General features: G+C 36.2%; 2 protein-coding genes across 2 annotated transcripts; both read left to right on the top strand.

Moving 5' to 3' along the window:
- Positions 1-15,337: 15,337 nt before the first annotated feature.
- Adamdec1 (ADAM like decysin 1) lies at positions 15,338-31,210 on the top strand. Its single transcript, XM_004848477.3, has 14 exons — positions 15,338-15,603; positions 18,105-18,223; positions 19,135-19,211; positions 19,930-20,008; positions 21,426-21,502; positions 22,554-22,740; positions 22,947-23,009; positions 23,948-24,019; positions 24,336-24,505; positions 24,808-24,889; positions 25,585-25,715; positions 26,459-26,636; positions 28,881-28,964; positions 30,240-31,210. Exons 1-13 carry the CDS (start codon positions 15,516-15,518, stop codon positions 28,932-28,934), a joined length of 1,377 nt encoding a protein of 458 aa, XP_004848534.1. The 5' UTR covers positions 15,338-15,515; the 3' UTR covers positions 28,935-28,964; positions 30,240-31,210.
- A 3,334-nt stretch (positions 31,211-34,544) lies between these two features.
- Adam7 (ADAM metallopeptidase domain 7) lies at positions 34,545-121,897 on the top strand. Its single transcript, XM_087216734.1, has 26 exons — positions 34,545-34,816; positions 35,535-35,595; positions 37,988-38,113; positions 38,232-38,314; positions 64,646-64,772; positions 68,820-68,896; positions 74,964-75,042; positions 76,334-76,410; positions 77,393-77,582; positions 78,851-78,904; positions 81,838-81,909; positions 94,956-95,125; positions 97,503-97,587; positions 98,961-99,091; positions 100,700-100,874; positions 102,423-102,512; positions 103,466-103,661; positions 104,079-104,181; positions 105,180-105,366; positions 110,453-110,533; positions 111,798-111,876; positions 112,380-112,485; positions 113,137-113,236; positions 118,580-118,642; positions 119,936-119,992; positions 120,998-121,897. Exons 1-26 carry the CDS (start codon positions 34,545-34,547, stop codon positions 121,040-121,042), a joined length of 2,886 nt encoding a protein of 961 aa, XP_087072860.1. The 3' UTR covers positions 121,043-121,897.
- Positions 121,898-124,355: the final 2,458 nt, after the last annotated feature.

Below are 124,355 nucleotides of genomic sequence, written 5' to 3'. Positions count from 1 at the left end.
TTCTTAGGATTGTGTGTCTTTCAAGTTGCACAACCATAATTGACATGCAGGATCCAATTGTATGCAAAGCTCTTTAGTTTTTTATGAAACAGCAAGCCTGGGAAGATCCATTAAAAACCTGAAGTCTCAGATGGGAAACAAGAAAAAGTTGAGGGAAAATATAGTGAAAATATGAGAAGAAAATAAGAAGACATGGAAAATATTTTTTTGTTGTGAGAGGGTACACCCCAGACAAAATGAAATTATATACAGTCCTTACCTGGCTTTGCCAATAACTATTTTTAGCCTTAGACAAATAATATAAATTCCTTGAGCATATTCCCATTTATCCATGTATAAGATGGAATTAAGAATCCATGGGCTGTCAATATCCAAAGGGGTACTGTAGTTTGGGCATTGAAAGACAGTATGAAGAAGAGAAAAGACAAACATGTACATGGTCAAGAAAGGTAGGTATTGTGTGTTGATCAGCGGCCTATCAGAAGGATAACTATTCCTGAGCTTGTCAGGGACAAGGGCCTCTAGATAGAGAATCCTGCATCACCCACCTCTGAGTGCAAAGTACATTTGGGGAAAGACTCACTTATTACTTGTACATATTTCATTGATGACCCTTTGTTTTACTGGTTTTTATTCCCCCTGTGATATGCTTTTAGAATTTTTTGTCATATATCTAGTGAGTTTCTTCCTCCTTTGATAAGTCTAAGTCTCAGATCGAACTTCTGGGTCAAATCACTTAATGCTTACAGCCATTCTGTGCAACAAATCACTGTCATCATTTTACACATAAGAAAATTGAGATAAAGATGAAAATAGCTGGTTTGTCTCTTCATCACATAGCTACTAATTATTGGAACAGAGACTCAAACTCAACTAACTAATCCAAGTTCTTAGATTCCTTCCAGACATACTGCCTGCTGCAAAACTAGCTAGTTGGCACAGAAAATAACATGTAATACTATAGCATTTATTATGGAATCTCTATTATTTTTCTCCAGTGATACTTTATTTTATATGCATTGTGTCAGTGAAATTCATCTGATGCTGTAGTCAAACCTCATGCCCTTTTGACAATCCAATGTTGAAAGTCACTTCTTAACCCCCCATTTTGTTACTCATGATTAGCACAACATCTGGAAAATGACAAATATTTAATAAATCAACTGCTGAAGAGCCTCTAATAAAAAATTCTGGGTTTAAAATATTGTGCAATTTATGTTTACCTGGTTGTTTTCTTTAGTTCTTCAATACAAATGTGTGCAAAATCTCTATTTGTGAAGTTATACCAGGGATAGAAAGATTAAACTTTTTTACTCTTATCTACCCTAACTTTAATGACTAAGTAAATATAGGAATACAATAATTGTGGAAATAAAGACAAATCACTGAAAATGTGCATATGAGGAAGCACAGAAGAACTGTGTTTTAGAAGAAGGTATAAGAGTTTTGTCAAGGAAAGTGTCATTGAAAACTTGAATTACAGGCAGTTTATTAAACCTACAAAGGAAGAAGAGGACATGGGCTTTCTAGGGAGGTAATGGGGTTAAATATTCATCATAGTTTCAGAAAAGGCATGGCAGGTTCAAGCAACTGCAAGCAGATCATCAAGATTACAGTGAACCAAATTTTATTTTTTAGTTTTGAGCACCTTTATGTTTACATATTCCACTGTTCATTTCAACATGCACACATATTTATGCATACCCAACTTTTGAAAACCTTAATCAAGTACAATACAAGAGAAAAGAGAATAGTGAAGTAAATTAGAAAATAAGGAAGTTATCGAAATCATAAAGCCATGGGTCAGATAAGACACATAAAATGTAAAACACACAATCCTACATGCTTAAGTATGTGTGTCAAGTTTTACTCCAAACTGCTTAAAAACAAAAAAGTAAACAGATAATAGAAGTAAACAGGATTAGTATAAAAATCACAAGCAGGAACAAACATACTACAACTAAACATAAACAACTACAAGTAAAATTACATAAATAAAATTAAATTAACCAGCTGTCCCCCCTCACCCCAATTAAACCAGTGGCTCAGAGGGAACATAGCTCTTCCTTCATTTGAGGCCAGAAAGTTCTGGATGACGTTCTGTTGGGTCAAGGTATAGAACCTTTTGATACCTTTTTCCAGGTCACGCAACGGGACAGCGCCTAAATACTTCATATATTCAATCACCCGCTTGCTCCAATCCACACACAGATCACACACATTCAGAAAAGAACCCCAACAGGGAGCAGGATGTAGGTTCCAATTAGGACGTTCTTCAAAATTTTTCACCAGTAATTGGAGTGCAGCTTAGGAATAAATATTTCTAATTGAGCTGCATACTATGAATTGAAAAACCAAATAATAGCTTATTTACTTAGATCATCACTGAACAAATCCAAAAGTTAATTTCTCCTCTTCTTAGAATAAATGATTTTTCTATATATATTATGATTTAAAATATACATATATACATCATAGCATGTCTAAATTTTTCATTAAAGGAGCTCATCTGAAAATCCAATAGCTTTAATGATAGGAGTTACATTTTCTATTACTGTACAACTATTGGATATACATGCTTTTGAAATCTCAATTGAATATTTGATTATCTCCAAATATTATGGAGGATAGTAGCACAAATGCTAAAATCTCAATAATAGGAATCTTAAAATGATATTTCAAAAAAGTAGACCTTAATAAATAATTGAAGGGCTTAAATCTATTTGTTTTTCTGTAGATTCATTCTCATACACCTTGCTCTTCTTTCGATCAGAGTAGAGTGTTAGAATATTTATTTTCTTAACCTTACAATTATTTTAGTTGTAATTAATTTCCCTTGGAGTAAGAGAAGTAACAGTCAAAATAATACATAATTGTCTTCATTGAATAAAATCAGTGTTGAAAGTGTCCTTTGTGTAATACTGGTTCCTTACCAAGTGTGAGCATCAAAATTCTCTATGTAGAAATGTCAACACCAGTGTTTGATGACATCAGTGTTCTGAATGTTGATCATCCCAGGAGACATGTAGCTCTGCCTCATTGCTGTTTCAACTTGCAATTCTTAATGACATACTGATTTCAGATAATTTTCATATGGTTATTTGCTAGACTTTGGCTTTTGCACCTTTTATTTTGTTACAACTGAAGATAATGCCACAGATAGAAATTATATTGGAGTTCTCTAATTTCTCTTCAGATTATGACTGTCCCAGGGGACTGACTCCAAGGATCTCAAATAAACCCTACATGACAGTCTGTGGGATGGTGCAATAGTGTCTCATCACAAAAACCACACGAGGTGTTTGCTTTAGACTTCTGCTTCCAACATAAAACAACAAATGGAAAGGAAAAAAGGAAGTAAGATAGCTTGGCTGATAAAATTAGATTTAATATTAAAAGTGGAATTGAAGGACCCACTCAATCGAATAATTTTCTAAATAAATTTAATGAAAATATATGTCTTCATTTTCTTAAACAACTCAGGGGTTTTCTGCAAATTTCTAAGGTGTCACTGCCCTCCATACACACACAAACTAAGAAAACTGGAAGAAACCACTGGTAGAATATGGGAATGCAGGTGGGCTCAGTTTTGGACTTTTGTGTGTGGCTTTGGATTGGGACTTGGGCAGCTGGACAAGTCTGAGAGAGAAAAATGGAAACAGAAGATGGTCTTCTGCTACTCTGGCTGCTTCCTGATTCAGCCTTGATCCCACAGTGTCCCGTGTATGTCTGCAACAACCAGAACTAATCACGGTGGACTCACAAATAAAACCAAAGGGACCGAGAAGCCCTGTGCAGGGAGCTGCCAGGGTACATGAACCTAGCAGATGCATGGCAGAAACTTTGTCACTAATCCTGCTAAACTTGCTTCTTCTCTGGGGACAAAAGATAGAGATCTGGCCTGAGAGCTATCTGTGGGTGATGAGGGATTGAGTTGTTTTCTAGTGCCTGAGTTTCCAGAATCTGTGAGGAGGGCTGACACCTCTCCACAACCTAAGTTTTCCACTTGATCATACCTAAAACCTGTCCATCTCAATATACATAGTTTAATAGAATAAGCAATGGTTTCATGTAAAAATGAGATAATTTGTCAGAATAGAAGTGCACTAGGAAAGTAAATACTGAGCAAAATATACTACATTGGATTACAGATTTCAACCTAAGCAGAAATGCAAGCAGATTTCATTGAAAGAAATACAGCTGAAAATAAAAGGAATATTTCTTACAAATAAATTCACCACAAAAAAATTATAATCTCAAATATTATATGCCTAGCTATGATGCTCAAAAATACATGATACCCAAACAGTAAGGGAGAAGTAAACAAAATCATTTTTAAAATTTTATGAAAAAAATACATTCCACTGCTCCAAGCCCCGAGAAAGGGGCTTCTGGGCCACCAGCCCACTGCTCCCAGCCACAAGGAAGGGGGTTCTGGGCCCCAGCCCACCACTTCCAGCACAGAGGAGGTGAGTCACCAACAGCACCCACCCCCCATCAAAATGAGAAGACAAATAAACAACTCTCAAAACAAGACTTCCATATCACCTACAGCAACCCCAGAGGGAAATGAGATGGAACACTCTGATACTCAACCACCTGGACCAACTGAACTGGCAACAAAAGAGGATCTGGAAAAAATGAAATCAGAAATAATTTCTCAGATAACAGCAGAGATTGTGCCTATAGTGCAAGACATGATTAATAAATCTAGAGAGGACACAGATAAAAAAATAGAGGAGCTGAGGAACATGGTGGAATCCCAACATAGGAAACAAATGGAAACCATGAAATGATACAAACAGATTTCCAGGAGATTAAAAACTCCATTGAAAGTCTACACAGTAGAATGAGCCAATGCGAGGACAGAATTTCAGATATAGAAGATAAGATTGCAGTTAGTGACCAGGAAAAGAAAAATTGCTTCAGAATTGTAAGGGAGCATGAGAAATTAATCCAGCAGCTGGTAGACAATGCAAAGAAGAATAACATAAGACTGACTGGAGTCAATGAAGAAACAAGAGAGCGTGCAGATGACATAAAAAACCTGTTCACAGAAGTAATGGCAGAAAACTTCCCAAGTAGGGCAAAAGAACTTGACATCCAGAGAAGTGAGGCATATAGGACTCCAAATAGCCTTGATCAAAAAAAATGTACCCATAGGCATATAATTGTTAAGATTGCAGAAACCGAATAGAAGAACAAAGTTCTACAAACAGAGAAAAGAAACAAATCACATATAAAGGAAAGCCCATCAGAATCACAGCAGACATCTTAATGAAAACCCTCAAGGCAAGAAGAGCTTGGAGTGACATATTACCAGCCCTAAAAGAAAACAGCCTCCAACCCAGATTGATGTACCCTGCAAAACTCTCTTTCAAAACTGATGGAGAAATAAGATACTTTCATGACAAAGAGCACCTTAGGAACTTCATGAATACCAAGCCAGCACTCCAACAAATTTTAGATAATATCCTAGGAACAGACAATGAGGATCACAACCCCAGGAAGTACAGCAGAATGAATCCATCATGAGCAACAAGAAATTGAATGTAGAGGGGGAGAATCCAACAAAAAGAAAAAGTTATGACCATGATGTCAATACGTATCAGTTATAACCATCAATGTTAATGGTCTCAATTCACCAATCAAAAGAAATAGACTGGCAGAATGGGTCAAGAAGCAAATTCCAACAATATGCTGCATATAAGAAACATACTTAGTTCAAAAAGAAACTCAGAGATTGAAAGTTAAAGGGTGGAAAACAATACTCCATGTGACAGGAACCCCCAAAAAGCAGGAGTAGTTATCCTCTTTGCAGATCAAATGGATTTCAAACCAACATTGGTTAAGAGAGATAAAGAAGGACATTACATCCTTGTAAAGGGAACAATCCAACAGGAAGAGATGACAATCATAAATATCTATGCACCAAACGTTAGTGCACCCAACTATAAAAAAAAAATACTACCAGACATGAAAGGTCATATATGCACTAATACAATAGTAGTGGGGACCTCAAAAAACCACTGTCAGAAATAGATAGATCAACTAGACAAAAAATAAGTAATGAAATACTAGAACTCAAATGAACTCTTGAACAAATGAACTTAACAGATATTTACAGAGTGTTCCATCCCACAAAATCGGAATACACATTCTTTTCAGCTGCACACAGGTCATTCTCCAAAATAGACTCCATACTTGCAGATAGAACATGTTTAATTAAGTGCAAAGGAATTGAAGTTATCCCCTGTACTTTATCAGACCATAGTGTGATGAAATTGGAGATTAGTAGCAAAAGAAACTGCAAAAACTTCATAATCACATGGAAATTGAACAACACATTTCTGAATAACCAATGGGTCACAGAGAAAATTAAAGAAAACATCAGTTCCTTCAATTAAATGACAATGACAATACAATATATCAGAATCTATGGGACACAATGAAAGCAGTCTTATGAGGGAAATTCATAGCAGTGAATGTATATATTGGGAAAACAGAGAGCCCAATTAAACACCCTGATGTTGAACCTCAAGCTTGTAGAAAAAGAAGAGCAGGACAAACCCAACACTCATTCAAGGCAGGAAATCATAACAATCAGAGCAGAATTAAATTCAGTGGGGACAAAGAGAATGATACAAAAAAAATCAATGAAGCTAAGAGTTGGTTCTTTGAAACAATAAAAAAATTGACAAACCCTTAGCCAATCTTATCAGAAAAAGGAGAGCAAAGGCTCAAACCCATGCAATTAGGAGTGAAAAAGGTGAAATTACAGCGGACCTAGCAGAAATCCAGAGGATCATCAATACCTACTTCCAGAACCTATATGCCAATAAGATAGAAAACATAGAAGAAATGGACAGATTCCTAGATGCATATGAATTACCAAAGTTGAACGAAGACCTAAAAATTCTAAACAACCCAATATCAGTAAAGGAAATTGAAAATGTAATTAAAAACTTACCAAGAAAAGTTCGGGTCCTGATGGTTTCACTGCTGAATTCTACAAGACATTTAGAGAGGAATTACTGCCACTACTGTTTAAACTCTTCAGTGAAATTGAAAGGGCAGAAATACTCCTGAATTCATTCCTGGAAGCAAGCATCACCTTGATCCCCAAAGCAGAGAAAGACCCAACTGAAAAAGAGAACTATAGGCCAATCTCACTAACAAACATTGACGCAAAAATCCTTAATAAGGTACTGGCGAATAGAATGCAGAAGATCATCAAGAAGATCATACACCCTAACTAAGTGGGATTCATCCCAGGGATGCAGGGATGGTTCAACATATGCAAATCAATCAATGTAACACACTATATTAATAGAGCCAAGGACAAAAACCATATGATTATCTCCATAGATCCAGAAAAAGCATTTGACAAAATCCAACATGCATTTATGATAAAAACCAGACAAAAAACTGGAATAGATGGTCTCCACCTCAATCTGACAAAAGCCATCTATGAAAAACTAACAGCCAATATCATACTAAATGGTCAACAACTGAAATCCTTCACACTAAAATCAGGAACAAGACAAGGATGTCCACTATCACCACTTTTGTTCAATATAGTTTTGGAAACATTGGCCACAGCAGTTAGACAAGAGAAAAAAATAAAAGAAATAAAGATAGGAAATGAAGAAGTCAAACTGTCATTATTTGCAGATGACATGATACTCTATATAGAAGACCCCAAGAATACCACCAAAATTCTTCTAGACTCAATAACCAAATTCAGGAGAGTAGCTCGATACAAGGTCAACACACAAAAATCAATAGCTTTCCTCTACATGAGCAACAGACTCACTGAGAGAGAAATAGGGCAAATAATTCCTTTTACAATAGCATCCAAAAAACTAAAATATCTAGGAATCAACCTAACAAAAGAAATCAAAGACCTCTTCTCTGAAAACTATAGCATTCTGAAAAGGGAGATGGAAGATGATATCAGAAAATGGACAGACATCCCCTGCTCCTGGGTAGGAAGGATCAACATAGTGAAAATGGTCATACTTCCAAAACTGCTATATAGATTCAATGCAATCCTGATTGAAATTCTAGCAGCATACTTCATGGAACTTGAGAAAACAATCCAAAAATTCATTTGGAACAAGAAGAGACCCAGAATGGCAAAAGCAATTCTGGGTAACAGAGAAATGGCAGAGGGTATCAATCATTACCCCCAATTATACTACAAAGTATATACAAACTATACTACAAAGCTACTGTGCTAAAAACAGCACTGTACTGGGAAAGAAGCACACCTGAGGACCAGTGGAACAGGTTAGAAGATGCAGAAACAACTCCAGACACACTCAACCATCTTATCTTCAACAAAGAAGCCAAACACCCTCACTGGAGGAAAGATAGCCTCTTTAATAAATGATGCTTTAAAAATTGGGTTTCAACTTGCCAAAGATTAAAACTAGACCTCTATCTCTCATCATGCACTAAAGTAAAATCAAAATGGATTAAGGATCTAAATATTAAAACAGAAACACTGAACCAGCTGGAACAGAGGTTAGGTAGAACTTTTGGTGGTGTAGGAAAAGATTTTATGAACAAAACCTCAGTTGCCCATGAACTACCACAAACAATCAACAAATGGGATCTCTTCTTATTAAAAAGATTCTGCTCAGCAAGAGAAGCCACCAGCAGTGTGAAGAGACAACCACATTGTGAGAAAAAATCTTCACCTGCTTTTCCTCAGACAAAAGTCTACTATCTAGAATATATGAAGAACTTTAAAAAATTAGACCTCCCAAATTTAAAGACCCAATCTGAAAATGGGTATCTGAAATGAATAGACATTTCTTAGACAAAGAAGTAGAAATAGCAAATAAACATATGAAAAAACGTTCAACATCACTGGTCATTCAAGAGATGCAAATGAAAATAATGCTGAGATTCCACCTCACTCCGGAAAGAATGGCTGCTATCATGAAATCAACCAATAACAAATGCTGGCAGGGCTGTGAGGAAAGAGGAACCCTGTTCTACTGCTGGTGGGAGTGTAGACTGGTGCAACCACTGTGGAAATCAGTATGGAGATATCTCAAAGAACTAGGACTGGAAGTCCCATTTGACCCCGCTATTCCCCTGGTGGGGATCTTCCCCAAAGAATTAAAAGAATCATACCACAGTGATATATGTGTACCCATGTTTATAGCAGCACATTTTGTAATAGCTAAAACTTGGAAACAGCCCAAATGCCCATCAACTGGAGACTGGAGAAAGAAAATGTGTGTGTGTTTTTTTTTAATGGAGTACTACTCATCCATAAAAAATGAGAAATTAGAGACATTTATAGCTAAATGGGTGCACATTGAAGTGATAGTCTTAAGTGAAATAAATAGGACACACATGTGTAAATACCAAATAGTTTCTCTAATGTGAGAAACTGAAAGTGTAAATAAGGAATAAAGGGTATAATAGATAATTTGAAATAGGAAGAAAAGGGGCAAAGGGGAAGGGGAAGGGGCAGGGGTAGGGGAAAGGAAAAAAGGGAATGAAATTAATAAGTGAAAATGAAAAAATGGAAACAAAGTGTTTGTAAATAGAGAGGGATGGAGGGGTTGAATGGAGGGCAGGGGAAGGGGGAAAAAAAAGAAACAAATTGTACATAAAGGTGCATATCTCCAATGATGAATGTCATTATATTGTATACTTAAAATGTACTAATAAATTAAAATTTAAAAATAAATTTTATGAAAAATAAAGATAATTTCATAACAAAATAAGAGAATAGTCATAGTTAATACATTGCGTATTGTTACCTTGAAAGTGGTTACTTGGAGGACAAGACAGAAATCAAAAAGCTTCTTATGAAAAAAAGCAGGTAATAACCCCAAATTTCTTTTGTGTCATTTATACCCAATGGAATATTACATTGCCATAAAGAAAGATAAACTTGAGGCACTTGTAGGTACATGGATGCAACTTGAGACCAGAAGTGAAAGAAGTCAGATACACAAGCTCAGATATTGCATCATTTGTATATATATATACAAATAAATAGCAAAATAAAAAATAGAAAAGAGATATATAGGAAGTAGGGAGAAGTTCAAATACATGTTTCATATCCCCAAATTATATATTCTATTGTTTGAAAAATAATTCAATATATACAATAATTTGCTTCATTTATACAAGACCATAAGGATGGTAGGCAATTTCACAGCCCTCTCTTAGGAATTAGTGGGTTCGCCAGGAAAAATATTAGCAGTAATCTCATAGGAGGTTTGAACAGCACCATCAACTAAGCAAGTAGCATAGTTTAATTGCTACATAAAAAGTACTGTAGAATGACCATAGAAAGTGCACAATTAAAAAAAATAACCTTTCACTGAGAAAGACAGCATGCTGGTCAACCTACTTTTTGGCAGGTAGATATATTACAAAGTATTTTCCCAAAATATAACAGGAATGGATTAAAATTGTGTTTAAATAAGGAAGTCCCAAATATTTGAAAATTAAATAGGATGCAAAATCTCAAGAGTCAATGAACAATAAATAGAAAATAATTTAAATAAATAATAATAAAAATAAAAGAAATAAAAATTTGTTGCATAGTTCTGAGAAGTGTATAACTTTCTAATGCTTATATTATTGGTGAAGTTTTAAATATACAAAGTATATAATCATTCTGTACTAAAAACATATACCAATAAATATTAAAAATTATTTTAGACACTATAAATAGAAAATACAATAAATAAAAGTTAAAAATTTTTAAAAGATTGAAATGAACCAACACATGTTAAAAATAACAAAGAAAATTAACAAAATCATAAGATTATTATTTGGAATGAAAAATTAAATGGATAAATCTTTCCAAACACACATCAATCCTACAGAAAGCAGAAATGACCAACATCAGAAATGAAAGGAATAACATTACAATAGATGTTAGATATTAAAAGATAATCTAGTGATAAATCAGGCAACTTAGATAAAATATCCAATTTCCCTTAAGAACAATTTAACCAAGAAGATGGAATAGATGGCCTATGTCTTTTTTCCCCTCTGTGAATTACAACCAAAATCCCCATACGGTCTGGGCAGTTAGCTCAGTGGTGCTGCATCTACCTTGCAAGCTCAAGGTCATGAGTTTGATCCCAGATACAAAAAAAAAAAAAAAAAAAAAATCCCCATACAGTACATATGAAAGAAATAAGAAGGCTCTAAAGGGTGAGAGAAAAAAGCAGGCCTTTGAGGTCCCATGGATGCAAAAGGGATACGGAAGTATCCTGAATTTCCTCTTTGCTCATATTAGGTCTAAAGAAGCTAATTAACCTGAACACAAACAAGATAAGTAACAATGAAAATTGGTTCAGCTTAGCCCAAGGACCAGCAAAGGGAGAAATAGCCTGCCAACATGTAAATTTTCAAGCAACAAAGGATATAGAAATATCTGGACCTAGGATCCTACTCCACCAGCAAAGGCTAAATGGACAGTCTAGGTCGCCATATTTGCTAGGGTTTTCCAAGTCCCGCAACCTTCTTAGTGGGGTGTTGTCAGACAAGGGCTGAGCAAGAGGCTGGGCCTTTAATTCCTATCAGGCAGCAATGAATATTATTTTTCTTTCCTTGGTTGCAGTGGCAATAATGTGCAAAGCCTGGATCCAAACCCATTGGTTACAGCTGAAGAAGCTATTGGGGGAGTATAAAATCATATCCACTGGAACCAAATTCGGCATAATTTATTAAATTTCTACCTCAAAACATATTCTTAGCAGAGAGTTGCTTACTATAAAAGCTCCCTAATAAAAGTGTGAGAGATTATTGATCTTCCAGATGCCTGAGCAGTATGGAGAAACAAGGTATCATGACACCCCAGAAGGAAGACAATAACCTTTTAGCAACAGACTTTCAAGAAAAGGATATTCACAAAATGCCTGATGAAGAATTTGAAGGAATGAGTATATGGAAACTGAATAAAATTCAACCGAACACAGTTAACTCGGTGAAATTGTTAAAAAAATTCGTGATGACAATGAGAAATTTGACAGAGGTAGATATCTTTTAAAAGTATTAATTGAAAGCTTGAAAATGAAAAACTCAATTAGTGAAATAAAAAATAGACCTTCATTCCAAGATTGGACAATAAGGGCATAAAATCCAGAATATATCAATAACAAGTAACAAGATCTAATCAGTAATAAAAAGTCTCCCAACAAAGAAAAAACCAGGATGAGAGGTTTTGAATGCTGAATTTTACCAACTCTTGAAATATGAACTAATGTTTATTTTTCTCAAACTGTTTCTGACATTTGAAATGAAGGGAATCCTTCCAAACTCATTATCCTATTACCAAAATGAGAGAATACGACCAAAAATGAAATCTGTAGACCAATGTTCTTGATAATCATGGCTGCAGAAATCCTAAAAAAAAAAGAGAAAAAGAAAAAAAAGACTAGCAAGATATATCCAAGAAGATATTGAAACTATTATTCAGCATGAACAAGTGAGATTTATCCCAGGCATATAGGGGGGTTCAACATATGCAAATCAATAAATGCAATACATCACATGAACAGAATAAATGATACAAGTCATATGAATTTTCACAGATCAAATTTTTTTAATAAAATTGAACAGCCCTTCATGACAAAATTCCTGAATGAATTAAGCACAACATAATAAAGTCTATATATGACAAACCCTACATCATACCAAATGGAGAAAAACCGAAAGCATTTCCTTTAAGACTTGGAGTAAGACAAGAATGGCTTCTCTTACCACTCTCATTTAATAGAGTGCTGAAATTTTAGCCAGAGCATGGATACTACTTCATTTCTCCCCATTTCAAGCCTTTCATTCAACACTCATTTCTAACCTCTCTCATAATCTTGGAGTAGGCTTTTTTCTTGAGCAATTGAAGCCATCATAGAGATTGCTCACAATAAATACTTGAAATTCTTTAGTTCTGTTATGAAGCACCTCTTTCTACCTTCATAATGACTCAGGAGACTACAGACCATCTAAGTAATTCAAAGTAAATCATTTGTAGTTACATCAACAAAATGACAATTGGGGGGCTATTTACATTTATTGTTATGATGATCAAATATAGATAATGTATGTGAAAGTCTTTAAATTTATAAGAGATTATTGCAATTTATTTGCATGTTACTAGTCCATTTTTGTTGCTGGTTAAGCAATATTTGAACATGTTCCCCAAATCAAAAGTAGTTTATTATAAAACATTCCAAAATAAGTTGGAAGCTTAAGTTGCAAGTTTTATGGGAACAAGATTATTTGTAATCAGGATGTTGGTAATGATTTCCTAGTTTTATGATCATAAATCAAGTCTTATGTTTAGTCAATCCTTTAATATTGTATTGAATAAGGATTTTAAGTTATGCCATTTCTCATTCCCTCCAGATGCTCTGAGTAAATAGTTTCTTCATAGTTATTACTCTAATTTTAATTTATAGACTGATATGCAACTGTCTAATAAACAGCATCCATCCCCACTGAGAGAGTTGTTTTCAAATTTCTTTCATGGTGTATATACTCAAAGATTATTTTTAAACATCAATTATCTTCTAAATGCTGTGCTCCTGAAAGAGTATTCCAGGAAACAGATCTTCTGTGGTTGAAGTGGTACCAAACTGCAACCCCCATCAAAGCACCAAATTTCATCTCTAAAATTCATATAGTTGTTCAAGCTGAACCCTAGAATTCATTCCAGATTCCTCTGTCTTCTTCAGTTGCTATCTCCAATTAATCAGAAAGTCTGACAATTTTATGAGCTATTTATTTCTCAAATACATAACTTTTGTTTTAAGCTTATTAGCATTTTCCTCAAAACTTTGCCTCTGCAAATATACTACACTTTATGTAAACTTTCATTTAGTAAAGCCTTTAAATAAAGAAAAGGATTTATTAAAATATGTTTGACAAGGAACAAAGTTAATTTCTTTAAAAAAGAAAAAATACTAAAAGGAACTTTGAGCAAAAAATTTGGTATATATCTTAGTAATTTCAAACAACAACATCTGAATACAATCCACAACACATAATGTAGTGGTCAAAGACATGGAAACATAAAACATTTGACAAAAACATATGAAGTGCTAAGGAGAATTCAAATAAGTGTTAAACCATTCCAGATTTTTTTTTTTAGTATTTAGTGATAAAGATACTGTATTAATAAATGTTATACTTTATTACAGTTATGATGGTAACTGATAAAGGTTGTAAATAGAATGCTTACCTTCTGTACTAGCAAAAGAAGTACAAAATTATAAAGAAACCTCTATTAAACAATACAGCTAGAAAGGTGACTTCAAAACTTGAAAGTAGATTCTAGGAACTTCCCAAATATACCACTAAACAGTAAGTTCAGCTGTTAGAGAGAATCAGTTTTTAGATTGGGAAAACCCTCTACATAAAAGCTTATTTTGGAAATAACTCTCTGAAAAGCATGAAGTTAATCATACCACAACCTCAAATTTATTTATGATTTTGAACTAAATAATACCACTTCTAAGAATTTATCTTGAAAATCAAAGAGCTATACACAACCATACATAGCATGTGTATATAATATAAAATTCTAAGGTAATTAAAATGTCTTAATATGCAAATCATGAAAATGTTCATTTTATAATGCTATGCAAAAAACGTCAGCTTCTCAAACTTTTTGTACAAGAAGATTAATTTTTTTCCATGTCTTTCTTTCTTTTTATTAGTGTATAAAAAAGAGATGAAAATAAATTGTCAAAATGGTACCAGAAGCCATTTCTTGATTTTGGGTCATTGGGTGATCAATATTTATTCTGCAATATACATTTTTGACATTCATGACTATGAAAATATATCATTTTTCCTAATTGGAAAAATATTATTTTTCGTAAGTAGAACTCATAGTACAACTCAAGCATACCTCCAAAGCAGTATAGTTTGGTTGATGCTAACATTTTAAGATCGTTTACATTTCCACATTTCTTTATAGTTCTGCCCATGTGTGCATATATACATGTGAAAGTATAACTTCATATGATGTTTTCACAAGCTGGAGATGTTCATATATCCAGTATTTTCTTTTTTACACATAAAAAGACCAAAAATCAGATTTACAATATTCTAGCTTGCAAGACTTAGTTTGGTGCATGTTTTGTAGATTCTGTTTTCTCTGTGTCAGTTTCTCAAAATATGTGCAGAATACTGATATAATTTTAAACGTGCAGATATAGAAGTATAAGTTTAAATAAGCATATGACACCTCAATATAAGTTTGTACACTCCCACCACTATGACAGCATCCAAGGCCTCTCTCCAGATGTGAGTCTTAATGAGCAATAACCACAGACATAAATACCTCTCAGAAATGAGGAACATTCTCATGGTGTCAGCACTGCTATTTCTTGGTGATTTCCCAATACCATTAGGAAACATTCTTCAGTCTCAAAAGACGAGTTGGTGGTCTTGTTATTTTTTTGAACTTCTAAAGAGAAGTGGGAAAAGATAAAACCAGCACCCAGGGCAATCACAACTTCATGTGGCCCAAGTCTTCTGAGATGTCTGCAGTAGCCAACATGTCTTGGGTCCTGCTTTCTGTGCTGTGCCTCATCATTCAAACTCCAGGTAAGCACGATTAAATCACACTTTACATGAAGCTCAAATTACTTAATGGATCCTTAAAGTACCTTTACGAAAATGACATATGTACCTGTGATCCAAAGATCAATATTGTAATCATGTAAAAAGTGGTGTGAACGTGCACATTCCCTTGTGGGGATGCATGTGTAGTAAATCCTATACTGGAGGAGTGCATACCTAAAGCTTTATGTAAGCTCACCACAAAGTTACCATTTGCTTAATATTACTGTACCTAAAGAAAAGAAAGTAGAATAATTTTAAATAATTATGCTACACACACATACAACTCAGTGAAGTCTTTTCAAACCCATTTATTCAATTCCTTTAAAAGCATTCATAGTCAAGATGGTGACTTAAATAATAGTTTAGTAAGAATGTCCCTAAAAATGTGCATCTCCTAAAATAATCTTACTAGTTTATTATTCTCTTGATTTTTTGTTTGTTGCTTTTTGTTGCTGGAGAATGAATCCAGAGCCTCATACAAACATGAACTGAGCTATCTCTAGCTCTTAGCATGTTATTTTCTAAAACACACAGCCCCAAATGACGCTACACTACCCTACTTAAAATTTCAACATTCACCTCCATCCCAGGATTCAAATTCTGCTTTATTCTGATATTTCAGCATGATAGTACTTATCACCTGCCAATGTGTAGTTGATTCATTTATAATACATGTAACTGTCTATCTAGATGATAATAGATAAACTAATAGACAAATAGAATGTGAATTCTATAAACATAGGGATCACAGTCTATTTTATTGATTGATTTGACTTAACAACCTCAAACCATGATGAGCTTAAAGTTAGCATTCAATAAATATTTTGGAGTGAATATCTGAGTTTTCATATTAAAAAAAAATATCAGACACAGTTTCTTACTGTCTCAAGAAGAATATAACACTTTTACATTATATTTTGCTATGATTATGTGAAAAATCAGATATAGTGATTTGAGACATTATAAAGTAAGAATGTACTATTGACTCGTCTCCATTTCTAAAACGAAATATTTTTTGAGATGTAAGAACTTAAAATTTCATTAAAGCTTTCTTGACTTCAATCTTTATAGTCCTTAAAGAGAAACTACTGCCCAATGCTTTTTACTTTAAAACATCTTGCAAAGGCCCTTGACTAAATCAAATAGTAAGCCATGCTTGGAAAATGTCCTCAAATCCAAATAAAGCAAGTAATGATGTAAACAAGTACTTTGAAGGCTTTCCCAAAATTTCAGTTAGCTTTAAAATTTGCAACAGATATTATTAAAGTTCACTCTAATTTTAAGTCTATCACTATTCTTATTATTGGACTCATATAACCATTTGAATAGTGAATACTTACACTAATGCAGTCCTAAATTTCCTGCATGAGGGACTCTTCTCAGGACAGCACTGTAGCAGAATTCTGGGAGCATTTACTGTTTCCCTTCAAATTCTCCCTATTTGTAGGTGCAGAACTGCCTGGTGTCCTGAGTCCCTTGCATTGTCACAGTAAGCAGGAACATGCCTTTAAGCCCAGATACTTTTGTGTGAAAACATAGGCACTCGAAAATAAGATTGTCTTTATATGAATGATTGGATGATTATAAAGAAAAGAAAAGCTGTGCTGCCATTTTCCTAGAATGGTGCTATGTAATTTTACCTTTTATTTAAGTTGTAAACCAATCTCTTTCTTTGATGATAAATGATATAAAGGTAAAGTGCATTCTCTAAGGCTATTTACTAAGGACATTTGACCACTTCTTTTGACTCCAAGGTAAGTTATTTTCTCAATATTTGTAAACAAAGGAAATTTTCCTATGTGATATAATTTCAAGCACATCAAGAATGATTCTTTGTCTTTTTCCTACTTGCTTTCTATTGCTTTAAAATTCCTCAAAGAGAGATCAGTGAAAACATTATTTCCTACGAGATCTCCAGTCCTGAGGGCAATGAGAATGAAAGAGCACCATGGCTTAACTGTCCTGCAAATGGTCAAATCACCGAGTCACTACAGTCTCGCTGAATATTACCTGCCTAGGAAATATTTGATACAGGGTGTACTTAGTCAAGGTTTGCATCACACTGAGAACCAAACATAGGAAAGGAAAAGCAGATGCCCCGAGAACATTTAGCAAGATTTTGCAGAGGATGGTAGAGGAAGAAGGAACTGGAATTCTTCACCCAGAAATCCTGGTTCACCAATCTCTCTTCTTAATTTCTGTTTCTGGTCATGGTGGCCCAGAATTTGCATGCAAAGAGATCATCCAAAGAACTGTTCATCATTATGATGTCTCTGTAGAATGGAGAATGAGACAGAGAGAAAGGGAGACAGAGACAGAGAGAGGAGATGAAGATAGGAGAATCAATTTGTTCTTAATGTTTACTATCTAGACAGGAATTTACTAGTCTTTGATGTTTCAACAAACTAACACAATCAAACCAAACCAAACCAAAACAGAAACTTTTAAATCTTTTATATCGGTATTATCTTTTTTTTTTCTAGCAATAGCCATAAAGCAGACTTCTGAATTTAACCTCCATGAAATAGTTCATCCTAAAATCCTACACAGTTTACATGAAAGAGGAATGGAGAACAACCAGACAAAGAAAGGTGGGAAAGAGGTAAGCACTGTGAAGGATCGTGGTAGATTTTACAATCATCTGGGGACGAAACAAAGTCCTTTTACTGATTGAAGTGATGTCCCAGTTCACATGGAATAACTTGTCTTGATATCCATATGCAGAGTTCCCCCTTTTTTTCAGGACAGATCATGTGATTCCTCAAAATGGTTTTGTAGTTAAGCAATCCTTGGACTTTTCTTCAAAACTGTGGAGGGAAGCAAAGGATCCCAGGAAGGGCAAGCATATGTTGGAAATGGTGCTATGTGCTCGACTCTCCCATCTCACTTCTTCACATTTTCCTCAACCCTTTTTCCCAGTGCCTTGTTTTTTCCTAAGTCATTTTGTCTTTAACAGAGAATTCAACTTTAGCTCAGTAGTTAACAACATTGTTATTTTTCATTGATTAGAATTATTGACTTTTTGACTCCCTGTTGTTGCCAACATTTCCCTCATCTTGTAGTTTTCATCTTATTTAATTCTTAGATTTGAACCAAGCAAGATATGTCATGGACAGGTACAAATTCCCAATGAGGAATGTGATCATAAAGTATGCCTAAAATACCTTAAAGAATAAAAGTAAATAAAATTGCATATCAAGTAAAAATATATGCCCTGTTGTTCTCTTTTTTGTGATTAATGATGTTCTCAGGATGGTGGTATATTGCACCCTGGAACAAATGGTAAGTCCCTATCTTATGTATTAGAGCTAGTTTAATCTGCATCATTACTGTGTAATTGTACTTCTAGGAAGTCCTTAATATGCAAATTATGCTTTATTTTAGATATTTTAGAGGCACAAGAGAACTGTTATTACCTTATATGTGTTTATAATTGTTCTAATTTGCACTACATATAACATTAAATTCAGAAATATAAATCATATGGTATAATTACACCATTAAAATTTTCAGGAAACTTATATATCTGAAGTTCAGTACCTGATTAAATTAAATGGAGAAGAAATCATTCTTCACCTACAAAAAGCTAAGTAAGTTGTACTTTCTCAGATCTAATCACTGAATTTTATTAAGCAAATGCTGGAGAAAAATTTTTGGGACTCTGTTCAGTATGGTTGGAGGCATACTGAACTTTAGATGTTATTAATTTGTGCTGATGTTATCTAAGAAGGTTGATGCTTTCCTGGGGAACCATTTGCAAACTGTAAAACAATTCAAAGCTACAAATACATATGACTTTCTTCCCTGAACTTTTTGCAAGTTATTGAAATCATTTCTACTTTGGTAAACTCTGATTTTTGTGGCTTTCCATTAGATTTATATGAGTGTATGTCCAAGGTAGATTCAGAGTGTGCAGAATTGAGATATATTCTAAGGGATGGGTCTCCATCAAGATCTATAACACTCAATAAACTACTTTTGGGAGGCAATGGATCTTGATATGCACTCGTGACCTAGCATCCTTCACAGATTTTGTGAAAGTTGTGTACTTTGTGCAAAGAATCCCAAAGTGACCCATTTGTCATTGAAAAACTCTGCAGCTGAAAAGTAATTGAGAGCATTTACCTCCAATTTAATTATTACTAATTTTTTGTTGTGAGTTTCAATGTTGGAAAGAAATCAAGGGCCAAAATGTCAGTTCTTTCTCATCATAGGCATTATAATTCCTTTAGTGAAGAACGGCTACCTCAGGTAAAGGAGCCTTTGTCAGCATCTTGAGTGTACTATGCTGCTTTCTGCTCTCTACAGGTATGTTCCGGGGCCAGACTACACTGAAACATACTACTCCCCCGGAGCAGAGGAAATAACCAGGAGCTCTCAGAACATGGTAGGACTTAAACACTCCCTGGAACTCTTCCACCACCTATCATTGACCTTACAAAATTCAGAGATCCAAAGTTAACTTTAAAAAATTATTTGAAATCAAAGTGCTCACATATGACCTGTGAGACAACAGGTGGAAAATCACCTGTTGTTTAAAATGTAGGAGTAACAGGTGGCTTCTAAATATTGCATTTTTAAGAGCAACCCAAAGTCCACTTGCTCCTACACCATTTGATCCAGAGGTTAGAAATACCCTTATAGCCAATTGAAAGGTCATGTCACTATCTACTGTTTCTTTAAGATAAGTTTATTTTTCTTAAGGTCAGCAATGGAATATCAGTTAGTGAATGAATATGTTTGTATCTGGTCAAGCCACCATCTTATACAGCAAAGCCAGATGTCATCAACCATAGAGAACTAGAGCAGAGCAGGAAATAATACAGAAAAGCTCATTCAAGAGATATTACCAAGCTAAGATACTTGCTCACAGGCATACTTCACGGCACCCTAAATGTGCACAGCTCTATAAACAAACAAAACCCCCACAATACTTGTTACAAAATAGTACTTCATTCCCTCCTCTTATCAAAACACTCATATTCTAGGTATGCTGATTTTTGTTAACATTTGTCCTCAGTGGAGAGTATCTGATAAATTAATTCATGCTCAAATGTTAGAGTCTGATGGTGTCTTAACACGGTACTTTTCCAAGTCTTCAATGAGAAAATGTTTTGACGGGGAGTCTTGCAAAGAAGACACACTCACATAGATGATGGATTCCCGACTCTTCAGCAAGTAAATTTACTTTGAATCAGAGATTTCTCATTACCTTTTGTAGATGATGTCACATATGTGGCCCTAATATGATGTGGACCACCAATCATGTTGAAGTCTTTGGTTATAGGCAAATATTCTGGGGTCTTAAACCTGGTAAAGGGATTTCACTAGTAGTCCTATAACACTGATATATTAAAGCAGTTAGTGTGAAAAATAGGAGCCTGATTTTATTAACATGCACCTTTGAGACTCACACAAAGAGCTAATTTCTTGAAAACTGGCCCCACAGCCTGCAACCCTGCCCACAGTCCACCAAATCTCAAAGTGATTGGCTATTTTCCAGCAGCAACATTCACTTTCACCACAAGCCCACTTATGTGCTAGGCACTGGACTTTACCTTAGTGCAAATTAAGGTCTGAAAAACAACGCAGACACCAATTGAGAAACCTCCAAGCCTCTCACTGTTTTTGTTTCTGGAAAGTGGTAAGGACATAGACACTACTTGAACTTTTGTACACATTCAAGATGGCAGCTTCCCACATTATTGTGATTCGTGTACCCTTGCAGTTTATGTGTGTGCATAAACTATACTTATATATGTGTATATGTATTTCTAAAGAATATATGTATTTCTTAATTCCAGAAACACTGTTACTATGAAGGTCACATCCTGAATGAAAAGGATTCTTTTGCCAGCCTTAGCACCTGTGATGGGTTGAGGTGAGAGACGCTATCAGAATTATGAAATATCAGGCATCATTTTCTTATGAGCTTAAGATAAGGAACAAAGTATCACCATTACAATCATTTCATAATCTGCTACTCTTGAAATCTAGACCCACCTTATTTAAGCAAGAGTGCTACATTCTGGACTTGCTGATGTCTGGGTTCATTTCCAAGTTCATCTTCACTCTGAAGGAATCACGTTTTATTTTAATAAAGCTTCTACTCTGTAGTTTTCTCAGTTGAACTTAATTTTTTAAGAATATGTGTGTGTTCATTTTATATAAATAACTCTTGCCAATTAGAGAAAATTCAGAGAGTAAGAGGAAGCACAAATAAGAAAATAATAGCTACCCCCAAATTTGACCGCTGAATGATCAGTATTACTAACACTTTATTGTGTTTTAGCCCTTTATATATATAGACAAATATATCTTTCACATGGGTAAAATAAGAAAGAAAACATGTAATTTTTTCAATATTGGTGATATATAATATAACATTGTAACTTTTGCCCATATCATAAAATATCTTTATGGCTATAATTTTAATGACGTTTATGTCAGATTTATAATATTACATTATCTGGATTTGTGTTCTCTTCCTAAATGATTTCTCTTTCTATAAAAGGAGATTTCTTATGCCACTACTAGTCCCAGTTGGCTATTCTGGGGCACCTGCTAACCCTTGTTCTCCTCTCTGGAGTTCTTGGCATCTGTACATCCCTTTACTCCATTCCCCATTATCTTCCTGGGCTCTGCCAAGAAATACTTGCTAAATGAATAAATGAGCTGAAAAAGTACTTATCAAGTTAATGGTGTAAATGCCAAATTTAGGGGGATTGCTTCATCTTAGTAATTCTTCAGATTCTCTGGATAAATAAGATAGGCATCATTTTAATATTGAAAAATACTGATTATAACTTAACCTGTAAGACGGGTGAGGGAATACCCACATGTATAAATTTGGATGGAGGAGAGGTAAAGAGCAGGTGTGTAAGAGGCTGGGCATTAGGTAGTCTGGAAGTACAAGTCTCTCTATCTCACAGAGGATACTTCACACATCATGGCCAAAGGTATCAGATCAAGCCACTGCAAAGCACGGAGCAGGGCAAACATGCTGTCCTTACGTACAGTCAGGAGGAACCAGACATGGCAAATCGCTTGTGTGGCATGAGAAGAGCTGGCAGAAAACAAGGCCATAGTAGAATGTCAAGGTTACTCAACAGTACAAAGGTGAGGATAGCTCTACAACAGTTATGATTTCAGCTGTCTCAGTGGCGGCACATGATACACCAGAGCGCTCAGCAATGCCTGCTGCATGCAAAGCTTATTCGTTACTTGTTCTTCAACTTCATCTCTCTCTGGGAAAAACCTTTTGTAAGACTTTGAATCTTTTACAATAAAGACATGTTAACACTATTCTTTTATTATTTGTAAAGCCGGAAGATTTCCTTCAGGGACAGAAGTACATTGATCTCTTTCTGGTGCTGGATAATGCCTTTGTGAGTATGAAATTTGTGTGCTTCTTAGACAGTTTATTCAATTTTTGAGTTTGTCAAGCAAAAGAAAGCAATTAGCTTTGTAGTAAGGAGGCATTTGGTCCAGCTGGTTTCTTGGCTGTGCCATCTGTCTTGTCTATATCCGTTTTCACTGCAATCCATTTTAATATCTATCTGCCTCCAAATATTTAGATATTGGTGATATGCTTAATGCCACATAGCCTTAGGCAATAACCACAAAAATGAGAAATAAAAAGAATAAATTGTTAAAATATTAAATTCTTTTATATTTTAAGATAAGATATAAATACATCTTTAATATAAATATCATTAACATAAATTTGGAACAAAGCTATACATAACTTATAAATCATATTTAAGTATACAGAGAGAAAAACACTAGAATCTGTCTTTACTTAATACATTCTGGCCGGAGATTTAGCACAGTGGTTCTGCCGCCTGCTCTGCAAGTGCAAGGGCTGGAGTTTGATCCCCAGTACCAAAAAAAAAAAATGTTACTGAGACTTAATACATTCTTCATAAACATTCTTCATAAATGCTTCATAAACAAATTTTAGTTGACCTTAAATTGCTTCCAAATTAAATTATTAATTTAACTTATTGAACTTAAAGATGAATAACAATGTAATTTCATGAGTGGCTCTCATCAAAAAACTCTTGCATTAAAATTTGTTGAAACAGGGCCGGAGATTTAGCTCAGAGGTGCTGCCACCTGCCTCATAAGTGCAAGGTCCCAAGTTAGATCCCCAGTACCAAAAAAAATTGTTGAAAAAAAATCTTGAATAGGGTAGTCATGGAATGAAGAGATGCTAATTATATTAAAATATGCAATTTTTCAATAAATGTGAAATCCTGTACCCTATTGACCTTCTCATTTTAATTTGCTATTTTAATTGTGCTCTGTGTTTTGCATTTTATAGTACAAGATGTATAATGGGAATCTCACTGTGATGAGAAGCTTTTTGTTTGATGTGCTGAACCTACTCAATGTGGTAAGATATTTGTCCTGTAAGTATGAGTGTCCACATACGAGCTTGGGGCTGCCCTGTAACTTCATAACAAGGGCTGAGAGTGTCACAGTGCCTTCAGGACAGCAGTTATGGAAAATTTAGACCAAAAAAAAAAAGATCAACATCAAAGTAAAAATCACACACACTGTAGCAAAGACATTTTATAGGATTTCTATTTTCAGAATGAAAATTATTCATCACCAATGGCCCATCCCTTTATCTATCATGTGATCAACAAAAGCTCCAAACAGTAAAAGAATCCTGCACTTTTTCATGAAGAAAAATGTTCTTCCCACAGATGTATAACACTATAGATGTTCACGTGGCCTTGGTAGGTATGGAAATCTGGTCTGATGGTGATAAAATCAAGGTGGAACCCACCCTTGGCAAAACATATAGTAAGTTCCTGCACTGGCATAGATCTACCCTGGGGAAAAAGAAGATCCACGACCACGCTCAGCTTCTCAGGTGAGCACATGCCAGCCAGTGCAGATATATATCAGTAGAGTGGATAGTTAGCTCCCAGGTTCCTTGGTTTCTGTTCATTCACATCCCAATCAGTCCTTACACTGCCTGTGAGATTTTTGGAGGTCCCTGTGAGATAAATAACATAGGTTCTTAAATGTGAGAAAACCATCTGTGATCATTATAATGGTATGGGACAGTAGAAGCTGCTCTGGGGAGCAATGGACATGAAATCTCTGACATCACCAATACAGCTACAGTTCCAAAGGCTCTGACATGATGGTGTCTCTGTACCTTTCACACAGTGGAATTGGCTTCAACAATCGGCGCGTAGGAATGGCAAACTCGAATTCCTTATGTTCCCCAGTTTCAGTTGCTGTCATTGAGGTTTGTAAACTCATACTAAGGCTCACTGTGGTTCCATATCTCTAGGAAGATGAATATGTGCTTGGTGCAGACAGTAAGCATAATGAGCATCTGCTGAATGAAAAAGGAAAGGTAGAAATGAAAGTACTGGTAGATTATTGCAGTGAAAATTCCCTGGATTATGAAACATCAGCCCTGTCAAAAGACTTCACACTTTAGTGGGTGTTAAGAGATAAAAGCAGGAATACTGATCCAGAGAGGGGATCTGTGTGCCATCTGTGGTCTGAGTTATCTCTAAATTAGTTATCTATGATGGAAGAGGTCAGAGAAGGAAGACAGGTGCATGTGGGTGTCACATAGCCAAGCCCCACTAATGTCAGAGGCATCATAATGGTTCTTATAGACTTCCTAGTTCATATTATGATGCCTATTAATACTTTCCAAGAGGAATGTGATTAATTTAGCCATTGTTTACTGAGTACTTAGTGTCTATGAGTCCAACAAATACTGAGCACACATGCAATGACTTAATTCATGGGACCCAACCATTTCAAATGTTCATTCAACGTTAACCAATAAGCAATTTCAGGGAAAGAAGCTTAATGACTCATTTCCATCACTTAAGCTATTCTTTTAAAGTACTGCACATTTACAATTCAGAACAAACATGTTTAGTTTCATAAATAAGAAGTAACAGATGTTTCCATGTTTTCCAGGGTATAAATAAGAATAACGTGGCTCTCGCAGGAGTGATGGCCCACGAGTTGGGTCATGTCCTTGGTATGCCTGACATCCCCTACACCACCAAGTGTCCCTCTGGCAGTTGTGTCATGAGTCAATATCTGAGGTAAAATCATGTCACCCTAAATTACAAAAGACACTTCCTAAATCTAAAAGGATTTAGATGCACTCTGCCCCGGTGAGATGGGTATTTTTCCCCAAAGACTGCATACACCACTTGTTCAACTTCCAGGCTCTTTTGGTACAGATTTTACCAAATATAGGGATGATTCTTTGAGAGCCCCAAATATTCCAAGGTAGAGTTTATAACCGTGAAAATTATATTATTTTAATTTAAAATTATTTTAACTTAAAGTGAAATCATAGTTGTTAAAAACATCAGAATATTTAAGAAAATCATGCCTTCATAATTACCCATACTTTATTCTTGAGGTGCTCACAAATAAGATGAGAAATATTTCTGTAGAACCTAAAAGTTTGCAATTATTTCTTCACTAGGTCATTGTTTTGGTCTCTTAGCCTCTTACCCTTCAGTTGCAGATGAGTGGATGACAATAAGTGGTAACATTTATTATTAACCTTCTTTAGGACTGTGATGAGACCACATGGGGATTTGAAAACTTCCAATTCTCCATCTGTGTGTCTAGGAAAAAGATTTCAATTAGCATAGTATGCATGCACTACCACCCGGCATGTGTAGCATAGCATGGCACTTAACATTTACTTAATTTGGAATTTCCATTGAGCTGGGTAATACAATTAGATAAGTCAGATTTTCCTGTTCAGTTATCATGCAAAAGCCACTCTATTGTGTATCATGTTCTTTCTAAGTATTTTTTCTGGTTGCAGTTCAAAATTCCCAAAGGATTTTAGTACAACCTGCCGCTTACATTTTCAAAAATACATTCTATCTCAAAAACCAAAGTGCCTTCTACAAGCACCTAGTCCTACAAATATAATGACAAAGCCAGTGTGTGGGAACCAACTTCTGGAAGTAGGAGAAGACTGTGATTGTGGATCTCCTAAGGTATGAGAATATATGCAGTTTAAATTTTTATTGGACACTTACTGGGGCAAAAATAGGCAGTTTTATAGTTTTCTGTTCTTTTTAAATGTTCTTTCAAAAGCTAAATTTGACAGAAAAGTTAAAAAGTAGATTTGCACTTGTGTTTTGCTAGTGATTTTAGTCATTTTTCAAAAGTAGGATATGCTTGTGATATGATGGTATGAAGTTGAATGTAAAGGAGTAAATCATCAGCCACTTATTACCTCTCTAAACATATTTCTTAGAAATCTCTTAATTCCATAATGTCAGCCAATCATTTGTTAAGCAGTAGCAACTACAGATCTGGAAGTAAGTTCTCACTGCAGAGAAAGTGGCATTTTTTCATCAAGTCCATACATAAACAAGGAGATAAATTAATCAAAGGATGTAAAAACAAAAGAGAAGTCACATAAACATTTGGAAAATGAATTATTAACATATAGCACCTAAGATGCTATGATTCTGTTAACATTTATAAACTAGCAGGGCATTCATGTAATCTAGTGAATGTCTCTGATAGAATATTCCACTTGCAATCTCATATTCATTTTCTAAGAATGCTGCTTTCTTAGCAATGTTTAAGTCAAAAATTATCATTTGAAGAGATTATAAGTGTTAGACAATCTTCAAATGCCCTATGTCCTATCTCCTTTGTTATAACAGGTCTACCTTATGTATATTGTTGTCATACTAATTTAGAGAAATGGGGCTCACAAAGTAACTAGTAGCTAAGCAACTAGTTCCAAGAATGAAAGCTAGTAACTGGTAGCCAAATGAAATCTGAAATTCATCCAATACTTCAGATGACTTGCTTACTGTGTAGGAGACAGCTAATTCCTCTATGCTTCAGCGTATTTATTCAGAAATTTTAAACTGTTAGATGACATCAGAATGTTGTTTGATATGACTTAAATATTTATTGAAGGACATTGCAAAGATTCTGCTAATTATAACAAAATACAAAACTTATAAATGATTTGACTGTTTAAATTAGAGTTAAGTTTATCTCGTTCTGACTAACCTACATTCCCATGTTTTCTTGGGTGGAAGGAAATCAAAGTTTGTAAATCAGAAGTGCTCTGAATTTCAGTCGATGAATAGCACATTTTCAGTGTGTGTACAGACAGGATGCAAAGGAGAAGAGAAACTACTGTCTATATAATACATACTATCTTGTTTTCTTGAAATATACTAATCAACTCTTATACTGTTTCAAAATAGAGTTTCCCGTTTATGTAATTGATTAAAACTAGTAAGTTCAGGCTTATGGACATCTGTATTTTTAAATAACTGCTTTCTTATCCCAAACGTAATTGGGGCTAAGTGATATAGTTCAGTGGTAGCGTTCTTGCCTACTAATGTTGATGCATTATCATTTTTAATATTATTATTATCTTAAATGGTGATTTGGTGACACGTAAAATATTTTTAAGAGTTGATCCTCTTTTTCTTCCAAATAAAGGATTGTATCCCATACAAACAGCGAAAACATGACTTTTACTTTTTCACTATGTCTTCATACCTTTTCCATATCTCATAGTATTTGTTAGAATTTCCAAAAAATATAGAATATAAAGAATCCGTGCCTTTTACATAAATTACAAGCAATGCTTAAATAATTTAATAATGGCTGTCCAAATTATCAACTGTTAATCTTTATCACAATAATACTAGTTATTTTCTCCTCTCAGTCTCTTATATAATTGTGTTCATTGGAGTTGAACCACTCTTGCATTTTTGGGGAAGAAAATGCACACAGATGTAGGAGAGTTACTGTGTTAATGAATCAAGGGTTCAGGTTCGCTAACATTGTATTTAAATTTTAGCATTGATAACCATCTGAGAATAGTGTGTGTGATCATTTGTTCTCACTACCAAAGTAATGCAGGCTTGGTAAAATACTGCGGGGGGTTCAATTCTTTCCCTATTTTTGGAGAGTTTGAATAGTGCAGAAGCATTGTTCCTTGAAGCTTTCAATTAATTTATATGTACCCCAGGAGACAATTTATTTGGAGAATTAGATAATTCTATCTGAATTTTGAAGAGGTAGTTTGTATTGTTTGAGACATTTTTTCCCCTATTATTAACATTCCTCGGTCATTTCCACTGGAATTGGTGTTACAGAGTTATTTAGTTTAACGGTGAAATTTCCCTGCTACCTCATACCTAAATCTTGTTCCCTTGGCCAATGGGAAGAAACCACTGAACTTTCTCTCCCTTTTGAAGAGCTGCACTGATCTTTGCTGCCAGGCCCTGACCTGCAAACTGAAAAGTGCCTGAATGCCCAGAAGATACTTCTGATCACTTCGCGTGAGTCCTTTCTTCTCTTTGCTCCTCAGTATTTTCTCAGTGTTACTTCAGATTTGAGAAAGATGCGACACAATTTATGTTATTCTTGAAAGTGACTCAACTTTGAGAAGAAAGGAAAATACAATCACACACATAAATCACTAACGTTGTGTGAACATCATGATGAAACAAGGGGCTTCTTTGACATCCGTGAGATTAGGACTGCCGAAATCTGCACAGAAATAATATAATTTCCATAGATGATGAGTTTAATACTAGCTAAGATGAAAAGAAGGAAAGAGTAGTGTTTTTTAAACCAACTTTTTAATTAATCAGCACATTTTATTCTTCATGAAGAGCTGAGAGTCGTCATTTGCAAGACAGTCAGAAAATTAATAGCATTTAAGAATATGCTTTAAGACTTAGTAACTGTATTTTTAATAAGTGTCCCAATGAGTTATAATCCAAGTATCCTTCTTATGTCTTAGGCAGTCCTGTGTTATTTGGACTTGGGAATTTAGAGTTTGTTAGTATTTGTTACGGTGGAAAATAGTCTCACTATAAGATGGACAGTAAGAATAATAAAATTCCCCAGTACCAAAAAAAAAAAAAAGAATAATAAAATTCTTCTTAAGTGTGGGAAAGATCCAGGAAACATTATATGGAAAGAGTCAATCTTACTCTTTTTCTAAGTCTTTTCTGGAATCAAAACGTACAGAAAATTGTTGACTGGAACACCACTGACTGTCAAATCCTCAGGGAAGATTAAAGGATAAGGAAGGAGCATCCCGCTTGGACTTATCAACTGTAATTTAATGCCACCCCTCTGAACCACAGGGTATGAGTTCATTCTGCAAGGGATTTAGAATTGCTCCCTGCGTAGCATATTAAAATAAAAAGGAAAAAGGAAAAAGAAAAACAAACTAAGAAAAGGAAAAATAAGGGAAATGAGAAGAAGAGAAAGGAAAAAAGAAAGTCCTTTGAACTCTCCAGGGCTTGGAAGTAGAGTGGCGTGGTGATTTCTGGGTACAGTGGGCCATTTAGTGTCAATGAGAGAAAAGTGAATTTGGACTCAGGACCTGTTAAAGTCTCATCTTAATTCTACCAAAAGCTAGCTGTGGAACCATGAGCTGAGTTACTTCATTTGTTTTCGCACCTGTAAAATGGAGCTGATGATATTTTTTTCTCAGTAGGGTTGTTAGTATTATTTAAATTCTATAAATTTCCATTATCTTTATGAGATAACATTTTATAATTTATAATAACTATGATTTTTAACATTTTTCTCTTAATTAGAAGATGAATCACAGTTCACTTCATTGAAAAGCGACTTTGCAAGACTCAAGAGCTATAACCACTACAGGCATCTTCTATTTTCACCACAAGCACTTTTCGAGATCTTGGTTTCTGTATCCATGGATTCAAACAACCACTGATTGAAAATGTTTGAGAGGAAAAAAATCACAGCCGTACTGAATACATGGACTTTTGTCTTGTTATTATTTTCTTTAAAAATCAGTATTAAAACTACTTTCATCGTATCTTCTTTGTATTAGGTATAAGTAACCTAGAAATGATTTAAAGCATAGAGCAGAATGTGTGTGGGTTATATGCAAATATTGTGCCATTTAATATAATGGAGCAAAGCATCCACAGATTTTGGTATCTATGGGGGGTCCTGGAAAGAATTCCTGGAGATAGAAACAAATGATTCTATTTGTTTTTCACTTGTCATTCTACTCTCTATATTCTTACCAGCCAATTGTTAAATAGGAGTACTTTGAAAATTGCCTGTATAGTTGGACCTAATCACCAATGTGTTTCTAAGGAGCATGAAACTGGCTTGTCTCTGTCCTTTAGAGAACAGGGAAAAAAATTGGCCTTTGACTAAAGTATCTCAAAATGCATGGTTGAAATACTCAGTGTCAATCCAAAATTGTAAATTACAAGTGACTTGTGCTATAACTTGACTTTCATTTTACTAGTGTAACCTAGGAAAAAATATTAGCACCTGATGTGGGAAGAATTTCCATCTTCCTTGCCTTGCCCTTGTAAGTGTTCTGTTTTTCTAATGTATGTAAAGATTAATTAAATACAAACATTTTTCACTTTATCAGATATGATCCTTTGCACATATCTTTCACTCTTGGATATAAAGTGTATTTTGAGAAGGCAATTTGCTTACATTTTCATTGAGCCAGACAAGTAGGCTTTGTTCATCTATTGATTTAATAAGCCATGCTATCAATAAAACTACAACCTTTCAATTTGCTGTGTGGTCTTTATTAAAAATAAATTGAAATTCTTTGTAGGGGTCAAGATCCTGGTTATTGTCCACCCTAAAGAGTATTCTGCATCAATATTAGACACTTGACACAGAAGTCAGGTATGAGTAACTGGGGAAGGGACAGAGTAGGGAAAGCCCTTTCCAATTAGCCTATTGGCATCCAGGCCTGAAATCCGGGGGATGTACAGTATTGGATGATACGGGCCACTCACCTCTAAGTGATTTTAAAGTCTAAGTCCTAAATTCTTGCTTAAAATGTCCTGTTATACAAATTTTAACTTTGAAACAATTTCTGATCTGTAATTTGACATGACAATATGCACTCTTTCACAAAACTGACTTAAAGATTTGGGCAATTTTTTATAATATCTTTTTTTTTGTGTACCAGGGATTGAACTCAGGACGTTGCGCTTGTGAGGCAGGTGCAGTGCCACTGAGCTAAATCTCCAACCCTAACATATGGGCAATTTTAAAGCATGGCAAAATTGACATATTCTAAAACAAAAACATTTTTTTATTTTATGAAAAAGTAAAACAAAATTTCATAAAAATAATAAGAGAATAATAATAATTAAAACACTGTGTACCCTTATCTGCAAAGTAGTTACTCAGATTGCAAAACATAAACCAAAAAGATTCTTACAAAAAGAGAAATGAAAGATAACACAAAACTTTCTTTTTAGTGAACTAAGATAAACTATCAGTATAAGTGATAGCATTAGCATATATACTAAAACACTTTTGAAACAATGATGGGTATGGAAAATGTATTTATACACAACAGAGCACTAGCCTGCTATAAAGATAAACGAGGCATTTGTAAGTACATGGGTACAACTTGAGAACATAATGTTAAGTGAAATAAGTCAGACACACAAGCTCAGATATCCACGGCTTCTCTTATTGAAAAAAATATCTTCTATCTTGCTTTTTATTTGTAAAGAGCAAATTTATTTTTTTTACAAATAAAGAGAAAAATAGAAGAAAGATAAATACACGAAAGTAGGGAGAAGTTCAAATACTTAAACAAAAAATGTAAATGAAATACTTTCTATTCATAAAATTACTCAGAAAGAAGTAAGTCACTGGTAAGATAAGGAATTGAATACTATTTTTGGAACCCTCTAGATGATTAGAAGTTGCTGGGCCAAGCATCTGCATGGTTTGCTTTCTATGTCTGGCAATGCATGTCTAATCTAACAGTGATGTGCAATGTATTTTTTATTATCTAGCAATTACTTTTCATGGGTATAATCCTGCTTCCCACCAAAACACAATGTAAGCACCATCATACATCTCTTCAGTGCATAAATTTTTCAAAGCACTTTCACTTATTTTATCTAGCTTAATAGTTAATGAAATGAAAAGACAGGTGTGAAATGTATTATTTTATAGGAGGAAAGGGTGTGGTCAAGTAGGTTGTTTAATGATTTATCTAAGAGTCCATAGAAAACTTATGGCAAACATAGAATTTTAAAGTGTGAACCAGGTTCTAAAGCCAGGACTTCTGCCATTTTATGTCTGGTGAGATAATCTCTGGAGATGGATGGAATCTGTATACCATTTTATTGATGTGTATACTATGTCACAAATCCCAAGGGAACCCAGAATGGTGTCTGAAAGTACACATGAGCTCACAGCACAAATGTCCATAGACAGTGTCAAGTAATTTGCTTTGTAAAGACTGCTGGCTCCTTGACCGAATTACCCGACACTAGGTATTTACTGTTAAAATGAAAAATATTTAGTCTGGTATTTTACATTGAAAATACAATCAATTAGAAGAAAATTGAGTCCACACAAGGATAAACCAATTTGTCTTTCTTTGGTGATTGGAAATTACATGCATTAAAGTTTCAACTCTATGAATTAATAGATGTATTCTATTGTTGAAGCTGATTGAGATATACTATCTTCCCAGCACATTACTAAGCAAGGAATATACAAAATATGTAAAGAACATTTTTTCTCCCAGAGGTTTTATTTGAAGGTAATAGTTATAGCACATAAAATACTTTCTGGAAAACATAAGAAACAAATCCATGGGCTATAGATAATATGGTTCAGGCTCTAACTGCTATAGATGTTTATAGGTCCCTCAGAATTAGACTACAGAAAAAAAAAATAAGAAAATGGATCATTTAGCTTCCCTGAGAATGGGGGAGAGTTTAAAAAAAAATACATACATACATAAATAAATACATAAATACATAAAACTGCAAGACCTGACTGTGCATCACATTCTCCTGTGGACTAAGTCTGCATTCATATTAGAGAAAAGGGATCATCTATAGTGAAGAAACAAGAAAACATAAAGCTGTCAGAAGAATACCCCCCTGTCCCATCTTCAAGTACAAAGAGCCATGTTGCTGTCTTAAGTGAAGTCCAGTGGGAACAGGAAAACCATGGGCAATAGGAGCAAAGGGCAGATAATGAGTCACCAACAGTTGCGGAAAGAAGCTGAGTGAGGGAAGCCAAGTATGAAAAATTGGTGCCAATCAACGTCACTGAACTTGGTAGAAGAAGCATGCACAACCCTGAATACATTCATGGGATACACGACAACCTCTCCATCACGGACGGGCGCTTAGTGGACAGTGGCCCCTCACGCGATTGTGCCTAGTGACGTCTTAGCAGTCTTTGCTGTAAGTCCACGCTGCGATGCTCTCCCAGTGATGAAATCCCCTAACGGCACACTTCTCAGGGCACATCCCCTCTTCGGGTGGGGCGCGACCGCTTCCTGAAAATCGTCCTTCCCTCTGGCTTGGAGGCCACTTCCAGCCCAGGGCGCTCCTGTCCGCTTTCCTGCTGCGGCCCCACCGCGCTGACCTCAGAGATAGCCAGTGAGTCCCCCTTGCCAACCATTTTTAAAAAGGAAAGAGAAAAGCAAAACTAAATAAAAGGCATTTCCAGAAAAAGCTCTTTGTCTACTAAATAAAAGCGAGAAATAAAGATTATTATACAACATGAACCTGGAGTCCGCCCGAGAGCTTTACATACAGTACTGGCTCCCTTCCTCCTCTGCATCTCCGAGTAGGGAGCCATACTAGTACCAATTACATCATCTTTCTCCCTCGATTTCAGATCCTGCATTCCTCAAAAGCGTATTCATGACCCCCGACCAGGTGTCCCTTGGCCACTGACATGGAGCAGGTCTCCCGGGCTCGGCCCGCCTTTGTGATCTGCTCCCAGCTCTCCTGGCTGAGCCTGGTAGATTTCCAGGCAAATATATACTCGCTTTTGCGCACCTTGCACCCTCTGAGGGTTGTCTTTGCACACTCTGAGCCCTACTTTTCTCTGGCATCAGAGGAACCATGACCAGTGCTTTGCTACTGAGCAGAGAAGAAGCCTCCGGAATCCGGGGAAATGCACACATTGGAGTTCTTAAACTTGCAGCCTTAGCGAGAGGCTCAGGTAGGGCCAGGATTTATCACCTGGAAACCGATTCAGGCTTCAGTGGACAAAGTACAGGGCTTGCGCACCACCTTGTGGCTACAGTGCTTACAGCAACGGTAGCTAGGTCATCCTCTGTGTCCTCTTCCGTAGTAATAAAATCCTCAGAAAATGGCCTTTTGCCTGGCCCAAGGTGTGACAGCCAAGCTGTTCGCAAGCAGAGGCCTTGTCAGGGAGCTTACCTGGGACCTGTCCCAAACCACATTCTACTCACTGCCTCTCCCAGCAGCCCTACCTTGTGTGTCCTTCAACTCGCCTTAACAAAAAATTGATCTTAGTCTGAAAACTGCATCCTTGGCCAATCTTTATCCATTCACCTCAGTAGAGCAGACTTCTCTTTTGTTAACTGTTGAACAAACACATAATTAGCTTCTGTCTTCCATCCAGTTATCTCACTTCCCTTTTTGATGTGACACTGAATTTAAAACTCAGGCTTTGCAAAGTTCTTCGTCATTCATTTCAGATTTGGCCAATTTCATACCTAAGAAGAGTCTGGAAATCAGAAAGGAGGAAAGAGGATGCATGCTGTGGAAATAGTGCTCTCCAGGCACCATTAAGTAACAGACACACACAGATGTGCACACACACACACGCACACACCCAGGCGCGCGCGTGGGCACCCCAAGCTGAGGGCCCCTGAATCATCCCCGATTGCTACCAGCAGCTTCCACTCATGTGACTACACAGCTGTCACACACAATCTACACAGCAGGGCAGGTGGGTTTTATAACAATTTATTTCTTGTTGTTATTAGGTGTACAATAAAAACATTTTTTGTTTTCTGGAAGAGCTCCTTATTTAGCTATAGCAAAGGAAACAAGAAAATGGTGCTTTCCTGTCTCATTATTCAGGAAATGTGTGGAAAATGGAAGAAATCCTCATCCCAGGAATTATGCGGTGGGTCAGAAGGAGGTAAGTGAGTGAGTCCCATTCAGAGGACGCACTGAAGACAATAGATGTTTTTTTGTCTCTAGTCAGCAATCCAAAATGAGAAGGAATGTAAAGTGGACTTTGGGTGGCAGAAGTCTGGGTTAAAGACGTTTGGGGAGGATCATTTGCTCTAAAGTGACATGTTAAGAATATAACCAGACCCTCACCCCAAAACAGCCAGTTTTAGAGTTTCCTTCAGCCCAGGAGTCATTTGGAAGTCTTCTCACCTCTGTCAGGTACCTTCCAATTTCATGGGCTCTCCTGAGTATAACTTGTAGGATAACAACTGGCAAGATGTCACCATTACCTGTTCTTCCTGAGAATTAAAATTAGTCCAAGGATGGTGTCTTCTGTCTTACTGCTCATTCAACTCTCTCTTTTGCCCTTACTCAATGGGAAGGCCACCTTGTACATTCCACACTTCCTCCTTACCCCCAACCTCCTGCCAAAGATCCAGGATGGCTTCTCGCTTGGCCTTTCCTTGAAAGCTCCATTGGGAACTGCAGCCTTAACTCACTTCTCACCAAAGGATGGAACGTGGACCCTAACTACTTCTCTCCTAGCCTTCATACCTACCCCCCTAATATCATGAGCAGTGGCTAATGTTTTAGACACAAGTCCCTTGTCCCCTATGTGTATTGCAAATATTTCAGATAAATCGTATATATCATCTTTCCAAGGTTTAAGATTTTAATTTGATGAAATCTGATTTATCATTTCCCCTTTTATACTGTTTATTTGCTCTGAATATTCATATTACTAACACCTCTTTGTTTCCCCTTGATTGGTCAGATTTTCTTTTGTTTTATTCCTTATGTTCCTTTAGCTCTTGCTCTTTGGTATCGGATGCATTTCAACCATATGTTCACATATGATGCTAGGTAAAGCACAATGTTCTTTTATTCTATGGATGTAGCCTGTTCTTCTAGTAGCATTTGTTGGAAAGAAGTATCTGTTTCCATTAGATTACTATGATACACTTGTCAAAACAAAAGTACCAAAGAGCATATGTGTGAGAATCCATTTGTGGCCTCTCTATTCTGTTCAATTGATTTCTGTATGTTTCCCATGACCTTTTAAAGCTAACTTGTTAGTTCTGCTAGTTTTTGAGCTCCATTGCCTTGCTACACAATTTAGACACCAATGACTATTCCAAAAGCAGTTTGTGCAGCAGTTCATCTACCACCTACCCTGATTCAGTGCGCACCTGGGTGTGAGTCCTGCCCCTGCTCTTTCCTAAACACGGGGTTTGAGACCCTCAGGATCCATACAAGGCCTCCCACCCAGTATGGGGTTAACAGGAGAACCATCCCCAGATCCACCTTCCACATCAGTGGCAAAATGTCATATTTCAATTCAGAGTGCATCAAGCAGCTTTTATGCAGGAGGTGGCTTTCTTCGTGGGGAAAATAAATCCCATATTCATTGGTAATTGACAGTTCAAAGAATCAATACACTTTTGCTTTATTCTATTATTGTTTATTTATTTATTCAGGGTACTATTCCTTCCCTTATATAGAAGTATGAAAGAATAACTAAATGTGGAGAAGATACACTTGTGTCTGGAATATGCCGCCACGTTCCCCAGCCCCGTTACCCTACCTTTTCTGTTAACAGACACAGAGCTCCTATGCTACAGAGCATGTCCACCGGAAAGGATTTGCTGCCACAGAGATATCTCCTCTGGAAACCTGAGGAATAATTTACAATTTTCAAAAGGAAAAGCCTAACAGTCTCTGATAGTGGAGGCTTTACTCAGCCAGCCGGTAGGCAAAGGTGCTCATGGCATGTTTGCCAGTGACTGTTGTCCAGAGAAGCATCTCTGTGTATCAGCAAATGGCACAGCGTCTAACACCTCCTGTGTCACTAGAGGCCCTGCTGCCTCAAAGTCCTGTGTTGTTGGTGCTGACACTCACCAGCAGGGTCCCTGGCTTGTACTGAATTAGCCCAAGAGCCAGTCACACAGATACTGGGCAACTGGGAAGCAGTGGCGGGGTGGGAAGCTCTCTGAGAACCCCGGCAACAGCGGGTGGTTAGTTAGTTCTCATTCTTCCTTGCTAGAACAATCTTTCACATTTTAACATTTAAGAATTTGGGATACTGACTCTGGTACATATAAATGTGTATTTTTTTCTACACACATAGACACACAGTTTATGAGGCAGGAAGTTCCCATTTGCTCCACATAAGAACTATTATTAAATCATTGCCACAGCTGCCCAGCATGTTGCCTTCGAGGGAGGACTTGTACTCATTACTATGGCGACCCTAACACGACAGTGATACTAACTGAATGTATTCAAAGCCATATTTAGAAATAATTAGTCCCTTTCTCTTTTGCAATAAGGAACTACTGCATGCTTCTTTTTGTTAGGCAATTGTGACACCTGCTGTCGAAAAGAAAGAACTCACTCTTCTGTCCAAAGCAGGCTTTTCCTCTAGAAAAGACAAAACTATTGCTAAGACACAAAAACTTCTAGCAGAAGATGAACACATAACCGTAAGTTTTTCCTGATCATTAAAAGTCCAGTTTTAAGCTGGTAACATTTTGTGTTGAAACATTGTAAACAGCCCCAGAGCTAAGTTTCTACCATGCTCTTCGTAATATTTTCCCGAAGATGAAGAGAAAAACAATTTATGAATTTAATGACGACCAGGTGGACAAATATTTGCAGATATCCATGCAAACTTCGGGCTCACAGTTAGCACTCACCCCTTAGTTTCTAGCTTCCTCTATATGTTTGCCTATATACATATTTTGAAATACAACTTCATCAAGCTGTAAATTACATACACTGAAATGTAGTTAATTTAAAAATACAGTTCAATGTATTTTGACAAAATGTAACCCGTTCACAATCAGCATATGGAACATTTCTTTTATCTATTCCTTTATGTCACCTTTCCTTCAACCTCAAGCTCAGCCAGTTTTCTGGGCAATCACAGATCTGCTTTCTATCATGATAGTTAAGTTTCTATATTTTAGTTTCAAGCGACAGAAATCATGTAGCACACATGCTCTGTGTCCAACATCTTTTGCTTAGCATCATGCTGAAAAAATTCATCTGTTGCTCCAATGACTCTTGCTGCATAACCAAATACTTCTAAATTCAGTGACAGCAAGTGACAGTGAGTTTAGTCAGTTTCCCATTACTGTAACAAATATCTGAGGTAACCAACATATGAAAGGATAGTCACAGTTACTGAGGTTCCAGCCCACAATCAGTTGATTGTCCTCCTTGCTTTTGGGCCCTGGGAGCACATTGTGGAGGGATTTTACAGTTGAGGAAAACTACTTGCTTCGTGTGAAAATTAAGAGACCAGTACCTTACAATCCCCTTTCTTCTGCAGGCTTGCAGTTTAATTTATTCCTCTTTTTTGGTTGTTGAAGTGTAAATTTATGTTGTTGATTTTGGATTTTTCTATTTTTTAAATGTGTTCAGCTCTATAAATTTCCCTCTTAGAGCTGCTCTTCCTGTTTCCCAGAAATCCCCTGAGTTTTGGTTTGTTATGCCTTCTTTTTCCTTTCTCTCAAGATATATGTTGATTTCCTTTGTGATTTCTTATCTGACCATTGGCTGTTTAAGGGTACTTCCAAGTAATTGTGGATTCTCTAGTTTTCCTTCTGCTCTTGCTTTCTAGTTTCATGGTACTGTGCTAAGGACACACGTGGAATGATTTTCACATTTTCAGTTAGTTAAGATTTGTTTTGTGGCTCCACATGTGGTCCATCCTGGCAATGTTCATGTGCAATAAGAAAACTGTGTATTTTATTGTATTTGGATGCCATTTTCTGCATAGTAGATACGGTTGGTCTATGATGAAGTTCAAGTTCTCGGGTTCCTAGTTGTCCTATCCATTATTAAAACTGCCACTTGGTGTTGATTTTCCTAGTTAGGTACTGGGCTTTGTTGTGTTTGTTTTAAGAGTTCTAGGCCTCTTTCTGATAGTCATTTTAATTTCCTTCTTATTTTTCTTATATATACATTCTATAGCCATTTTCTTTGTGGCTACCATGGAAATTATTCTACAGTCATTATATCTTCACTTAAAATGATGACAATTTTATATTCCTGCATTTCTCCACTGCTAAAAATTAAATGGTTATATATTGTGTACCCACTATCAGAGATGAATAATTAATTTATGCTTTTGTCTTTTAAATCCTGTAAACAAAAAAAAAGTGTAATGAATTAAAATTTTAATAATTCTCATTTACATATTTTCATGCCTTGTATTTACAGGAGGAATTATTATTATTATGTTTTGGGGGGGTACTGGGGATTGAACTTGGGACCTTGCACTTGCAAGGCAGGTGCCATAACCACTGAACTAAATCCCCAGCCCAGGAGGAATTATTTCTGTATGGCATCAAGTTACTTTCTCTAGTGTTCTTTTATTTCACTTTGAAGGACTCCCTCTAGTATTTGTTGTAAGGAAGATTTACTGTCTTGGCGATGGATTTTATTGCCCTATTTAAACATGAGGATATCTTATCTTCTCTCTCATCTTCCTGGGACACATTTCCCAGTGCAATACTGTCAGTCATTAAGTTTATTTTTTTTCTCTCAGTACTTTATATCGTCTGTTTCTCTTCTGGTCAGCAAGGTTTCTCATATGAATTAACGGATAATCTTTATGGGGATCGCTTGTATGAGATGGCTGGCTTTTCTCACACTGCTTTCAAGATTATCTCTTCGTCTTTTGAGAGCTTTACTATCCCATGTCTAAATTCATGACTGTTTTGGTTTATGTTGCTCTGAGTTTATGGTGATTTTTGCAATTGTATACCCATGTCTTTCTTCAAAATCAGGAAGTCTTTGGCTAACATTTCTTCAATTAAGCTCTCTGCAACTTCTATCTCTCTTATTCTGGAATACCCTCATGCACATGCTGGTATCCTTCATGGTGTCTCGTAAATCTCTTTAGCTCTGATCACTTATTTATTCGCTTATTGTTTTGTTATTTTCCTCCTGAGATCTAATAATTTCATATGATTTATTCTTGTCCCTTCTCTCCCTCCCACTTGTTCCCCTTCTCATCTGAAAATTTTCTTCCCATTTCCCAATGTCTATCATTTATTTTAGTCCTTATTTCCAGTTTGGGTTTCCCACACCAGATAAACAATGTGGTATTTAAACATCTGTGTCTGATTTATTTCACTTTAGAGTATCATCTCAAGGGGCCAGGGATTTAGCTCAGTGGTTCCACTGCCTGCCTTGCAAGTGCAAAGGCCTGAGTTCAATCCCCAGTACCCCCCCCAACCCACACAAAACAACAAAAGAGTATTGTCTCAAGGTGCATCCATTTAGCTATAAATATCTCAAGCTTAACCTTCTTTATGACAGAGTAGTACTCCATTGTGTTAAAAAAACACAACCATATCTTCTTTATCCATTCATCAGTTGATGGGCATTTGGGCTGTTTCCAAGATTTAGCTATTACAAATTGTGCCTCTATAAACATGGATGTGCACATATCCCTATGGTATGGTATGGTGCTTTTAATTCTTTCAGGAAGATACCAAGTAGGGTGATAGCTAGGTCAAATGGAAGTTCCAGTTTTAGTTCTTCAAAGAATCTCCACACTGATTTCCACAGTGGTTGCACCAGTCTACACTCTCACCAACAATGGAGAAGGGTTCCTTTCTCCCCACAGCCCTGCCAGCATTTGTTTTTGGTTGCTTTCTTGATTACAGCCATTCTTTCTGGAGTGAGATGAAATCTCAGTGCTGTTTTAATTTGCATCTCTTATTCATTATACCAATGATGTTGAATATTTTTTCCATATATTTATTTGCTGTTTCTACATCTCCATCTGAAATATGTCTATTCATTTGATAGGCTCATTTTTGAATTTGGTCTTTGAACTTGAGGATCTGATTTTTTTTGCATTCTTTGTATATTCTAGATATTAGTTCTTTGAGAAACAGCTGACAAAATTTTTTCCCATACTGTGGGTTGTCTCTTCACTCTTGCTGTGAAAAAACTTTTTAATAAGATGAGATCCCAGTTGTTGATTCTTTGTACTAGTTCCCGTGCTACTGAGGTTTTGTTCATAAAATCTTTTCCTAATCCAATGTCTTCAAGAGTTCTACCTAACCTATCTTCCAGCAAGTTTAGTGTTTCTGTTTTAATATTTAGATCTTTGATCCACTTTGATCTTAGTTTAGTGCATGGTGAAAGATATGGGTCTAGTTTTAATCTTTGGCAGGTTGAAATCCAGTTTTTCCAGCACCATTTACTAAAGAGGCTATCTTTCCTCCAGTGAGGATGGTTGGCTCCTTTGTCAAAGATGAGGTGGCTTAGTATGTTGGAGTTGTTTCTGCATCTTCAATCTGTCCCATTGATCCTCAGGTCTTTTTTTCCAATACTATGCAGTTTTTATCATAGTAGCTTTGTAATATAATTTCAAGTCAGGAATTGTGGTGCCCCCTGCCTTGCCTTTGTTGCACAGAATTGCCTTTGCTATTCTAGGTCTCTTCTGGTTCCAAATGAATGTAGGATTGCTTTTTCTAAATCTGTGAGATATACTATTGAAATTTTGATCAGAATTGCATTTTTGGAAGAATGGCCATTTTCACTATATTAGTTCTTCCTATCCAAGAACAAGGGATATCTTTACACTTTCTGATATCCTCCTTGATCTCCTTTTTCAGAGTTCTGTAGTTTTCCATGTAGAGGGTTTTAACTTCCTTCATTAGACTGATTCCTAGGTATATCATTTTTTTGGATGCTGTTGTAAAAGGTGTTGTTTCCCTAATTTCTCTCTCAGTGAATTTGTTATTCATTCACAGGAAGGCTATTGATTTTTGATGTTGACTTTGTATCCAGCTATGCTACTGAATTTGGTTATTAAATCTAGAAGACTTTTGGTGGAGCTTTTGGGGTCTTCTATGTAGAGTATAATGTTTTCTGAAAATAATGATAATTTAACTTCTTCCTTTCCTGTCCTTATTCCTTTTATTTCCTTCTCTTGTCTAATTTCTCTGCCTAATGTTTTCAGAACCACAAGAGTGGTTACAATAGACTTCCCTGTCTTGTTTCTGATTTTAGAGTGAAAGGTTTCAGTTTTTGTCCATTTAGTATGATGTTGGCTTTGGTTTGTCATAGATGGCTTTTATCAGACTGAGAAAAGGACCATCTATTCCAATTTTCTGTAGGGATTTTATCACGAATGGGTGTTTCTTAGCTCTGTTAGTATGTAACATTTATTGATTTGCATATGTTGAACCATCCATACATTCCTGAAATTAATCCAACTTGTTCATGGTGTATAACCTTCTTGATGATTATCTGCATCTTACTGAGGATTTTTGCATCTATGTTCATTAGGGATATTGGCCTGTAGTTCTCTGTTTTGGTTAGATCGTTTTTTGGCTTTGGTAACAGGGTAATGCTTGCTTCCAGGGATAAAATTGGGAATATTGCTTCCCTTTCAATTTCATTAAAGAGTTTGGAATATGGCATCATTAGGTCTTCTTCAAAATTTTTTTAAAATTCAGCAGTAAGTCCATCAGGGCTTGGGCTTTTCTTTGTTGTTAAATTTTTAATTACATCTTCAATTTTACTGACTGATATTAGTTTATTTAGAAGTTTTATATCTTTTTGATTTATTTTGGTAATTCATATGTATCTAGGAATCTGTCCATTTCTTCTGTCTTTTCTATCTTATTAGAATACAGGTTCTCAAAGTAGGTATTGATGATCTTCTGGATTTCTGCAGGATCTGTTGTGATTTCACCCTTTTCATTCCTAATTGCATGGATTTGAGTCTTTTCTTTCCTTTTTTTGAGAAGGTTGGCTAAGGGTTTGTCAATTTTATTTAATCTTTCAAAGAAGCAACTCTTTGATTCATTGATTCTTTGTATTGTTTTCTTAGTCTCCATGGCATTAATTTCTGCTCTCATCTTTATGATTTTCTTCTTCATGTGAGCTTAGGGCTTGACTTGTTCTTTTTGTAAAAGCTTGAGGTTCAGGTTTATGTTGTTTATTTGAGCCCAGAATGTTTTCCTGATATCCATATTCACTGCTATAAATTTTCCTCATAGGACTGCTATCTCATAAGTTCTGGTATGTTGTATTGGCATTATCATTTAATTACAGAAACTATCTAATTTCTTCTTTAATTTCATCTGTGACTTATTGGTTTTTCAGGAGAATGTTAATTTCCATGTACTGATGAAGTTCTTGTGGGTTTTTTTGCTGTTGATTTCTAATTGCATTGCACAATGGTCTAATAATATAAATGGGATAATTTCAATTCTTTTGCATTTACTTAAGCACATTCTATGAACTAGTAAGTGGTCTATTTTGGAGAATGCCCTGTATGCAGCTGAGAAGAACCTGTATTCTGATGTTGTGGGTGGAACACTCTGTAGACATCTACTAAGTTCATTTGTTCAAAAGTTTCATTCAATTCTGATATTTCACTGTTGAGTTTTTGTCTAGTTAATCTATTTGTGACTGGCATATTGAGGCCCCCCATTACATTTGGATTAGTACTTATTTTATTTTTATATTTGTTTTATATAATTGGGTGTGCTGCTATTTTATGCATATATAGTTATAATTGTTATCTTTTACTCTTGTGGTGTTCCCTTTATAAGGAAGTGGTGACCTTCTTTGTCTCTCTTAATTAGTCTTGGCTTGAAGCCCACTTTCTCTGCAAACAGAATAGCTAACTCTGCTTTTTTCTGGGTTCCTGTTGCATGAAATATTTTATTCCATCTTTTACTTCTAGTCTATGAATTTCTTTTTTAATCAAATGTGTTTCTTGTATGAAGCATATTGTTGGATTAGCTCCTTGACCCATTCTGCTGGTCTATTTCTTTTGATTAGTGAATTGAGGCCATTAATGGTGATGATTATAATTGATATATTGACTTATCCCTGTCATGCTATTTTCCTGTTGTTAACTCCTTTCTTTCCTCCTCTGTTTTATTTCTTGCCTTGCCTAGTGGATTCATTTTGTTGGGGTTCATGGAGTTGTAGTCCTTGCTATCTCTTTCTAGAACACCCTTTAGAGCACTTTGAAGTGCTGGTTTGATGTTCATGAATTTCCTCAGGTGTTTTTTGTCATGCAAGTATTTGATTTCTTCATCACTTTTGAAAGATAGTTTTGTGGGGTTGGAGTTTGCTTTCCTTTAGGGCTTGAAATACTTCACTCCAATCTCTCCTTGACTTGAGTGTTTGTATTGAGAAGTCTGCTGTGATTCTGATGGGCTTTCCTTTATAGGTAACATGCTTCTTTTCTCTAGCAGTTTTTTTTCTTTTGGTACCGGGGATTGAACTCGGGTCCTTGAGTTTGCAAGGCAGGCGGCAGAAACACTGAGCTAAATCCCCGGCTCAAAACGTATTTTTTTGTTTGTTTTGTTTTTTGATACCAGGGTTCAAACTTGGGACCTTGTGCTTGCGAGGCAGGTGGTGGAACCACTGAGCTAAATCCTCAGCCCTAGCAGCTTTAAATATTCTGTTCTTGTATTGAATTTCTGGAATCTTGACTATTATATGCTTTGAGGAAGATTTTTAAAATTATGGCTAATTGGAGTTCTATATGCCTTAGCTACCTCTATTTCAAATTATTTTTCCCTGTTTGGGAAGTTTTCTGCCATTACTTCTGTGAACAGTTTTTTTTTTTATGTGTCATTTGCACTATTATGCTTTTTCATTAACTCCTATTAATCTTATGTTATTCTTCTTTGCATCATCAAGCAGCTGCTGATTGATTTCTCTTGGCCCCTTACTGCTTTTCTTATTAAGTTTATTGGTACATTTTAGGTATACAATATGATAACATTCATCATTGCAAATTTGTACCTTTACACAATATATCTTGGTTCTTATTTTTTTCCCCTGCCCTCCCTTCAACTCCTCCACCTCTCCCTATTTAAAAGAGTTTGTTTCTATTTTTTCCTTTTCTCATGTTTATTCCCTTCCCTTGCTATTTTTTGTTTGTTTGGGTTTTCTTTGGGTGTTTTTGGGTACTGGGGATCGAACTTGGGACCTAGCACTTGCAAGACAAGCAGCAGAACCACTGAGCTAGATCCCTGGCCCACTCTTGCTATTTTTAAGAAATCTTTCTTTTCACGATCTTTGCAATCTTATCTTTCATATCTGATTTTCTGTTCTCACATTGGCTAATTCTGCTGGATGTATTTTCAATGAAATTTTTAATCTCCTGGATATCTGTTTGACTCTGTTTTATGGATTCCATTTCTTTTCTATGTTGAGTGTTCGTGTTTTCCATCATTTTCCAGAGTTCCTCTATTTTTTTTTATCTGTATCTGCTTTAGAGTCACTAAGTATGTCTTTCATTCTGGTCACCATCTCTGTAGTTATCTGCGAAATTATTTCTCATTTGAATTTTTCTAGAGCTTTGTTCTCTTGCTTTGTTACTTCCATGTTACCATTTCTGAGAGTTGAGATAAGTGGTTTTTTAATTGTTTCACCTCATTGCCCCTGGGCTTGCCTTTGATGAGGTGAAAGTCTGGGGGATTTTCATCTTATTTAAATGTCTTCTCATTTTCTTTGATTTTTTTTTTTTAGTTTAATTCCTAGGTTAATGCTTGTAGATTGATTATGGTGAGTAGCTTTATTGCTAGTATTCAGAGCCATTAGGAAATGACTACTTCTTAGAGGTATCTTCCAGGTGTAGCTGGATTTTGGGTTCTGAGTCTGTTGCAAGATCCTACCTCTTCAATATATTGGGGATGAGAAGTTTCTACCTACTTGGCTCAGCCTCTGGTTCTTTGGTAGCACTGGCCTATAGTACTTTTTACAGCCCTTAGGAAATCTCAGTCTTGATATACCAGGAAGAACAACTGATTAGCACAATTATGTCACCTTGGCTAAAGTAGTACAATCAGCAATAACAATAGCATTAAACACAGCCTAGAAAATGACAAACTGTGGTAACTATCAATTTGCCACCTTTAACCATGTGAACTAGATTTTTGGATATATAACAAAATCTAGAATGAACCAGAAAATTGTAGGCAATAAATAAATCCTCAATATGGTGATTTTATCCTAAGAGGACATTTAGAGGAGTTAGGGTGGAATAGTGAAATAAGAAGAGTTTAGAAGCGAGACTGGAGGACAATGGAAAATCATACAAACTTTGGGAAACTGAAGGAGATATGAGGGAAAGAGAGGAAGAAATGAAAAGAACAGGACAGAACAACCATACACACATTTTAAAAAACCCCAGAAATCATGTTCATACTCATATAAAACAAAGAACAAACAATCAAGAAAAAATAATACAGGACAAGAACAAAAATCAGGAAAGAAGACAAGAAAAAAAAAGAAGGGAAATAAGAATAAAAAGACCAACTCAAGGTGTATTTCTTCTATCACTGGTAGACAAAGTGGGCAGACAGAATCCAGATCCCAGTTGTTTAATCCCACCAAACCAGCCATTGATTTATGGTGGAGTAGTAGATAATCCCAGCAAGCCTGGACCTTTAGTTCCACTGAAGTTCAGGCTTGTTTCTGGCTAGGAGGCTAGGGCAGGGTTTGTTAAGTCTGTCACAGTCTGTGTGCTTCCTCATGGCTTGAACTCTGCTCCCTGACCTCCTGCCAACTTGAACTCAGAACCTTCACTGAGACACCAGGAGCCATTAGATGGAGCTGGCCTGTAGCTGTTCTGAGTTCCAAGCTCAGTTGGTCCCTCTCCAAGATGGCTACTGGCCAATTGCCCTCCCCTGGGTGATATCTGAACCCAAATAACTCACCAGCCACTTCAGTTCACTGTATCTACTGCTCTTTTCCACTGGTGCCTTTTTCCATGGAAGCCTCTGGGTTTGTCAGTAGTCACGGTGTGTCTGTAGGTTCAATCCACTGTTCCCACACTGTGAGTCCAGTCTCTGGAAGAAAGCACTACTTGCTGCTCCTCTTGGTTGAAGAAGTCTCTCTCTTGGCTCTCCTCTTGGACTTTATTCTTGCTTCAGGTACTTCTTGAATCCCAGGGACCCTCTCCCCTCCTCCTCACTCTGATATATTCCAATATCAGAACATCAAATCCCAGAGAGGTTCTTTCTCCACTGCTTACCACTATGCCATCTTCCCAGAAGTCTGTCCAATTTCAAATGATCTGTCTTTAAGTCTGTTGATTATTTGTTCTGACAATTTTGTTTCCCAGAACACTTTCCCTGTGACTTAGATCTCCAATTCCTCTCTTCCTTAAAGTCCCCTTCCCTACTCTGGCCTCTGTTTCCTCTGATCAATAGGATGACTAGGATATATGTTTGCATTTTCTCTATTTGTATTGCATCCTGGAAATTTCTTCAAGGTTTAAATCAGGGTGGTTGTAGAGCTTACTTTGTAGGAGAATGATTTATTTTAGAGATGACTGTGTTCTTATTCCTATAAAGAATAACTTCATGTTATGCGTCTTCTTTTCTAATTGTCATCAGTGTAAGTCCATATCCAGATCCTGATATTTCTTAATTCAGGGATTGAGAAGTTTTATCTTATATTTTTATTTCATTGGTCATGTCTCTCTAAATTTTTGGATAAAAGAATATTCATATTTAATTCATTTCATCTTGAAACACATCATTTCAAAACAATGAACTATATCATTTACCTACAACATACATTGTTTGGGTGAAATTATCTTTTTTATATTAGTTCATTAGTATATGTTTGTAGTACATAATGTTTGCATTCCTTGTGGGGAGTTGAGTCAACAGGAAGCCTTTGAATCTATAGGAAATCTTGGTTATAGGAGAAAAAGATGGTCCACCCACAAGCAGAAAGATAATGACTCATTTGATAGAGTCATACATGAATTTTTGAAGTTTCAATGTTCTGGACATGAATGATTATAACGTATATGTGAATATTTTGTCATAGTAAGAAGTTATTTTGTTAATGTATGCGCTCAATGCTTCTTCTTGAAAACACTTTATTTTAATTATATGGAGATTTAGACCCTTTGTAGGCATTTCATTGAAAAATTAGTGAAATCTCTAAATAATACAGTAAAATATTAAAATTAGTAAATTACTAATAGATTGAATTTAAATCAGCTTTCTTTATATCACCCTGAAGTAATAACCCTCAGTGAAGAACTAGTAAATATAAATATCAGAACTTGCTGTTGGATCTCTCTTTCAATTTCTGTCTGCCTCTTTCTTTCTGTCTTCATCTTTCACCCAATATATTATCTACATAGCCTACTTACTCCTACACTGCATAGTTAAGAAGAGAAGTTTTCATGACAATAAGGCAACTCACAACGACACATAACGTATGATCAGAAAACATAAGTTTGAAAGAGATAAGAAAGAAAAGTGCATCATGTACAGGTACAAACACCCAATGATAAATGTAAATGAATTGTATACCTAAAATGTACCAATAAAAGACTAAAAAAAAAAAAAGAAAGAAAAGTGCACTTTTAGGTTTTTAATATTTGTCATTATTAGTTTTATCCTCAGTGTGACTTAAGAGTTGTCCTGGATTAGAACGAGATTCATTATTTTTATTTCAATAATAATAGCTGCTGTCTCCTTTTCTTCATTCCTTATACTGAGAGGACACCATGAAATCTCAATGGGAAAAGCTTCCTGTTTGAGTGGCCAAATGTTCTATGGGCAAGAAATGGTGAAAAAGGGATTTCCTCTGCTTATGCATAGACGAATAACTCAGTTGTTTCTGTTACTTCTCCCAAATGAAAGGAAAAGATGAGAGGGAAGATGCCCTCAATTTCACCCTAATGTTTTGGAATGTAAATATACACTGTGAAGGGCAGCTATGCTTCAGTGTCCCCAGGTTTGATGACCTAAACATATCTCCAAAGTCCTGGGGCTTATTTTCCCTTGAAATGTAAATACACGCCTTCAGAGTTAAGTAAACTCTGGATCCCTCTCAATACCTATATGAATATAAATAAATATCCCACATCCTACTTTTAGCTCAAGATATGAAATATCTGCAAATTTTATTCACAAAATCTCAGATCTTCAGAATCACTGATTTTTTTTACATCCCACAGAAAGATGACAAGACCATAAAATTAATATTAACAAGAAAAGTAGACTAAAGTAATTCTGATAGTCTGGTAAATTTCTTTTTTATAATCAACTAGTGTCCTAGTTAATTAATTCTCTCTTCCTTCAGGGTGAAATACATCTACAAATAGGCCTGTCATGTATACACACCAGTGAGGAAAGTATCTGTTTATTTTACTCCAAAGAAAGTTAAAATTATTTTTTGTATTGTTTTGTGTTTGTTTTACTGCCATTTGGGAAATTAAAATTAGCTTCAGAGATTAGACAAACAAAAGATTTTTCTGTAAATTTAAAGAGAAAAACTCATTAGATTGACATAAAATGCTCTTTCAGCAATTTTATTCTTTTAGGTAAAGTGCTTTTTCCCAAAGCATGAGGTTGAAGTCAGATTTCTTTATTAGGAACAGAACATTTTAGAGCTAAGGAAAGCCTTCAATATCCAAAAACTTTAATGGATTTGGAGCTAATTTTAGAAGAAGACATGTCTAGAACACATTGATTCCTACTACTGAGTAGGTTTATGTTTCTTCAGAAGTGGGTATTTTCAATTAGCTTTCTCTTTTTTTATTACCCAGATAATATTTCTAATTGCTTTGAATCATAAGTCTTGGCAGGAGAAAGATACTTGGGATTTAAAAAAATAATGTTTTGTTTTGGTTTGAGGATTTTTTTATGAGTTGTTTTGTTTTTTGAGACAGAGTCTCACTATGTAGCTCAGGCTAGCCTCAAACTCATGGTGATCCCCCTGCCTTAGCCTCCTGACTGCTGGAATTACAAATGTGAGCCAACACACCTGGCTAAAAATATTTATTTAATAGTAATAGAGTCAATGTTGTATCCTGAAGAAACATTAACTTTCTGGAGATAGACTTGAGATGGAATCCTTAAGCTGCCACTCACCACCTGTATGAAATTCAAAAAGTGAACTTAGTTTACTCATCAATGAAAAAATCACCCACATATCACTATACAGATGAGAACTCAGGATGAGCAAGCATGGAAATAGAAATTACAGTTACATTTTTCAGTGTTTGAGGAGTTTGGTAGAGATTATTGCTTAGTTTTCTCCCTGTGTGATACAATAGCTACTCAACAAAATGAAAGACAATATAAGTAAGTATCAGGAAGAGGAACTGTTCTTCTCTTTGTCCAATCTCAGATGTAATATCTAGATTTTCTTTATTTTTCCATGGTGCCACTATCTCTCAGACCAAAAAGTGGGCAACTTAGGACATGGCAAACTTCTTTCAGTGTGTCTTTTGAGGAGTACATTCTTCTGCATCACAAAAATCATACAAATCATGTACATACTTTCAATAAAGAACATTATTCTGATGTATAGGTAAACAAATACCTCAAAGCTTTGTTATGAGGTTTGATTGCACCCAAAGTTGCACTATTATATATCATACAATGAGCAGTACAAATTGTTTTTTGTTCTCTTTTTGGTTTCTTTATTCTTTGCTCTGTGTGTGCACGTGTGTGTGTGTGTGAATGTGTGTGTATTTTGTGCATGAGTGCAGTATTCTGTTACTTTGGCTATTTAAGAAGGCTTGTATTCATTTCTTTTCTCCAAATTTTTCATCTCAGATTGTCTTAGGTAAAATGTAATGCAGGTACCTTCTAGAAACAATAAAACAGAACAATAATTTAAGATAATGATTTCTCCTTTACTTCATAATGCCTTCCAAGTAATAAAATGACGAGTTACAGCTGCAATGGCATAATTAAAGAAGGTCTATCTTAGAAGGAATAACCTAAAGCAAAGCATTTTACAACTATTTATTCATGCTTGATGTTTATTTATGTAGAGTTTAATCTTCCCAGCAGTAATTTTTCACATGGGTGGACAACTGTCCTGTGAAATAGCTAAGAGCAGATGTTTTCATAAATTTTCTGTAATCCACATTTAGTATAAACTATCTTGTGAAGTTTGGATCTGCTGGGAAACAAGCTCATGGTCTAGCTGCACAGTGAAAACATTTACCTGTCTCTTCATGGCAAGGTCTAGACAGCATTTTGCATCTACCTAAAAGTAGAACCCATTCTGTAGTCCCTAACCCTTAAATTTAATTTGGTAGCTCTACCTGGTCATCTCTAATTTGCATTTTTCCAGCACATGGAAGAACAACTCTATCTCAGATTATATTCCAGGCCTTGGAAATAAAGCAGTATCAAGCAGACATCATCATTTCTAGTTAATGAAGTCAGCAAAGTAAACAAGGCCAGATAAACAGGGCCTTGAGTGTCAAGGCAAAACCTTTGGATTCTGGTTTCAGTTTGATAAGAGCTACTAGAAGATTGAGGCAAATACACTGCTGAGGTTATATTTTAGGAAGATAATGGAAAATGACTTCTTCAGTAGAGTTAGCCAGACTCTATGGCTTGAGTGTGTCCCTCAAAAGTTGCTCTGTTGGATCCTTAATTCCTCGCTGTGTCAGTACTGGGAAGCGGGGCCCAGTGGGAGGGGATTGGGTCATGGGGCCAGGCCCTCAGGAGTAGGTTCATGGCTTCCACTTGTGCATGGGAAATGCTCAGATGTGGCTGTGCTCCAGTGAAGAAAAATATTATTTATAAAGCTCGAAGCCAATGAAACACACTATCTCTTTCTTAGATTTAAGAAATGTGATGAATGTCATTTTATTTCTCAATTTTATAAAAAGTCACAGAACAATCTTCAAAATCACAGATATAGAAACAGTTTAGAAGTCATTACATTTACTACCGCATACTAAGTACAATTGGGATACCCTTTCTGCAGTAAGAAAAAGCCCCAGGAATGAAGTATCTACAACTGACAGATGAACATAAAACATCAACATGAGCAAAAACTAAATGGAGATCAAATCATTCTTCCTGGTCAGAATCTCTGTCATAATCCTAACCATTTTCTCCTTTCCTCACTCCAATCCACCATCTTAATTATTGTTATTCTAATAATAGGTCTTGCATCATTATTTCTATTATGATTAAAATCCTTAGCCATTCCCTTCTGGATCATGTTTTTGCTCTTGGAAACTAGCTCCTTCACAATCCATTTCCAGCCCATTTGGGTCACCTCATCCATGGGATTCCTTTCTCTCTCACTTATCCAATGTCACCTATTCCATTGTCCAACAAATCTCAGCAGAGCACTCTTGCCCCAGGAACCTGCCAGAACTTCAGATGTGAGCTGATTTCATCTACATTGTTTTGAGCAACTTCATTTCATTTCATAAATGTTTCATACTTGTGGGAAAATCTTATCATCTCACTAATAGTCCATTTTTGCTTCCTGCTTTATAAAATACTATCATTGCTACAAGAATTTATGACTTAAATGAAGCAACAAAGACAGTCCAGCAAAATATATGGCAAAAGAGAAAGCTAGAATGCCTTAGGTAATAAAAACAAACAAAGTAGAACCAAAGAAAAGGGCCACCAACAGCTAAAGTTGCTTCCTAATTTTTACAGGGAGTCTACTGGGTAAGTGGTTTTCTGGTGAATTCTCCTTAACTATCAGGGAGAAATGAGACTGATTTTTGCAGGAAGAAGCTCTGATGAAGAAAAAAGTTCAAATTCTTGAAATTCTCTCTGGGACAACCTGTGGCCTGACCAAGGAGCAGGTCTACCCCCAGCAAAGCCTGAAGGACAGCAAAGGCTTCAAATGCATTCTCATCTCTCCTTGACCGGTGGTTGGAATTTGAAATCGGAAGGGGATGCATTCCTTAATTTCAATATTCAGCAGCTGCTGATTACCTTGAGAGCAAAAATAAGTTTTTTGAAACTGTCTCTGCTGAGGGATATCTCTGTGATACTTGGAAATGAGAGGCAGAATGGAATATAGAAACCTCACTTATTGGAGAGACTTGGACTTGCACAAGCTCAACCATTTTCTGGCTGTCTTTGGCCTCAGAGTTTTTAGTTTTAAAATGTCTAAATAATAACTCATGTATTGTTAAACTGAGTGACCAAGTGCCTGACAGAGAAAATGCTTGGAGCATCAGTTTTATTTCAGTATTAGCTGGAGGGATTGACTGAAACCTGACTCAAATGTGTGCAACCTGATGTAAAGTATTTCTGGGTGCCAAAATACCCTGCTAAACTTTCTCTTGCAAGGTGACAATTTTGACAGTGGAGAGTGTCTGGCACAGCTTGGAGGGTCATACTCAGCCTCTGCCCATGATCAGCAGACTTCTGTGGAGAAAGCAGTCACCACAACTGCGTGGGCAGAGTCTGAATGAGTCGATTCTACAGAGGCTGTCTCATCCATTTCTATTTTCAGAAGAAAGACATGGTAGTTGTCATAGTTATGACAACTATTAATATGACCTTGGATCTGAGTATCTGATGGTCACTGGATCACTCTTGATCATCTGTGACTCTGGGAATTTAAGGAGACTTGGGCTTGCTATACAGAAATCTAGAAATTTGTACTGAAAAATGAAGGTTTTAATGGAATTTCCTTTCAGTCACAGTAACTCACAGTATCTATCACCTATCCTGTAAACTAAGTGTGGCAATGAGGTTAGGCTAAACTGATCAACTATGAAACTACTATCTATTGAATCTCATCAGCGTGGTTGCTCTGGCGATATTAGACTCCAAATGACAGTTAAGTGTTAATAAGAGCATCTGCCTCCAAAGAGCCCGAACATATTTCCAAGGATAAAATGAGAATTTTATTAAAAACTCCTGGCATTGCAAATGCTTGAGAACAGGCATATGCAAATGATGTATAATTTCAGATGTATCATATTGTTAAGAGCTAAACCGACCAAGTTCGTAAATTCCTCAGACCTGACTGTAACTAGTCCACACTAACAAGTGAACAGATGAGACAAAGTTCAGTCAAAGGCAAACTCTCCTCACTAACGTACTAACTGCTCAGCAGAGTTGGGGCCAATTTGAGGCTGTGGGTTAGGGTTAGGTGAAAGGTGTATGAAGAATGTGGTACCAGATGTGTGCATTTGGGAAAGGTGGACAGAGGGATCCCACCTCCTGGAGAGTGATTTATCATATCATCACGTGGGAGGAAGAGGGTGGCATGGAGGAAGGACAAGGCTCAAGCCACCAAAGATCAACTTGTGCTCTCTAAGTTCTGTTTTATCCACCTTGAAAACGTCTGCTTCTGCTAAAACTGTAGGAAGATGAAAGGAGATACAGTTCTGTAGGAGAGCTCACACAGGTGAGGCAGGAAAAGGACCACAGAACCAAGCACTGAACAGGCCAATGCATCAAATGATCAGTTGGCTAAGAATAAATTCCCCACATGCCTTCAGGTGGTGATTAGAAAATATTTTGCAAAGAGTAGCTGGACATGATACCTTAAGTGTCTTAAGTCCTGTCCATGCTACGGATCCTCTACAGAAAAGCAGGAGAGTTTAGAGTTTCAGTAACTCATTTATAATACTATTTCTTGAAAATAAAATATAAACCATGGGGCAAATATCTTTAAACAAATGATTAATTTACACTAAAAATATTTACTGGGAGTCTATCATATAAGAAACTATTCTGCAGGTTGGAGATGTCACCCTGAACAACAGAAAAAAATTTCTGTCTCCCTACATTTAATGTAGGGAGGTAGAAGAAAAACAGTGTCATGCATTATTTAGCAACTGAGAAATGCATTGTCAGGGCATTTTGGCATTGTAAGAACATCATAAAATTGACTTACAGAGACAATTGAGGTGAGGCTGCTCCTGGCATAACATGACATACTGTAGCAAACTTCCTTTTTTATAAGTAGTAGGAGTACACGCTAAAGTAATGATACAAGTATAAGTCTTTCCAAATTCATATAACCCAGGAATATTTCCCTGGATATAAGCTAGTAACATAGCTGCTTATTATCATTATTAAACATTATTACTGTACGTAATTATAAGTGCTATACTTTTATACAAATAGCAGTGCAGTAGGCTTCTTTACACCAGCATCACCACAAACGCATGAGTCATGTTTTAGCTATGATATTAAAATAGCTATGTGTTTTGCTATGACATTACCATGGCTATGATAAGATATTGTATTTCTGTTATAATCTTATAGGACCACCATCAAATTTGCATTCCCCTGTCAACAAAAATTTACTGTGCTGTATGACTGTATATAAATAAGAGTGTTCATTATTAGCCAGATGCTAAGAGGTGCTGTAATTAAAACCCAAACGGTAGGGGAATAAGACGTTATTAGATGTATGTGTGTAAAAATACACAAAATAATCAGGGGAAATGGGCACAGATACAGGAAGGTAGGAAATGTGGTGGGAGCTTGTAGAAGATTGTATTTTTATTCAGTAAATGGGAACAAGGGTATGAGCTAGATTAGAGATTGGAGGGCTGAGGGATGAGACAAAGATGTGCCATAATTCTGCAGGAACGTGAGGCTTAGGAACAGAAACATGAAGGGTCTTGCCTTGGGCTTGCTGAACCAACAAGGGAATAAGTGCACTACATTTCATACACCATCATCATTTGGCTTTTAGTCTACATTCCTTAAACCATTTAGATCTCTCTGAATTTAGTCTATTTCTTAAAGCTGTACTGAAATAAAATTAAATTGAAGATGAGATATAGAGTAAACCCCTAGACAGAACTGAGGGTTGTAAGTTTTTATCAATTTATTATTTATCTTATTTATTTTATATGGTGATCCTCTCTGGAAATCACTACTATCCCTACCTTACAATGAACTCTTGAGATATTAAGTAATTTCTTCAATGTCAATGCTAAGAAGTGAAATTATACTCTCTATTTACTCTGGGCCTGTCATTTCCCAGGAAAAATCTTTGTCTTATGAGCCACAGAGTCAGTCCTTTTGCATTTATTACATGATATTTACTATATGTATTAGTTGATAAATTTGTGATTTTTAAGCCCCCAATTTTTCGTTAATGTATTTTATTTTTTCAAGTTTCTACTTAGAATGGGAAAGATTTTCCTAAGGGAGAAAATTGTAAACACATGGTAAAAGCTTCTTGATTTTAAAAAGATCTTAGAGATCAAACATTGATAACAATTCCAATTTTTAAATAAGACATTGGGTCCCAGAAAAATAAGTGACTTTCCAAGGGTAGCTTGAATTACAGAAAGGAGAGCACAGAGCTCCTAGTTTTGTATATGGTGTTCTTTTCAGGGCAGTTAAACATAATTAATGGGCTGAGGTTAGCTTCAGAGATTGGGTTCTGAATCTCCAAAAAGAATTACAAGTTGCCCTTAATGTGGTTTTCTAGTGTTTTAGAGTAGTATTTCTTTTTAAGTCTGAAAATACTAATTTTTAACCCATTAGGAGTATTGTTTCTAAATATTTTCTCCAGGTCTGTAGGTTATCTCTTCACTCTGATGATTATTTCCTTTTCCATGATCTCATTTGTTTTTATTTTGTTTTCTGCTTTTATGGCCTTAGGAAAAGAAAAATAGAAAGATCCTCACCCATATCGGTGTCCTGGAGCATTTTCCCTGTTTTCTTCTGGTAGTCTCATAGTTTCGGGCCTTATTTAATTCCAATGCTTTGGGGTTGATTTTTTGTATTGGTGAGAAAGAAAGATCTAGCTTTATTCTTTTATATATAGACAGCCTATTTTCCCAGCACTGTTTACTGAAGATACTGTCCTTTGTCTAGTATGTGGGCCTAGCCTCTTTGTCAAAGGTCAGTTGGCTACACATTCATAAATTTGCTTCTAGGTTCTCTGCTCTGTTCCATTGGTCTATCTAGCTGTTTTTATGCCAATGTCATGCTGTTACAATTGCCATAACTTTGTAGTCTATTTTAAAGTCAGGTAATGCAATGCCCCCTGCTTTGTTCTTTTTTGCTCGACTGCCTTGGCTATTTATTTTTTTCTTTATTTATGATTTGATATAAATTTTCAGATTGTCTATTTTAGTTCTGTGAAGAAGGTCTTTGGCTTTTTGAGATGGGTTATACTGAGGCTAAAGGTCACTTTGGGTAATACAGACATTTTCTCATTGTTTTTCAAACATGCCATTGTGTTTTGGGTTTTCTTTCATGTCTTCTTCAAGTTCTTTCATCAGTGGTTTATAGTTTTCATTGTAGATGTCATTCACTTCTTTGGTAATATTTATTCCAAGGTAACTTTTCTTTTTGTAGCTATTGTAAATGGGATTGCTTTCTTGATTTAATTTTTATTCCAATGATTCTGTCCATAGATTTCACCATTAGTATCATACTTTGAAGAAGATATTTTCTTCATTCTTTTTATTCACCACATTCTCTTCCTTTGAATGCATCCAGCTTTTCTGTTTCTCTTTACAAAGGTGGTGTGAAGGTCTGCAGAGAAGGCTGTTTTCTATTTATGACTCACAGCATACTCCTTTTTTAAAAACTGTATTTTTGGCTTATGTTTATAGTATATAATGATTACATTTCCCATGGGAAGTCAGCATGCGGACATAAGACAGCTTAACTCGCCTATCCTTTACCCTCCCCTACCTCCACCTGCCCCCATCTCTTTGCTCCCTTCCTTTTGCAAAAGATCTGTCTCCCTTCTTCCTATTATCTGTCTTTTATTTTCTTCTTTATGTGTATTTTACATTTCTCATATAAGGGATATGGTACAATATTTAAACTTGTGTGTCTGATTTATTTCATTTAACATTATAGTCTCCAGGTGCATCTATTTTCCAACAAACGACTCAAGTTTATCCTTCTTTATGGCAGAGAAGCCAATATACACATAAAAAAATATCCAGCATCTCTGGCCCTTAGAGACATGCAAATTAACACAACACAGATTTCATCTCACTCCAGAAAGAATGGCTATCATCAAGAAATCAAATAACAAGAAATGCTGGTGAGGCTACAGAGAAAAAGGAATTCTGCTACCTTTTTGGTGGGAATGTAAACTAATACAATCACTATAGAAATCAGTATGGACATTCCTTGAGAAAGGAAAATAGAATTTCATTCCACTCAGCTATTCCCCTTCTAGGTATTTCCCTGAAAGAGTTAAAGACCTCATATTACAGTGATACATGCTCACCCATGTTTATAGATGCACAATTCATAATAATTAAATCTTAGAAGCAGCTAATATGGCCATCAGCAGATGAGTAAAGAAAATGTGGTATTTACGCACAATGTTGTACTACTGTGTCAGAATATATTCTTTGTCATCTGTCATTCTTCCTGGGCCTCCACCATTGTGAATCCACTACTTCAGCTCCTTAGGAAAGTCTAAGGGGGTGTTCCTCATGTTGTCAGCTAGGAGACAGGGAGTGGGAGTGAGGAAAAAAGACAGAAGGAAGCTTAGGAGAGCATGGAGATCAAAGGAGAATAGGGCCAAGTGCTGAACAAAGTTGGAAGACCTCAAAGACAAATATCACTGACTGATGATTTTGTAAAAAACTCAGAAGAAGCTACAACATGAAACTCCCCAAGGAAGCCAACCTCTGGGCGACTTTGCTTCACTAATTTGCAGCAGAGAAATAAGCCGAGAACAAAATACCCTTATACTTGCTTAATGTTCTCTAAAATCTGCTTTAGTCTGATATCTGGACTCTATAGAATTCTTTGACATGGAAATCCTTTTCAAAGCTCATTGTTCTATCAAAAAAAAGCTTCATATATTTTAGTAATCGCATTAATTTAAATACAGAAATCTGTGCCGTTTATGACAGACGAGCCATAAAAATCTTCATTTTTCTCTGTCACATACCAATGACCTGATGGAGCTCATAATTGAGGGATAATGTTCTTCAAGTTTGAAAAATTGATTATACAGTGATTGTAATAAAGAATAAAATTTTCTCCCTCATTCAAAAGAGAAATGTCCTGGTATATAATAAAAAAGAACACAGAGCCAAGCAAGAAATTTTATTTAATCTAATTCCCACTTACTGTGTGGCTTGAATAACCTGCAAAAACTTCTTGCAAACTTCCTTACATTTCTGAAATAATAGAAAATTAGCTCAAAAATATCAGACAGATAAATGCTTAAAAGCCTTGACATCTAACATGACATTATAAATAATTGAGATCCCATGGTTGGTATTTTCAATGTTCTTTTATTCTATTTTCCATAATTTTGACTGTAACAAAGGAAAGCTCAATCCTATAACATAACTTAAAATGTTCTTTTCAACAGTCACTGTGATGAAGCTAAGTCCCCTGTGACACAAGGATGGATGTTTCTTTTGAAGAATAAAGTACACTCGGTAGGGCCATTGGCTTTAAACTATCTCTTGCCTTTACCCGAAGTATGTCAAAATTCTACTGGTAGAGATGATCATTTTGGGAAAGCTGTTTCAATGATATAATTGATATTTCTGGGAAGAAAATGTGTGAGAATATAATCAGATAATAATCACTGCAAATTACTTTAGCAATTCATTCAATAAATTCATATCAAATACAGTCTCTATGGAAGGCATGGCTGAATTTATTTTAGTAGACTCAGCAAATGCAAACACACTTTGCTATCTGGAGCTTCTGGTGTTCTAGAGAGGACAGATTCTAATCACTGGACTCGTTAATATCTCATACACCAACACAAGTTTCAAGAGGGAAAAAGAATTCTGTTTCATTTAAAAATGTGGCCTAAGATTGGGACTTACAGGTGACTTTCTTCAAATAGTGACCTTCAAACTAAGAACTGGATTGAGGAATTAATTTGCACATAAGAAGGGAAGGAGATAAAAGGGCTATAGGTGGAGAGACAAAATCTCCAGACAAGCAGACAGCCTGGACAAAACAGAGAAGGGGAAAGAAACACACGGTGCAGGGCAGGGGGACAGGTGAAGCTAAAGCAGTAAAAGTACACACAAGAAAGATAAACACCGATATTACCTTTTGAGAAATGAACACTTAGTTAGCTTTTAATATGTAGGAGGCCTTGCTTTTAAGTGATTTACATAAAATGTCTTATTCTTACAATAGCTACTCCAAATTAGATACTACTTTTATCTTTATTTTGGGAGACAAATAAAAACTGAAGCACAGAAAAAAACAGATATTGCCCAAAATCTACAGGTAGGAAATTTAAGCCCTGGGAATTGAACCCAGGTCATATGACTTCTGAATGAGTACTTTAATTTACTGTATCAGCTCCTTCATAATTAAATGCTAATATAATAGTTATATGAAGTGCTTACAGCACTTACACGTTTTGTGAATATATTAATGCATAGATTCAATAAAAATCCACTGACAACCTACTCTTCCAGGAACTCAAGATAGAGTAGCAAACAAAACAGACAAAATCTTTGTCCTTACAGAGTTTACAGTTTAAGACTAGGATCTGAGAAATTAAAAAAAATAAAGATAGATGTACAGTATTTCAGATTGTGACTACGGCAAAGCCACAAAGCGCTTAGAGCTGCCAAGGTAGAAATGGAAAAAGTCTATTTCACAGAAATGCTTAGAAAAGACTTCAGTAATAAGATTATATTCTAGTAGAGACCAAAAGCAGAGAGAAAGCAGACCCCGTGACTACCTGAATGAGAACACTCCACGTAGACGGAACACCGAGCAAAGACCCTTGAGGCAGAGTGTGCTTGGAATGCTTCTTAAATATTTAAGAAATTTGGCAACTGGCTCAGAGTGAGAGAAGTGAGGAGTAGTAAGACATGGAGCCAGAGAACATCAAGATAGATCACATAGATGCTTTAGGTCATCCTAGGACTTGATTAATTCTCCAAGATGAGAGGCCCTTGAAAAGGCTTGCACCAAGGCATCATGTGACAATTTGGGATGACTTATGGATGGTACACAACAGTGAGATAAATTCAGAGGCTATTTCACTAGGCTGGACATGATGATGCCTTTAGTTATCACAGAAATTAATGTGAGAACTGGTCACATCCTTGATGTCTTTTTAGGATATAGCTAATTGGATTTGCTGATGGATAGGGTGCAAGCTGTCAGAAACACCAAGGAATCAAGGATGACTCCTGAGTAATGAAAGGATGGAGTTGTTATGTCATATAGTAAACCATGAAAATCAATGTGGAGCGCAAGAACAGGAAGCTGGCTTTCTACTATGTGTGAGATGCTTATTAGATATACCAGTGAAAATGCTGGAAAGGTTGCTCTTATAAGTCTGGAAATCAGAGGTCAGATTAGATAAAGAAAGTCAGTAGCCATCACTTTGTAGATATCTAAAGCCAAATGATTAGAAGACAACCAACTCATTAGTGACTAGAAGGGAAAAAATTTTAAGAACTGAGCCCTGGAAATCTGAAGCATTTAGATACTATGGAGAAAAGAGGGACCAAATGAAGGAGACCAAGAACAAGCAGTGAATAAACATGGAGGAGATGGATGTTCTATAAGGAGCTAAATTTTTTTTTCAAAAGGTAGAAATGATCAACTTTGTTGAATGCTACTAAAAATACAGTGACTAGGGAATGATCGTCAACCACTGAATTCAGCATAGTGGAGATCATTGGTAACACTGACAAGAATTTCATGGTTAGATGAAGGATTAAAAGTCAGACAGGAATGGATCCAAACTATAGATTCATCTTTTAAGAAGTTTCACTGTTAAAAACAAACCAAAAATAAATAGTAGCTGAATAGCAAGAGAGTGAAATAGAAGAAGCACTTTTTTAAAGAATAGCAAAAGTGATCCCATGTTTTCATATATGTATACTAACTGAGATGATACAGTGGAGAAGGGAACAATTGCTGAAGGGTTGACATTGGGGAGCAAGAAAGAATAGAAGTCGGTGTCCAGTGGTGGAGAAAAGTTCGAAGTGTGGAAAATACCTATACAGCACAGGGAGGTGAGCTACTTTTCTCTTCTTTATTAGTATATGTTTTCAATACATGATAATTGCACTCATCTCAGGGAATTTGCACATAGGCATATTGCAACTTTGTCATTTTTCTTCCCCTTCCCCTCACTTCTCTCCTATCTTCCCCCATCTGAGATCCCTTTCCGATCACCACAAATACTTCATAAGGTAGCATCGGCTGAGAGTAAGGTAAATGTGATAACGGGACAAAGTGACAGAACTCTTCTGCTGGCTTCTTTTTCCCCCTCGGTGAATCACTTCCCTGAAGAGATGTAAAACTTCGAGGCTGGGTAGAGTGTGAATGTGTGCAAGTTGCCAAAGAGCTAGAAAGATCACTATTCTGTCATGGGGGCTGAGTAGACTATTTCAAGGGCTGAGGGTGGGCAAAAGTGCCAGATGTTGTTGAGAGGACAAGTAAGATAAGGAGCCAAAGTATCCATTGAACATAGAGGCTTCTGCTGGATATAAATTGCTTCAGTTTGCAGAATATTGGAGAAAGACTGTGAGCTGGAGAATGAAACAGAGTCTCCAATGCAGACATAGTGATCGTGTTGGCAGGGGAACACCGTCTAGCACCACAAGAGAACAGAGACACACAAGTACGTGTGTCCTAGTCCTCTGTGCATTTGTCTATTAGTGTTTTTCCTTTTGTATTACTTGGAAGAAATTATGACTTGCAAGGATACGCACTCCACCTATCTTTATATATGTGATATACATTTCTGGAGTTTTTGTTTCTCCTTTACTTTTATGAATAAAAAATTACATATATTTACAAAAAATTTACATATATCGAAGTTCAACATTGCTGTCGTATTCATCAAGTGTTCCTTTATGGTATTTGCATACAGTTACCTACATAGCAAAGATTTCACCTACTTCACCCGAAATGTATATAGAAACACATTTCAGTGATTTTTTTCTAAGACATTGCTGATTGTTTTTTCTAAAGCATCCTTGATTTTTTTCACCTCTGAAGTTTTAGTATGTCAACAATGAGACTGGTGTTAGATAAGAAGTAGGAATCTGTGCCAACACCCCCCCACCACCACATCTGTGGTTTTCTTTCATTAGTATAGTGTGTCCAACCCATAAGTTTTAACCTCAAGCATCTCACAAGTTGTGTAACTGGATCGAGGAGCACTTCCTTGAACTGCATCAAAACTGCCCTTCGGTCTCTTAGGCTCCACATAATTGCAGCAGAAGCAAGAACAGAGTGCAGGGCACTGCTCTCCTCAGGTGTATGTGCTCCTCTTCTGCCAGAACCATTCAGAATGTTACTCAGGTGCATATTTTTGATGATTTTACTCATTTATCAGATTAAAGGTATGTTTTATGCTTTATATCAGGATGTTCTTATTGTACTATAAGGTTCTGCCTTTTTAGCCAAAAATTCTTAATTTAAAGGATAAAAATATGAATTATGTATGCATTGGTGATTTTGTTAAGATCGTAGCTTAGGGCTTGGTCTAGGTTACAACTAATCAATCAGGAGATCAGATGAGTCCCTAAAATCCGTATCAGTCTTAAACACTGCACCCCACAGTGAGGAGGAGGAAAAAGTGGACCCTTCTGGAATGGTCATATTACAGCAGGCACTGTGGTAACCATTAGCCATGTTGTGTGTTGGAATGATTAAAATTTGAAATTATATCTCCACTTTACATATAGAAAATGAGAGCAGCAGCATCAGGTCAGAGATTACCTATGCTACTCATGGTCACACAAGTAATAAATCAGTAAAACCTTGATTCAAATCAGAGAATGGTCCAAAAAGCCCTCAGCCTCTCCTCTCATCTTTTTCTTGCTCCTTAAGGTTGAGGATTGTTTCATAGATTGTTTCCCAACATGACAAGGCAAGAACTGAAGATCATGTTCAGCAACAGCATGGGGCTAAGATTCTCTAACAAGCAAAAGCCATATCCTTAGCTATGGGACTAAATACTTCAAATGCAAATGTTCCTGGAAGACCAAATTCAGTAATTTATGTTGAAACAGGCCATTCCCACATAGACTTTGACAGGAGGAGTCTTGTCAGACTGGCACAGCTGAAAAAAAATGACAACTGTAGAACAAAGAAGCTGACAATGGACGTGCATGCCTTTACCTCTCTTCCAATGTGGTTTATAATTTCTTAGTTTGTAAATGTCCTTCTAATCTCCTTGCCTGGGGAATGAAGAAGATGACTGACTGTGCTTAGCTGCTAAGGGAAGCAAGGGAATGGTGTGAGAACAGTTCTGTTTTTCAGTTACTGTGCATGAGTTGTAACACCAAGTGGACTCCCCTGTGTTTCCTTTCAGAAAACAGGCTTTGGAGCAGACAGTCCAGAGCTCATTCATCCCAAAAGGCTTCCTCTGATACACAAGCGAGACCTTGACCACACCCATGATGCGGACATACTGGTATCATTTTCCTTTCAGTAGATAAGACTCACTGCTTCCATGGGCTCTTACAAAGCTGCCCCCTGCCCAACACAAGCAAATAGGAGAGAGGGGTCTCAGTTATTCAGAGGACTCCCACCCATCTTACAGCATTGTTCAGGGGGAAACAACATCTCCTGGGTTAGAAAACAAAGCTCAGCTTTTAGGGGGCTCCACTTTATGTGTTTTGGTTCACAGGAGAAATATCACCAACACTGTTCCTGGCTGATTTAAAGCAGCCACACCTGTTCTGAGCTGGTGCCCTGGAATGCATGCTTCAGCCTTGAATCTGCTTTCCCAGAGATCTGGCACATAGGTTTATTTGCTGCACAGATGGTCTTGCAAAGTTGAAAAACTTTCACAGCAATGAAAGGTCCTCCTTGGCGTGTCACTTACATGAGTGTTTATTTGGGTGTTAACAATTTTTAAGTATTTAACATTGTTTTCAAATGTGAGGGATATATATTATAGAAAACCGAAAATGTATATGAGGGAGCAAGCTTCAAAATTATTTTGCATACCCACTGTTACAAAAGACCTTAGATGAATGTTCCTAGATATTTATCATTAGGCATTTGCATTTTAGATCTGAGGTTTTAAATTTGACTCATAGAAAATACTGGTAGGCATTTTGCCAACAACTATGGAAAATGAATATTTCTCAAAGCATATACTTTCCTGCCCTCCACTGTGACAGTGGACGGTTTTCCAGGATCTCACTGGTTCACTTTCTCAGTCTTAAGTAAGATACACTTCAGCTTTCCAAGTGGTCCCATTGAGACCACTTTCTCCTGGGTTGAGAACCTATAAAGGCAACTTTCCCTCCCTCCCATTTGGAAGTCATGTCTAATTTTTCTCCAGTAATTTTCTTTATAAATAATTTTCTCTTAATCTCCAACTCTTTTCTCACCTTTTCAAACTTTTGTATGGGGGGGGCAAAACTAGTTTTGTACTACCCACTGTGAGAAGCTAGTGGGTTCTTTTAGCAGCCATTGATTTAGGACTTAGTCAAGACTGATAGCAACAGTTCCCTTATGAATCACAGGATGAGCCTGGATAGGGGCAGGAAATGCACAAGATGAGCGTTGAGCATCTTGTACTGCTGCAAACTGCCCAAACAAAAAAAAGCAAATAAACAAAACTCCAAACCCACATGGATGGAACATGACAAAAGAACTCAAGAGCCAAGTAAAAGAGCTTCCAACAGCCAAATCTGGGACAATTTAAGTAACAAAATAAATAACGTAGCCTTATACTATAACATGAAGGTTAGGCTAAGATCCATGAGCCCATACTGATGCAAACAAATGACTAAATACCTAAATAAATGTGACAGAATAGACACATTTCTCATACAGAAGAATGAAACAATTTATGTAGATGCTCCATTCCTCAGGAGGCAGAGCACAAATCTTCAACACTGTATGGACCGTGTGTTTTGTCTTTTTTTCAAAGAGCATGAAGTAGAGGGAGAGAAAAGACTAACTTTACAGAGGAAGTAGCTGGCAAATGCCACCTCTGTCAGGTGATTGAGGCCAACATCATCAATGGGGTCATGTTGATAGTATGTGCTGCTTATGAAGCTATAAAATGACGCTCCCTTTTGTGGTTTACATCCTAAAAATTCATAACTGCAATCTAATTATAAGGAAAGCATTTAAAACTTGAAACACCTCACACAAGTATGCTTGAAAAATGTCAAAGTCATCAAAAATAAGGAAAGTCTGAAAAAGTATCACAGGCTTGACCAGGTTAAGGAGACATGACAGATAAATAGAATGTGGTGTTTGGAATCCTGGAAGAATAACAGTATATTAGGTAAAAACAAACGTCATCTAAATCAATACAGTCTTTAATAACAGTATATCAGTCTTGATTCTTTAGTTGTGCAAAGAGTACCATAGTTGTGCATGGTATCAACAGAAGAGACACCTGGGGGCAGTGTGTGTGAACACAGCACAATCTTTTCCAGTATTCCATAAATCTAGAACAATTCTAAAATTAAATGAAATTAAATTTACTAAAAATAGTGACAAAATTAAAAATAATATCATGCAATATTACCCTTAACTTCGTAACAGTAGTCAATACAAAATCCATATTCAAATATTCAAATGTTGAAAAAAAAGTCCCATTGTTGCATTGTTATGCACACACACACACACACACACACATAACTCATTGAAGTGCAGTAAGCGAGTCAACCCTTCTTGATTGATTGATTGATTGATTGACTGGCCTTCTTATTTGATTGGTTTCTTGTCAGCCCACTTCTGAGTCTTGAGTCTTTCTAATAAAGTCCTAATTCTTTTTGTTAAAGCTGCAATTTAAAAAGCCCTAACTATGCATACTTCACATTCAACGAATACAAAACCCTCCTCTCTCCACTTCAGAGCTGCTTCTCTTCGTATGTTTCTTGCAGTGGTGACACAGTTAACAAACAAACAGAAACCTGGTCTCATTCTTAACTCCTCTGGGCTGTCTTTGCCATCAAACAATTGCTAAGATGATAGAGCCTAGCTTGTAAATATCTTCTGAAATTACCTATTCCTCTTTATTCTCCTGCCCAAATCATTGCATTCCATCAACAACCTTTTAAGTATCTTCCCTATCTACAGTGCTGATTTTTGCAGAGCAATTAATTAGAATAAGTAAGCTGTAAACTACCATGCTTTCTGCATGGTTCTGCCTAAACCCTTTGCATCTCGTTGGTCTTAGGAGAAGGTCTAAATCCTTTACTAATGAAGCTGTGCACTATTTAGTTCTTTCCTACAGCTTTTCTTCTTGTTTGTATTCAACTAATGCTAGGCTTTCCGGCAGTACTGAGTTTCTCTTGGTTCCTCAAACATATGGAGTTCCTTCCTGCCTCAGGGCCTTTATATGCGCTGTTACTTGCCTGAGTCTGTTTCTGTGTGGCTGGAGGAATACTTACATTTCTCTCATTATGACACTTGTACTCAATTACTTGGTTGTTTATTTTTCTTCTTTGCCAGGTTGGAGGTTTTTTTTACAAAGGGCTCCATCTTGTGTGTAATTATATTTTTGTTTTCACTGTGCTTGAGGTAATAACTGTTTTAAAAATGAAGAATGAACTAAAAAATATGCAAGACACATGACAAATGACTGTGAATCTTAAATCATAAAGATTTCTTAGAGAACATAACATAATAAAATACCACAAAAGAAAGTGGTGAAAGGACATGAATCAGAAATTTGTATATAAACCACGCATAATGAATGACACCAATGAAAAATATCAATGCTAAAGGTTCCCAAAGAAGAAAACACATCACAGTAAGTTATCATTTCACTGCTTGAAAGATTTATTAATGACAACATCTATTACTGGTAAGGCTATGTAGTTTTCTGATAATAGATATACAGCAAGTAACATACAAACTAGAATTGCTATAAATTGCAGGTGAAGTTTTAAGTTTGTATTTCCTTTCTTCAGGATATTTTGTCAGTACTTATGAAAAACATTTAATTTTTTTCTTTGTTGTTGACAATGTAATTCTAAATTCAGTTAACCCAAACTAAATTTCTGGTAAGTGATAAGACTAAATAAATAAAGTTTTGTTCACACTGTGCTTTGCAATCCTAAAATACACTCTTTGAAAGAACATTTATAAGAATAGGAAATGGGTACCATTTACTGAGTATAAATGGAGTCTATAAAACAGTACATTCGAAATTGTTGAAAATTCATATACAGAAGGCTTGTGAGGGGGCAGAGTTGTGAATATCCATACAATCATTTGTGTATCCCTAGGTGAAGGACAAATATACATTTTCCATTTCACTTTACAACTAGTGAAAAGTGTTTTGGAATTTTTAATTAAAATAATGCGTAACATCTTCCTTATAAATCTAGGTCTCTTTAAATACAGCTTTATCAGGGTTTACTCCTTGAAAGGCAGTGGGGGGCTATGGGGTTGGATACACCTGCTTTCTTCTACTCCACCACCACCCCTCAGTGCACACTGAACAAGTGGGTGTGGAAGTCACACGTGGGGTCTTGTTTTACAGGAATCCTATGAAGAAGAATTGTTGTATGAATTAAAACTAAATAGGAAAACTTTAATTCTTCATCTTCTGAAATCAAGGTAGGTTCTACTGTGATTCAATACCTTATAGATTTAGGTTATGATCCTCTATTTTGGGGGGGTAAAAACTATCAGTAAAGTGAATTTCTTAAGTCACTTGAATCTTTATATTATGTGGATTCTTCCTTTTCAAATATAAGCTCATCATATCTCAATAGCTCAAAAACTATAGACATACTTCTCCAGCTCCTGAATTAATACCCATTCTGGGTAGTTGGAGTCTTTTGAGCTGTGTCTAGTCACTCTCAAAAGAAGGTTGATACGTTAGTGATTTTTGAATCAAGTGAATAAAAGAAAAAAATAAAACATGGTTTTTAAACTGGCTTTAAGTTATATAATGTAGATATCAAATCAAATTTGTTTGGAGAGCAAGATAAGAATTGGGAAGAACTTGCTTCATTGTGACACCTTATGTAGCCAAATCATTTGAATGTCTTTAGTCTTTTATTATTGCTCTTAACTTCCACCGTTTTACAATAATACACATAATAGTTCTGTCAGAGCCCCAAATATTAAAAGCAAGTCAAGCTACTAAATGCTAAGTAAAATGGAAGGGTGACATTTGGACAACTAACAGTCTGCTCTATCAGCTCAAAATAAAACAAAACAAAAACAATAAAAATAAAGAATTAACAATTCTATCCATTCTGAATCTTTCCCTAGATAAATATGCATAAATGCAAGCCTAATATCATAATCATTTTGACAATATCTTCGAAGTCTGTGTATTTTGTGTATCTCCTCATGAAGGAAGATAATATTTATCAAGCAATTTCTGTGCACCTTATCTTAAAGTTATTTATTTATTCCTACAGTATACACATGAAGTAAGTGTATTTAAAACAGTAACTTGTAAAGAGTCAGAATCCAGGTTCCTCTGCATTTCTGCATAAAATTTGAAACACCTGTTAATTCTAGGAAACAAACCTGCTGAAATTTTGCTTGGGGCTTTATTCAATCTATATATCAACTTGGAGCTCTTCAGTTGATATCTCAGTAGTGTTGAGAATTAAAGTTATAACTCAGTGCTTATTTGTCTTCTTTCATTTCTATCTAATATGTCTCATAATTTAAACTGTAAAGTGCTCATGTGTCTTTTCTTCAATATTTATTTTCTTGCTAAATATTTAATATTTGTGGTGCTCTTGGAAGAAGAGTTTTCTTGTTATTTCATTTTTCTATTATTTGCAAATACTATACAGAAATATATTCTTTTTTATATTAACCTTGGTTTGGAGGATGTTAATTTATTGATTTTTTATGGGTTACTTAGAGATTTTCTAGATAATCATCTTGTCATTTGAAGAGATCAATAGTTTCATGGGAGTTTTTTTGGTAATCATTATTCCTCTTATTTCTATGTTTTAAGGTAATGGCTAGAACCTCCAGTACAATTTCATTAGAAACATTGAGAATTGGGCCAATTTAACATTGTTGCTGATCTTAAACAGAAGGGGAATTAAATGTTAAATAGTTAAATGTGAAATTACCTATAGAATTGTCATTAATATAATTTATTAGATTAAGAAGGTTCTGTGAGAGGTTTGTTGAAAATGGTTTTTTTTTTGCATTCATTGAAATGTCCATAATATGATTTATATTGATTGATTTTAAATGTTAAACCATTCTTGCAACCCTGGGATAAAACCTTATTTTTCATTATACATTATTTTTAAATAGATTATGGTACCATGCACCTGAAATCCCAGCCCATGGGGAGGCTGAGGCAGGAGGATCACAAAGTTGGACTCTAGCCTGGGGAGATTAGCAACTTAGAAGATCCTGTCTCAAAATTTAAAAAAAAAAAAAGTGTTGGGGAGATAGTTCAGAGTGAAGGCCCTGGATTCAATCCCCAGTACCATGAACAAAAAACCCCAATACACACACACACACACACACACACACACACACACACACACACACGGGTATTCGATTTACTGCTATCTTGTTAAGGGCTTTTGAAATTATGTTAAAGATGGATATTAGCTAATATGCTTAGTTTCTGTAGCATTTGTCAGATTTTGAATGAATGTTGTTCTCTCATCTTATATTTTTTAAAAGATGTTATTACTTTTAAAATATATGATAGAATTTATAAATAAAATTCATGCCATGAGGATAGTTTTGTATATTTGTGAGGAAGAGGAGAGAAGGGGGGATTTTATAATAAATTCAACTTCACTGATACAGGGTTATTCAGATTTTCTATAACATTTTGTGTCAATTCTAAACTAAAATTTTTATAGAGCTATCTATTTCATCTAATTTGCCCCATTTTGGGTATCAAGTGTTGCATAATATTATTATTGTTTTTAATGTGTATAGTATAAAGATAGTTTATATGTATGTATGTAGTTTATAATAGACATTAAATTCGCTTTAATTGCTGACACTGATAATTTTAGTTCTTTTCTCTCTCTCTAAAAGACTACCAATTTATTGTTCTTTTCAAATAGCTAAAACTTAGCTCTTTTAATTGTTTCCATATTTTATTTTATTTTCTCCATTTCTTCTACTAGTTTACTTTCTTCATTACATATTTCATACTTACTTTTCTTATGGAAATGTTTAATATTTTTTATTAGAAGTATTTAAAGTGATAGCATTTCCCCCACATAATGCAATTGATATATTGAATTTTTATTATCATTTATCTAAAAATATTTCCTCTTTTCCTTTGAGATTTATTCTGTGACTCATAGATTGTTTTAGATTGTATTATATAATTTATAATACATGGAGCTTTTCTTACAAATCTTTCTGTTAATTTTTGAGCATTTTACATTTTGTTCCCTCATACCAAAACAGCAAATTTAACCTTCATTTACTTCTTTTCAATATATCTGTATGTTTCCATTTGGAGTATATATATATATATATATATCATATAAGATGATAGTTGGGTCTTTGATCTTAATAAAGTCTGATAATTTTGGATTTTTAATTGAGATGGTGAATCCATTGATGTTCAACATTATGATTGATATGGCTGGGTTGGATATTTCATTTCTGTTTTTCTCCTTTCTTATTCATTCCTCTATTCTTCCTTTACTGACTTCTTTTAGATGTTTGGATTACTTGAGGGTTTTTTCCTCTTTATCTACTGGCTGAACATCAGAAGAGAAACCTTTGGGAGTGTAAAATGCACACAGAGAAAAGGTCAAAATCTGCCTGACAGAGTATGGAAGCATGTTTGAGCCGGCCTTTGAAGTACTTTTAGAAGTTTGTCATGCTGTGGTTGGGCCATGTAGTTCCCAGGGCTGTCCAGAGGGATGTCATAGAACAATTGCTCAGTGATGCTTCTTCATGCCCAGCCAGGCAGACTTTATTCATGGTCACCATGACAGGTCCAGGGGTTGCTGTAAGGGATAGGTCTGTCTGTGAGGAGTAGAAATTGGATACTGCATGGGGAAGTGGGAACTTACAGCCAAGCAAGTTAGGGTCAGTGGACAGAAATTACTGAGAGGAAACATCAGCTGCCAGGTGGATTTTGGCTAAACCAGCTTCACAGAATGTTTGCTGAAGACAGACTAAGCTGATTTGTCATCACCTGAGGGATGATGGTGAATGAGAAGCCTGATCATATACTGAGGATGGGGAGTTCTGGCTAAACTGACCTAGTGAAATTCTTTTGCTAAAACTGCACTTTACAAGTACTCAGAAAGGCCCAGGAGAAAGTTAGATGCCTGATTAAAGTTTGGTCAAGCAAAGAGTTGTTGTTAGGGGTGAGAAATATTGGCAAATTTAAAGCCTCTGAAATAGTTTGCTATTTATTTACTGTGAAGAAACTTGAATGCTGTGGATTTTAACAACCATTTTCTCAGAATTTAATTAAAACAGTCATTAATATACTTAGCCCAACAATATCTAAGCAGTCACTAAAATGTTACATCACTCTTTAATCAGTAACACCATGATCAAACAACAATTTTATATATATATATATATATATATATATATGTGTGTGTGTGTGTGTGTGTGTGTGTGTGTTCATTTATTTTGGGGTTTTTTATTAAGTTTATCGATACATTTTGGGTATAAAATGCAGTTATATTCATCATTGGGATCTTGTACTTTTACATTATGTACCTTAGTTCTTATTTTTTCCCCATTTCCCTGCCCTCCCTTTACCTCCTCCACCCTTCCCTATTTACAGAGACTTTGTTTCCAGTTTTTCCTTTTCTCGTATTTTTTCTTTTCCCTTCTTTCCTTTCCCCTACCCTTCCCACTTCCCCAACTCCTTTAGACCTTTTCTTCCTATTTCGCATTATCAGTATATTATTTGAACCTTATTTACACTTTCAGTTTTTATTTATTTTATTTTTAATTGACAAAAATGTATATGTTTATGCAGTATAACATGATGCTTCAAAATATGTTTAGATTGTGGAATGGCTAACACAAGATTCATTCACACACTTACCATTTTTTTGTAGATAGCACACTTAAAAAATCTGCTTTGTTAGAAATTCTCAAGGAATCAATACATTGTTATTAACTATAGCCACCACACTGTAAGACTTGAACTTAAACCAACAATACTTTTAACTCCACATAATTTCTATAATTTTTATTTTCAAAAATTTATAATGATTAAACATTTTTTATTATATTTTACATATTTCAATGCTCAAAAATGTTTAACTGGAGGGAAACAGTAATGTCTGGTTGCCATCTTGGTTAATCCATACACTGAATAGATCCTAACAATGGCATAAATACTGATAGATGTATTGTGATTATGTACTATTTATAGTTTGAGATTTAAAGTAAAAATAAGCATAACTTGTGACTGTCTACTGACCTAATAAATTGGTATTACATATAAATAATACTAAAGAGTAGAATTCCATATGGTATAATATTGTATACAATTTCTCAACATTTATTTATTGCGATTTATTTTTCAGAAATGAAATTCTAATACTACCACTTCCAGAGAAGTAGAATCCACTATATTTTCCCCTACTCTCTACACTAAATACAGCTGAAACCTTTGGACATCATAAAACAAATATAAGACTGAAAGATGAAGAGAAGAGGTAGACCAGATAGAGATTTTGACAGCTAAGAAATGACAGCATGAATAAAAACAATCCACTAAGTTTCTTGCAGTTCACTAGTAACGCGCAATTGAACAGAAAGCTGACATCTGAAGGGAAATGACTCCATTGACATAGAGAAAGTCAATCCTGATGCTGGCTAGCCTGACTTATCTTTTACTTTTTTCAGATAATTTATTTGTAGAAGCCTGTCTTGAAGTCATCATTATTAAATGGTGCAAACTGATGAAGCTCAGCCCTTTCATTTAAAAAGCCTTCATTTTCAAGCATCATGTCTCTGTCTTAAGTTTCAAGATTCTATTTTGCAGAGTAAATGAAAGGCAATGACTTCATTTCTTATTCTTCAAATCACCTGTGGCAAGCAGCTCTCAAATTTGGATGCCCAACAGTAGGTGCTTTTAATCTGATGCAAAGGGCTGAGCAGAAGCAGGATGATTCTATTCATAACTCAAAAAGTCATCCCTTTACTTATGCAAAGAAAAGACTTATAAAGTATGCCATACAAATATTAGCAGTGATAGGTATGCAATGGTGGAATTCAGGGTAATTTCCTCTAAGGTTTTCTAAATTTATTATGATAAATATAATATATATTGCTTTTATCTAAACATGTAGCTATTTGGTTATTATATGTTAAGATTATATATGTGTCACACATATCACATGTTTTTGCATTAATTTTGAATCTCAGATTTTAACATTTACTCTGAGTTGCTAAAATTGCTATAAATCTTCTGGTTTTTCTATTATCTTTATAAGGTCATAAAATCTAGAAATGGAGGGAGGGGAGCAGGAAGGAAGGGAAAGACATGTTATATACATGTACAAACTCCCCACCGTAAATGTGATTATTATGTACTGCAAACATGTACTAATAAAAGTTTTCAAAACTTTAAAATATTTTCTATTTTTAGTAAGAGACCCCTTGCTGAGAAATGATTGGTTTTATCTGACAGATTTGTAGGATGAATAAATGCCACCATTTCTCTGCCTTCTTTTTTCAGAGAATTCCTAGGCTCAAATTACAGTGAAACGTTCTACACCACAAAGGGAAAATTGATCACCAGGCATCCTCAGATAACGGTATCGTACATAACCTTCCTGTACTGCTTCTTTGAAACTATTATTTCCTGATGTGGTTGAATCCCAATTCTAGCTTTACAGATTATCCTACTTCACAAGTGAGTCTTGAGTTCCTTACTCTTTATGAATGTTGCTAGTGTAAAAAGCATGAATGATCCTGTGAATACGAAAGGAATCTGAGCACAACAAATAAGCAAACCAATGACTGCAATGTGTCTTCCTTTACTATGCTGACTCCTGCTACCTTCTGTAGTGTAAAGTGGAAGAAAGGCAAAGCAGGATGCCAGTGAATTATGTAGAAGTCACCCTCATGGGTTTGTAGTTTAGGGATAAAAATCTAAAATTGGAAACCAATTTGAAAGCTCCATCCAGTTGATTCATATATGGGTTTGCAACCCCTCTGCCCAGTTCTTCTGATGCACCCACATTAAGGATTCTTCATTTTTCAAACAATCTTTTGCATCTATAATTAATATGATTACCGTAAATATTGATTCTGTTTTAACCCTCATTCTCCTTTCCAGAACATACCCTCTACAGCCTTTTATCCAAGAACAGCGTTACTCCTGCACACTTTCCTCTATTTAAAGCAGCTGTCAAGCTCTATGAGATCTAAGTTATCATGCAATCTTGAAAAATGGCACAAGAGGAAAACTGGGTAGCATTCTTTTGTTCAGGTGGTGATTATTATCCTTGAGTGTATGAGGTCCCTGGAGAGCCATGGAAAATGTCATCCACGGGGGGAGTTGAGCAGATGGAAATGATAGGAAGAATAATTACCCGGTGAAACTACCAAAAGCAAAACACCAAGTATAAGTAATAAAGATGCCAGATTGATTGAAGCAGAGAGGCAAAAGAGAAAGGCATGGAGAGAAAGGTTGGAGAGAAATGTCTAATTTTAGGGATCATAGGCAATTTGATTTCATAGGCAACTGGGAAATTATAATAGTGCAAGAGGATTCATTTGTCAAAGGCCTTGGGATAGATTAAAGAAGTAATATTTATAAACAAAAGACTCACATATCTGAAACTAGTGTCAACACCCAATAGACTTAAATTTGTGAGGAAAATATCCATATATGGCTTTATACAAAGTAATCAGTAATTAAGATAAAAGATTTCTAAAGCAGGCTCCAATATCCATAAATAAAAGAAAGCAATGAATGAATGCATGGAAAAGTACATAACTTATCAGAAGGAAATACTGGTATATTCTGCACAAAAATTACATATAAATATCTTCATAAATCAATATTTATCCTTACATTAAGAGACTCTTCTGGTATTATAGGAACACTGTTTTTATCAAGGATCCATTATACATGAATTTGATTCTTCTGCAAGCATCAGCACATGCAATGGTCTAAGGTAAGGCAGAGTATCTCCCTATTTGCTTTATGAATTTTATTATGGATTTGAAAACATTCACTTTATTTATTTCTTTTACTTACTCTGTGAATAGAAGAAATAATGAAGAAAGGACTGCTGTCTATTTTTAGCAATAAATATGAGCTCTACCCTATGATTTATGGTTATGTTTGACACAGAAAACATCTAATACACAGCCCTTGGTGAGATGCATTTCTCAGTGTGTGATCAAGAATCTCAGAGTTGGAGGATTGCTGGACATCACCCAACCTGTGCTCTAATGTTAGAGGTCAAGATGCTGAAATTAGAGACTTGCTCCTGAGTATTCAACCTGCTAGTGATAGAACTTAATCCAAAATCGACTTTCTTGACTGCCAGTTCTGTGAATTTCCACTACACCACAATGCTTTAATAATTTAGCTTTTTATAAATTTGACTGCATTTTTAGTTGTTAGAAAGTAAAAGATCATCTATGCAGTTATTAGTTAGTTACTTGTAGATCTTGAATTCAAGGATGAAAGAGGAGGATGTACAAAGACAGATGATAAGACAAGGAACCTCTGTCTTCCAAGGCCTTCCTTTGAGTAGTTCACACCATTTTCACAAATGAGTAACCTTTAGTGACAAAATTACCCATAGTAATATTTGTACCTTTACATGCTTACAAGTAATGCTTTAATGGCAAATTCATTAAATTTTTGCAAAAACTCAGGCAAACACAGGTGGGGATTATTTCTGTGTCTCAACTCAAAGCCAAAATTGTACTAGCAGAATTTCTCTGAAAGATTTATATAAATGGACTTATAAAAAGCTATTCATTCAGTGAAAGACCACATGTAATCTCATTTCTTTATCACTCAAAACACCCAATTACAAGTTTACGTGGTCTTGACCTTGGAGTTTCCCTTTCTTGAAAAGGTAAAGTTTAAAAAAATGAAATAGTGACGTACCTTGAATATACATTGTGTTTCAATTTTTACAGTGGATTCTTCAGAGTAAATGATCAAAGGTATCTTATCAAACCAATGAAATACTCAAATGAGGGGGAACATTTGGTGTTCAAATATAACCCAAGGGTGCCGCATGCTGTCAATTATTCTTGTGCAGAGCTCAATTTAAGCATGAAATCTGTTCCAAAAGATACTACATATAAGGATAACCACACAGTGGAAGTGAGTACTCTATTTTTAAGGCCTCTTCACTGCACATAAAACTCCTCTTATTTCCTTTATGATCTTAAGAGAGACTGTGAGTCCAGATAGTGAAATGAATCTGTTACTCTAAACCTGACACATCATTGTTTGAAATTTCAGGTTCAACCTTTTGTTTGATATCTGTGTAGAAATGTTCACTGACTACAGTACATCCCAATTTGTCCATCAGTGTGAAAAAGGGATACCTCTAAACTAATGCCATACATGGTCGGCATTGGTACCATATGTGATTTGAAGGATGAAATGTGCAGTGGCCTGAGACCTATCCTAGACATCATCTTTCCTTGTCTTCCCTGCACTTTTGTGGGAGTTGTTGAATACAAGCTTTCATCAGGCCAAATTATTCTAGTGGTTAAAGGCCACCAAGGATAATAAGCTTCATTTCCGGTGGGATGGTTGTGCAGAGTCCTCAGAGTGTTGGGCCTTTCTGTGCAACTAGTTCTTATTCCCTTAAATCTCTGCTGGGTGTTGGCTTGTAAACTATATGTTTGCTTATCTTCTTCTCATGTTCATAGCCTAGATAGTACCTGAAACATACTAAATGCCTAGCAAGTGTTTCTTGATTGAATAATTTAACAAATAAATAATACCTAGTCTGCAATAGAATGTGTCAATTGTTGAAAAATACCCCTCTGGTTTGTCCTTGGGGGATATACATGCACCTCGGCACATGTTTACTGAAAACTTAGAAGAATGCTCTACTACTTCTATTTTCTAAAAGTAAATGACCTATAATTAGCAATATTTATTTGGGTTTTTTTTTAATTGAGACTGTAAGGTTGGGAGGCAGGAGTAGAAGGAGAAGGAATAGCTAGTACCATCAATCGGTTCAATTTTAACTTTCAGCTATAGATGGGTGCTTTTTACCTGAGCTTAGTTATGAAACATTTACTTTGTAAATGAAGAAAATAACCTAAATATAGATACTGGATTCATTATTATTTATAACTTTTATTTGACCTCAAATTCTACACAATGAAAGAAAGTGTAGTCAAAAATTTAGTGTTGCTTCAGGATTGTTAATATATGACATGTAGGGCCTTATGTTTATGCACTGGCTTTTTTCTATATATTCATAGACTGATTAGATAGATATACACATTTACTTCATCTTCCAATATAAACAATACTAACATTTCTTACCTTGAAATTATTAGATTTTTTTAACTTAAGTGTTAAAGTGAAAAATATTAACATACTTCATTAATTTTTCCATAAATTTCCAGGAAAACCATAAGGAAAAGTATATTGAGCTGTTCATTGTTGCTGATGAGTATGTGGTAAGTTTTCAGATGAACATTTTTATCTTTTTGCATCTCTATAAAACTATAGTGATTCTAAACTAGACAAAATAGTCTCCTAATCAGAGTTCCCTTCTAGGCTCAGCTTTGTGCTTTTAGCTGCCCCAAACAGTGGAATATAAGAAACAATTGGGTCTTTGAACAATGAAGCAAACTAACCCAAACTAGAACAGTCCAACTCATTGCAAGCTTTTGGAAATACTGCACAACAAAAGAAATTGAAAAATGTCAACAATTTACAGTTGACCTCAAAAAAATCCTGAAAATGTTCAAATGCTAAAAATTAAAAAGAAAGTTTCTGTGAGAATAGGAAGTAAAATTAAAATGTTTAGTGACCACTCATATATAGAATGCAGGTATAGGGTTTTGAGGAATTAAATATCCCTTGGAGTGAAAAATTGACATTTGCAAATGAGTGCCCTGTGTATTCCCAGAGCTATACACATTGCCCAATCCTCAAAAAGGAAGCCATAAACATCCATGGAAACTGTAATACATAAAGGAAATGTCTATCTGCCTATAAGCATTGGCAGAGAAAATGTCATGTATGGGGGCAAAATCCCTATGCTTGTGCCATGCACAGATACAGAGCATGATAGTGTGCATATTTTTAGTTGTACACATGCCAAGCAAAGCTTTCAACATAAAAATTGTTTAATGATCTGGTAAACAACTAGAACCCAAGTCAAAAATTCCCCATAAAGACAGTACAATAGCCCAAGGTAAGGTGAGTCACACGAGGAAGAATAAAGCAACATAATGAGAACCAAAATTAGCCTACCAGGAACTGTAAAGCATCCAGTGATATTTAAAATTATTCCATACAATGAAAGTATAGGTTTAAATTTATTGAAGTTATAAAAATAAATAGAAATCAGCATAAAATAATGAGAGGAGATTGGAAAAAATAACAAGCATACTTGAAAAACTATTTTAATATCTGCAAAAGGAAACAGTATATATCTTGGAATGAGTTTAATAGGAAGTTAGACTCATGAGAAGGACAAATCAGTGACTTAGAGGGTGGAGGAGTTAGAAATCTACCACCTAAAGAGCACAGAGAAGTAGAGTTAGAAACAATGAAAGAGCAAATAGGAGACATTAAATGCTGAGTAAAAAAGTGAATATGGGTGATTGGACGACAACTAGCATTTTAGTGATAATTCTTGAGAGTTTTCCAGAAAAAAAGGATGATAAACCAGCTAAAAATGTAGAAGAATTGCAGAATAATGAAGACAAGGCAAAACAAAACAACAAATTCAGCTGAAACAAAGAAAAAGTTTACCTACTGTGAATGATACACTTTTTATCCAATAGGAGATGACATGAGTTTCTAGACTATTAAAAAAGTAACAAAATTAATTCTAAAATTTGGTACTATCAAGCAAGAATAACAGATGGTTGAAAGAAAGAAATCTTACTTAAAATATGGATGTGTTACCCAAAACTAGCACGGGGAAAGCAGAACATAAATTTCTGCAACTTTGAGAACACCACTCATTGAATATGAGCCTGACAATAAGAGGACAAAGTGCATACATACTCAGTGCTCCCCAGTCCTCACAGTTGGAAATAAATGACTAATAAATTATCTTATTCCTGTGATCCTGAAGATAGCTTTAGCCTCTCTCTCTCTGTAACGTACTTTGTACAATCCCTACCAAGTAGTCAACAGAAATCCTGGTATGAGATATATTTACCACCCAAAGTTTAAGGGGCTGGGGGGAAAGAGGACCCCACAATAAATCAGTAGGAGTGTACGGTGTCATAGAAACAAAACTGTTAAGTAATTTCTTAAAAGAGAAAATGATCAGTATTAGACGAGGACAAGACGACCAGAAAGGTGAGACAAAAGTGGTTAGTGGACTTAGGAGGACATTCGTGAACTATCAAGAGTAGTTTCAAGGGAATAGTGGTAATTGCAATCAAAGTATGATGAGTGGATGGGAGATGAAAACTGAAAAGAAGCTAATGCCATATTTGGAATTACTTAGCTATTTCAAATATTAGGACAGCAATGGAGTTGTGAGTAGAGGATTATTACAGAACTCAGGAAAAGCATGTTTATCTTTATCATAGAAGTTTGACCATATGCATGTATCCTTGCAGCACATTTTTTTGTTATTAAGAGTATTTAACTGATAATTAGTAGTAAGATCTTAATACTACCAAAAGGAAATTAAGTCAAAAGAAGAGAACTAAATCAAAATGGGCTGGAGCAGAAAGTCAGTTTTGTCTTCTGAGCTTTACTCTAGAGAGTGGGGAAAACCAGTTTTCTATCTCCCTATGCATATCTCTGGCTCCAAAGAGTCTTTGGATTGTGTGTTCCATCCTTTGTAACTGCTGTAGACTCAGGAAGAGAGATGAAGTGTGTTTGTTTCCAACATAATGCTTATTATAGAACTTTAATAGGTGTTGCTTCATGATAGGATGGGCTCTAAAGAATAGCAACCAATTGGTTTATCACTGTAATGAAGCATAATGTATGTAAAAGAGGACCATCAAAATTGGAAAGAAAACCTGAACGTAGTACTAAGCTAAAATATGTCTTCATAAACTGCTGTATCTAGTTATTTAATATTAAAAAAATTCATCTCAGCAGGGCATGGTGGTACATGTCTGTAATTCTAGCTACTAAGGAGTCTAGGGCAGGAGGATCTCAAGTTGCAGACCAGCCTGGGAAACTTAGTGAAACCCTGTCTAAGGACCAAGGGTGTGAGGCATGTTCCCAAGTCCTGAAAATAAAAATCCCTCCATATGTTCTCCAGATCTTGGACAGTTCTTCATTCTTCTTTCTTCGCAGTTCCAATGCATTTTTTCTTTGTAATATTTCATAATGGACAAGGTATTTTGTTGACTTTTTTCTCAGTTCATATCATTAATGAATGATGGTGTAATGTTTTTATTTCCAGTATCGCAGGAATAGTAATCCTCACTATAATCTAAGGAGAAGAATTTGGGGAATGGTCAATTTTGCCAACATGGTAAGGATTGATATTATTTGAATCCAATGAAAAGAAAATGCAAAGAAATGTTTGTATTAGCTCTCTGCTGGACTTTGAAGAAATCTTGATATCGAGGTGGTCCAAGCTCCAGCTCCTCACCAAGTAAACTAATAAACAGAACTCTAATGAAAAATATATAGCAACAAGTCACAGGTCTGACATTTTCATTTTCTAAGTAAATCCCAGTTACTATTTAAATAAGTTTCAAATACTGTTCTCTAATTACAAAATGTATGAAGCAATGTGCCAACTGCTTGAAAACCAAACACATTATAGCTAAATCTCACCACTTTAAATCAGTAGTCTATGACCTTGTATAAAATCTTTCAAGCTATAACTTATTGCCCATGCTAGAAATAATGATTCCTGTAGGTTAGAGATTGTTCATTCAACACTTGAGGGACATTTAACCTGTTTATAGAACATTTAATATATCTGTAGTTTTTGCTGCTCTGACTACAACTACTTTAAACATTTATATACAGTCATACATGTGAACATACATTTTCATTTATTTTATGTAAATAATTAATTCTGGGTCATCTGGAATATGATGCTTTTTTTGGCTGTTTTCTGGAAATATTCATATATTTTATTTTAAAATTTTCATTCTGTTCAAAATATTTCTAATGTCCTAGTGGCCTTCTCCGTAATTCAGTTGTTATAGAGAATATTGTTTAATTTTCAAATAGAGATTCTTACATATTTTTGTTATTAATTTCTAATTTTTATTCCATTAAAATTAGAGAATTTGTTTTGTCTCATTTTAATTCTTTTAATTTTTTGAGGTCTGATTTATAGTCCAGAATCTCGTTTCTGTGAACTTGTTCATGCGCATTTGATAAAACAGACAAATAAAAGGGTGTTCTGAGATGGGTGGATAGGGGTCTCTATAAATGTCAGTTATGTCAAGTTAATTGATAGCATTTTCCTGATTTTCTGTGTCTTTACTCATTTTATGGCTACTTATTAACAATTACTGAGATACAAATATTTAATTCTCCAACTATGATGGTGGCTATGTCTCTCTCCTCCCTGTTACCAGATTTTGCTTTGTGTTTTGTGCAGCTCTGCTGTTAGATGCAGAAGCATTACACTGCATGTATTTTTTCTGACTTGACCCCTCTATGGTCATGCAGTGCCCTCTGTGACCACTGTAAACATTCATTGCTCTTAAACCTACTTTGATACTAATAGGGCCTTTTCAGCTTTCATTTGATTTGTGTTTCCAAGATAGGTCTTTTGCTATTTTTACTTTTAATTTATCTTTGTCTTTATATTTAAAGTCATTTTCATGTAGATTATAGATCTTGTGAAAGAAAATCTGATGATTTCTGTGTTTTAATTAGAATATTTATGTGCTTTACATTTGCTGTAATTATTGATATGATTACATTGAAATTGATTATTTTCTCAACTGTTTTTCTTATTTTATGCCTTTTGTTTGCTATATCCTTTGTCCTGCCAGGTTTTGAATAGGACATCCTATTTTAAAAAAAAAGGGGGGGGGTGACTTCATAGGGAGGAGGGGAAAAGGAAGAAAGGAAAAAAATGAGAAAAGATGAATAAAATGAAAGTGGCCTTTTGTAACTAGGAAGGGGAAGAGGAGTTGAAGGGAAGGGAGGGGAAGGGGAAAAAAGAGGAATGAAGATACATCATGTACAGGTACAAATCCCCTGTGATGAATGTGATCTTTATGTATACCTAAATCGTACCCGTAAATTAAAAATTAAAAATAATAGGATTTTTTATTAGTACATGTCTGCAGTACATGCAGTTTACAGTCATCTTGGGGAGCCACACGTCATGCAGCTGGGTACATGACACAGCTTCATTCCTCTAATCCCCTTCCCCTTCCCTGCTGCCTCCCTCCCTCCTCCTGTAAGTCCCTCACCCCCATTTTTTGCACTTGTTAATATTATTAATCTTATCTCACAGTGAAATGAGTATTTTTTGATCATTTTGTTTTTATCTCTAGCATTGGCTCTTTAAAAATAGTTTGTATTTAATCATGGGTTTACAATGGGTTTATATATTTAATAAAACACAGTCTAACTTCAAACAGCATTGTACCAGTACATATATTTACCTTATAAACATACTCTAAATTATCCAAGCCTCCTTTCATGATAATATCTTCATACATTATTTAAAAGAGTTTTGTTTCAAGCAATTTTATATATTTTTCTAAAATGTTAAGGTAGAATAAATTGCTCCCATATATCTCAAGCCTAGTTTCTCCTATTATTAACATCTTAGATTTACTTGACAAACTTATAACAATTGATAAAATGCTAACAAAACATTAATATCAAATAAATTTAAATAATTAAATTTTTCTTAGTGTTGAGCTAACATTCTTTTTGTGTTCCAGGATACCACATTACATCTAACCTTCATGTTCCCCAGCCCACTCTTGACTGTGATGGGTTTTCAGGCTTTCTTTTTTCTATGACATTTTCTTATAATTAGAAGATTAGGGTTTTCTGGAGGAAAACCACAGAGATGAAGTCCCATTTCCATCATCGTTGATATGATTCATCATTAATGATCTTGACCTTGATCATCTGGCTTAAGTGATGGTTATCTGATGGTTGTCAGATTTCCCCGCAGTAGAATTACTCAGTTTTCACTTCTCATCATTCTCTATTCTTTGGAAGAATGTTTATGTGCACAACTTACCCTTCAGGCGTGAGGAGTCACACTCCCACTCTTTGAAGTGGAACATATACATGTACAGATATTACTTTGATTCTTCTGCACATGAGATTTCTCTCTTCCCTCATTAATGTATTTGTTTGATTATTTGTTTATATTGTTATAGATTTGTGGATATTTATTTAATACTTTGAGTCACTAATGCTACTCTATTTTGTTACTCAAATTCTTTCAGATTTGACCACTGGATAATATTTTGGTTAGTCTGTATATCCCTTTGGCATTCCCGAATCAATGTGTGTCTGCTTGGTTTTCATATTACTTAGATCTCTAAGCTTCTTGCATCTCTGATTTAATGTATTTTATTAATTTAAAAAAATATTTATGATGTTTTTTCAAGGGCTTTTTCTACTTTATTATCTCTTTCATCACTTTCTGAATATATATGAAACATACACACACACACACACAAACACACACGTTAGAACTTCAATTTTCCCAAAGCGCTGGACCTTCTCTTGTGTTTGTTTCACTCCTTTAATTCTTTATGTTTCAATTTGAATAATTTCTATCAAGCCAACCAAATCCTTTCCTTATTTGTTCTGAGTCTTCTAATATGTTCAAGAAAGGCATTCTTCATCTCTGCTACTGTACATGTTTCTAGCATTTTCACTCAGTCCTGTTTTCAGTTTCCACCGCTATGCTGGAATTCAACACTTCTCAAGCCTGTTTGTACTGTTTTTTGTCTGGTTGTTTCCTAATAACAAATTACCACCAGCTCAGCATCATGAAACTGTGTTCGTTTCTCATCTCGGTTTGTTAGGCCAGCCTTGCATGACTGGCTTCCCTGTTAAGGACCTCATACTGCCGAACTCAGAGATGGGGTCTCAGTTTATTTATGTTGCTGGTAGAAGTCATTCCATGCCCCTCTAGGGCTCAAGTCCCCAGATTTCTGGCTGGGTGTCAACTGGGGCCATCTTGGGTGTCAACTGGGGCCATTAGCAGATGCTCTGCTAATTCCTTCACACACAGTGCCACCACATATTCTTTACACCTCAGCAGCTTCTCTAGTCTAGCGGAAGAATCTGTGCTACTTCGAGTTGCTGGTTTTCCTTATGAAGGGTTAGTTTGGGTTTATCCACAGTAAATTCCCTTTTGTTTAATGCCACTGATTACTACCTTTGTCATATAGCATAACCTAATTATAATAACAAAATATACACAGTCCTGCCCTTATTGCAGGGGTGGTAATTGTATAGTGTTTTTGTATCATTGCAACCATCTTAAAATTCTGCAAACCACATCCTTCTTTTCCACTAGGTCCTTTAACACCAAAAATCAATTTAAATTTCCTGTCAACCACTTTCAACATGTGAGTCACCTGTGAGTCCAGTTTTGTCTACTCTTCTCTTGAACAATGGGCTGTTTTCTTGTGATCTTTCGCATGTTCCACATTTTATTGGATAGCAGACATTTTGAATAGAGTGGTAGAAATAATGAAATAGTCTTTATGCCTGCACATGGTACACCTTTTCTTTTGCTGGATTATTAGCATGTTGATTTGAATCAGTCTTGTCAGAAATTGAGCTGGTTTGGGGTTTTGTCATTGCTATTGTTAATTTCAGAGCACCATCCCTTTGAATTTCATTAGCTTATCTTGAGTTTAAGGTGGGTCCTGGATGGTCGGAAGTATTTGTCCGTGTTCTCGTTCCACTTTGTGCCTTCACTTATCTCCGAGAAGATTTCCCTTAAACTCTCATCTCTTCTTCAGTAGTCTTCTGCTGCTGTTAGTTACCCATTGCCTGCTGTCCTAGTTGTGGAGTGCAGAACAGCCTCTGTTATGCTTTCTGTTTCTGGCCATAGGGAAGCCCTGTCCATGGGCTACTGTGTGGAGCAGTTCTCAGGATCCATCCACTCTCCTTCAACATTGACTGGAGACCTAAATGGGTCAGGGCTTGGAACAGCGTCCTACCTCTCCTTCAGGAATAGAAGGACCTTCTTTTCCTTCTCCTCAGCCACATAGGCCTTTAATTGAGTTCTGGGGATTAAAATAATGTTTACTGCAGTGGTCACAGCAACTTGCAGCTTTTGCTCCTAGAGGGAGGGTCCTGTATAGTTTATGAGTTTTTGCACAGGAGCAGCTGTTCACAACTGTCAGGACCCTATTGCTGAGGAAGGGCATCTCTAGTCGCCTTCTCTGCTCTCTTTCCTTCCGGTAAACACCTCCAGAAGGCTCATGCAGCAAAGCCCATGCACAGGCACGTTTGTGTCTCTGATGGGGCTCTGCATTCTCATTTGATCCCCCCTGGGCCTCTAGCAATTCCTTAAAAGTATTTGGTGAATTCATCAAATACTTGATCAAACAGTACTCAGCCTCTTTTTTCTCATGCTTTTCCATGGGGGACGTACCCTGCACCATCTCCCCTTTTAAAAAAAGTCTTTCTTTAGATCCTAAGCCATGTTACATTTGCTTTTTGATGATTTCAAGAAAAATTATGATTTGGTATGTTCTCGGACTTTCTTTTTGTCAGAGTAGAAGCAATATTTTTTTTCCCAAGACTGTACTTACTTCTTTTTTTTTATTTTATTAAATTATTTTATTGGTACATTGTAGGTATACAACACAATTACATTTCTCATTGGAAATTGTACCTTTACATAATGCATCTTGGTTCTTATTTTTTCCTCTTTCCTAGCCCTCCCTTCACCCACTCCACCCTTCCCTATTTACAAAGACTTTATTTCCATTTTTTCCATTTCTCAGCATTTTTCCTTTCCCTTCTTTCCTTTCCCACTACCCCTACCCCTTTGGACCTTTTCTTCCTATTTTGCATTATCGATTATTCATTCTAATCATTGGTACATTTTAGGTATACAATATAATGACATTCATCATTGGAAATTTGCACCTTTACATAGTCTCTCTTGGTTCTTATTTTTCACCCTTGCCCAGCCCTCCCTTCAACCCCTCCAGTCCTCCCTATTTACAAAGATTTTGTTCCTACTTTTCCATTTTCTCATATTAATCCCACTCCCTTCTATCCTTTCCCCTAGCCCTCCCACTTTCTTCCCCTTTGCCCCTTTTCTTCCTATTTCACATTATCTATTATACATTTAGTCCTTAATTACACTTTCAGTTTCTCACACCAGAGAAACTATTTGGTATTTATACCTGTGTGTCCTATTTATTTCACTTAAGAGTATTGCCTCAATGTGCATCCACTTAGCTATAAATGTCTCTAATTTCTCATTCTTTATGGCTGAGTAGTATTCCATTTTATAAAAAAACCCACATTTTCTTTATCCAGTCTCCAGTTGATGGGCATTTGGGCTGTTTCCAAGTTTTAGCTATTACAAACTGTGCTGCTATGAACATGGGCACACATATATCACTGTGGTATGATTCTTTTAATTTTGGGGGGAAGATCCCCAGCAGTGGAATAGCAGGGTCAAATGAGACTTACAGTCCTAGTTCTTTGAGGTATCTCCATACTGATTTCCACAGTGCTTGCACCAGCCTACACTCCCACCAGCAGTGGAGCAGTCTTCCTCTTTCCCCACAGCCCCACCAGCATTTGTTACTGGCTGATTTCATGATAGCAGCCATTCTTTCTGGAGTGAAGTGGAATCTCAGCATTGTTTTCATTTGCATCTCTCGAATGACCAGTGATGTTGAACATTTTTTCATGTATTTACTTCCTATTTCTACTTCTTTGTCTGAGAAATGTCTGTTCATTTCAGATGCCCATTTTTGGATTGGGCCTTTAAATTTGGGAGGTCTGATCTTTTTAAGTTCTTTATAGATTCGAGATAGTAGACCTTTGTCTGAGGAAGAGCAGGTGAGGATATTTTCCCACATTGTGGGTTGTCTCTTCACACTGCTGGTGGTTTCTCTTGCTGTGCAGAAGCCTTTTAATAAGAAGAGATCCCGCTTGTTGATTGTTTGTGCTAGTTCACAGGCAACTGAGGTTTTCTTCATAAAATCTTTTCCTACACCAATGTCTTCAAGGGCTCTACCTAACCTCTGTTCCAACTGGTTCAGAGTTTCTATTTTAATATTTAGATCTTTAATCCATTTTGATTTTAGTTTAGTGCATGGTGAGAGATACAGGACTAGTTTTAATCTTTGACAAGTTGAAGCCCAATTTTTCCAGCACCATTTATTAAAGAGGCTATCTTTCCTCCAGTGAGGGTGTTTGGCTCCTTTATCAAAGATGAGATGGCTGAGTGAGTCTGGCATTGTTTCTGCATGTTCTAATCTGTTCCACTGGTCCTCAGGTCTGTTTCTTTGCCAGTATCATGCTGTTTTTATCACAGTAGCTTTGTAGTATAGTTGCAGGTTGGAGATTGTGATACCCCCTGCCATGTCTCTGTTACCTAGAATCGCTTTTGCTATTCTAGGTCTCTTCTTGTTCCAAATGAACTTTTGGATTGTTTTCTCAAGGTCCATGAAGTATGCTGCTGGGACCTCAATTGGAATTGCATTAAATCTATATAGCAGTTTTGAAACTATGGCCATTTTCACTATATTAATCCTTCCTACCCAGGAGCAGGGGATGTCTGTCCATTTTCTGATATCATTTTCAATCTCTCTTTTCAGAGTGCCATAGTTTTCAGAGAAGAGTCTTTGATTTCTTTTGTTAGGATGATTCCTAGGTATTTCAGTTTTTTGGATGCTATTGTGAAGGGAATTATTTGCCCTATTTCTGTCTCAGTGAGTCTGTCATTGGTGTAGAGGAAAGCTATTGATTTTTGTGTGTTGACCTTGTAACCAGCTACTTGACTGAATTTGGTTATTAAGTCTAGAAGACTTTTGGTGGAGTACTTGGGGTCTTCTATATAGGGTATCATGTCATCTGCAAATAATGACAATTTGAGTTCTTCATTTCCTATCTTTATTCCTTTTATTTCTTTCTCTTGTCTAATTGCTGTGGCTAATGTTTCCAAATCTATATTGAACATGAGTGGTTATAGTGGACATCCTTATTTTCTTCCTGATTTTAGTGTGAAGGATTTCAGTTTTTGACCATTTAGTATGATATTGGCTGTTGGTTTTTCATAGATGGCTTCTATCAGTTTGAGGTAGAGACCATCTATTCCAAATTTTTGTAGGGTTTTTATCATAAATGCATGTTGGATTGTGTCAAATGCTTTTTCTGCATCTATGGAGATAATCATATTGTTTGTCCTTGGCTCTATTGATATGGCGTATTACATTGATTGATTTGCATATATTGAACCATCTCTGCATCCCTGGGATGAATCTCACTTGGTCAGGGTGTATGATCTTCTTGATGATCTTCTGCATTCTGTTTGCCATTATCTTATTAAGGATTTTTGCATCTATGTTCATTAGTGAGATTGGCCTATAGTTCTCTTCTTCAGTTGGGCCTTTCTCTGCTTTGGGGATCAAGGTGATGCTTGCTTCCAGGAATGAATTCATCTGTATTGCTTCCCTTTCAATTTCATTGAAGAATTTAAACAGTAGTGGCAGTAGTTCCTCTCTAAATGTCTTGTAGAATTCAGCAGTGAAGCCATCAGGGCCTGGGCTTTTCTTGGTTAATACGTTTTTAATTACATTTTCAATTTCATTGTTTGATATTGGGTCATTCAGAATTTTTAGGTCTTCTTCACTCAACTTTGGTAATTCATATGTATCTAGGAATCTGTCCATTTCTTCTGTGTTTTCCATCTTATTGGCGTATAGGTTCTGGAAGTAGGTATTGATGATCCTCTGGATTTCTGCTGGGTCTGTTGTAATTTCACCCTTTTCATTCCTAATTGCATGGATTTGGGCCTTTTCTTTCCTTTTTCTGACAAGGTTGGCCAAAGGTTTGTCAATTTTGTTGATTCTTTTGAAGAAACAACTCTTGGCTTCATCGATTTTTTTGTATCATTCTCTTAGTCTCCACTGCATTGATTTCTCCTCTGATCTTTATAATTTCCTCCCTTGTATGAGCTCTGGGGTTGTCCTGCTCTTCTTTTTCTAGAAGCTTGAGGTTCAGCATCAGGTTCTTTAATTGGGCTCCTTCTGTTTTCCTAATACGCACATTCACTGCTATGAATTTCCCTCGTAAGACTGCTTTCATTATGTCCCATATATTCCAATATGTTGTATTGTCATTGTCATTTAATTGAAGGAACTATCTGATTTCTTCTTTAATTTCCTCTGTGACCCATTGTTTATTCAGAAGTGTGTTGTTCAATTTCCACATGTTTATGAAATTTTTTGAGTTTCTATTGCTATGGATCTCCAATTTCATCACACTATGGTCTGATAACATACAGGGGATAACTTCAATTCCTTTGCACTTACTTAAACATGTTCTATGTGTTAGTATGTGGTCTATTTTGGGGAATGACCCATGTGCAGCTGAGAAGAATGTGTATTCTGATTTTGTGGGGTGGGAGACTCTGTAAACATCTGTTAAGTTCATTTGTTCAAGAGTTTGATTGAGTTCTAGTATTTCATTACTTATTTTTAGTCTAGTTGATCTATCTATTTGTGACAGTGGGGTGTTGAGGTCCCCCACTACAATTGTATTAGTGCATATATGACTTTTAATGTCTGTTAGTATTTGTTTTATATAGTTGGGTGCACTAGTGTTTGGTGCATAGATATTTATGATTGTCATCTCTTCCTCTTGGATTCTTCCCTTTACAAGGATGTAGTGTCCTTCTTCATCTCTCTTAATCAGTGTTGGTTTGAAATCTACTTGATCTGCAAAGAGGATAGCTACTCCTGCTTTTTTTCGGGTTTCTGTTGCATGGAGTATTGTTTTCCACCCTTTAACTTTCAATCTATGAGTTTCCTTTTGAATTAAGTGTGTTTCTTGAATGCAGCATATTGTTGGATTTTGCTTCTTGACCCATTCTGCCAGTCTATTTCTTTTGATTGGTGAATTCAGACCATTAACATTGATGGTTATAACTGAAATGTATTGACTTGTCATTGCCATGACTTTTCCTTTTTGTTGTGTTCTCCCCCTTTCCATTTAATTTCTTGTCATGCCAGATGGGTTCATTCTGCTTTGCTTCCTGGGGTTGTGATCCTCAATGTCTGTTCCTAGGATATTGTGTAAAATTCTTTGGAGTGCTGGTTTGGTATTCACAAAGTTCCTAAGGTGCTCTTTGTCATGGAAGTATCTTATTTCTCCATCCATTTTGAAAGATAGTTTTGCAGGGTACATCAATCTGGGTTGGAGGCTGTTTTCTTTGAGGGCTTGGAATATGTCACACCAAGCTTTTCTTGCCTTCATGGTTTGTGTTGAGAAGTCTGCTGTGATTCTGATGGGCTTTCCTTTGTATGTGATTTGTTTCTTTTCTCTGACTGCTTGGAGAACTTTGTTCTTCTGTTGTGTTTCTGGAATCTTAACAATTATATGCCTATGTGTAGATTGTTTTTGATCAAGGCTATTTGGAGTCCTATATGCCTCACTTATCTGTATGTCAAACTCTTTTCCCCTGCTTGGGAAGTTTTCTGCCATTATTTCTGTGAAGAGATTCTTTTATGTCATGTGCACTCTCTCCTGTTTCTTCATTGAGCCCAATCAGTCTTATATTATTCTTCTTTGCATCATCTAGCAGCTGCTGGATTGATTTCTCATGTTCCCTTATAATTTTGAAGCAATTTTTCTTTTCCTAGTCACTAATTGCAATCTTATCTTCTATATCTGAAATTCTGTCCTCACATTGGCTCATTCTGCTGTGTAGACTTTCAATGGAGTTTTTCATGTCCTGGAAATCTGTTTGCATCTGTTTTATGGGTTCCATTTGTTTCTTATGTTGGGATTCCATCATGTTCCTCAGCTCCTCTCTAGATTTATTAATCATGTCTTGCACTAGGGGCACAATTTCTCCTGTTATCTGAGAAATTATTTCTGATTTCATTTTTTCCAGATCTCCTTTGGTTGCCAGTTCAGTGGGTCCAGGTGGTTGAGTATCAGAGTGTTCCATCTCATTTCCCTTAGGGGTTGCTGTAGGTGATGTGGAAGTCTGGTTTTGAGACTTATTTACATGTGTTCTCATTTCGACTGGGCAGGGGGCTGTTAGCTCTTGCATGGATTACCTCCTCTGTGCTGGGAGAGGTGGGACAGGGGCCGGGAGCAGCAGTAGGGATGGTGACCCAAAAGCCCTTTCCTGTGGGCTGGGAACAGTGGGAGGGATGGTAGCCAGGAAGCCCCTTCCTCTGGACCAGGAGCAGTGGGATGGCTGCTCAGAAGCCCCTACCTCTGGGCTGGGAGCAGTGGGACTCAGTACCTTTGTCTGGTGGTCTGGTATCCTCTGCGTCTTTGTAGTGTGGAATCAGGTGGCTGCCTGTCTGCAGTGGGGTGATTCGGCACCTTCTGCGTGACTCAGGATCTCGGTAGGGCATGCACAGACCTGCCTGTCTGCAGCGGGCTGATTCGGTGTGTTCCGTGCCACTCAGAACCTCGGTAGGGCATGGCTGTACTTACTTCTTATGCAGAAGCAGAGCCCTTCTCACATCTTTAAATCCATGTCTAGGAATTTCAAATCTTCCCCATGATTTTCTCCAGTAGATAGGAACAGTGTGTGGTGGAATGCTTGTATCTCATTGTCACCTCTCTTTAATCCAGCTTTTATGTCTTGTGATGATGTCTTTACAATAGCTCTGACATTGACCTTAATTCAAGACCTACATTCTCTCCTGGGTTTTCCACCTCCAAAGAAGGCGTACCTGTAAATTACTGCTGAGCTTTTACTAATCATTTGCATTCTACATTCCAAAGTCACAGAGCACTTTATATCACAAAGAATTAAAAATATGACAGTCTCAGAACTCTCAAACCTTTCCATCGTATCATTTTTACTGGTTCTTTACAGGAGCCTTCCAGGCCTACATTCATGTTATTTCACTAGAACCTCTCTCATTTTTAACTTCATTATGTCATCACTTCTATTATCTTGGAAATCAGAAACCAAAGGTCTCTCTCTAGGGTGAGGAGTGGTTCAATTCTATGTGAGCTTCCAAATAAATATATCAAACCAATCTGAGCATTCAGAAGATAAAAGATGGCTTTTATTTCAGAGGCTATATTTTCACTAAAACAGAATACATCCTAGGATGGCAAATATTTCCATTTTCACTTGTATTCAGTTTTATAAATGTAAAAACCATCTATGACAAATGTATGTTAAAAAATTCTTGCTCTAGTGGTCCTGATTTATAATTTTTATCCAGAAAGAAAATAATGGCCAAGAGGAAAAAGGATGAGAGTCATAGACACCAGTGTAGATTTTGTAGTCATGGTCTGATTAAATGTCAAAGTTCATGAGAGTTTGAAAGAATCTACTTCTCACGCTTGTGAAATGATCTTAAGAAGTATTGTAAAGACACATGAAATTCACTCTGTCCATATTCTATGGGTTAAGGAGAAAATTACACAAGGTTATTGTAATAGGAATGAAACTTCTTGATAAGGAGTTCTATTCTCTAATGACATTGTATGAGTGACTTCCAATTGTGTTCTTAATACCATGTTCATAATTAGTCATTCCCTCTTTTCTTCTTCAACTGGTACTTTGAACTAGCTGTTATGAAATATAAAACTGATATCATGCATATTCCTTTGTTTCAAAATATTCATAATCATTTTTAAGCTTTGTTCTTCTTGCAGCACAAAAATATCTGTCAGCTAGCTGTTTACGTGTGTGTGTTTCTTTTTTTTTTGATACTGGGGATTGAACTTGGGACCTTGTGCTTGCAAGGAAGGCACTGGAACCACTGTGCTAAATCCCCAGCCCTCAGCTAAGTGTTTATAAAGCAGTTTGGAAAAGAGGGGAGGAGATTCATAAGCTGCCACCATTTCTGCATGGTTTGAGTAATCCCCAGTAAAGTGCCTCAAGCAGAAAATGTAGTTGTAAAAATCAATTGTGAAGTTCAAAAATGGCAAAGCCAAATTTCTGAATGTTGACACTAGGTTTCTAACTTTCCGTAGAACCAACTCCTGGCCTAAATTAGAGAGAAAAGCGAGGAGTATTCATTCCACCATGTCCCACTTTTACTAAATTGATTTTGAGATAATTTATAACCTCAGAACTTGAATAAATGCGTACTTCTAGACATATTCTGAGATCAGTACTTGAAAGACATAAGATAGTTCAAGGAGAACTAGACTTTTTGGTCAATTTCTTTGTTGATCATGGAAAAACACACAGTATCCTGTACAATATCCTCTGTGTTCCACTGTAAGACATGTGTTTGTACAAATGACACCTGCACTCTTTGCTCACATATGTCACATGTTAAAATTACCATTCTTTTTAGAAATACAAAAGAATAGAATAATGGTAAAGGTTCCATCTGGCAGTTTGAGTTTGTGAAAAATGACTTCTTCTGTGAACAGATTTATAACACATTGAACACTCATGTGACATTGGTTGGCATTGAAATATGGACAAATGGAGACAAAATATCACAAGTTTCAAATGCAGAGACTACCTTACTGCGTTTTTCAAACTGGCAAGAGACAGTCCTTAAAAAAAGGAAGAATTTTGACCATGCTCTGTTACTGAGGTATGTGACTACTCTATTATCCTGCACACCTTTGGTGGCTTATTAAAATAGATAGCAGAACAAGTGAACAACTGAAACAATTTTAAGGCAATTGACTTTGGTTAGGGCACAAATAAAAAAATGTTGCTTCTAGTTATACAGAGAATTTCCAAGTGGACTATTTAATAATCTTCCTTTCCAAAATTGGATAAGAGTAGAAAGGACAAATATATATACTCATTCCTGCTCAGAGTTGAAAATGTCATTGTGTAAGGTAAGTAGTTTGAAACTCCATGTACATTACCTAGCAGCCACTACCAACTCCCCTCATGCTCCCATGCCATGCCACCCCAATAGTCTATAAGAACATGCATTTCTGGAAGGCATCTCTCCCTCTAGAGAGTTTCTCTCATCAAAATATATGTAGCCAGGTGCCACTCCCCACAACAATCTTCTTTACTGGACAATAAAGAAGACAACTAATCTGGTAAGTTAAACCTACCACAACTGTTAGATTCCCAAAGAAAAGACTGGATTTGTGTACTCAATCATTAATTTCTTTAAAATTTGATGTTTATGTAATTTTTATTATTTAAAATATCTTGCATAATTCTTAGTCCTGAGGGAAATGATAAGCAATTGCAGGACTAAACTTAACACAACCTTATGTTTGGCATGGTCCTCTTATCCTAGGTAATGTTAAATAGTGGGAGAACTACTTTGGAGCAATGGCACCTTTTAGCAACTCTTTTGATGAACCTCAAGTTACTGTATTAGCATAGCTCCCGGGTTTTCTACTTTATCTACCTATAATATCAACATTTCTCCAAAGGGCTGCAAACACATCTTACTAATCTTCTTTCTGGTTTTATGTAGATATTAGCTTTCAGTTGAACTCAGTAACATGAAACTTTCAGAGTCAGTAATCAGAGGTCAATTCTATTTCTTCGGTATTGAATGAGTGTGAACTAGACCTCCAAAGTAGCGAAAGTCTTGGTTTTCATGCCTGGATGGATCACAGTATATTTCTGCAGTGGTGTAGTTGTGCCTGCCTTGGGCTTGGATCTTTTAGCACTATCATGTCCTGAAATTATGGAAGATGAAAGGTAGTAAAATACCCCATTGACTTCATAGTGGGCATGAATAACCCTTTCCCTCTTTGTGCAAATGTTTAAATCTACTTAATAAGTAGGTCGAGAAATATTTAAATAGATATAAGTGGCCAACATTTTACCTTTATAGCATTTCTTTTATCCTGGCCAGTAGCTTCCCCTATCAATAGGATGTCTGCAAACAAAGTGGGAGATGAGGGTGAATTGCTTCTAAATGTCCAACTGAGCATCATATTTGGGACTTCTTATGTGTTGGGTTTCCTGTGCGTCTTCCTTTCTGTATTCATATAGCATAAGGCACCCTCTATGTGTTAAGGTAGTCTCTAAGGCATTGTCCTGGCCATGCTTTTGCTTTTAAGTGACCATAAGGGAAGCCAAACTCTAGATCATCTTTACCTTGATGATTCACCTCTATTCATGCTGTTCTCCTGGAGTCTCCAGAATTAGGAAGACTAGAATTCCAAGCTCCTCCATGACATATAGCCAAAAAACTGACATAGAATGCAGCAACAGAAATCCGTCATTAATAAAGAAAGAAACAGAGTGCACCTACTTGATCTTTTAAAAGGTTAGAGACTAGAAGGGGTGAGCACCCTGGTCACTTACCTTGTGCTTGAATCCTATATATCTGAAATGTTGTCTTCCAGCCCTCCAGAGCTCTCTTTATTGTAGCCCAACTGGAGAGGTTGTTTCTGAATTAAGTCAAATGTGAATACCTGTAATGTACACATCTTCAGTTGTCTTTCTAGGCAATCCACAGATGGTCCTCTTTTTACATGACAGCTCTTCTAAACATTTAATTATAACTATCATATCCTCTTGAGTTTCATTTGATTAAAAGTTTTAAGGTTTTTCAATCATATATAATTAATCACGGTGTTGAGTACATTGTTTCATGTTTGTTCTCTTGAACACTTTTAATTGAATCCATTAATTTTCTTTTATTTTATTGATCATATAAATGGTTTTATTTAAAGCCGAGTTGAGGATAGACTAAAGAAAAATCAGATGCTTAGTTTTACTTTTTGCTTTTTAAAAAGTACCTTTGGTTTATGATTTCAGCTGAAGTTTGAGTTAGCTTTTTCAGTACCTCTACTCTAGTTAGGTTTAAAATGAGGTAAATATCAACTCAAACATCCTCAATTCCAGAATCGTGGAAATAAAAGACACTTTCATATGCATAGGCATTAGCACTGTGGTGGCTCACTGCCACTGAGTCTTTGTGTTAAACTACTAACTCTGACTGAGGAGTGTTTTTGTGTCCTGTCTTTGTGTCATGTCTGTAGTGGGAAGTGGCTCTACACAAATGTACAAGGAACTTCTTATCGAAGGGGTATGTGCCTGCCCACTTATTCCTCCAGTGTCATTAAGGTGAGCTGTGTTCTGTTTCTATCCTATTACTTAATCAAAACATTTGACCTAATTTCTGTAATGTTTTGTGCCCCATTGAAAGACACCATATATGCATTCTGTCATATATACCCACTAACAAGTTATGAAAATTTACATGTCTTTTGTTAAATGAGAAATGTCATATAAAAACTATACATAAACAATAAAGGTAAAACAGTGTAGTTTGTAGTTCAAAAGAATGTCATACACTGATTAATACATGAATAATAAATCTCTTTTGTCTATTAAATGCAATTACTTATGGGGACAAAACTATATTTATACAATTCATTTCATACCTACAGGTTTGCCTTGGTATTTCAATAACATAACTTTTTCAGAATACAGTCAGTCTACTCTGATGCATGCTGTTACAACCTCAATTACATTTTAATCAGTCCAGGAAACATTTCAAACTTTATATGAATAAAATGGACAGATTAAGGTGTTTCATTAGCTTTACAGTAACCCAATAGCCTATCCCTCTTTGGAAATATTTCTTCATTAATATAAGCATCAAAACATGAATTGCAACTATAAGCCAAGGTAACAAACCACGCTGCCACGGATATTATATCTCTGACTTTTAGGCTTCCTCGTAACAGAAACTCCTTCCACAAGATCATATGCATTGTTGTTCAATGTAATATTATAAATTGAAAGCATGAGCATCACATGTTTTTGTGTCCCCTTTGACTAGATAGTATGAAGAAGACAATCATTAACATTTATTATATAGTGTTAGTCCATTCAGGCTGCTGTGACAAAATCCTGCACCATAAACTGCATAAGCAACAGAAATGTTCTTATCACAGTTCTAGAGATTGAGAAGTCCAGGGTCAAGGTTTTGGCAGATTTGGCATCTGGCAAGAGTCTACTCTACTGGCTCAAAGTTGACCTTCTTGCTGTGTCCTCACATGAGAGAAGGGCAGGAGTATCTGCAGGACCTCTTTTAGAAGGGCAGTAATCCCACTCACGAAAGGTCTGTGCCTACAACCTTGTCTCCTCCAATCTTTGGGTTTAGGGCTTCAAAACCAATGCGTTTTAGAATGACAGATGCATCCAGACCATAGCAACATTAGTATTTTTTAGCTATTGTTGTGATTGAGTATATGTAAACCCAACAATGAATAATACTGTGCACACACACACACTTCAAAATTTTACAGCTATCAACACTTAAAATTCATTTTCCCAGTTGCATCATCAACTGAGGTACAGAGGGGGAAGTAATTAAATCCCTGAGTTAACAAGGACCTGCAGACTGTCTTTCAGCCAATAGTCGACAGGGCTATCTACAGACTACAATGTGCTTTCTTTGAAAAATTTCTAATGAACTTTTTTTGCACCAGGATCTTCTACCTGATGTAAATATAATTGCAAACAGAATGGCACATCACTTGGGACATAGCCTGGGCATGCAGCACGATGAGTTCCCCTGCACATGTCCACTGGGGAAATGCGTGATGGACAGTGCTGGAAGGTGAGACTCAGATCATGCGGCGAGTATGTTTAAATATTTTGGAATATATCCTGTGAAATATTTTGGAGCATTATTTTAGGAATGCATTCATATTAAATATAATTTTCTGCAAGCTCTATTTCTGAAAGTACACGGTGATCGATTAGCACAACTTTAAAGACGCGTAAGAGAGAAATGGATTCTACACGTCTTGGCTTGCCATCTTTACTATAATTTCTTCCTTAGCATCTTTACCCAAATATCATTCTCAGCAAAGCCCTCCCTGGCCACCTGATCCAACTTTTGAATCCAGTTTCATCACACACATATCCTGGTAGTTTTTTTTACTCCCTTCCTTTTTGTTTTGTTTGTTTTTCTCCGTCGTACTTTGTACTATCTAACAGATCTGATGTAAAACACAAAATTGTTTATTACATTCCTCTTTCATTAGAATATAAGCTCCTTGAGGTCAGAAGGTTTTGTCTTTTTTTGGTCACTGTGATGTTACTATGGTCTAGAAATTCCCGGGAACCTGTTAGGTTCTCCATAAATAGTCCCTGGACGAGTGGATACTCAGCATCCCCCATTACATTGTCAGTCACGTTATGGTCAGTCCTGCCCTGCACGAGGTGGGGCCTTTTCACAGGAGGTGTGCATAATGCTTTGGGTGTAGTAAGAAAGTGTCTGTTAATGATGATCAGCTCTCCCAGATATTGATTAAGGGGCTTAAAATAGCTAAAATACACAAACACAGTGGCGGGGGCATAGACTAAGAATTCAAAAACTGGTAACTAATTTCACATGGTTATCTACATACATAATCTCATTCAGAGTAACCCATCCCCATCCAGTGCAGCCAAGATTCTTAAAGTCCTCCTGTGTTCAGGCACAGTACCAATAATAATGCCAAAAGAGGCAAAAGAAAGATAGGAAGGAGGTTAATTTCATTTTTAAAAGATGTATATGGCATTCCTAAGCATGGATACTATATAATTTGTTTCAGCAAACATAAATCGATAACTGCTTTGTGTCAAGCACTGCACCAACTTGTAGGTTTTTGTGGTACTGGGGATTGAACTCAAGGCCTTTAACTGAGCTCTATCCCCAGTACTTTTTATTTTTTATTTCAGGTACAGGGTCTCAAAAGTCACTAAGCTGCCCTGGCTGAGATCCTAGCTGTAATCCTCCTGCCTCAGCCTTTCAGAGTGCTGGGAAGATAGGCATGTGCCACCATGCCTGGTTTGGATTTTCATTTTAATTTGATCATGATATATATTCCTTGCCTTGAGAAACTTTTAATCTTGCAGGGATGGTAAAAATAGATATATAGTATTATAAACTGTTTCAACGTGGACTCATGTAGGCAGACATGGGAGCAACAGATATGGACAACCAGTCCAAGATGTGGGCTTCGGGAATGATTTCCTGGAGGAAGTATCACTGCAATATCACATTTTAGCTGTGCTTTAAGATACTTTCAACAATGATGAGCCCTGTTCCTGCTCTGCTCTCACAGTTAACATTTACATTTGCCCTTCCTAAATTTTTTATACAACTTTCACAGCTGCTGTGCCACGATGCATCGATACAATAAATTTCTACTTTTATCTCAACCCATTCAATTTCTAGCATTCCTGCAATAAAATTCAGTAAATGCAGTCACATCCAGTACGAGCAGTACCTGAAGGATTCTAAGCCAAACTGCATGCTCAATATTCCATTTCCTGCCAATTTTAATGACTTCCCATTTTGTGGGAACAAGAAAGTCGATGAAAGAGAAAAGTGTGACTGTGGGCCTATTCAGGTATTTGAGAGTGATGTGTCTTTAAATCACAAAGCTCATACTCGGCTAAAATCTAAGCAGGGATAGCCATGAAGCATATCAACCATCGTGTTCCTTATGAAACTTTGTAAAACTAGACTTTTTCTCATCTAGAAACAAGATGCTGGAACAGCCTCACTTCAAGGCTACTTAAGAAATCATGAGTGTGCATAATGATCTTGCTAAAAATCAGCACCTTCATGTTCACCTGTTTTATATATTAATTGGCTCACCTTTTGAGAAGGACCCTTAGGTGTCCCTATGCATGAACTTGCATATACAGTAGCAAGTAGCCTTCTTACAAAACCCCTCAGAGTGAGTCAATTGAGTTTTACTCATGGCTGCAGGAGGCTAGTCTATATCACAGCTGGACAGATCTCATTATATATTAGAAAACTCTTCATAGAGCAGAAATTCTCAAAAGATTTTCACATTTCTATTGTAGTCTTTGTCTTTGGAACATTTAGACAAAAAGGCTTTTGAGACAAATTTTAAAGTAATTCTTAATCTGATTTTTTTTCCCCAACATAGAACTATTTCTTTCAGGAGCTCATCAAATAAATATGTGTCCTAGATAACTTACTACTTAAATTAAAAAGCACATACAAATCCCTAGGGAAGTATGGATATGTTCTCTGGTCCAGTAGGTCTGCAGTTGGGCTGAGAGTCTGCATTCCTACCAAGCTGCAAGTTTCTGTTGATGCTACTTCTCTGAGAACTACATTTTTAATATCTGTGCTCATTTCAAAAGTAGCCTAATATGACAGCTCTCATGAGACTTCACAATCAGAGCAAGGACATTGATCTGTCCAGAGATATAGGATCTCATCTTCATGTTTTAGATTAACTGTAGGGCCGGGGATTTAGCTCAGTGGTTTCACCACCTGCTACGCAAGTGCAAAGACCTGAGTTTGATCCCCAGTACCAAAAAAGGAAAAAAAAAAGAATGCATAGATTAACTGTAAAAGGGCTCTTCATTTTGACCATGTGCCTTCTTTGGAATGGTTCTATGGGTTCATTCCAACACAGGAAGTACCTTGATCAGACACAGACAATTTCGAGTGAAAATTTAATTTTATTCAAGTAGATAGGGCTCAGAAGCTCATCTGGCTATTATTATATAAAGATAAATATTTTTAGAAGAAAGGTCAGCCTGATCTGCTTGGCATCTTGAACAAAAGTCAAGTTCAGATCTTTAGAAACTGTATTGTTTCATGTGAAGCTTTAGCTTAAGGAAGCAATAGGAGCCTTCAGGGAATGGGAGTCATCCACAAAGCAGAAGGTTGTAGACTCTTCTCCTGCCATTGAGTGTTCATAAACTGGAGTATTGACAAGCCAGGAGGGAAGGAAACAGAGTAAAAGTCCCAAATACTAGCTCCAAACTATAACCTTTACCCACATATTATAGCCAGGGATCATACGGTTGTCTTTAACTCTGAAAGATCAATGGGTTAATTAGTTGTGCTTCTGTTTAAACAAAAGCTAAACCACAAATCAACTTTCTGATATTTAATTTTTGATTGTTGCTAGGAGTGCACTAATCCTTGTTGTGATGCACACATGTGTGTATTGAAGCCAGGATTTACTTGTGCCCAAGGAGAATGCTGTGAATCTTGTCAGGTAAGACTCTTGGATAGGAAATAGTTTCTCTGTGTTCAGTTTAACTTATGTAAGTCCAGGGAGCTGTTTGGCCATGGACGATCCTCCACCATAAATTCTCGGCAATACCTATTCTGATATGCTCAGACTTCTGAGCACAGGTTGATGGCTTTGATCAGGGGAGTGGAGACGCTGGTGAGCATCTTTCGGTGTTTTAGGAGTGACATCACATGGCCAGCACTATTCCTGCCCTTCTGTAAATTATTAACAACCTGTATAACATCAGCTGAGCATAAAATTGATGTCCCAACACCATGAGCTAAATGGAGAAAAGGATTATGCTGGGATTTGAAAGTGATCATGGCTAGTAAGGTGGAGAGATAGTCATAGAGGCGACTAGGTGACTCTGTCCAAGGATTCATTGACACTTCATTCATCCTATTGGACTATGAGCTCACAAAGAACAGATACATGTCTTTTTCATCTTCTAATCTCCCCAGAATCAGTACCAATAAGTGTATATTGAACAGCTGAACAATAGAGATCTCCATGCAATTGTCTCCAGCAATAAAGGCCAGGGTATTTTTCCAGTTCATATGGAGATACTGATCTCTTGGGGATGGAGATTTCTTATTATAGGCAGGGGTTTCCATTTGTATGCAGGCAGAGGGAGTAGTATACAGGAGGAAGGAATTAAGAGAATATAAGATAAATGAGAATACTTGCCCATCTTACCATTTTATAACCATTACACTTCTATCTAAGACTGCTCTGATAATAAAGTTCAAAATCATGACCTTATCATCCTTAAAATTACATAGCATTTCCAAATGAGAATAATTTCCAGTGGAATGGAAGTTATAATACATCCTTAGAACCTTTGTAGATAAATTGCATGGTCAACTTTTTACCTATTTATTGGACCTTACCTATCTGAATGTGTCAAAAATTCAGTCTGTGTTTCTCTTCAACAGATAAAAAAAGCCGGGTCCATGTGCAGACCAGCAAACAATGAATGTGATTTTCCTGAAGTCTGCACTGGCCATTCTTCTGAGTGTCCTAAGGATAGGTTCCAGGCCAATGGATTCCCTTGCAATGATGGAGAAGGCTACTGCTTCATGGGGAAATGTCCCACACGGCACCACCAGTGCACTGAGCTGTTTGATGATGGTGAGAGATTATCGCAGTGAATGTTTCATAAAGACAATAGCCTCTACTTATCTGTAATTATCACATAAGACTTTGGGACAAGATTGGGAATGGTATAATTTTTGACCTTTTTTCAAAGTATCACTTAGCATCTCTTTGAATATTACCTCTATTAGTTGATCTTTACTCCATTATTAATCGATTAGCTGTGTATGTTAACTAACGCATATGTGTTACTGTTTTATATCTCCATTCCTACTAGCATACTCTCCTGATGCAATGGGATAGCTTTAAAAATATTTATTCTATTCTACTTCACCACTGCTTGACAGTCATGCTACGAAAGTTCTATTGCATTCGAAAATAAGGTGTTTTAAGATTCTCAATTTTCCTCCCTTCGTTGGTTGTTTTACTTTTTTCATATCATGTGCATTTCAGAAACAAGAGAGAGTCCTGATGCCTGCTACATGATGAATAAAAAAGGCAATAAATTTGGTTACTGCAAAAACAAGGAGAACAGATTTGTTTCCTGTGAAGAGAAGTAAGTGTCCAGTGGGAAAAAGTATGTGCTCTATAGTAGTAGTCTTTGGAAAATTGGAAAGACTCTCATTCTGACAGCTGTTAACTTTATTTGGCCAAGCTATTAGGAATACAGCAGAGCTGGAAAACAGAGAGTGCACATTCCAGACTGCATTGACTGTTATTTGCACACTGCATTTATTAACTGAAAGTCATAGAATATAAAGAGGTAAAACAGAGCAGACATAAGGTGCTTAGGAAAAAGGGGGAAAAAAGTCTTACCTAAAAAAAAAAAAATGAACAAAGGAAGAAAGGGGGAAATAGCTAAAAAGTGAGACAAAGAAAAGAAAGAATTTTAGCCATGAAAAGAAAAGTAGAAGTTGAAATTCTGAGAGGAGGAGTTTGGGAATTTAGGTCTGAACCAGAAAGAATGAGTTAGGCCAGACTTCCAGGTTTGCCTACTGACATTCTGCAGGAATTTCTATGGTGACAAAACAAAATTTGAACTGAAAACAACTGTCACAAAAGCTTATTGTCCAGTTCAGCTGTGTTCCTCAACATGCTAGCTGAAAGTGGACTGCCATTTCACTTCTTTTACTTGCAGTTGCTGCCTGATCCGGAAAATGTGAGTTAATATGTCAACAAATTCACAGCTTGATTTTGTCAGAATCAGTTGACAGGCTCTATGAAAGAAAGTACAAGAGGGAAATTTCAGTGTGCTCAAGAAAGTCATGTTAATTCAAGTTCTAGTAAGAAAAAATCTTCGTAAGCTTGAACTAATACAGATTGGTGAGAATCACAGAGAAATTTTAAAGTGATTATCTTGTACATTTTATCTCCTCTACTGAGTTCCCAGGGCCATTGCTTTAACCACGTAATGTTTTGCTTAGTCATAGTCAAGCTTGAGTATCCTGTTGACAGAACTGAGTCTAGCAAAATGTGACCCGGCTTCTTTGCAGCAATCCTGATCTCTGATGATATTTCTAGTCCCCAGTCTCAGAATGTTCTCCCTCCCTTCAGAGACATCAAGTGTGGAAAGATTTACTGTACTGGAGGACACCATTCATCTCTCCTCGGAGAAGTCAAGAACTTTCGCCTTGTAGATTCAAAGCATAATGTCACCATCAAATGCAGAACCATCTTTTTATATCACAACTCTAAAGATATTGGTCTGGTTGATCATAGAACAAAATGTGGAGAGGAGATGGTAAGATGGAAACTCTTTGTTTCATTCAAACTTCTCATTTAGTTGCTCAAAAAGAGTATTGGATCCTATAATTGGTGCCAGAGGGACTTATATATGGGAAATCAGGGAAAAAACTGGCTACTAATTTCTTTTATTTTTGAGGAGCTCTAGCAATAACACTGTGATATTCCTTTTGCTTTATTTCAGTTATAGAAGATGATATGTAATTGTTATAAATATGCTTAATTAGTATCTTATAGTAGACTTCTAACAATATTTTTAATTAATGTGACTATAAAATCTGTATATGTTCCTCATTTATTTTATTTATTCAACCATATTTATTGACCAAGTATTAGGTTGTCAGAAACTATGCTAGATACAGATGATTTAAAGATGAGTGTACTTGAAAATTTCATTCATTAGACTACACAGATCATCACAGTTCGCCAAAGCACTTTGCAAATGGTGAGATTAATGTGCATCTGGAATCTAGAGGCAGCAGTGGCTACATGCCTGTGGAACGTGGGTGACGTCTTACCTTTCAGCTTTAACCTGGTGAACAACATTTTTAATGAAGAGAAAATGGGAAAGACTTATTTTTTTCAGCTTTTAAAATTTAATTTTAATTGATACTTGTACACAGTTATGGGGTGCAGTGTCATATTTTGACACATGTATACAGTGTGTGATGGTTGAATCTGGCTAACTAGTACATTCCTCACATGCTTAAAATTTCTTTCTGTTGAAAACATACAAAATCCCCTTTTCTAGTTAGAAGTTTAAATTCTAGTTAATGATAGTTACCCTGTTGTACCTAGAACACTAGAACTTATCCCATCTATTTAACCACAAACGTGTACTTGTTCAACAACCTCTCCTGTCCCTTTCCCTCTTTCTACCCACCTCCCCTAGCCTCTGGCAACCACAATTCTACTTCCCAATTCTGCAAGAACAACTTTCTTAGCTTTCACAGAAGTGAGAACATGTGGAAGGCAGAAATTATCTTTCTGTACCTTAACACAGTTCACTATATTCAGTATGTCTCTAGCTTATCCCTGTAGGCATAGATGACAGGATTTCATTCTCTCTTATGGCTTCATTGTTTACATGTAGCACATTTTCTTCATCCATTCATCTGTTGATGGGCACAAGTTGATTCCATACCTTGGCTATTGTGAGTAATTCTACAGTAAATGTGGGAACACACAAAAATCTTTGTCGAAAGGAATACTTACAAAGATAGGCAAAGGTATGACATATTCAAAGAGCTGAGAAATTAGTTGTGCCTTGAGCTTTGGTTGGAATCCTAAATGATGAAGTTGAACAGATAAAATGAAATCAAATTGGAAAAGTTTATCAGTCCAAGATGAAAATGTTAAAATATGTGATATAAAGAATAGTCAGCTCATCAAGAAAATATACGATCCTGTACCAAAATCAGTTATATGAAATTGAAGGTTTCTCTGTGGTATGTTTTCTCCTCCCACTCTGAACCACCACCCATGAATTTTATGATGGTATAGGTAAAATGTGAAAGGAAAGCAAAAACTCAGACTATAAAATAGAATTAGAACTTAATGATTTAATGATGACTTGCATTTCAAGTCTATATATTTTAACTACAAAGTTTTCCACTAAACTGTCTCAAGTGACTATCAAAATGATGAGCAACCACAAACTAGAATTATTTAAGGACATTCAATAAGATGGAGTGTATGAGGCATCACATTGAAGAAAATGACAAACAATTCTTTATTTACTTCACATATGGAAGATCAGCCTGAGATCTCAAGCATATCATGGAATCCCCTTCCTCATGATCAGTGGGGAATGAAGAAAGGGGCTGTTAGGAAGCAGTTGTTAGGAATACACCCCACCCTTAAGTACATCGTGGCCCTGACACCACAAACATGGAAGCTTATCCTCTATGAAAGAAGAGACACCAGTCGCAGTCCTACTAGCTCTTCAGCCGACTCCTAAAGAAGGAATCCATGCATTTCAAATGAGATTAGTGATCACAGTGACATTAGTCAAAGAATGTTCCTGTAATTTTTGCATGAGATGCAGGATCAAGCACAGTGAATTTAAAATGCATAAAACACTTTTGTTCAGTAAGTATTGTATTTTTTCTGGATAAATTTTAATTTGGCACAGAAAGATAGGGAAAATGTACCATAGTGCCCCCAGCTTTCCTTTTCCTTACAGCATGAACTAAAGCAAAAAGAAAAGAGGGAAGAGAAAGGAAAGGCAGAAGAATGGAGGAGGAGGAGGAGGAGGAGGAGGAGGAGGAGGAGGAGGAGAGGAGGGGGAGAAGAGAAAGAGGAAGAGGAAGAGGAGGAGGAGAAAGAAGAGAAGAAATTAGGGCAGAGAGGAAGTTGGCCCATTCTTTGGCACAGAAGAATTATTGCCAAACTGTCTTTGCAGTTATCTCTTTATTAAAGATACAAAAATGACAAAATCACAGTAAAACATTTCTCATCATTGCTCTTAACTGATCTTGAAACCTTTGCAGTGATATCCACATGAGTTTTAGAGCACTCAGTGCCATGGCCCCATCACATGCACAGAAAATCTGTCCTGGAAAGATGGACAAAGAGAACAAAGGGTACGAAACACAGGGAATTCAAAAGTGGGAGGAACAAAGGAGAGCCGCCAGAGAAATTCCAGATGAAATCCCATATGAAACAAATATACATTAACAAGAAGACAATTTTCTTAAAAAGTTAAATTTTAATAGATTTTATTTTTTGGAGAAGACTTAGGTTAATACTAAAATGAAACAGAAAGTATAGAGATTTCGCAGATTCCCTTTGCAAGCATAGCTCCCCACCCCCATTATATAACATCCTCTACCAGAGTAGCACATTTCTTACAAATGATGAATCCACATTAACATATAATTATTACCCATGAAATCCATAGTTTTCACTGGAGTTCACTGTTATGAAAATGGAAATGTTGTACATCCTATGTATTTCAAGGAATTTATAATGGCAGGTATTCTCCATTTTATGGTCCCTGCCCTTAATATCCTCTCTGCCTATCCATCCCTTCCTCTCCACTACTACTGGAAACCACTGATGTTTTCACTGATTCTGTAGCTTTGTTTTTCCACACAGTTGGAATTGTACAGTTTGTAAGCCCCTGCTGCCAAGCATTTCCATTTCAAATAAAGAGAAATAAGCTTCCTTTCTTCAAGTCATTTTACCTTCCAAATTCATAAAGTAATTATCTTATGCACATTAAGAATCATGTCACAATATTTTACTTCAATCATCAAATCTATATTTGAACAGGCCAGTGAAAAATGATAGTATACTGTATATATTCATAATTTTACTCTTTCCATTTTTTTCCTTTTTACAACACGGTATATTCAAAGATTACTTACTTTATCAAAACAAAGTTAAATTTACACTTTGGATAAGATTTTAAATTATAGTAAATATTTTAAAATGGTATAATTTAAGAGCAAGAAGCATTGCCTTCAAGGTACTTAATATTACAGTTGCTAGATAATATGAAATTTGGACAGTAAGCCAGGGAATAGATGTTACCAAAATCAAAAATCACTACATACAAAGCTGAGCTTCTTTTTTTTTTTTGCACTTTATTAAATTCTTTTATTGGTACATTTTAGGTATACAACACAATTAAATTTCTCACTGGGAATTGTACCTTTACATAATGCATCTTGGTTCTTATTTTTTCCCCATTCCTAGCCCTCCCTTCACCCACTCCACCCTTCCCTATTTACAAAGACTTTATTTCCATTTTTTCCATTTCTCAGCATTTTTCCTTTCCCTTCTTTCCTTTCCCCTGCCCCTCCCACTACCCCTACCCCTTTGGACCTTTTCTTCCTATTTTACATTATCAATTATTCATTCTAATCATTGGTACATTTTAGGTATACAATATAATGACATTCATCATTGGAAATTTGCACCTTTACATAGTCTCTCTTGGAAAGCTGAGCTTCTTAACACAGAAAAATAAAAGGAGTAGAAAAAAAACATTAAAATTGGGGAAAATTAAAGAAATCTAATATAGATTTAACTCAAGTTATAGATAAGGGACATAGAATAGGGCTATTTCTTTAATAAAATTAAAGAAATAACTTTTAAGTTCCCAATCTGAAATAAATGTATAAAATAAAGTTTAGTTAGTGTCTGAAAAAATTCATACAAAGAAAACAGTACCAGTACCTACATGCTATTAAGGTCAAGAATGAAAAATACATTTGCAAGCATGAAGAGACCAGGTCATTATTTGCCTACAGAAAAAATTGCCCCAAGATAATAGCATGTTTCTCTCTAACAAGAAATGCCTAAAAGATAATGGAATAACATGAACTGAGCTTTGGGAACACTTGGAATGCAAAAATCCTAAACACAGCTCAATTATTATTCAGAAAAGAAAGGAGTACAATGATGCCTGTTCATACCTCATGGCTAAAGAAATAAAAACTGTTGTTATTTTCAGCAAAAAAATATTCAAGAAACTATTCCAGTCAATTGAGAAATGAACTTAAGAAGTCAAATAAGAAGATAGGATATTAAAGATATGGCTGTAGGCAACAAAATCTATAAATTTTGAGAAGATTCTAGCTTTTTATTGCTAATCTATTTATTAGAAGAGTGCTAAAATATGTTGAATGGTGACTAAAAGTCACTATTACAAATCTCTATTTACTCAAAAGTATTCAGCTTAAATAAGAAGATTAAATGATGTTAGCAAAATGCTTATCAACAATTATGTTTTTAAAAGTTAAGTCTTTATAGTAAATCAAAAGAAACTTAGTAGACATAAACTAAATTATTGCATGACTAAAAAATTTCTGGTAGATTAACATTCCAAGAATAAAGACAAACATTTTAATCAGTAACAGTTTGTATGTGTTAATGATTACACATAAATCCATCAATCATTTATACATGTCTGCATCTACAGATTCTACCTGTAGAATATTGCAATAGGCAAAATTAAATGAATTATAATTAAATCATATAAAATGGAATGACTAATTTTGCATGTAATTATGTGAAATTACAATGTCACATAAATTATAATTTCTTCTGTTTCATGTTGCTTACTTTACTTCTAGGTGTGCATCAATGGTGAATGTGTAAACATTGAACAAGTCTACAATTCAACCAGTTGTCCTTCTCAGTGCAATGAAAATTCTGTAAGATTTTATTTCTTTTTAAGCTAGTGTCTTACCAGTTACTTGTTTATATAAACCTTCAGTCTTGAGCCTGTCTGTGAGTATGCTTTTTCTTAATCAGATTTAAATTTGACATCCATTCTTTTTATGTGTCATCAATAAAACTCAACTTGGTTAAAGAACCAAGCCACATATTATTGCATACAGGTATTGCTGGTATTGCAAGTAAATGTTGTATTAGTAGATTTGTAATCTAGGTACCTAGCAATTTATAAACCTGTTAAGTTTAAATCTGAAGTTTAAAGTTTGATCTATCACACAGCTATATAAAGTTAATTCACACCCACATTAACATTAGCCTAATAATTTTGAGCAAAACAATACATAATTATAATTTTTTAATTTAACACTACTAAATACTAAGTTTATATTTATGGGTAACATCTTTCCTAATCCCAGTTAATGATGTTTTAAGATTTACTCAGATATTGTGCTCGCTTCAGCAGCATATGTACTAAAAATGATTTAATCAGATATGCACCAAGCACTCTTCCAAGTAGTGTTTGTTTGTTTGTTTGTTTTGGGGAGGGTACTGGGGATTGAACTCGAGTCCTTGCGCTTGCGCAGCAGGTGGCAAAACCATTGAGCTAAATCCCCGGCCCTCAAGTAGTGTATATTTATATGTGTATATGTGTACACTTTTTAAATCTTCTTGACAACCTCAAGAGATGAATGCTATGTTGGTGCCCATCTTAATGGTTGGAATCAGGTGCACTGATGTTGTGGTGGGGAGAGAAGAGAAGCCTGGCTTTAACTCCAAGTAGAGGACCCCACGGTCTTTTCTGCTACCACTACACAGTGCTCTCCTGATGAACTAACCATTTTGCCACCACCTTGTCCCCCTCCATGTTGTCTCATTATTATTAAGCTCAGGATCTGCTCTTTTGTCTATGATGTGTGAGGCTGTTCATTGAAGGGTTTGGAAGTTTTCTGGAAGGATCAGTCACACAGTCTTGCTCATCTGTATGAATTTGTCAGTATCACCCTCTTGTTCGGGGCTTTCTTTAAAGGTGGTTGCTTCTTGTATTTTGTTTGCTTATTTTTGTGCAACATTGATTTTGGTGTGCACTTTAGTTCATTAATCAATAGAACAGTGTGTGTGTGTGTGTGTGTGTGTGTGTGTGTGTGTTTGGTGTAGAACTAACATTAACGTAACGAGATAGGAGATGTAAAAGATATCTATGCCAGCCATTTGATGGAATCGCGTGCTCAGTTGCTCCTCCAGGAGGATGGCCGTGAACCCGAGTGCCACTGTGGAGAAGAGCAAATCCTCACAGACTGGGAGGAGACCCTAAATGTTACCAGTGAGCATCCTAGACACTAACATGTCACATCTGTCACAAGCCTACCCATTGAGAGGGTTTTTCCTCATTTTCCAGATTTGCTATATATTTCTTGTACTTTTACATGACATCTGATTCATTTGATCATTTTACTATTTTGCATGCTTAGAAACCCAAGTTGAATTTTCTACAATTGCCCTTTACAATTAATATATCCCCTTTTAGCTAAATGTGGCTTATTTCTTCTAAAACTCTGCAATACAAAAAGGCCTTAAGAGTCAGTTAATAACAACAAAATCTTTTCTTGTTGATTGTGGTTTCCCTTAAATATAACTGAATATAGTTAATACAGATGAAAATTTATATGTTTTGCCTTTTTATTCTATATAAAATATTAAGGGGAAGGGACACGATTCTGTTAGGAAAGAAGTAGTATTGTAATACCTCCATTAAATATTAGCATTCCATTGTTCTAAACGTGATGCCCTGCCCTCAGCCACCCACCTCTTTTTTTAATGTTGCAGGTATCTCCATCATGGTCATTGTGCTTGTTATGATTGTTATTGGTATTGGAGTTGTCGCATTGTTAATTCGTTACCAAAAATGTGTTAAGTTGAAGCAAGTTCAGAGGTATGTCTACATTTCATGTTGAAGGGGACAATTACTCAGATATATAAGCTTGGTGGTCATAAAGGACTCAATGTAGGAAAATATTAAGTCTCTTACTGAATACCAGGTAGAAGGCATGGCAAATCAAACTTTTACATACCAGCAAATGCTTACTCCACTGGTTATCAAACTTTGCTGCACTTTGAAATCACTTAAGTATCTTTCAAAAAATACTGACCCAAGACATTGTGATTTAATTTTTATAGGGTACAACCTGACTATCTGTGTTTAAAAAATCTTTTAGTACCTCTAATCCCAGTAATTTGGGAGGCTGAAGTAGGAGGATTCCGAGTCTAATGTGGGCAACTTAGTGACTTGGTGAGATCCTGTATCAAAACAAATACAACAGGCTGGGAATGTAGCTCACTGTGAAGGCCCTAGGTTCAATTGCCAGCAGAGCAAAAAGCAAAAACTCAAAAAGTTCAGATTTTTGGGTTGGGAATTTAGCTCAGTGGTTCCACTGCCTGCCTCACAAGCACAAGGTCCTAGGTTTGATCCCCAGTACCAAAAACAAAAACAAACAAACAAAAGAATAGCAAAAAGCTAAGATTTTATATTTAACCACAAACCTATCCCATGGCCTGTGTTCATGTTCGATTTCTATCCTGACAGCCCACCTGGTGACACACTCGGAGTGGAGAATAAAGGATACTTGGGAGATGAGCAGCCCAGGAGACCTGAGCCAATTTTGTCTGAGATTCCTCATCCACATGTAAGCAATTTTCTTTGTGATAATTCATGGATGCTAAAAGTATAGCTGTGTGTGTTTTATAGTGGAGCTGGCCCTACATGACATGAAGCAGGAGAGGCTAAGAAGCAATGTAATAGAGTTCCATACACATGAAACTCTCAATCAACCTACAGGGCAGACAAGGGGATTGGAACTACATCCAACATGGAACAGCTGCCCAGACTTACGTCAGAGAAGAACATACTGACAAAATATAGCACAATGTTGCACTCTAATGGGAAAATAGGCAATCACAAACCTCAGTCTAAACCATAAATTTAGAAGAAGCAGTCATACAAAGTATTTTCTCAAAATAAAATTGTATTAGAAATCAGTAACAAAAAGATAAGGTAAATAATTCCCAAATGAAAATTAGGTTTCCAAATTCTAAAGAACTCCTATGTCAAACAGACAATCAAAAGGATAATTAGAAAGTATTTTAAAGTAAATAAAAATTAAGCACAATATATCAAATATGTGGGATGCAGTGAAATTAGCCACTAGAGGAAAGTTTATGACATTAAAAGCATGTAGTAGAAAGATAAATGTCATTAATAATCTCAGCTTTCATTTTAAGAAATTAGACAAAGGAAAGTAAATAAACCCAGCATATGCAGAGAACAAGAAATTAGTATCAAGTAGATCAGAAATGGAGTAGAAAATGTAAGAACAACAGACAAAAATCACTGAAAGCAAAAGCAGATTTTTTTCAGAAGATAAGTAATTCTACAAACGTCTAGTCAGAATGATTGGAAGAAAATGAGCAGAAGGGAAAAGAGAAGGAGGGAAAGAGAGAGAGAACCAGCACAGATTATCAATGCCAGGAAGCAGAAAGGTGACATCACTGGAGATTCTAGGCATATTAAATTGATAATTAGAAAACATTGTGAAAACCATTATTTCAGTATATTTGAGAATATAATGAAGTGGAAAACTGTCAAAGATACAAATCACTGAAGCCTACTCACTTGTGGAACAAATAGAGGATTTGAATATCTCTATAACTAGTAAATAAATTTTGAGAAGGTGAGAAGATAAAATAATTTATAGAAAAATTCTGTGTGATCTATGGCTGTGGATGTGACAGTGCAAACCTGTGTTCCCAGCACTCCAGGAGGCTGAGGCAGAAGAGTCACAGATTCGAGCCCAGCCTGGGCAATTTAGTGACTTAGCAAGTAAAATATTTGACACACACAATTTCAGGAAGGAGGGGTTTATTTGGCTCATGGTTTGTAGAGCTTTCAGCCCATTGTTGGCTGGCTCCAAGGCAGGCACATGGCAGAGGGGCGTCACAGAGGAGAAGCAGTCCATGGCAGGGCAGCTGGAAACAATGAGATCAAGCAAGGAGGAAGGGAGATAGACACTTCCAGACCACACTCCCAGGGACTCGGTTTCTGGGAACAGGCTTCACCTCCCAACATCACACTTAGCTGTAAGCTCATCAGCAGATTAATTCGCTGATGAGTATCAAGCCCCCATGATACAATCACCTCCACACCTGTAAGTGCATGAGACTTTGGGGACATTTGAGATACAAACCTAACAGCAAGTCTCTGTCTAGGAATAAAAGAAGAAAGGGGCTGGGGATGTAGCTCACTACAGAGGCTCTCAGTTTCATCCTCAGTACAAAAAAAAAAAAATGAAGAGAAAAGTAGGAAAATTCCATGGAATAAACAAAAAGTAAATTTGTAAGATTTTCAGGATACATGATTAGTATGCCAAAATTTATTGCATTTTCATAGACTACTGAGAACAACTGCAAAAACAAAATGAAATAACAAAGTAGCATTTACTATAGCATAAAATACCAAAAACTCTAAAATGTTATTAGGGATTAATATGATAAAAGGTGTACATAGAGAACTGCAAAGTTAATGAGAAAAATTAGATAACCAAATAACATGATTGTGGATCAGAAGGCTCACTTTTTCTGTGTCGTCAGTTGTTTCTCATTGATCTACAGTTTAAAACAATCCCAATCAAAGTATCAGCAGGAAAGTTTTATAAAACTACTAAGTGAATTAATGAAGTTACAGATTAAAAAGGACAGTAAACAAGTATTAACTGTATTTCCACATACTAGGAACAAAGAGTGAAAATAAAAAGTATAATTTGAAACAGCACCGAAAGCATGACATATTTAGGGATAAATCTGACAAAATATGAAGCAGAATCCACATGCAAAGTGGCAATATATTTCTGAGAAAAAAATTAAAGGTACTAAATAGGGTAAAGAGTGCAGGATGTGCTCAAAGTATGTTTGTTATATGCATGTATGAAAATAGCACAATAAAACTCATTATTCTGTATAAATAATATCCACAGCTTTTTCAAAAAGACCTAAATAAGTTAAGGTATACATCTTATTGGTCAGAAGAATCTGTATCATTAATACATGAGCTTTCATCAAATTGTTCTATGCTTTCAAAATAATCACAATTGAAAGTGAAAGGCTCTTTTAACTAGAAATTGGTATCCTGATTCTAAAATTCATGTGGAATATAAATTACCCAGAGCAACTGAAGAATTCTGAAAAGGCAGAATGTAATTTGTAATTTACGCTACTTGACTTCAAGACATCATAAGACTAAGCAATCAAGACAAGGCGATATTGGCATGAATGAGTATAGACAAATATACCGGTAAAATAGAATAGATTTAAGAAACAGACCCACATGTTATGGTCAACTGAATTTCTACACAGGTCCAAATGAGGTTCCATGGAGAAAGTGCAGCCTTTTCACAAGTGGTGCAAGAACAAGATAGAAGATCTTATGTGCAAAGATGGACTTTGATCCATTTTTGAAACATTACACAAAATTTACTCAACCTACAACATACACATAAATATATGCATCTATGTGTATCTTTTTCCTGTAAATTTTTAAAAAATTCAATGTACATAACTAAACTGTAAACTTTCTGTGTGGAAATCATTACTTTAAGTCAGGAAAAGTGACTAATCTCAGGGAGAAAGTAGTTGTCAATCACAATGGTTACTCATGGAGGTCAGGTCCTATTCTTAAGAAAGACAGGAAATATGAGTATTTAACTTACAAGGTTTATTAAGTTGTGCACTTCCTTTATGCGTTTGTGTTTTTAATCTGTAACTTATTTACTTATAAAAAGATTAAAAGTAAGTAAAACAATGATATTTATAAATGGAGATCTGGACAATGGAAGTTCCTAAATAGTCTGAATAGTAGAGTTAATGGGAAGAATTGGTATTATGTACTAAAATCAGTCATATACATGCCCTGAAACCCATCATTTTCTGACATAAATACACCCGACAGAACTGCGCACTTCAGAAAGCATTTATAGTGATATTCCAACATCACTGTTTGCAAGAGCTAAGAAGTCAAAACATTCTGAAAGTGCAAAGAAAGTAAATGAATTGCCATCTGATATGATGGACCACTACAGAGAAGGTTCAACAGTTGAACTACTGTTATCTCAACTTGAATATAACTCTGAAACACACTGTTAGTAAGAGAAGCCAAGTTCAAAAACAATCTAAGATTGTAGATTACATCAAATTTCAAAAACTGGCAAACACAAATCGGGTATTAGGAATCAGGATAGCAGTTACTATATGGAAAGGAGGGTCTTCATGAGAGATTTTGAATTTTTATTTTTTATCTAAGTAGGATTGGTCCCAGAGATGTGTTCATCTGTGAAAATCCATCTACCCTGCACTCTTGGGAGAGGGTACAGGAGACTCAAAATTTAAGACTAAGTAATAACTGATTGTTTCCAGATGCAAGTGCCATTAAATATATATGATGCCAGTGTTTGAAAATAAAGATCTTTGTACTTATTGGTACTGATCTTAGTTACAAGCTCCTGATGTTTTAAAACTTTTTCCAGATGCTACATATCCCATAAGCCCTGTGTCTTTACTGCATAATATTGCAGAACATGCCGCTTTCCCGCTCCTGAAAACACACACAGGATGTTTCAGCAGAAATACCTCTGTTGAACTTCACTGTAGTCTTCAGAGGTGGATAGTTCAGTTATTTTGTTATATGATAGTTTGCAATCATTTTCATCTATTTACACCTTTTATTTTGCCAATAGTAACCCTGAGATGGTAAAAACAAAAGCCTTAGTTGTCTATCTTCTAAACGTAAAATAGTATGTGATAATTTTTCAGCTTAGATGGAGACTTTCTGATATGAAACCACTAATAGTATTATATGCTAATATCAATCTCAGAGATTTATACTGAGTTTTAAATGGAAACTGCATGCCAATGTACTTAGCACAGTGTTGGTATATTTAGCACTTAATGTGTGTTCATTATCTATGTTGTCTTGCATGCCATTGCAGTTTCTTTCCTAATTAAAGTTTCCTGAAATTAATATGTAAATTAGCCACATTCTCAAAGAAGGGAGTGAGGCAAAGGTGCCTGAGCATCAACAGATTCAAACAAAGCTGGGGCATATTTGTTACATTTCAGGATTGTAAGCTTCTTTAGAGGTTTTGGGTTTGGGGGTAAAATAAGGGCCCTGAGAAGGGAAACTTGGTACACATTAGTTGAATATCAGCATAAATTCAATTTATTACTTGTGTTACATGCCTTAAGATAAACAGGGTTTACAAACACATATTTTACATGAGAACTTGGGTCCTCTAATCTCATGTTTTAGGTTTTTATCTTTGTCATAATATTATACAAATAATAATGAGCTAGCAACATACTTGTTTGACACAAGAATTTCCCATCAAAAGCCAGTCCTCGGGCAAACTGTCTTGAGACATTTCATTGGCGTGATTTCTCTGTCATATTAACTGATGTCTGGTGTTTCTCCTCTGGCATTCAGTGCCTCTCCCAGGTCCCATTGTCACAACAGTGCCTCCCAGAGATCTCACCATCTTCTGGAAATTAACACCACAGAGAGGGTGGTCTCAACCAAGCCCATGTGTATTTTAATAGGCCATTCTGGAGGTTCCCAAAGACTTTCTAAAGCCAAAGTAGTGTGGCTGGCTGCAGAATTTCAGGATGCAGATAATTAGAGCTATTAAAATTTGGAAGCTAGAGGCTCCACCTGGTGCTATGCAAATCACAATATGTAAAGAAACCCCCAGGATCCTCCCACATGAGTTTTCTTTTTAGCCAGACCTTAAATCCATCTGTTATAAGACAAGAATCTAAGAAAGAATATTGTTTCCATGTCTTCATGTCTTTTGGTAACTGTGTATTTACTAAGAATATATTCCAAGGCTAGAAAATGTATTCAGTGGGCTTGGGAAATAGTTGTACTTGCTAAATATAATTTGCATGGTAAAGATATCTTTTTCTTTTTCTTTTTTTACTAACAGAGGACAACAGAATCCTTGGAGAGCCTTCCACCCAATTTTTCAAGTCCCCACTACCCCAGTCTGGTACGTCCCTGCGCCTTTCTGTTGCCTGTGGTAATCTGTGTCTATTTCATTGATAATTTTGATGCCACTCACCCACGTCTTGGTTCCTTGCAAAGGCTCAGTCACACAGCTCTTTGATTGGAGGGGAGACTAGGACAGGACACTCTGGTACAGAATCAAACTTCCTAGCAAACTTCTTAGGATGAAGCAAGTGAGGTGAACCTTGCAAAGCCTGAGGCAGCCCTGTCTTTGTTAAAATGGTGGTATTTTACTCATCATGAATTCTTGATGATTAATTTTAATTTTTAAATAAACACATATTAATGTTATTCATTATGATTCTTGAGTTCATTTTTACCTTTAATATTCTGCCCCCCTGAGATGAGTGCCCAATCCCTTCACCCTAGTCCCAGCCCCAGATCTGATGCTTTTTAATGAGGCTTTGATCAGTTCAAGAGTTCTAGAACTTTCACTTAGCCAAGGTGTTTAAAAGAATAAAGAATTATCACAGGATCCCTCAGAATCAGCCAAATCTTTAGTTTCTACATATCCTCTAAGTCCTCCAGTAGAGGATCCCTCAGAACCAGGCATGGAATGCAAGATTCTTACATTGGTATTGTAAAATCAGCAATGCCCTCCCCACTGGACTGTATCCCAGCACCCACTCCTTTATAAAGTTTTTAAAAATTTGAGATAGGATCTTACTAATTTGCCCAGGCTGGGCTCGAATCATGATCTTCCTGCCTCCAGAGTGCTGAGATTACAGGCCTGGGCCCCTGTACACAGTGTGTTAGGTTGTTTTTAATGGATGATTGAAAGGCTATGATTGGAGCAGTTTTCAGGCAATGGGTTCTCAGAAACTTCAGATCACAGAAAAGGATTTTGGATTGTGCTAGAAAGTACTCCTGCTCTGTACGATTAGATCACCCCATTCTCCATGGAGCCAAGGTTGTGTGTCTTTCAAAATAGGTTCTTCTGAGGTCCTAGTAAAGATACTATCTGAATGAAAGTATTGATGCTTAAAAAAGGATTGCAAGTCTCTTAACTAATATATTCTAAGGAAGATTTACAAGTTTTATGTGGCCTAATGGTTTCTGATAAAACTTTACCTAATCAGAACTATCCACTCTGTCACCATCCAATAGCAACTTACAAACCATCTTGGACTTTTCACAGAGCAAGAAGTAGTCTGAGCATGTGTGTGTGTATGTGTGTGTGTGTGTGTGTGTGTGTGTTCATAATGCATGTATGCACATGCTTGGATGTGTGCTTCCAATATCTGCTGCAATTCCTGATACACATTATTTATTACAGAAATCTGCAAGTAAAGATCCAAGAGGAATTGCAGATTCCAAACAAAGTGCCAACGTGGTAGGTTCCTGGTGACAGGAAATACCTCTCTCTTTTATTTTACAAATCCTGGCATCTTTTTATGTCCTCTATTACTCATTGATTGACTGGGGTCAGTCTCTGTACTTATCAAGAGAATAGGATGCCTAAAACTGTTTTCACTATATGCTGACATGTCTAACAAAGAATGCTGCCAAGTATGTTTTAGTGCAAGATTTTTGAACTTGGTCAAAGGAAGAAGCTAGAAATCAAGAGTTTCAAAGTCTCAATATATACTAGAAATAAGAAAAGCAACACTTTTCTCTTAGACTTCTGTTAGCCAGAATATACAGCCCCATGAGTTCTAGAAGTATTTTAAAGGACATAACAGTGTTGGTAATTGCAGAAAAGGAGCATTGTTTTTCATGATTGCTTTACTAATATTTTCATTACCTAATCAATAAATGACTGAGGGTAAAGAGTGATTCACATTTAAATTGCTACATCTATTTTGCAAAATATATGAAAAAGTTAGGAATTTTGTCCCAGACAAACATATGACTATTGCTTGGCTACATTTCTGAGTTTTTGTTTTCCTACCTTCCTTAATTCCTTTGAGTTTCCATAATGTACTCAGTACCAGATCAGTGTGAAATTTTCCTCCACAAATCCTTCTTAGAAGGGCTCATCTCTATTGCAGATACACTACTCCCATTGGACAGAGAGAGCAGGACATTTCCAAATGGTCCTTCCCCTGCATAATGCCAAACCTGTCCCACACGGCGTGGAATGAGGTGATGCTGCTTAGTCAAGCAAACTGTTTGGCACCTTGCACTGGAAAAAAATTTTCTTTTTTCCTGTTATAGACCTCTGCATTTAAAAGTGCATAATTAGCTATGGATAAGGAGATCTTTAGAAGTGTGAATATATGTAGTACAACAGAACTTAGAAAAGTTATTTCAAATAGTAGACATAACTGATTTACTAAAATACATGTTAGTGGACTTTATAGAAAGCAACTTATTTTTAACCATCTGTTTTGTTTAGAGCTTAAAATTGGATATCCAGAATGGTTGTGCAAGTCTGGGTTGAGGACCTGGACATGAGATCTTCAGTCCTCTCTAGATATTTCCTATACAGCTTTCAGTAATTTCTCAGATGATCTCTACCAAGTCAAGAAATGTTTAAGAGAAACAATTTTTGTCTGTTAATATTTACTTATAGAATTCACAACCTATGGCATAGACATATGCTACAGAAAAACAGATGTCTTGTGGCTTTTCAAATGCTTAATATAAATATAAGCAGTCTTTTTGCTCTCATGTTCTGCAGCAAAATGCTAATCTAGTTAACTTTAAAAAGTCAAAACTTGGAGGATAACTTATAAACCTGAGATTAGGAAGCAAAATATCATTTGTGAAAGGTTACTTCTTTTGGGGCAAGAAAGTACTCGCGTTAATTTGAATGTGACATTATTACCACAAGACCTGGTTTTAATGAAATTGTCTCCTGAAAAAATGCCAAGGAGGGCAGTCCCGGGGGTGGGGGGCATAAATTTCAGAAGTTAATTAACAGCGAAGGAGGCAGAAGAGTAGCCACTGTGACTACAAAACGGGCCTTAAAGTTGCCCCACTATAAACAGGGAACATCCTTTGAATCCTAGGTTTGCCTTTCTAGAATTCCCTAAGAAGCTGACCGAGAAGCCTGAGTGTTGGGATAATTTAGAAAACTAACTCCAGCTCTGAGGACATGCTCATAGTCTCCATGCAGGCCTTTAAGGGTCTTCAGGGTGCAAGGCTGTCCCCACTTCCTGTTCGGTTTGTGTCCCCGCCCCCCCATCCCTGTCATTCCAGGGTGGTGCCCAGGCCTGTGTTGGGAATGATTCAGCTCCTTCCAGCCCTTGCCTCTCTGGGGGTTCTCCTGGGTTCTCTTTGCTCTTTGTGAACTGTTAAGCCTATGACTGCCATTTTTTTTTTCATTTACTGAAATAAAGTTCTCAAGTGCTAAATGAAAATGCTCTGATTCAGTGAAGTAAATGAAGGCTGCCAACAAGGGAGAAAGGCGGTTGCCCTTGGTGATACTTCGGGCCCTGCTGATTGGCCTTTCTTTCAGTGGTGTGTGGACCAGCCATTTGCCAGCCCTCCACACCTGTCAGCTTCCCGTGCATCTGTTGTGTAGTCAAAACCGCCACTTTAAAAAAGAATTGGTAAATGTGTTCCTCAAGCAAATGACACTCATTTAAATATTTTACAAAAATTTGTGGGAAGCAAAAAGAGAAAATCCACATCTGGTATATAGTAGCTTCATTAAGGCAAACAATAATCCTCTGGTGTCTAAAATTAAGGGACAGTCATCTCTTCCTATTCTTCTGAGCACGATATATGTTGATGACCAATACACATCTTAAATATATTTTTGTTAATGCTGATTACCTTTATAAAATATTCTGTTTCAATGTGGTAATTTTATACATGCATGTAACATATTTTGATCCTATTCATCCCCTTTAGCCTCAAATAATACTCATTTTAGTAATATCATATTCTCTTTGTAAAACCATGACCATCCTTTGTTATTTTTTGTCATTATTCCCATATCTTTTTTGGAAAACTTAATCAGCACCGTCCATTTCTGCTTTGGGATCCATCTAATTACCAATTTCTTATTGGTATTTTTCCCAACCCAATTATAAATATGTCAGGTAGCAGCTAAATTCTTCACAACTTTCTGGTTAGATAATCTCTAGATTTCTTCAAATAATCCCAGGCTTCCTCATGGCTAAGACTCTTTGGTTTTAGGTAGTGCTCTCCAAGTCTGTCCACGCTTCTTAGGCCAGGCTTTAGCATTTTGTTCAACCCTCTCAAATGCTACCACTCTCTTCTCTGTTCTTAGGTATCCTCTCTTTCCTTTCAGTGCTGTGTACAGATTGGGAAGTGACCCTCAAAGTTCCTCCTTACTAGTGGTTCAGCTAGTAAAGAGAAGTTTGCCCCCATGAGGTTCATGGTGATTTCATAGAAATTCGTGTCAGGAGTTCTAGCTGCATCCTCTAGCATAGTGCAGCAGGAGTTAGAATAAAGTCATTTTGCTGGTCAGATACTATAATCAGTTTTTCTGGTTGTGAGTGTCTCCACAATCTGCATACAAGCCCCACCGGTCTCTAATCCTGGATTTTACCCCAATCTGACAGCTGCATTCCTGTATCTAACCCAGTTGCGGGAATCAGGGTCTCCAGGTTCTACTCAAATGCAGCTCTAACCTAATGCTTTCTGGCTCCTCTGAATCATTTGTCTTGAATCCACCCTTGCTGACAGGAATACTGCTAGGGATGGGCAGATCTGCTAGGCCTGTTGTCTAAGACTTCTTGCTGCCCTGCCACATGTTTAGTCCTCCTGATGCTGGACCCTGCCTAACTCACACCAAGCATGTTACCTTGTGGAATGCTGGGGTTGGGTACTGGGCTGACTGCTGGTCAGAGGCAGATTTACCAAGAGGTGAAAGAAGCTGAGCTTCAGAGCTCATTATCCATATGGTCCCTTCTAATATTTTGAATCTTCCAATTTTCTATCTACCCTCCCCCTTTCTCCTACCCACCCTCCCTCCCTCCCTTCCTCCTTTTTTCTTTCCTTCCTTCCTTTTCATTCCTTTCAATGCTAGGAATAGAGCTTAGGACCTGCTTCATGCTACTCATGTTCTCTGCTACTGAGCTGTACCACATGTCCTACACCTTTTTAGGACCTCATTGGGCTAGATTTGGGTTGAGGATGGGAAACCAAATGTTTTATGAACAAAAACAGCCACACCCACAGACAACAAATAGGACAAAGATGCATCTTGGTAGCTTGAGTTTGTAGCTCAGCTGAGGTGAGGAGTGAACCAACCAGAGATGGACATGGGGTGGGAAGCGGTTCCATGTTTCAACTACTTCTCCACATACCCCTGGGATGTGTGTGTGCGGGGTTAGGGACCTGGGACAGAGCCGCAGAAAGTAAAACACACTTAGAAGACCGACACCAGCTGAACTTTGACGGAGCACCCCATGCCCCTTCCAGCCTACATACAGATTGGTGGCCTAAGGCCTGGAGTTCCACAGGCTCTGGTGTTTTAAGTTAAATTTCTGCCCAAAGCACTGAACCCTAAACAAAGCAGACATAGGGGCAACTCATCGAAAAACAGGATAGGTTACTTTCAAAAACACTCAGAAAGATTACCAGAATCCATATCTGTTAAAATAAACTGTATAAACCATATTTGCAAAGAAATCTCAAATGTATTTCTACATTATTTCCTTCAGAAATACAGCAACGGTGATCCAACACACAACAGAAACCTTTGCCCTTTCGTGACTGACCAACACCCCTAATATTGGGTCGAGTATTCTCAGGTATAAGCCACCTCCACACAGCCT

This window comes from Heterocephalus glaber, unplaced genomic scaffold (genome assembly GCF_053883595.1).
Source record: "Heterocephalus glaber isolate CG9 unplaced genomic scaffold, H.glaber_assembly_v1.0 deba00001460, whole genome shotgun sequence".
Taxonomy (NCBI): domain Eukaryota; kingdom Metazoa; phylum Chordata; class Mammalia; order Rodentia; family Bathyergidae; genus Heterocephalus; species Heterocephalus glaber.
Note: the sequence above shows the minus strand (reverse complement) of the source record. Positions and strands in the feature narration are given on the sequence as shown.

Bases quoted from the DNA above. Each gene is read 5' to 3' on its own strand.
- Adam7 (XM_087216734.1), top strand. From the start codon at position 34,545: ATGACCAGTGCTTTGCTACTGAGCAGAGAAGAAGCCTCCGGAATCCGG. The intron at 76,411-77,392 runs GTAAGGCAGAGT...CAATTTTTACAG, and splicing joins AGCACATGCAATGGTCTAAG to TGGATTCTTCAGAGTAAATG. The intron at 103,662-104,078 runs GTGAGAGATTAT...TGTGCATTTCAG, and splicing joins CACTGAGCTGTTTGATGATG to AAACAAGAGAGAGTCCTGAT.
- Adamdec1 (XM_004848477.3), top strand. From the start codon at position 15,516: ATGTGGCCCAAGTCTTCTGAGATGTCTGCAGTAGCCAACATGTCTTGG. The intron at 15,604-18,104 runs GTAAGCACGATT...TTTTTTTTCTAG, and splicing joins CCTCATCATTCAAACTCCAG to CAATAGCCATAAAGCAGACT. The intron at 25,716-26,458 runs GTAAAATCATGT...TTCTGGTTGCAG, and splicing joins GTCATGAGTCAATATCTGAG to TTCAAAATTCCCAAAGGATT.